Source organism: Cupressus sempervirens, chromosome 4 (assembly GCF_028749045.1).
Source record: "Cupressus sempervirens isolate cs-2001-9-10 chromosome 4, ASM2874904v1, whole genome shotgun sequence".
NCBI classification, from domain to species: Eukaryota; Viridiplantae; Streptophyta; class Pinopsida; order Cupressales; family Cupressaceae; genus Cupressus; species Cupressus sempervirens.
The window spans coordinates 250,207,364-250,351,542 of record NC_143121.1 but is presented as its reverse complement, the minus strand read 5'-3'; positions in this window follow the sequence as shown (position 1 = coordinate 250,351,542).

The window sequence follows — 144,179 nt, the reverse complement described above, 5'->3', positions numbered from 1 at the left end:
TTACTAGAGTGGGCTACAATACCAATTTCATCATAATTCACAAAGTTGGCCTAGTTGTTGTAACTAAGGTTCTAAAGAAAAACTCGGTGATGTTTTCATATATGAAAAATACTATCAATTCTCAAAAATCTTTGGCATTGGGTTGAACTTGAAGCTTGGTCCATACTAATCACTTCCAAGTAGCTAGAACTCTATTAGCACTGTGTGACTCAGTGACCACTAAGAAACTCGGTAGCTGCTGAATCACTCGGTTGACACTACATGACTTAGTCAACACTAGATTCACATTTTAAATACTGTAAGCTGAGTAGACAAAGTATAACCTAGCTAACATACCATAGCTTAGTTAACACTACAGTCTTCTTCACTTCCATGGAATAGCTTGGTAGCTTCTGCTACACTAGTTTATACTATAGATTGTTTATGAAGCTCTATAAACACTGTGTGGCTTGAAAAAAATAGCAAACTGACTCGAGTTCTTGATTAACACTATATTCTAACTACTTGGATTGAGAAGAATTGAATCATTTGGCTAACATGGAAAACTAATTGATAAGATTGGTAAAAACTATAGAGTTTGATAGCAATGGAACCATTTGATTAAGTGTTGAGTTATTGATAGAAAAATTGACCTTTATGTCAACAATCACCCCCTTTTTGATTAGAGACAAAAATAATAATCAAACCAAAAATATGAACTTCAAAACTATAAATCAAAAACTTCCTTTGCCATCATTCAGTGTCTTCAACTCTATTTTGATTTCCTGAAGTTATAGCTCAGTACCATACTTTGTTTTTTTTATTTTTCAAAATTGCTTTTGTAAAGATATTTTCTTCTTATCTATACAAGTATCTTCATAATACTATGCTAATCCATACATATATCTGTCCTATATACATAAAAATGGAGTATAGTATACTACTCCTCCTTTACATATTACTTCTCTCCTTTTTCATATTACTTTTCCCCCTCTTTTTCATAAATACCAAAGGTGTACAATATCTATATGTTAATATGAAAACATGATAAGAGCTCAAAATGTACCTTCAAAATAAGTATTATTTTCTTGTCCCAATTCTCCTATAGTATCTTACTTGCACGTAACACAATATGAACTTCTACTGATAATTCCATCATGTGATTGGTTATGGAGAAGTTGTTGTCATGGATGAGTGTCTTTGCATGTTTAATGTGTTTCTACAATGCATCCATGTTTGGAAGAATCATACCCTATATTTATACAAGTGTGGTCTAGATCCTTGCTTCTTCCTTCAATAATCCTACCTACAAATTTGTTAGATATCTAGTCTTTGTGTAATGTTTACAACTATGGCTTGGGTCAAGTAACAACTAGTGTACAATTTCCTTCATCTCTTCATCTATCTTGGAAATCTTGTCCTTTATTTCCTTTGTAAAGATAGATGTGTCACTTAACTTGACAAATAATAAAACAAAATTATTAACAGATGTCTCCAATGAACCAAGAATAGTAGCTAACTCTACCTTATCTATTGCAATTCTTTGTGCAACTTGTTCCAACACTTTATTCTCAAATTTTCTATTAGCTCTTTGTAAGAATTTATCCTATCCATTCAAGTCTTCATTGTATTTGTGAAAAATGTCTACTAATTAGTCCAGAATGGCTTATTTATCATCAACCTCAATACTAAGATCATCAATAAATATACTCTTTATTTCTTCAAGAACTTGATATTCTTTCTTCTTTTCTTCTCTAAGCTCATTTTTCTTAGCTCTCTTCTTTAGTAGTTCATCCATGGTATCCATTTCATTAGGAGTAAGGGTAGAGATATCCCAATTTGGAATAACTATATCCTCATCTAGATCAATTTCTTTAGCTACTTCGTTACCTTTTTCCTTCATAATGGTAGAGATAATTTTCTTTCCCTTATGCAAGACTTCAATACTTAGCTAAGATTGGTTCTCAAGTGTCATTGTACTAGCTATGGATGCACTTGGAATAGAAATAATAGTGTAAATGATAAACTAGCAACAAATATTGAAAAAACACTAACAACTAGAATACCTCATTGTTGATTGGTCAGGCCTGATGATGGAGGACCTTGCTACTCAATAGATGAAGTGCTAGGAACTTCATTAAATGAAACATCCAGCTAAAGAGATTTAAAGCTTGGTTTGGTGCTTGGTATAGTAGTGGTATCCACAACCAACTTGGTAGAATCTATATCTGAGCCAGATCACACTAAAGTTGTGCTCAGAGAGTGAGGAAGTGAGGTCATGACTACTACTACAATTTTCTTTACATCAGTTTCCTCAATTCTTTATATCTCTAGAAGACTTCCTCAAGTAGCTTCATGTTCTTCCTCATCATCCTCCAAATTAACATCATCTTTTATTTCTACATCTTCTTCCTCATCTTCATCATCCTTGTCATTAACATGTACAACAAAGTCATTGGGTTGATGCAATTGATAGATGTTTTTCCATGTAGTCATAGTTGCCTTCACTAGATATTCAATGTCCTCAAGAAATATCATACAAGTGTTTAGTTTGAGATTGGACTTCTCATTTTTATATGAGGATTCTCTTACCTCCTTCTTACTAAGATTTGGCATGAGTTGCTTCAAGGTGTGCTCATAGATGTCCTTGGCAATATTTTGTGCATTTTTCCATCTAGGTTTTATTTCTATGCATAAGTTCATTAGAAATTTTAGATCTACCTTGTTAAAGGATTTACAAACATACAATGATGCAGGAGCATCCAAAGGTATAAGGGCAATCCTATGTCATCCAAAAAAATGTACTTAGACTTAGTTTCTGTTTCATGTGTTTTCATTTATGGATACCCATTTGGGTCAAATAAAGGTTCCAGCTCTCACAGTTCCACTATTAGTGTTTTGTGTTAGATTTTTTAATCACCTTGGGATACATGTAAATGCCAAAAAAAAGGAGTATGTAATTGAGCCATCATTTTGGTGAACTAGAAGGTGTCAATTGGTCAGATGATTGTCATTGTAATTTAGAGCTTTCCAAAAAAGGAATTAGGTCAAAAGGCCCCATAGTTTGAAAGTTATCATAGTTTTTTGGTATCTGGAGACATCTTAAGAATGCTTCAAATTTAGGTTAGGGGCATTAAATGACCTCAAACAGGGTTGAAAAATGGGGGGACGAGTGAAGCTAGTCCATAAGGCTATAGAGCACTTTGAGAGCTTTCCAAAAATGTAGACAGTTCGTCAGTCGGAGCTACGGTTCAAAAGTTATGCCTCTCGAAAGTTCGGTTACCATTTCTTGATTCTTCTAGTTTTGTGCTGACTTCTAATGTGGCTTCTAGAGCCTTCTATTTGGTTGGTGGATGCCAACTAGTAGTTTCTAGAATGTATTCCTAATCCTAAACCCTCCGAGGTCTATTTAAGAATATTTTTGGCATTGTAGAATGTAGTTTGGAGTGGAGTTTGAGAGGAGGTACTGGGAGAAGAAATTATCTTCAGATTTATGCTATTGTAAGCCCTTAGAACATGTTTTGGAGTCTATTTCTCTACACTAAGTGTACTAGCATATTTTCATAGTTAATAAAATTTTCCCTTTCCTGTTGTGTCCATTCTGTACTTGGGTTGTGTCTCCATCATACAATCAAGTATGCACTCAATTAGGAGATTTAGAAAAAGACTATTAGGCCTACCCTATTAAAGGATTTGATTGATGTGCATGTTGGGATGTACTAATGGCTAATCTTTGATCTACAACTCTAATTTTTTAAATGAGATTCCTTGTATTACAATAATCACCTAGCTATGATAGATAAATCTCTACAATCCCTTATATTGCTTGTAGCCTTACTCAATTCACACTCCTACTCATTATACCTCTTCACATGCTTACTTGGATATGATAAAATACAATACATATATACCAATCCAAAGCATAACTTACTAGAGTCAGCTACAATACCAATTTCATCATAATTCACAAAGTTAGCCCAACTATTGTAACTCATTTTTTGAAGATAAACTTAGTTATGTTCTAATACACAACAAAAAATATCAATGCTCAACCACATACTTACAAGGTTGTGCAGAAGATGTTAGAAGTTATAGAATTTGTCAAACAACAAAAGGAACTAGTCAAAATGTGGGATAGTATTCACCACTATCTATACTTGATAAGATTTGGGAACATATCATTGGGAATTTTGTTCTCGGTTTGCCTAGAAGTTGGAGAGGTATTGATTCTATTTTTCTAGTACTTGTAAGATTTTTAAATATGGCTCATTTCATACCTTGTAGGAAGACATATGATGTAGTACATGTAGATGAATTATTCTATAAGTGATAAGATTGCATATTTTGCCTAAGATTATTATTTCAAATAAGGATACTAAATTTACTAGTTGTTTCTAGAGGACACTTTAGAAGAAGATGAATATAGAGTTAAAGTTTAGTTCTACAAGGTAAGTGCACCAAGTTGTGGTGCCAAAAGGGGGGTATAAGTGGACACCTTCTTTTTTAAAATGAGTAATTTTTAAACTTCAACAAGAATTTGAGGATAGTTATGCTCAAAATTTTAAGATATGACAAAAATAAAAGTAGTAGTCATTTGAATCTAGTTTCTAAACTACTAATTTTTTTCCAAAATAGTTTAGTTTTAGGTCCTCAAAAAGGGGGGTCATAGAAAGTGGTATTTTTTATTCCAAAAAAATATAACACAGTACAAAGTGTGGCCCCCTTAAAATTTTAACTTTTGTTTGAAATTCTTTTAATCACTCTAGTCAAAAGTTACCTAACACTATTTAGTTTATCCTAGATTTTTTTGGTAATTTTATAATGTGTATTTTTTTAAAAGAATTTTTTAATTAGGCACATCCCAAAAACATGAAATATCTATGTGCGTCCCCTAGAAACGATTGAAAACTAATCTAAAATCAAAACTTTTTTTTTTTTTCAAAGTGTGTAGAATGGAGTCTAATTTCTAAAAAACTAAGTTGTTGCAAAATTTGATGAATGGGCTAAAATCTACAGCCCAATTAGTATATGTTTGTTTTTGACAAAAAATGGACATACATTCAAAAGAAATTATAGATGAAAGGCTTAAAATAGTTCAAATAAAAAATAAATTATATGGTTATATAGCTAACACAAAGACCTACAATGTCATATAACTTGATTTTATGGATGCTCAACCATGAGGAAACTTGAAGGAGAGCACACAAGAAAAATCAATCATTTTTTTGTATATTTTTAGGGAAACACATCTCAGACCAATCTATAGACTCCTAACCTTTTGGTTAGATCCCTAAAGTGAAACCAGGCCTTAAGCTTGGTAGAATGCAAAGCTTTGAATAGCGCATGCACCCTATAGGACATGTGTGCTATAACATGCATGCATATTTTAAATATTTTTAAATTTGAGTCTTAATAGTGCATGTGCGCTTTAGTGTACATGCACTATTAAGACCTAAATAGTGCATAGAGAGGGAAGGAGAGAGGGAGAGAGAGAGAGAGAGAGAGAGAGAGAGAGAGAGAGAGAGAATAGGGGATGGGGGAGGGGAGATAGAGGAAGTGAGATAGAGAGTAGAGGTGGCAAAGAGAGTAAGGGATGGGAGAGAGAGGAAGTGTGGGAGAGAGAGAGTACGCATGGTAGAGAGAGTATGGGATGGGAGAGAGAGATTGAGAGTAGGGGATGGGAGAGAGAGGAAGTGTGTGTGTGAGAGAGAGAGAGAGAGTATGGGTGGTAGAGAGAGTACAAGATGGGAGAGAGAGATAGAGAGTAAGGGATGGTAGAGAGAGAGTAGGAAGTGGGAGTGGGAGCAAGAGAGGGAGAGAGAAAAAGAGTATGGGAGTGTGTGTGAGAGAGAGAGAGAGTAGGGCATGGGAGAGAGTGTGAGAGAGTAGGGGCAGAAAAGAGAAAAAATAGGGGATGGAAGAGGGGAGAGGGAGTAGGGGATGGTAGAGAGAGGAAGTGTGAGAGATAGTAGGAGTGGTAGAGAGAGTACAAGATAGGAGAGAGAGAGAGAGAGAGAGAGAGAGAGAGAGAGAGAGAGAGAGAGAGAGAGAGAGATTGATAGTAGGGGATGGGGGAGAGAGAGAGAGAGAGTAGGTGGTGGGAGATAGAGTGGGAGAGGGAGAGTGAGAGAGAGGAGGATGGGAGTGTGTGTGTGTGTGTGTGAGAGAGAGAGAGAGAGAGAGAGTAGGGAGGATGGGAGTGTGTGTGTGTACGTGTGTGAAAGATAAAGTAGGGGATGGGAGAGGGGAGAAAGAGAGAGTAGGTGGTGGGAGAGGGAGTGGCAGAGGAGGAGAGAGGGGGGGGGGATGGGAGTGTGTATAAGAGAGAGAGTAAGGCATGAGAGATATTGTGAGAGAGAATAAGGGTGGAAGAGAGAGAGAGTAGGGGATGGGGAAGAGACAGTAGAGAGGGAGAGAGAGAGTGAAAGAGAGAGAGTAGGTGGTGGGAGAGGGAGTGGGAGAGAGAGAGAGGGGGAGGGATGAGAGTGTTTGTGAGAGATCTAGAGAGTAGGGGATGGTAGAGAGAGGGGGGATGGGAGTGTGTGTCTGTTAAAGAGAGAGAGAGAGAGAGTAAGGGATGGGAGATGGGGGAGAGAGAGAGAGAGAGAGAGAGTAGGTGATGGGATAGAGAGTGTGAGAGAGTAGGTGATGGGAGAGGGAGTGGGAGAGGAAGAGAGAGAGGGGGATGGGAGTGTGTGTGTAAGAGAGAGAGTATGAGATGGGAGAGAGAGTAGGGGGTGGCAGAGAGGGAGTACGAGATGGGAGAGAGAATGAGTGAGAGTAGGGGATGGGAGAGAGTGTGAGAGTGAGAGAGAGCAGGGGTCGTAGAGAGAGAGTAGGGGATGGGAGAGAGAGTGAGAGTAGGGGATGGGATAGAGAGAGAGAGTAGGTGGTGGGAGAGGGAGTGGGAGAGTGAGAGAGAGAGAGAAAGAGGAGGAGGATGAGAGTGTATGAGTGAGAGAGAGAGTAGGGGATGGGAGAGGGTAGAGACAGTAGGGGATGGGAGAGGAGAGAGAGAGGGGGGATGGTAGTGTGTGTGTGAAAAAGAGAGAGAGAGAGAGTAGGGGATGGGAGAGAGGGAGTAGAAAGTGGGAGAGGGAGAGAGGGGGGATGGGAATGTGTGTAAGAGAGAGAGAGAGTAAGGGATGGGAAAGACTGAGAATGTGAGAGATAGTAGGGGGTGACAGAGAGAGAGTAGAGGGTGACAGAGAGAGAGTAGAGAGAGAGTGAGAATGAGAGAGAGAGTATGAGGTGGGAGACAGAGTGGGAGAGGGAGAGGGAGTGAGAGAGAGTAGTGGATGGGAGAGGAGAGAGAGAGGGGGGGGATGGGTGTGTGTGTGTGTGAAAGGGAGATTAGGGGATGGGAGAGAGAGTAGGTGGTGAGAGAGGGGGGATGGGAGTGTAAGAGAGAGTATGGGATGAGAGAGAGTGTGAGAGAGAGTAGGTGTGGTAGAGAGAGAAAGCGAGAGTACGAGATGGGAGAGACAGAGAGAGTAGAGGGAGAGAGAGTGAGAGAGAGACAATAGGCATTGGGAGAGAGAGTGGGAGAGGGAGAGAGGGGGGATGGGAGTGTGTGGGTGTGTGAAAGAGAGAGTAGCCCAAGAGAGAGAGAGAGAGTAGGTAGTGGCAGAGGGGGTGGGAGAGGGATATGGGAATGTGTGTGTGTGTGTGTGTGTGTGTGTGTGTGAGAGAGAGAGAGAGAGATAAAGTAGGGGATTAAAGAGAGAGTGTGAGAGTGTGAGATAGAGTAGGGAGTGGTAGAGAGAGAGTATAGGATGGGAGAGAGAGTGAGAATAAGGGATGGGAGAGAGAGAGAGTGAGAGTAGGGGATGGGAGAGAGAGAGTAGAGAGAGAGAGTGTGTGAGAGAGATAGTAGGAAGTGGGAGAGGGAGAGAGAGGGGTGGATGGTAGTGTGTGTGAAAGATCTAGAGAGTATAGGATGGAGAGGAGAGAGGAGGGGATGGGAGTATGTGTGTGTGTGAAAGAGAGAGTGTAGGGGATGAGAGAGGGGAGAGAGAGAGAGTAGTAGATGGGAGAGAGAGAGAGAGTAGGTGGTGAGAGAGGGAGTGTGAGAGGGAGAGAGAGAAGGAGGGATGGGAGTGTGTGTAAGAGAGAGTAGGGGATGGGAGAGTGTGAGAGTGTGAGAGAGAGTAGTGGGTGTGTGTGTGTGTGTGTGTGTGTGTGTGTGTGTGTGTGTGTGTGTGTGTGTGTGTGTGTGTGTGAGAGAGAGAGAGAGAGAGAGAGAGAGAGAATGAGATGGGATAGAGAGAGATTGAGAGTAGGGGATGGGAGAGAGAGTAGGCAGTGGGAGAGGAAGTGGGAGAGTGAGAGTGAGAGAGAGGAGGATGAGAGTGTGTGAGTGAGAGAGAGAGTAGGGGATGAGAGAGGGGGAGAGAGAGTATGGGATGGGAGAGAGAGAGTAGGTGGTGGGAGAGGGAGTAGGAGAGGGAGAGAGAGAGTAGGGGATGGGAGAGGAGAGAGAGAGTAAGGGATGGGAGAGGAGAGAGAGCAAAAGAGAGTAGGGATGGGAGAGGAGAGAGTAAGAGAGAGTAGGGGATGGGAGAAAGAGAGTGAGAGAGCAGGCAATGGGAGAGGGAGTAGGAGAGGGAGAGCAAGAGAGAGTAGGGGATGGGAGAGGAGAGAGAGTAGGGGATGGGAGAGAGAGTAGGAAGTGGGAGAGGGAGAGAGAGAGGGGGATGGGAGTGAGAGAGAGAGTAGGGGATGGGAGAGGAGAGAGGGTGAGAGAGAATAGGGGATAGGAGAGAGAGAAGGGGATGGGAGAGGAGAGAGAGTAGGGGATGGAAGAGGGGAGAGAGAGTAGGGGATGGGATAGAGAGAGAGAGTAGGTTGTGGGAGAGGGAGAGAGAGGGGGGATGGAGTGTGTGAGAGAGAGAGTAGGGAATGGGAGAGGAGAAACGTTGAGAGAGAGTAGGGGATGGGAGAGAGAGAGAGTAGGTGGTAGGAGAGGGAGAGAGAGAGATTAGGTGATGGGAGAGGAGAGAGAATGTGAGAGAGAGAGTAGTGGATGGGAGAGGAGAGAGAGAGGAAGGGAGAGTAGGAGATGGGAGAGGAGAGAGAGTGAGAGAGTAGGGGATGGGAGAGAGAGAGAGTAGGTGATGGGAGAGGGAGTAGGAGAGGGAGAGCGAGAGAGAGAGTAGAGGATGGGAGAGGAGAGAGAGTGAGAGAGAGTAGGGGATGGCAGATGGTGGGCTAGGTAGAGATTTATTTTCAAATAGTGTGTATGCACTATGTGAAATCACCAAAAAATGGTCAAAGAGCAAGTTTGGGTCCCTACTCATCCATATTCTTCTTTTTGTCTATTGTGCATTTTGTTGTTCCAATAGAAAACACGAGTTTCAAGCTATTGGAAGTTAGAAAACACTATTTGAAGAATTTTTGAAGCTAGCAAACACCAAATTCAATCATTAGATATGCTATTTGAAGGCTTTTTGTATATTCTTTCTATAGAAAAGGTTAATGCAATTCTTTTTAAATATTATTTGTTGATATGTAGAGACAAATTTGATTATAATTTGACATATTTTTTAATATATAGTGAATTCATTAAAATTTGTATCTTTGAATGAATTTTTATTTGGAAATGGTTAGAAATTTTTCAAGTTGTTTAACATATATTGTGTATTCATTGAAATAATTTTAATTTTTATATGTATTTGAATGATTTGTAATTTATAAATTGTAAATAATTTAGATGTTTGAATAATTTGACATATAGAAATCATCATCATGCGAAGGAAGAAACCAAAAACTCAAACAAAAGAAGAGAGGGAGATAGATTTGGCAATTAAAAGAGATAAAATAAAACTACGACATAAACAAAGAAAATTGTAAAGCAATAATCAAGAATTGACTTTCGAAAAGGAACAATAACCACTGATACAAAGAAATAAAGAGGAAGGGTTGGAAAGACAAAGAGAATGAATGAGACTATTACACTTAAGAAGAAAATTGAATTGTGAAACTACACCATCTTCCAATGTTGGAGTCATATCATTCTCTCATGTTGAAGAGATGCTAATTTATAGATCCAACAATGTACACACTCTATCATATCATGTTGAAGGCATAGCATCAACATACCAAGTAGGTGATATTCCATCTTTTGCATCTTTTTGCCAAGGCACATCATCTTCGATTCAAAATACACAAAAGACTCAACCTTATGTTGATGTTCAAAATTTTGAGGGAATGGAAGAGATTATAACACCTTCTAGAATTAATTTTAGAAGACAAAAGTATTTGATTGATATTAATACTATCATTTTGAAATCAATACCTGACAAGATTAGCAAGTGTACTTGTCAAAGAAAAGTTAATCATATGTGGAGATTATTCTTTGAATAATTAAATATTACAAGTCAATGCCAATTATTTGTTGAAATGATGAGAAATTTTAAATTTAGGCCTATTTTCAGCCTCCCAATTAGATCAATAACTTGGTTTACAAACACAACTCACGGATTAGACATCAAAAATGAGCAGTTATATTTCTAATAGAGAAGGTTCATTTAAATTGTCAACTCGAGGACATATACTTGAAACAAGTCTACAAAGTATATGCACCATGAAACTCTCTAAGTTATTCTATCATTGCAAAAAATAAACTATAACAGTGCTGAAAATAAATCTAAGTACACAGTAATCACTGCAAGAAACTACACAATAATGGTTGTAGGAACTATATACTAAAAACTACATCTTTTCATATATGTCATCATATATATCTCCAATGCTTGATTACAATTTTGAATATATAAGATTAATGACTCCTTAACAACACTCTAACAAGGTTTCCATCATTCCTTTAAACAAGGAAGAATCTTATTACAAAAGTAATGACAAAGTGTGTTGAATTTCAGTTTCACATTTTTAGTAGTCCACTCAAATGCATGGCTCTCCTTAATTATTGCAAATTATATCAAATAACTTTACCATATTATGCTAATACTTTTCACCTTTCTAGATCATTTTGAAAATCTAAATTTCATTAAGAAATGTGAAAGTTATGTTCATTTTTCTGAAAGTGCTTTTATGTTGCCTGGAACTGTGCCACTTTTTCCTCAAGCAACTTTTGATTAATGGTGCTCATTAACTATTTCAAACTAAATATTTTAATTATGGTGCTCATTAATAATTGAGTGAGATATGATTATTTTTCTAAAACTAACTTTTAACTTTATCTTCATTTCTTGCACTTGCTGAATATTGACAAGTGTCAACTTGCTTCTCCTTTCCAACTGCATGAATGACTCAAATAACTCACAAACAACATATTAACCACCTTAAGAATATTATTATTTAATCTTAACCATTTATCACAATAAATAATCATAATCTAGCATCAACTAGCTACACATGCAATTGTTAATCAATAAATCATTAATCATAGTTAATGCTTCATAAACCAAGTTAATGTATGGAAATGGCTTGGAAATATATTAAAACCATGGGGTAAAGTGTTATAAAAAATGGATATAGATATGAAATTTTATAGGCTCATCACTTCCCTCTAGCTGAAATCTTGCTTGTCCTCAAGCAAGGGATAGGCATTAGTTAGTCATGAAAACTCTCAGCATGGAATCTTGTGACAACTTTAATCAATCATCAAGAATTTCAAAGGCGGTATAAAAAGTATGCATGAAAGGTCATCTTGTTATGGTCTATGTCAATAAAACTAGGTATACATGTGCTTCCCCCCAGCTAAAAGGTTGTTTTTCCTCAAATGAGAATGTATGGATGAGGGTAACATCAAATTGCTTATGGAGCATATAATTACAATAATGATAGTTGAAAATCAAAATGCAATGCATAGATAATCAATTACTAAAAATGATAATTATTATGAATAAATGGAAATCACAGTACCATCTGTGTTGTTGTGAGAAACTTCAAACTTTGCAAATAGTTGAAAGTACAGGTCCCTTTATTGATGAATATTCAGGTCCCTCCAAGAGTGTTGCATATGTAATATGAGTATTGTCTTCATGCTTTCTAAAAGTTCTGTTTTGGATCACATAATAGTTGCTCCAGAAGTGTCTATTGAATCAAATAGAAATGGTTATAGGACTGATTGTTAAAACCAAATAGTAGATGATGCAGGATTGACTCTTACAACATGAAACCTACAGATAAGACCAACTAGACACCATCACTGAATAAAACATTCTTGACATCTTGAAGACTCAACTACTCAATGGAATGTTTGAAAATATATGCAAAGACTCTCTTCCACAAGTTGAAACTTGACTCACTCACACCCTTGGAAAAATGATTTGAAATATGAGCAACCAACTAACTATGAGCTCCAAAATAGTCATTAAGACAAGAAAAATCAGGAAACAAACTAAACTAGACAACTAGTAACTCTATGACACTGTGTAAGAACACTTATTGATTGAGAAAACTACCCTAACTGATCCTATCCTACACTAACCAAATTACATGACCCACTCAAACAAAACAATTCACTGGTTCTTCGAAGTATCTTCCTTTTCTCAAAATCTTCCAATGCTTTACATGATTATGCACAATGAGAAATAGTTGTAGCATTAGTAGAAACTTAACAAACAACAAGAATTTTGAAAAGACATTAACAAAATCACTTATAAATTCATGTTGAAAATATATATTATTGTATTGAAGTATATAAGTAAGCTAAAATGTGTCCCCTTTATGTGCAGCTACATGTGTCATTTTGTCTTCAACTGCAAGTTCTTCTTTTGATGTAACCATAGCTTTTGACAACATCTTTTCCTCCATATGAATGAGATGTCTAGTAGGACACCCTTGTGAAAGAAAAAAATTTGAACCCTTCTTGTTGGATTTATGTAGATGAGTTGTTTCTCCATCCTCTTCTTGATTTTTAAAAACCAATTTGTGTGGTTAATTTGATAAAAGCATAGAAGTTTCAACACCATCTTCATAAGGCTCAGAGTTTCTCTCTACAAAATATGGTGGTTTAACATCTAATGTTAAGAAAAACTCCTCTAAATCATCCCAAAACTAATCCTCTTCAATATCTTCTTTACTTTTATGCATGAGAGGACTGATTTTCACTTTATTGCAACTCTCTTCTTGAAGTAGGAGTTCTAATTTGATATCACATTCATCTTGAATAGCAACCTTGTGCATGGTGATTTCTTCATTTTGAAAAATAAGGTTGTATTCCTTTTCCTCCTCACAAATCAGCAATTTTTCATCAATATGTGAACAAAATTCCTCTACTATGCTAGAGAACACATTTTCATTGATTTCTAAATTTGTTGAAAATGATATTGGATATTCATTCTCTATGGATCTAAAATCCATATTGTGTTGCATGCAAACTTCTATGATCTTAAGTGCTTTGAAAAGAAACTAAGATTCTAGAAAAACTATAATGAGCAGTTAAAAACTCAGAGACTCTCATAGCTTGACTTGTCCCTAAAAATAGCACCAAAAATGTTAGCCTCCCAATTAGATCAATAACTTGGTTTAAAAACACAACTCATAGATTAGACATCCAAAATGAGAAGTTATATTTCTAATAGAGAAGGTTCATTTAAATTGTCAACCCAAGGACATATACTTGAAACAAGTCTGCAAATTATATACACCATGAAACTCTCTAAGTTATTCTATCATTGCAAAACATAAACTATAATAGTGCTGAAAATAAATCTAAGTACATAGTAATGGCTGTAAGAAAATACACAGTAATGGCTGCAAGAAACTACAAAGTAATGGCTGGAAGAAACTACACAGTAATGGCTGCAAGAAACTACACAGTAATGGCTACAGGAACTGTATACTAAAAACTACAAATTTTCATATATGTCTACACCTATATCTCCAATTCTTGATTAAAATTTTGAATATATAATATTACTAACTTCCTAACAACAATCTAACAAGTTTTCCATCATTCCTTTAAACAAGGAAGAATCTTATTACAAAAGTAATGACAAAGTGTGCTGAATTTCAGTTTCACATTTTTCAGCAGTCCACTCAAATGCATGGCTCTCCTTTATTATTTTGAATTAGATCAAACCACTTTATCATGTTATGCTCCTCCTTTTCACCTTTCTATATCATTTTGAAAATATCAATTTCATTAAAAAATGTGAAAGTTATAGTCATTTGTCTGAAAGTGGTTTTATGCTGCCTAAAAACGTGCCACTTTTTCCTCAACCAACTTTTGATCTATGGTGCTCATTAACTATTTTGAACCAACTCAAACACTCAAAAAAATTTATGATCCTTTTTTTCATCCTTTCAAAACCATAATCCATTCTTAATTTCATTAATAATTGAGTGAGATATGATTATTTTTCTAAAACTAACTTTTAACTTTATCTTCATTTCTTGCACTTGCTGAATATTAACAAGTGTCAAATTGCTTCTCCTTTTTTATAGTTGCATGAATGACTCAAATAACGCAAAAACAACATATTAACCACCTCAAAAATATTATTATTCAATGTTAATAATTTATCACAATAAATCATCATAATCTAGCATCAACTAGCTACACATGCAATTGTTAATCAATAAATCATTAATCATAGTTAATGCTTCATAAACCAACTTAATGTATGGAAATGGCTTGAAAATATATTAAAACCATGGGGTAAAGTGTTATAAAAAATGGATATAGATATGAAATTTTATAGGCTCATCACCTATCATGAAGATTCTTGAGCTAAGAAGGATGGACAATTCAAATGAAAAAGCATTGTAAAGAATCTAATGAGTGCTTATGAGAAAGTAGGTTCTATATCATGCACCAAAGATAGTAATATCACAAGATGAATACTTACATTGACAATAGTAAGTACCCAAATGAAGAAAGCTTGACTCATGAGAAAGACAAAAAAAACATTGAAATTTGGTAGAGGTACTCTAAGGAGAGCCATGCTAAAGCATGAGAGATTGGAAGATCCAACAAAAAATGAGTTATGGACATTTAGCGGTAGACTACCGCAAAAGGATAAAGAAATTAATGAAGCTTTAAAATTATTGATCGAAGATTTTTGGAAAAATAATACATGTGTTTCCCCTAATCAAAGAGATGTTGTAGAAAGGAGGATTGGTAGCCAAAATCATGACCCACATGCGAAACATTTTTTGGACTCAACTCAGATATAATTTATTACAAAATTTATTGGAATGTATCCTCAAATTTGAATAAGTCAAAGATATTTTGAGATGGGTAAACCTTTTTATGTGAAGATAAATCACACATGAAAAATTTGTTGTTGTAGGATACGTATTGAATTTTTTAACCATTTTGATGTTTTTAGGCATATATGTGTGTTTTTGCATTCTAAGTTTGTTTTGTAGGATTGTAACATGAATGAGCTACCAAGATCTTCAAGGCAAGTCATATCCAACTTTTTATGTGAAATAGGGGATGGCCAACAATTTTTTAAGACATCATGCTTGGATGGTACATGCTTATTTTGTGATTCTTTGCATCTTTTATCATCTTGTGAACATATGGATAGTACACATACAATTGAAAAGAAAATAGTAAATTATGGAAAATTTAAGATAGTGACATATGCTCTAAAAGATGGGAAATAGAGTAAAAGATGTGATTTAGTCATTGAAAAGATTCTAGCGTATGAGTTTATAGATTTTTTTTTGTGAAAAGATTATTTATGAGTATGCAATGCATACACATAGAGCTCAATGGCTAGATTTTCAATTCAAGTTGTGCAAGGATATGTTTCCATTGGATACCATTGTTTTGATTTTAGACTTCATAGAGAACTACACACTACAACTACAAAAAGGTGCAAGTAAAGTATTATACTTCTCAATAGGTTTCCATATTTGTTCACATAACATTCATTCATTCACCTACAAGTATAGAGGATGACAGAAAAATTTTGAGGGAGTACCATTTTTACAACAGCAATGATCTCTCACATTCTACAGAATTTGTACATGGTTGTTTTCAACTATTTTATGGAGATTTGGCTAATAGGGGCATACCATATCATCAACACATTATTTGGTTAGACAATTGCACATCTCAATTCAAGAAAGCATGGATGTTCTATTGGTTAAGTAGGATGCATAGGTTGTGTAGAATTAAATATATGTAGAATTTCATAAAGGTTGGTCATGGAAAGGGAGAGCATGATGGTGCAGGCACATGCATCAAAAGAGCCTTATCTCATGAAGAACTAAAGTACATAGATGGAGCAATATTGACAAATGCAAAATCCATCATCCAGTGGTGTAACGCTACAATGGGTCTAGGTAAGGAAGGTGAGTCTATGGTTTGTAGATTTTTTTGATCAATAGATAATACTAACATTGAACCATATGAGGATTGTTGCACACTAACAAGATCAAATGAGTTGTACTCTTTTAAAAGCTTCGATGCAGGTTCATGGAGTATCCACACACAAAAAATGGCATGCTATTGTCCATCATGTATAGAGGAAAATTGGGATGACTGTGAGTTGACTGAATGGGTGGACAAATGGGATATACAGGTTTTGGACCCAATTGACACCTATCTTCCCCCACAAGCACTAGAAATGTTAGAGATGGACTCATCTATTGACTTTGATCACTTGTCTAATCTAGTGCAACCAGGTAATATATATATTTATATATCTTGTAATTTCAATATTTAACTTTATAACTTTTACCTAAATATTTTTTGAATTAATGACCACATTTTGTACATTTATTACTGTAGGCCATGTTTTTACTGTTATTGCACTTGAAGACAATGAAGAAGGGATTGATTATTATTTGTGTCATTGTGTCCAAAGTAAACAAAAATTGGATCACTCAGTTATAGATGGTGAAGGTTTAGAGTACCATATTAGTGTATTGGTTGTAAATAACACATGGCTTAGATGATATTCTATGAAGAACCCTAACTTGTGGTTATTTGAGGATTGGATAATAGAGAGGAAGATTCTTCATTATTCGAACCTTGTTGCATTAAATGCCCACTTGATAAAATATGGTGGAAAACCACATAATAAGACTATTTGGAAAGTTCATGAGTCAAACCACGAGGCAATACTTGAACATTAAAATGTAGATTAGATCTAGTTGGTTCATTAGATTGAATAGCAAGAGAGGGAGAGAGAGAAAGAGTGGTCAATTAGATCCTTGGTGTCATTATAAGCTAGGATACCAAATTGAACCAAAGGTAAAATTTGATGAATTTGAGTTATTTTGTATGCAATAATGAGTTTGTAGGTCTTTAGATAGATTTAAATGCCTTGGGGTCTTTTGGTAAAGATTTAGGTGTCTAGGAGGTAATTAAAGCAAAAATGTCAATGTTGTCATGCAAAAAAAATGCAAAATGACAACTTTTCTTGCTAAATAATTGAAAAGGAAGGTGAATGTTGGAATAACCATTTGAATGATGGTTATCACCATTGGAGGCAAGGAATACATGTTTTAAAATTTTGTAAATGGAGAGGACAACATAGTTGTATGGACTGGTGAAGATTTACATGAATAAAACTCTAATTTTTTGCCTTTTTCTTTGTTTCCCTGCATTAGTATGCATAATTACATATGATACATGTTAATAATCCATCCCCAAGTCATAGTTAGAATAGAAAGGGGATGGTTACATCATTTTTTTGAAGGAAACTAGTGTAGGGAGCCAAGGAAAATGGATAGTGGTCCTAGTTTTAGATTGGAACATTAATAAGAATGTTGTAGTAAGATCAAAATGTAAGGTCAATTGGGCTCTAGGTGCCATTATAAGCCAAAGTGCCAAATTGTATCAATAGGTCAAAAATAAAAAATTGTGGTGGTTTTTAAATTCAAATAGGATTTTTTTGATTCTTAGATGGTTTTAATGGTCCTTAGGGTCATTTGGTCAAGTCCTAGGTGTATAGGAAGTTAGTTGTCAAAAATTGTCAACCAAAATTGCAAAAATGCTAACAACTTTACAATATGGTTGCAAAAATGGTTGTACATTGACATAATGATTTCAAATATGGTTATGATCATTGAAGATATAGAGGACATGTTTAAATATGTTGTACATGGAGAGGGAAACATGATGCTATGGACTAGTCAACATTTGTATGAATAAAACTCTAATTTTCTACCATTTTCACTATTTTTCTGTGTTGTACACAATTTCATGGATTGGGAGAAGGGATCAGTTGATATGGCTGGATATCCCAATGAACTAGGCTTCATTTTCTTTTGTTTTTAGGGATTTATCTTTCCTTTTGTTCAAGTTATTACATTTTTTTTTTCAAGTTGCTCATTTTGGGCTAAATTCGAGGGTTTCGGCAAACATGTGCCTCTAACTTACAATCCCATAGTTGGAATTTGATGCCACTTGGAGGGATGCAAGTTAGGGGAGTGTACTTTGATATGGTAGAGTTTTAGGCCTGGATGAGAAGGTTTCATATATACATTGGATATATATATATATATATATAGATATATATATATATATATATATATATATATATATATATATATATATATATATATAGATATATATAGATATATATATATATATATATATATATATATACTTCATTTGTGAATTCTGGAGGGCATTAATGTACCGATATGAAGAAGTTGCAAAGAAAGAAATTCAATTTTGGAGTCATTTTTACTGTTGTTTCCACATTGCACAAAATGTATGGATTTTTAGACTAGATGTGATGGATTTTTGAGATAGATCTTTGAATCATATTTCTTTTTCTTCTAGTCTCATCATTCTACATGTTTTCTAACTCAAGTTATTGCATTTTTAGTGAAACTAGGTTTTTAGGACAACATTTTGGTTCACACAACAAAAATCGGCCTCTAACTACAATTTACTTAGTTGAAATTTCATGGCCACTTGGGAAATGGTAGTTATTAGGGTCCTTTTTAAGATTCTATGGTTTCAAGACTAGAGGATTTGTTTTGTAATTTTTCTAATCAAGCCCTAGGTCAAGTACCATGAAGGATTTGACCTCTTGTAGCGTGTTGATTTGTGAATGGTAGGAGTTTGGGAATTGGTGAAGGATTGGGCATTTGGAAATAAGTTATTTTAGTGTTTCTAAACCTTTCTAATCATTGTGTTCATTTCTATGACCCTATTTCCTATTGGTTGCTCTATAATCCAGTCATCTACTTGACTGGGATATGTTTGGGAACTAACAATCTCCATTTAAACTAAAGTCTCCATTTAAAGATGGCAATGAGGTTTTTGTTGTTCTATTAAGATCATTATAATATTTCAATGAGAACTTTGAGGGATCATGCCCAACTTGAGTATCCTAGCTTCCCAAGTCCTGTAAATGCAAAGTTGCAATGTTGCTCAAAAAGTTGCTTGAGCAACTCTTGCAAATTTTGTAAAAAAATTGCAAATGGAAGTTTGTGAAGTTTTAACTATTCATGCTTGAGTATATGAGAATTGAAAACATTTTTTTGAAGGTTAGAAGGTTTCTAGTCAGATTTGCATTTTTAAGCAACTTTTGCAATTTTACACAAAAAGTGCAACTAATGCAAAGTTCACTAGATTTCACTTCTAGGACTTGGAAAAGGTTCCAAACTATTAAAAAATAACTAAAAACACCTAATCCTAGGCTATCTTGACCAAAAACTAAAATTTTTGCCTAATTAGCAACTTTTTCTCATATCTTGCACAAAGTGGCCTAGGCATACATTTCTTGCTCATATCTCTCTCACTGTTCATCATAGGGTCGAACTGTCTATTCTGTTAGCTCTAAGTAGCTAGGCAAACCCTAGTCCCAAGCTCATCCCATCCCTTTGAGTGCTCAAAAATTCTCGATCATGCAAAACTAAAATGTACCTAAGGGTCACTAAATGCCATAGGGTAGCAATCTTTGATAGGGTATATCTTGTAGCTCATGCAAGGTATGGATGGGATTCTAGGTCCTATAGGACCATGTTGTAGAGACCTACAATAAACTCTCTCAAATTTTGGAGATCTTAATCTATTTTGATTTTGTGATGCCATCTTTGGTGATGGTGAAACTCGTAATATTGGCCAGTACAAAGTTGCCAACTGCCAATTCTCCCTCACCATTCGTCATAGGATCAAACTATCTATTCTATTAGCTCCAAGTGGCTGGATAAACCCTAGCCGCAAGCTTGTCCCATCTTTTTGAGCACTTGAATGTTCTTGGGAACATCAAACTAAAACATCCCTAAGGGTCACTAAATTCCATAGGGCAACAATCTTTGATGGGGCATATCTTGAAACTCATGCAAGGTATGGATGCAATTTTAGGTCCTATAGGATCGTGTTGTGGAGACCTACAATAACCTCTCTTTCTTTTTGGAGATATTACTCTATTTTTATTTTGTGACACCATCTCGAGTGATGCTGAAATACATAGTGTTGGCTAGTACAAAGTTGCCAATTGCCAAATCTCCCTCACCATTCATCATGGGATCGAACTGTCTATCCTATTAGCTTTGGGTGGCCAAGTAAACCCTAACCCCAAGCTTATCTATTCCCATTGAGTGCTCAAACATTCTCGGGCATGCCAAATCAAAATATCCCTAAGGGTCACTAAATGCCATAGGGAAGCAATATTTGATAGGGCATATCTCGGATCTTGTGCAAGGTATGGATGCAATTCTAGGTCCTATCGGACTTTGTTGTGGAGATGTACAATAACCTCTCTCCATTTTTGGAAGATCTTACTCCATTTTGATTTTGTGATGCAATCTCGGGTGATGCTAAAACTTGTACTATTGGCCAGTACAAAGTTGTCAACTACCAAATCTCCCTCACCATTCATCATGGGATCAAATTGTCTATTTCATTAGTTTCAGGTGGCTAGGTAAACTCTAGCCCCAAGCTCATCCCATCCTGTTGAGTGCTCAAACATTCTCGGGCATGGTGAACTAAAACATCCTAAGGGTCACTAAATGTTATAGGGCAGCAATCTTTGATGGGAAATATTTTAGATCTTGTGCAAGGTGTTAATGTGATTCTAGATGTTATAGGACTGTGTTGTGGAGACCTACAATAACATCTCTCACTTTTTGGTGATCTTACTCCATTTTGATTTTGTGATGCCATTTCGGGTGATGCTAAAACTTGTAGTGTTGGCTAGTATAAAGTTTTCAACTACCAAATCTCTCTCACCTTTTATCATGGGATCAAATTGTCTGTTCGATTAGCTCTAGGTACTTAAAACGTAAACAATAAAAACAAGATATATATTATGATGTTGGTACCCAATATAGACTTTTTTGTTTTTTTTTTAAATTATGGTTTCAAACCACTTGGAACTAAGGTTCAAAGTAGTTTGAAATGGTTCAAAGAGGCATCCTTTAGGTTTAGTTCAAGAAAAGTTCAGAATCCATGTTTGATTTAACACTAGAATTTAGTGGTTGTTAAGATTGAAGTTCAGCCTCTAGTTTCAGTCTAAATTCAAAAGGCTCAAGAGTCAATGTTCAAAAGATCAAATACACATTTTTTCTCGATTACATGTGTGATATCATTGAGGGAGATTTGGTCCAAGTGTTAAGAAGAAGAAAGACATTGAATCTTTATATACAAAGTAATGGCAATTACAGTTGTCTATCATGAGATGATCACACATTGATAACTTATAGAGACTAAAAGTAGAAACTCAATATCTTTTCTTAAGATTCATGGCACTAGTTGTGAAGAGAAAATTCATGAGGTATGCTGGGAAATGGACTTAAAGAATATGTAGAACTATCACAGTTTGGAAGAAGAGAATAAAGTGCATTGGCTACCATTAACATCATGAGAGGAACCAAAAGCATTTATACATTCACTCAACAAGTAGTGCAGTTTTAAATACAAACTAGATGAATCTAAAAGTGCGAGGAATGATGATGTCAGGTTGCAAAAAGAGACACCCGTTATTCTAGGATGTATTGATTATTCCCCTTTTTTTATTCCCATGGCCAAATACAGTAATGTAGATATGCTCTTTCTTCATCATAACTTGTTTGTTTGAATATTGGTGGAGATTCAATAGAATGAATAAAGAGACTTAGGTACATTATCACATGGATGGAATCACTCTAGGGTGATTAGCATCCTGATCTCCACCAAGGCATTTACATGAAATATGTAGGTTAGTTGCCCTACCAAGTATGGGATGAGATAATAGAAAGCAAAGCCATTCTACGATGACTAATTGAGACCCCCGATCCCCTCTAAGAGGCACAAATTGGTTTGGTAGTTTTTAACCCCCAAATGAAAATCATAGTTTATAATTTAACATTAAAAGGTGAGGTTCAACACCATCATCTCCATGTTTGAAACACTCACAAGTAGAAACATGAGTGTGAAGAATTGTAAATTCATATTCACCATTCAGTTGGCACATCCTGAGTTGAGAACTTGGACACAACAAGAAGCCTCAGTAAGGAGGAGCCTAAGATTTCAATAAAAGAAAGAAGATTCATGCTCATCTTCTACCATGAAGAGGCAAACTTTGCCAAGAATAATTCAAAAATCTCACCACAGAATTGTCCCTCCTTGCTCTACACTAGTCTAGTCGTGGGTTTAAAAACAAAGCCAGTGACCCAAGTGCAGAAAAAGATCATTAGATCAAACTTATTATGATGACTCTTTTTTCAAATATCGGTAGCGTAAACTCTCCATGAATGGGATTGGATAAAGACTTGCATAGACAAATTAAAATTTAACCCGCATCCATCAAGTGATGGTTAAAACACCTATGCACTTGCATTGAACATGATCTGATCTTAGCAAAACCCATGAGTAAAGTAAAAAGAATTTGTGCTAGATTTCATGGAAGGCCCTCCAAGCCATAGAAGATAGCCACTGCATAAGTGACAAAGCACTTGTGATCTTAAGGGAGATACAAGTGTACAATACATTTTGAACTAGCATCAACTAATGTATTTTCCTTTGTCTCAAGTTGACCTGGCGATCAAAATGGTTTAGTCATTAATATAGATTTGGGAGGAGGAATTTTTGAGAATAGGCATAGACATGGCTATAGAGAAGGTTGATGATCAGAAGCCATCTTTAGAAAGAATATTAAAAACCTTCACATGGATAAGAATATCATAATTCATTGTCAAAATTTGTTAATATGAATAAGAAGAAAAAAAAAAATTGAAATACTCACTCCTATTGTCACATGAAAATGACACAAAATATTGAGATGAAGGATGTAGATAAGGAAGTAATTGAGCTACTAAGATGGTTAGCCTCATCCCAAGACAACACACGAAGACTCAAAGTCATGGCATTCAGATAGAAGGTGAGAGCTTTTGATGATAGCTCAAGTTATTAAAGATTCAAAGAAATCACAATTTATGGAGCACCTCACCAAAGTCGAGCCTTGAATTCCTCATCAAAAGATAACTATCACAAATCAGAATTTGTGGGAACTCAAAGAATGTGGTGAAAAGAAGATGTGGTGTTGATAAACAATGACATGTGGAGGTTAATATAAAAAGTATAGATATTCCTTTAAATAGGTGTCATTTCTTATTTCCTAACCAAATATAAATCTAAAGATGCTATCCATTCCATACAAAAGAAGCCAATGTAATGCTAAAAGTGAATCACAATAAATTGTTTAATTATGAATTAAGAATTACACACATATAGAAGTATAAGAGAATAGAGGGAGGTGGTTTTCTTTCAAGAATCGGTTATTATAACTAATAAGATCCATCAAAAAGATGAAAACTTATACAAAGGGAGAGAGCCAGAGGTAGAGGGTTCCACTTTTCTTTCCTGAAGGTAGACTAGGGTGCTATAGTAGGAAAGAGAGACAATAGATTTTGGGACTATAGGGGAGCTGATCTTTATTGGCTTTTCTGAGCTTTGTGTTAGTAAGAATAGGAAATTTTGATTTTAGGTGTAATGAAGAGAGATTCTATTTTATTTCAGATAGTGATTCTAATGCAATATGTGTTGAGGTCTATGTAATCTTATATATGTTAGGGAAGGGAGATTTGGGAGAAAATTGTATACCAAAACTTCAATTTTGAGCAGATTTCTTTCCACTAACTGTTATCTTGGTGTAACTCTCAATTATCTCTAAATGCATTTGGTATCACTATTTCTTGAATATATTTGATTTTAAGATACCTTTAAAGTTCTGATTCTTCACTTTCTCAAGATTTTCATTCATTTTGTAATGGAACATCTAGGAAAATAGACTTTGTGTTATTTGTTGTTCTTTTCTTTCAGTCACTTAATATTTGCATCTATTTCATGTTTATGAGTAGAAGTTTGTAAACCTTTTGTGCTTTCTAGTTAAAAGCATCCATATTTAATTCATTGTAAATCATGTGTGGGGAGTTGTACCTGATAAAATTCAAAGGAAGGTTATCAATTCAATGATAACCTATCCAAGTGTTAGTGTTGATTCAATCTTCCTATTTGAGCATTTAGAGTTAATTTGTATTTATTTCTTTGGAGGATAATCTATTCACTAACATATGATAACCAATAATGTCATACATGAACAAACATATAATATACAAGGTTGCATAAGGATGGGTGTACTTGGGGTACTTAGGGTATGGGTACAAGTACAGGTATTACTATTTTTTATAATAAGGGATGGGGGTACTTGGGTATGTCAAACTTTATTTTTAATTATACTTTTATATTTATAGGAAACCTGAATTTATGAGTCATGACAATGATTTTTCAAATCAAGAATAATGATAAAGATTACAAATGTAATGTATTTTTTTTAGTTTTAGATTTGTTATATGTTTGTAATAATAATTTATGATAAATGTTTAGATGCATAACATAGAATGCAGACTTTAAACATGAACAAGAAGATCATAAATCATATGACAATGACATATTGCAAATGATAAATTTTTGGCTTTAACACTAATAAATTTTATTGTTGATCAATATTCTATCAATGTTTCAAATTGATTACGTATTGAATTAAGCTTGATAAACAAATAATAGAGAAGGAAAGCTTTAAACATGAACAAGATCATAAATCATATGACGATGAAATATTGGAAATGATAAATTTATGCTTGAACAATGATAAATTTTATTGTTAATCAATATTCTATCAAAGTTTCAAACTGATTAGGTATTGAATTAAGCTTGATAAACAATGAGCTGATACACAAACAAAAAAACTGAAAAAAATAATCAGAAATCTCAATCAAGGTCCTTAGCTATGATGCTCTCCACTGAGTACCCAATACTTGGGATACGTGTACTCAGTACTTGGCTATGTGGGTATGAGTACCAGGGGTGTGGGTACAAGTACCCATGCAACTTCATAATATATTATGATAACTAATGATGTCATACTTGAACGAATATATAATATATTATGATAACCAATAATGTCATACATGAGCAAACATATAATATAAAATGATAACCAATAATGTCATACATTAACAAACACATAATATATTATGATGACTAAAAATGTCATATATGAATAAACATATCATATATTAATCAATAATGTCATAAGTCTAATAATGTCATGCATCAAATATATGTCATACATCAAATATAAAATGTCATATATACATCAAATGTATATCAAATATGTCCACTGACATAAAATCCAACATATATTTCCACTAATGCCTATACATGTGTGTCCATCAACTATATCTTCTCCTTCCCACCAGGGGAAGGAAACAAATCCCTATAGGTCTTCGATCATCATGTGGAGGGAGATGATGGGGATAATGGGGTCTTTTTCACACACTTGCTCGTCCTCTTTTTTAGGCTCTTCTCTAACTCAAGTTGATACAAACAAATATGATATGAATCAATAATTATTATACATTGAAATCAAATATATGAACACACAAAATTAATTTTTTTTTTACCACCATCAAATAGTCACTGTATACATCCACCTTAAAGGCTCGTAGACGATCGGGTGTAACAAGGCTCTATAACAATTCAATCAATATAATCACTTATAAATAACATTAGAAATTTCAATACTAACTATTATAATCAACAACTAAAACCAAGAAAATTATTTCATACCTCGATCAATGGCTCTAAACTTGCCATCACTGCAGCAACTCCATGATCGATGGACTACCAAAGATGAGGAGTTTTAGATGTCAAGAGCAGCATGTCATACAATACAAGTTACATGTAACATTAAACATAAAACAAATATAATCAAATGAATTAAATTAACATGAAACAAATGTACCTCTACTAAGCTCATATCACCTATAGGCTTGGAGTCCCTAGTGCATGTCGATGGTCCTATCGAGAATTAATGCACATGCATAAATGTTTTTGTCAATCCAACATATGATTACATAATAAATATATGCATTAATTTAAATGATTAAATTGATACATACCTCTAGACTCATGGACAGGATGAAAAATGTGGCTAGGGGATCTCTACTAGGACTACCAACACTCTTACTCTAAATTTTGACCAATCTCAATACATGCTAATTAATTAGTCATTCACTATACATATGAAATATGATCAAATTAGTTTGTTATAATTCTGATGTACCTATGTGTCAATGCCAAATGTCTAACTCATGAACTGATCAGTGACTAGCCCATTATTCATACTATCTCCAACATGACTACCAAATGTGCATAAGGATCCACATGATGTGCACATGTGACTTCAATGCACAGAAGGCTCCTCCTCAACTAATGGACTCATGCAATGAATGAGGGTCTGCATCAAAGCATTAATAGTCCCTAGAGTGTTGGTCTCTACATGTTCCTTCACAACTGAAGGAATAATTGCATGCTCACCCTGTGGCTTGACAATAGGTACCCTTACTACATTAGGGTCATGATGTGCCCTCGGGCTCTCAAATGATGACCCCCCACCTCTACCCTAAGATTCTAATATATTAAAATAATTGGGGATCTCCCCAAGGACAAATTCACAATATAATTTCTTTAAAAAATTCATTGGTACCTTGTGATTATTATAGGGAGTGGCATCAAAGACCATCCACCATCTATCCCAAAAATTATTTCTAATACCATCGTGTATGCACCAATAGATGCAGAATCATTTATTTGTCTCTCTAATAGTATTTTGTTCACCAGGCTTTCTAAACAATGCACAAATTCTAACTTTTGGTATTTCCTTTTTTTAACATCTTGATTTGATAATTTGTTTGCATAATATCTTTTTTGTTCATCCCTCTTAACATGCCAAATATCCAACTAACCACTAATAGAAGCTACATGGGTCATAATGGACTCGAGGGAGGATGCCAATTGTGCTCTCATTGGGTCGGTCACAATATTTCAACCTACCAATGAGTGCTTCTAATTCATTTTTCCCTCTATCTATTTCATTTATTATGTTGTATTGTGTGCCAAGAGGAGGTCTTCCAATCAGTGCAGGTTGTGGAATTTCTTGTTCTTGTTGTGGAGGGTTTTCGTTTGGATCTTGTGGAGGGTTTTTGGTTTTGATCTTGTTGGGGATTTGCCAATTCATTATTCACATTTCTTGATAAGAAACCAATTGCAATCTAAATAAAAAAACAAATTTTAAAAAAAATTGAAAAAAACCTACAAAACAATGCAAAAACATATAAAATAATGTTAAAAACAAGGGTAGAAAACATACGGCATGATCTTGATCTTGAACTTGGGCGATGAGGAGGCATTTTGAGGAGGTGGGTGGTAAAAATCTTCAATTCCTTCAACTCCTGTATGAACTGTGACGAGGAAATCTTGCAAAATGAAGTTAAAATGAAATGGGTTGTAGGTTTGCAACCCATTTATAATTTTTTTTTTTGTTTTACAAAGTGCGTACAAACTATAATGTGTGCATGTTATAGCATTTACACACTTTTGAAAAGTATTTTTTTTTAAAAAAGTGTCATCTTTTTAGCACCACAACTTGGTGCAATTACCTTACTATTCATCCACAAAAAGATGGACAAATTGAAGTTGTTGACATAAGTTTGGGTATATTGTTGAGATGTTTAGTCAGAGATAAGCCTACTAATTGGGATTTGATTTTGGCACAAGCAGTGTTTGCATATAATAATTTGTGAATAGGAGCACTAAGAAGATACCTTTTGAGATTGTTACTAGAATAATTCTTAAGTGAACTATTGAATTGAGAGATATGATCCTTGAGACAAAAATAAGCATTGAAGCTAAGGAATTTGTAGATTTCATGAAGACTTTAAATGAGGAAGAAAAAATGAACTTGGAGTATAATAACTTGGGATACAAATAAAGAGTTGATAAAAATAAGAGACATAAATCTTTTGAAGGTTGTGATGAGGTTATGATTCATTTGAAGTGAAAAAATTTCTAGTTAGTACCTACAACAAGATAGAGATAAAGAAAGTTGGTCCTTATAAGATTTTGAGGAAGTTTGAGAGTGGAAATTCTTTTGAAGTTGAATTACTAGAAGATATGGATATTTCACCTATATTCAACATTGTAGATATCTTCAAGTGTTTTAAATCAAATGAAAAGGTGAAAAATAACTTGGATTATCCTAACAAGAAGACATACAACATTGAGAGGATTTTGAAGAGAATAATAAGAAACAACACTAGAGGAAAAGACTACATGGAATACCTAGTTTAGTGGAAAGAAAAACTAGGTGAAGATAGTTCATGGATTACACAAGCTAATTTGGATCTTTATGATTCAGGTTAGAATATCAATAATATCTTATGTGGACATTTTTTTCTTTATTAACCCCAGGTGTCTGATGCAAGAGCCTCTTGGATCTTTGAGAAATCTTGCACCAACCAAAAAAGTATTTCTTATTTTTCTATACCAATATGTTGTTTGTGAAGTAGACATTATTTCTTTTGGTTTCATGTTGTGCACAATGTATATTGAAATTAAGTGCACTTAGGCTAGAGTAGTACTGGGATGAGTGACCTCCCAGGAAGTCTCAATGCTTCACCCTTGTGCACATCACCTAGATCCAATGACTACTAAGTCTTCCATTTATTCTCATGGGAGATGGATTCATGTTGAATCACTACTCATGAAACATGGGTCGGTGAGTTTGACTCAAAATCACATAGTTAAATCCTGATAGCAATATCACAATATATATTGTGTCAAGGACCCATTCTATATCCTTTTCCTAAATGTATAAATTATAATATTTCATCTATTTTAATTTTTGCATCATTATTTCTTTCCTTGTTTTCTTATTGTTTTCATCAAGAATAATGTCTTGTTCCATTTAGCACAAATTATTATGCTTATGTGGCATTTTGCATTGTTGGGAGATGACTCCTACCACACATGTGAACCTACCATTAAGTGTGCATGATTTTATGTTTTCATTTTCTCAGCTTTTGGTTTACTCTTCCAAGATTGGACCTAAATTTGTAATTAATTATTTGACTAGCCAACTTGTGGCTTAGCTATCTATAAAATAACCTTTAATAGATATACAAAGGGAGCATTCTTAGAGGATATAAATTGAAGATTCAAGCTTGGAATCTAGGATTTTTATTCTAAATTGTGTATAAGGCCGCAATCCAAAAGGCTTGATAGTCAAGCATGTTGTGATTTCTTTATATATGAAGTTCTATAATTACACCTATGAATATGTTCCATATGGCCTTGTATTCTCCATGGTTTCATGTATTTTATGTATAAGCTTCCATGTGTAACTCTGAGTATGGAGGTATTGGTCGGTTAAGCTAAGTTTATTCAACATGTTCATGATTACCCCTTGTTCCCCATATCATTTTGACATTAATAAAAAATACTTCCAAAGTCAACATTGACATCTAGTAAAAATTCAAGAAAACTTTAAATTTTGTCAATCACAAAAATATATAGATTCCCTTTCTCCAAGAAATAAGAACATAATCTTCTTTAAATCAATACATTTAATTTGAATGTAACCATTGCAAGCCAATGAGGAAGGGTGCTCCCCTTAATACCATAAACACATAATAGAAACAAACAAACAACAACAAATGCAAGAACAAAATATGGACTTCTTATTATCACCACAAATACAGAACTACAAAATTCACAAGTACAATATGCTAACCCACATGGGTGCCTTTATTATAGTAATCTACAAGACTATATTCCAAGCTACACCCAGAGTTGTCCTAGACAATGTTCAAGTCTTTCTTAAATAGGCAATTTTATGTCACCAAGGGAGGTTCTAGACATTGAAGCTTAATACCTGAAAAACTCTAGCAAGACATATAGAGTTGGCCAAATACATCTTTGATAATTATTTTAGAAATTTTGGGTAGTCCAAGTTTGGAAGGCCATAACTCTCAAATTGTTGCTCTAATTGGCTATTATAAGCACTTTTTAGAAATTCCAACTCTTAATCTATAGGCTTGAAATCATGCTAACACCATTTTATCAAGTTTGCAAACCTCATTTAAGCACTCTAAGGCCTCCAACGGTAAGCCTGGAGATTTTTATCCTAATTTTTCCACCAAAAATCAACAATAACTTCTCTAATACTAAGCTAAGATTTTTCTAGTAGGCTTACAACTCTAAAATTAACCTTCATGTAGAAAATGAGAATTTTTTGAGCTTGTGTGAAAAATTTACTAAAAATAGCAAGTTCCAAAAAATAGCAAACCCCTATCTACTAGTACTTATTAAAATAGAAAAGGCTGAAAATAAAAAATATTTTTGGGCAATGCAAGATTGCGCTTACACCTAGGATGTTCCTGCATCACACACTAGGGATAATTTGAGAAGTTACTCTTTCATGTTTTAGGTGTTCAAAGGAAAACCAAGATGGTTAAACTCCTCACTTTCTAGCCATGATGAATCCACTAATTGCCTCCCTTTCCATTTGACCAAATATTCCTCATAAGCTTTGTTCCTTATACTTTTTCTAACACGACTATCTAGTGTCTCCTCAATCTCCTTTGTAGATGAACTAGCTACTAAAATACTCCACTACAATTCTACAAATCCATCACCTCCTTCATTATACCCTATCAAATCTGAAACATTAAATACTGGTGAAATATTCAATTCAGCATGTAACTCCACTTCATAAGCATTTCCAAAATCATGCCTTTTAACTATCTTTCATAGTCCAAACTTGTTCATCTTTAGATCATTATATGTACTCACTAGAAAATGCTCTTTTCTCAAATAAACCATGACTTCATCTCCAATATGGAATTCCTTACACCTCCTTTTCACATTTTTCTTAGCCTTATACTCTATACTTATCTTTATAATGTGCTTCCTCACCTTCTCAAGGATGTTCTTCAAATGTTTAGCAAAATCTTCTACTTTAGCACCACTTATCTCTCCTTTATCTAACTAATACAATTCAAAAGCATTTTTGGGACTACTCTAATATACAATCTAGAATGGTGATTTACCAGTACTCCTATTGACAAAAATATCATATACAAATTCTACTTGTGGTAAAATTAGATTCCATCCTTTTGGTTTGTCTCCAACCAAACATCTCAGCAAATTTCCCAAACTCCTATTCACCAGTTTTGTTCATCCATGAGTTTGTGGATGATGCGATGAACTAAACTTCAAATTTGTCTTCAATTTCTTCCATAATGTATACCAAAAATACCCAAAAAAATTGGTATCTCTATCTAAAACTATACTCTTTGGTAGACCATGTAGTCTCACCATTTCTTTGGAGAACAACTATGCTACATGAACAACATCACTAGTCTTCTTGCAAGGCATAAAATGTGCCATCTTTGAAAACGCATCAACCATCATAAAATAGAATCATGCCCTCACTGTGTCCTTGGTAATCCAAGAACAAAATCCATGCTGACATCTTCCCATGGCTTCTTTGGTATAGGTAATGGATGATACAACCTTGTATTCTACTTCACTCCTTTCACCATCTAACATACTCTACAACTCTGTACAACCTCATTCACATTTTGCTAAAATTGTGGCTAGTAATAATTCTTAGCAACCAAAGATATGGTTTTATCTTTGCCCAAATGTCCAATCAATCCTCCACTATGCTTCTCCTTGATGAGATTCTCTCTCATTGAACATCTGGGAATGCACAACTAACTTACTTTGAAAAACATACTATCTTGGATCATGAAATCCAACCACTTTGTCCTATCAAGTGTGACAACTTCTATAGAAGCCTTCCATGTTTCACCAAAATTAGGATCATCTAGATACAAAGTACTAAGTTCCTTGAACCTAATCACCTCTATCTACATTTTGGTCAATAAAATTTGTCTTCTACTAAGAGAATCTTCAACTTTGTTAGACTTCCCACTCCTATGTTTCAAAGAAATTGTATAACTCTACACAAACTCAACCCACTTCAAATGCCTTTGGTTTAATTTTCCTTGACTATTCAAATATTGCAAATCTTGATGATCAGTATGCAAAAAAAACTCCTTAGGAAGAAGATGGTATCTCCACTTCTTTAATGCTTGAACTATGACATAAAATTCTTGATCATAAATAGAATATTTTCTTTTTGCATTATTCAATTTCTCACTAAAATAAGACATCTACCTTCTTGTCTCAAAATAGCTCTGATTGTAGTACCATGAGCATCACAATCTACTTGAAACACCTTGTTAAAATTATGAAATGCTAAAATAGGGTGCTCAACAACTTTCTATTTAAACAGACTAAAACTCTTATCTACTCCTTCAACCCACTTAAATTATTTCCTACCTTCTCTCATTGTTTCAGTCAAGGGTCTATAAATACTGCTAAAACCTCTTATGAACTTTGTATAAAAACTAGCTAGCTTATGAAAAAATCTTATCTCTATCAGACTTCTTGGAGTAGGCCATTCAAGGATAGCCTTCACTTTCTCTAGGTCCATTTTTAGACATTCTATTGAGACTACAAATCCTAGGTACACCAACTCCTTCTTTACAAAACTACACTTCTTCAAATTTATCAATAACTTTTCTTTCCTCAAATTATCAAACACCTTAAAAATATGAATAAAATGCTCCTCCAATGTCTTACTAAAGATCAAAATAACATCTAGGAAAATAATGACAAAATTACCTAGAAACTACTTCAATACCTCATTCATGGGCCTCATGAAAGTTCTCAATGCATTGGTTAGCCCAAAAAGCATGCCCAACCACTCATACAGTCCTTCTTTTGTCTTGAAGGTAGTCTTCCATTCATCAGCTTCTCGGGTATGAATCTAATGGTACCCACTCTTTAGATCTATGTTTTTGAAAGACTCAATCCCACTCAAATAGTCCATCATATCATCCATCCTTGACAATGAAAATATGTACTTGATTGTGATCTTGTTGATAGTGTGAGAATTTGTGCACATCCTCCACTCTCCATTATTCTTTGGTGCTAATACAACTGGTACAACACATGAACTTAGACTCTCTTGAATCAACCCCTTCTACAACAACTCATGAACTTGTGTGTTCAACTCTTCATTTTTTGCTAGTGTCATTCTGTGCATTGCCTTTTTTGGCTAACTAGCTGCTTGAACCAAATCCACCTAGTGACTAATATTCCTCATTGGGGGCAATCCATTTGGTACATTATCTAATACAATATTAGAAAAATCTCCCAACATAACTGCAACTTCTATAGGTACCTCCTTCTACTTCTTCTTTACTATCTTTTGGAATTATAGAAAAATAGATATGCTCATGCTTCGTGCCATTGAGAAACTCATTTCCATCAATAAAACATATTTTGGTAGCACTAAATACCTTTCCTCTTTCTCCTTCAATGACTTCAACTTATGCTTCACTCCATCCTTGGTCCAAGTGTAGGTATTTGCTCACCCATTTTTTACATCATGCCTATCAAACTGCCATGACCTACCTAGCAACATATTATATATGTACATAGGTATGATATCACAAAGTACCTCATCTTGGTAGGTTCCAATATTGAACTTCATTGAGCACTACTCATTGACCATGACCTTGTGGTCATCTTGCAATCATGCAATACTGTATGGATGTGGGTATTTTTGTCTCTTTAGCATTAACTTTGTGAGCATCATTTCTAATATCAGATTGCCATTAATTCCACCATCAATGATCACATCACAACACTTATATTCATTTCTAAACCTTGGGTTAAACAAGCTCTTTCTTTGATCAAGTTCATTCTCACCACTCAGTAAGACTCTTCTATTAACTAGGACTTCTCATCTTTCAACATCTTTAGAATTTGATGATGTAGAATCTTCATCAATATGTGCAACTCTAGTTTGGCCTTTTTTTCTTTGATTTTTCATTCCTTTCTCTTGGGAACATTCAAATTCTCTATGCCCTTCTTCTCCATAGTGGAAACATTTCCCATAGAAGCCTCCTCTTCCAAATCTTTTTCCTCTACCTCTTCCTCTCTAATCTTTATTATTTTGATTATGAAAATGATTGGAATTGTTTTCCCTCTGGTTCTTACTACTACTTTGAGCATCATCCTTATTCTTTTGACCATCATTATAGCCTCCATAAGATTGTTCACTAGATCTTCCACTATGATCTCTTCCACTATTCTTGTTGTCAAACTTCTTGCTTAGTGTCTCCTCAACTCTTAAGGAAAAATGGTATGCCTCCTTAATATTTTTCATTCAAACCAGACTTAGCTTATCCTAAATACTTGTCCTTAACCCATTAAGATAAAAAGCTACTTTCTCCTTATTAGCTTTTGCATGGCTGGTTCTAATGAGAACTTGATAGAACTCTTTAGTGTACTCTTGAACAAATTTTCTTGCTTGCTTCAACCCTTGCATTTTCTTTAATAGATCAAGCTCATAATCTACAAAAATGAATTATCACTTTAGTTTAGCTGTCATCTAATCCCATTTGGTGATTTTGTCCTTTCCCTTTCTATTTTTCTCCAACTAAACCTCTTGCCACTAGATCTTTGCATGTCCCTTCACTTTTTCCTTTGCAAACTTAACCCTATTAGGATCCTCAATATCTTCATACTCAAATTACTCCTCTAGTTCATTGATCCAATCAATCAACTCCTCTAGGTTAAGATATCCCAAAAATGTGGGAACCTCAAACTTAAGTCTTATTCCAATCTTGGAGATGGCCTTAAAAAGCCTCTCTTCCTTTGGGTTTAGAACTACCTTTGCTTTGGAATTTTCTTCTTCTTCACCCTCATACTCACTTTCATCTCTTATGAGAAGATTTATTCCTCTACGCATTTGTTCTTCCAATGCTTAGATTTTTCATTAGAGGGCTCTAAAACTCTCAAGTGTGACACCTACAACTCTTCCTCCATGCTCTCTTTGTGGAGGAATTTTCATGCTTTCATTGAAACCCTAGTGCAAACTACCTCACAATTAACAATCTATCAACATGCTCGACCCAAACAACAATCCTAGTGTGAACTCCCTCACATTTGGTGATGTGTCTACATACTCAAGAACTCTATCTCTGATATCACTTGATGAAGGGTGCTCCCCTTAATACCATAAATACATAACAGAAACAAATAAACAACAATAAATGTGAGAACAAAATATGGACTTCTTATTATCACTGCAAATGTTGAACTAAATTCACAAGGACAATATGCTAACCCACATGTGTGCCTTCATTATAGTAATCTGCAAGACAATGCTATGAACTACACTTAGAGTTGTCCTAGAAAATGTTTGGACCTTTCTAAATAAGCAATTTTATGCTACCCAGGAGGGTTCTAGACATTGAAACTTAATACCTAGGGTTGATAGACCCTAACAATACACATAGATTCGGCCAAATACATCTTTGACAATTATTTTAGAAATTTTAGGTAGTCCAACTTCGGAAGGCCATAACTCTTGAATCGTTGCTCTGATTGGCTATTATAACCAATTTTTGGAAATGCTTGCATATGATATACAAGCTTGAAATTAGGCAAGCACCCTTTCGTTGAGCTTTTGGACCTCATCCAGGCACTCTAAGGCCTCCAAGAGTGAGCCTGAAGATGTTTCTCCTAATTTCTCCACCAAAAATCTGCAATAACTTCTCTGATACTTAAGTTGGAGTAATGAGATTTTTTATGGTAGAATAATAACACTACCTTCATGTAGAAAATGAGAACATTATGAGCTTGAACAAAATTACTAAAAATAAAAAGTTCCCAAAAATGGAAACCCCCTTGTCTACTAGTGCTTATTAAAATAGAAAAGGCTGAAAATAAAAAATATTTTTGGGTGATGCAATATTGCTCTTACACCAAGGATTCTCCTACATTGACCAATCTCTCTTTATTTCTCATTACATTTCTATTTTCATATAGCTTATTTCTGAAAACCCTCTTTGTACTAATCACATTATTAATTTAAAATTCATGCACAAGTTCATAGGTTTAGTTTTTCTATATTTGATCAATTTTTCCTTCATTCTCTTACTCAATTCTAGTAATTAAATGATTCTTACATAGCTTTTGGTTCATTCTTTGAAATTAAGAATAGTAACACTTTCTCTTGACTACTCTATTTCTTGTAGGGATACCTTTATTATTATTTCTTATAATCTAATCCACTAAATGATTTCTTTATACACAACATATGGAAATATGATGTTACACAACTAGGTGGCATCGGCTATGTCCAAAACATAACAACTTCACCAAAACATTAACCTTAGCTCTATATCTAATAGTAATGTAAAAAAGCAAAAAATATATAACACATAAAGAGAAAACTTTGTTAGGGAAAAAACCATGGTGGGGATGAACTCACAAGATGACATATTGTATTAAATCATTATCCTATATCAAGAGTATTACAATGGGATTGCACATGCATTCATGAAGACTTCCTAGAGCTCACTACTCAAATACAAACACCCTTACTACATTGGAAAGGCTCTCTTCCTTACAAATATATATGAACTACAATCCACATGTTATGAAGTATACATTAGCATTTTCAACATGCCTAGATCGATTCTAGTTGAAGCACATAATACAACTATATCTTCCTTATTCACACATTTACACTCTTTTACCCAATCCTAGCCAATCCACAAATAAAAATAATTATTTTTTATTTCTATAACACATTAATTTTGGAAAAATTAAAAAGGTTAGATATATCCTCAACACCTAGTTACACAAATATAGCCATATATGGTATAATATTAATTTGGACCAATGAATCTTAGCTAAGACATAAAATAGTCTCAAATAACATTCCTCAAACATGATAAACATCCAAGAATTATGCCTTAAAAATATGCAACATCTTACACCATCAAGTTAGCTAATAACATGTGGAACACAAACTCACCAATTGGAAATCACCAATTGAAAGCACAAAAATACATGAAAACTAGAAACATAATTGGAGTTGAATCTAGAAATATAATGAGCATCATGAAATATCATAGGAAGTTCCACATCAACTCCAATATCTAAAATCATCAATGTCCTTAATTAAACCTCAATAATAACATCAACACCCTTTTCCAAATGAGGAAATTAGTGTGTGAAACTCCAAATCATGAACGAATAAAGTTGTGGGCATGCACTATTGTTTCAAACACAAGAAATAGATCCTTATACAAAATAATTGCAATTCATAGCACTATCAAGCCAAATATTGTCACACAATCACCATTGAATAAATCAAAAATATATGTTTCAATACAAACACACACTACTTACTTTAAAATCAGCATGCAAAACTATGTAAATTAAACTAAATCAACTATAGATATCACTCTAACCAAGTTACACTTATGCATATTCATATTTTCAATATATTGAAAATACCAATTCAAAGAGCTTAGTGAGTTTCTCATGAAGATTATCATTGATAGAGACATATGCTGACTTTAATGACAATGCACATATGCATATTATTCAAAAATCTCCCCTTCAATAACAATAGAAACATATTGTGTAAAAATAATGAATGTCAAATAGATCAACAAAATCTTCCCTATGAATCTTGCTCCTATGGGTTTTCCATATAAATATTTATGCCCCTTTGACACCAATGGAGAAGGAAAATATATGTAGCTAACCATAAAATTTGTAACACCTTGTGTGGGACCCCAAGAGAAATCAACCTAATATGTTACAATGTTTACTAAATGATTTTTTTTCTAAATTTTTAACTACATCAAAGTAACAATTGAAAAGAAATATACACATGCACATCAACTACAAATATGAAATACAAATATTGATTTCATTCCTCAAGGGTTCCTTTATGTTGAGTCATGTTTCAGAATTTTTTATAAATTAATATTAATCTTGAATACAATGTCCATAATCATAAATGAATAACAAATACATAATATCATAAGCAGATGCACAAGTACAATTAATATGATAAAGTACATCCAAAAAATGACATCCATTGTGCATATCATATGGTATGTAACAAAAAATACAAGTACATCAATATACTTGATTCAAAATCTCATAGGATCTCAAGATGAAAAATACATGATATATAGATACAATATTTGAATAGAAATCTTCAAGATAAGAATAATAAACTTAAAGGTACAACTACATTGACAAGTATCCAATATGTACCAATCTATGGGAAAACCTAAATGGTAAGAAGTCACTACCTAATAATCTCATGGTAACCTAGTTAGGCACCACTCTCAGTATGTAGGGAATATAATGTACAATCCACACACAAATAAATCAAATCATAAAATCAATCCTAGGCAAGGAATTCACATAGCTCAATCTAGCTCAAGTACACAAACTACTAATAAAGAAAAGATAACTAAAGTCAAAAAGATAATCAACCAATACCAACATCACATCCCAAATTCAACAATAGACACTGAGTACAAATCAAGGATCAAAACAAATAAATACAATGAAGAGACAATAACTTTTCAAATTAATAATTTAAATCAAGTTGCATTTAATTTAATAAAAAATAATTTTAATATTTTTTTTAAATTTAAATTTAAATTAAAAAATTAAAAAAAAACCTCAAAATATGGGGTGGGGTTCACAAGACACAGTCTATGAGGGCTCCCCATATCTTCCCTTTGGAGTGAAGTGATGTCGTAAGGTGAGCACATGATTACTTTGGTAGTCATACACTACCAAGGGCAACCTTTGTTTGCAAATTTGTCACCATGAGTGGGGGTAAAACCCTCCCCTCCTAATTTATTTTGTATTTTTATAGATTATTAATTTTTAAATAGTAAATGGTATACTTGTTTTTCAACTAGTTTATAATAGTAGTCTTGTAGAGAGAATTATTCCAGCCAATAAATTTTGTTTACAACAATTTGTTGGTTCATTCTACTGAGATTTGGATTATAGATATTTGTCTAAAATGGATGCATGGGAAGGTTTTTTTTATGATGTTTATCATTTGATTCTTGTTCAAATCCTAGCTAGATTAAATATTTTTCTCCATCTAAATTCTTGTGTTTACTATTGAAATTTATCGATCCAAATATAAATTTAATGAAAATAACAATCCAATTCACAAGCACCCAAGAAGACATGCAATATAGATCATTTCAATCAAAAACTCTAAAACACATTTTCAAACCCTACCTCCAAACAACAACTAAAATATGAGACAATCCTATCAATGTATGGAAATCCAATCCCTCCAAAAATTTCAACAATTATTTTTCTTCAATTCCAAATTTTCTCTCTCAAAACCCTTGTGTGTGAAATGAACTACAAATCCTCTAATAAAGAACCCTAACCCTACTATGATTTGTGTTATCTAATTTCAAAAAAGTAACTAACTTTATTAAATAATAATTAATTCAATTATTTAATCTTCACATTTACACTTAATTTTTTTTATTAAAATATTATTTTATTATCTTTTTTCACTTTATTAATTAGTGCAAACACTTTTAAAAGCATAACTTTTTATTTATAAAGATGATGATGATGATGTGATGATGATGATGATGATGATGATGATAACAATAATAATAAAATTCTATTATTTAAATGTAACTCTAACTTAATCATTATTAATTAAATAATTAAAATAAATCAATAGTAAATCTTTAATATTTTAATTCTTTTTATATTATTTTCTAAATTAAACTTTTTAATTAAAGAAGATATTAAGTTGATTTCTAGTTAATTAAATATCATCATATTTTAATATTTTTCTTTTTAAAATAAAAGAATATATAATAACTAGAATGCCATTAGATTAATCCAAACATCATAATTAAACTATTTGCCAAGAAAATCACATAGTCACATCCAATTAAAAATAACATAAGAAAAACCAACCAAAGTCAAATCAAACAACACACACAAAGAAAAACTGATGGGTTTCAAAAGCATAGTCAATCAAATACATGCCCTCCCTCTAAAGAAAAGCAATTAGGGTCTGATTAATATTAGACGTGAACATTATCCTCTCATTCTTACCATTGAGTTATTGAGATAGAGCTCACTTAACCTAACATTCCAAGGAATTCAATGTCAATTACCTACAACCTACAAAAGAGACAAGCATGTACATACTCTCTCTCTCTCTCTCTCTCTCTCTCTCTCTCTCTCTCTCTCTCTCTCTGTGTGTGTGTGTGTGTGTGTGTGTGTGTGTGTGTGTGTGTGTGTGTGTGTGTGTGTGTGTGTGTGTGTGTCTGTGTGTGTGTGTGTGTATTTGTATGTGTGTTTATATATATCCAAGGTCCAATGTACTAATTGAACAAACAAACACTTATCATTTTATTTCTCAGTCTCTATTTTAAATTATTTACAACATTAGCTTGTTTTCCATCACACTAAAAGAAAAAACTTGCAAAATATAGATCTTAATCAACAAAACATCACAATAACATCTACATGAGTTTGACACTAGGATTTAATGTGGAAACCTAATTTGGGAAAACCCACCAGCAAGATGTCACCAATTTTCAATCTTGTGAGGTGAACCCTATTAGGAGCCAACCCCAAACCTATTAAAGGTTACAATAGATATTATTAAAGGATTTAATCCCCTATTAGGAGTTCCCTTTTTAGAGGTCTTTAGAACATTCCATTAGAATATCACCCTATTAAAAGATTTACATAGACTGTTAAGTCCTTATGACTATTAGGTCAACTAAGATTAATGGATTTTAAATATTTTTCACAATGGTTAGAAAGTAACAATAGGTTTGATTTATTAAATACAACTCACTTTGCATGTTCAAATATTTGTTCAACTCCCAATATTGATTCACTATATGGCCTCTATTGTCATCTCAATCTCAGATTTGTTTGGAAACCCTTCAACAAATCATCCTTCACTTATTTTCAACTCAATTAAGCCTTCTAATTAGATTCGCGAGTCAATAGCATTAGTAATGACTCAAAATCTTTGGAACTTCTCATACACACAACTTCTCTATACTCTACACACTCTCTTGAAAGTTATCCTCTATACCTCTTTAAATAGGTAGCTCTGATCTTTTTTCACTTAATCAACACTATAGATATTAGGGATCATGATTCAATCCATTAGATACAATGTATCTATTCTATATCCATTCTATTTATCTCTTCTTTTCTAGAAACTTCTCCTTGAATTCATCTCTTAGGTTGATTACCTAGTCTAATTCTAGAACTAAATTATCCAACTCATTGATCCTTATCTTCAACACATTTTCCATATCCCAAGAAATTAACTTAGTCAGCTTGAAATTTCAATTCCTCAAAAATAATTAAAATGATGTTCCTTGGCCAATACTAAGTTCTAACTCTCGGTCATTACTTAGTTACTCCATCACTATAAAAAAGCTTGCTTAGCATCAACACTGCCACTCAATTGATACTAATGCTTGTTCAACACTAAATTTTTTTGCCAGTTAATATGGCTCGATTAGTACTAGCATCACTCAACATGTTCACCAAAATTCCTTACTCTTTTCCTCTATTACTTCTTCAAGCCTACATATGTGATCTATCTTGGCTCACACTTCCAAGACTTTAACATTACTTTCCTCTCCTCTTGCAACATGATTTAACCAATCTCTTTATGTTGTCAAAGTCTAACTAATAAAATGTCCATTTGTAGTTTCCTCTTCATAAATCAACCTTACCTCTAGATGCTTTTGTTATGAATAGCTTCTCAAATCCTCTACATTAATCAAATAGATATGACATTTAGATAAGATAGAAAGCTATCGCACCAATAGATTTGGCATCAATTACAGCACAACAATTTTTCCAATTTTAGTTTCCAACAATCTCCCTCTTTTACATTGATGGAAACACCTCACAAATATTGCAAGAATACTTTAGGTTACCATATAATCCAAAAAAATTATTAGCCTTGATTTTTTTGAATATATAGTCCACCAATATAATTGAGAGGGGGGAAGGTGAATCAGCTATCCAACTATTATCAGAATTATCATCCTTTTTAAATCTTAACCATATGAGAAATATAATTAGAAACCATAACAAAGGACTCATGCACAATAACACTAAATATGGTAACTAGGGAAATGCTTTATCTAAGGGAAAACCCCAGTGTGCATGGTACCCACAAGATGACATACTAATATAAATATTCCTTATTAGAGGATGGACCCTATTAGGAGTCTATAAAAAATATTTAGTACATATCAATCCCTGTTAAGAGACTTTGAATCCCTGTTAGGAATTGTACCAACCCTATTAGGAGGTGTGAAAGGTAGATGGACCCACTATCTAAATAGCTTCATGGGAAAGACCAATGAACCCACTATCCAAATTATCTTTGTATTATTTCTTATAGAATAATATAATTGAACTATATTTCTCCTTCCTCTTTCTCTATCCCATCAACTAGATTTCTTCTTCTTTTGATCTTGATTGAAGATCATAAGCTTTGTATCAAATAATCCCTTAGATCTCTTACTCACATTTACCAAAAACTCTTCTGTTATTCACAATTCCTTGAATGCTCCACATTCCACATATTACTTTGAAAACAAGGAAAATACTTTCATTTATATCAAGTCTTCAAAACAATTCCTTGAGTCGGTCTTGAGGCTTTCCCAAGTAATTAAAATAGGACCACAATAAGATAATTAATTATTTCACAATAACAATAACACTATTGGCTCACAATCTACACAACTTCTCACAAGTGTGACTTTAGGACTTGCACGCTCACTGACATCATCATCAAACTATCCTTTATTACTATATAACTTTATGTACCCTAATTATATCTATGTTGAGAGATAGAATACAATCATCAAAAACTTCTTTTTAGGTACTCTATTTTTACATTGCTCTCTATAAATCACATATATATTTCATATATATTTGAATTATTTTACATGCACTTAACCTCATCATCAAGACACAATGTGGAACATTTCCTTAAATTCCAATCACCTGATCATCAAAAGATGGTTTTTACGACCATGATCTTTGTCTACTACTCTACCAGTATTCATAGAATTACTGTTATGTTGACATCAATGACAAACAAAGTCATGAATGCAACATTTCAATGCTACCACATGCTCTCCAATGCTTAGGATACTCCACCAAAGGAATATTATAAACACTTATGCTAGTAATCTCCCCCTTTGGCATTGGTGGAAACATAGATGAAAAACTATTAGAATTCTTTAGAATAACTGAGAGCAGGTGGGGGGTGAATCAGTTATCCAAGATCCAAATGCCCTAATAATACTTTTTCACAACTTATGATGAGACCATAAACTTTTCATCCATCCAAAATAAAATCAATCATCACAACAAATTATAATAAATCAATATGTAGGAATAAAACATGTAAAATCAACACATGACACAGTGATTTACATGGAAACCCAATTTGGGAAAAACCACCAGTAACATGCTACTTGATTTTCACTCTTCTAAAGTGATGCCCTGTTAAAAGCCTTCCCTACTAAAGGCTTACAGCACACTATTAAATGTGACCTTATTAGAGGATTTCACCATACTATTAGGAATGGGCCTGATCAAAGGACTTTAGAACATTCACTCGGAATGTCGCCCTGTTAAAGGATTTACAACATGGCTATTAAACCAACCTAAGTCCATAGGATTTAAACTATCTATTACAATTGCAAGAGAGTAACAATAATGACTTTTTGATCTGATACAACTTACAACATATCTTGCAGATTTTAGATCACACTTCTGCTTAATCCTTTGCTTGGCTTTAATCACTTCATCTCTAACATCTTGTCATCTCAAGCTTCATCTCCTTGAGTCTTTTTACTCATCATACCAATGCAATCATATCTGTGGTCATCTGTTGAAATAGAGTAACTGTGCTTTCTTACTCCTTAGCACCTCCTTCAGCAATTATGCTTTCATGCTTGACCTCCTCTCTCTCTCTTGCTTCATGACCTTATGATTCCTTAAATAGAAATCTGGTTTTCCTTTTTCGCTAAATTCTCCCTCTGAAATTTTAGGGTTTCAAATGGATTAGGTAAGATACAATGTATCTACCCCATATCTTTCACTTATCTAGGAACTTCATCTAGAGTCTAGTTGTATTCTCTAAAAACATTCTACATTGTGTTCTGTGCTACCAGCTCATCATCTTATCATCTATTTAATTTACAGAATTCAAGATAACAACCTTGTCAGCTTAGATCTGGCGAACCTTCAATTTTTGAAATAATGCAGTAACTCAGCACTATTGGTTTACTAATGCTTGGCACCTCTGTGTTACTCGGCACTTGTATTTTCTCAGCACTTGATTCTGCTTGGCACTTGATTTTGCTCGGCACTTGATTTTACTCGGCACTTGATTTTACTTGGCACTTGTATCTGCTCGGCATCTAAAGTTCACTTGGCACGTAAGTTGAACTTGCTTAGCTTCAACTAGGAATTTGTTTGGCACTTAATAGCTTTCTCAACTTCCTCTCTACTTAGTTAGGCTTTACAAATGACTTAGCTAAAACCTTACATCTTTGATATGTTTCAGTGTGCCCATTCTTTGTGTCTTAGAGTATGTCATCAATACACTATTTCATCAATGGCTTAGCTGATCCTTGTACTTCATTACAACATCATAACTTCAACCTTTCTCTAGGTGTTCTAGTTACATCTTTATTGATTGCCTCCTCCTTGTCAATCAACCAATTGATAGTATTTGGATTACTAAAGCAATTGTCATTCCTGCAAGTAGCAAGTTTGACATCAATGACAAAACAATGATTGAGAACATTCTTTACCAATTCCATATTATCATTTCCAACAATCTCCCTCATGATCTTTTCAATCATTTCCAACAATAACATCTAGATTCCAAGAATACCAAACAATGTTCTATTGATCTCATCTTTTCAATTCCTCTTCATCAATCAAATCTGAAATCCTCTAAAATACTTGTATGCTCTACATCTTCTTAGGATTGGCATCAATTGTTCACATGATAAAAAACTCTCAGCTTCTCCTTCATCCATTGTAACTCTTCATGTTGTATATCTCCCCCATAGATATATTCCTTCTCCTTACTTGCATGAATCTTTCTAAATCTCCCTAGTAAGGAATAAGGATATGCTCATTTCTTCCTCATTCAACTATCTCTTCTCTATTCACCTAGAGAAAAAAATTATGTACATATCTCCCCCATTGGAATCAATGACAAAGGCCTCATTATGTTAATAAATTGCTCCAAGTTTTCAACTAGCTCAAGTGTCCAAAGACTCTGTTCAAGACCAATTACCAAGAGTCCTTAATGACTTTTCTCATCATAGATACTCCCCCATACAAGAAGTGTAACATTTAGTCCAGTCAAACAATAATGCTTTGTACTACTGGATTGATACAATCTTTGCATCATCTAGTCTAAAGTAGGAAGAGGCATAACCCCAAGCATACCTCTCAAGTACTTAAATGTATCTTTAAGAAAAGACTTTGTAAAGATATCTACAATTTGATCTTCAATACTAACATACTCCAATCTAATCTCTTTCTCAACTACCTTCTCTCTCAAAACATGATATGTAATAGATATATTCTTAGTCTTAGAATGCAATACATGATTCTTACACATACTTACTATACTTGTGTTATCACAATATATGATAACAAGTTCTGAAAAATTATATCCCAATATCGTCTAGCATATGATTCATCCACAAATCTTAATTACAATTTTTTTTTCTGCTACATCCTCTACCTCACCTGTGCTCTATGAAATACAATCTTGTTTCTTGCTTAGACAAGAAACCAATCTTCCTCCAAGAAAGCATGCTCCACCATTGATGCTTTTTCTTTCATACATACTACATATCCAATTTGTATCACTAAAAGCACATAGAGTGAAATCACTTAATATATAATACCATATCCCATAATTAGATGTTCCCTTCAAATATCTAAATATTCTCTTTACTACTACATTATGATACTGCTTAGAATTAGCTTGAAATCTAGCTACAATCCCAACTACATTCTCTATACCTACTCTAGTGTGAGTTAGATATTACAAACCTGCAATCATGGAACTGTACTTCTTCTACTCAATTGTAGGTGTCTCATATTTTCTAGATAACTTGTGACCAATTATCATTGGTGCACCAATAGGCTTACAACTTTCCAAGCTAAATCTTTTCAATAAATATGCCAAAAACTTATCTTTAAAATGAAAATTCCATGACTATTTTTCATAATCTACAAACCTAGAATAGCTTGATCTCTCCTATCATATTAATTTCAAACTCATTCTTCATTTCTTCATAAAATTTATCTCATGCTTTATCATAACCTCCAAAAATTATGTCGTCATCAAATATTACTATTATCAGTAAACCATTCTCAATTTCTTTCAAGTATAAGTTATTGATACAGAGGGCCTAGGGTTCTATACAATAATCACTCTTAACTAAGGTTTCAATCATGAATCACCCAATTATTCTTGTTACATGTATTTCCAAAAATCCAAACCTCCAAAAATTCTCCTCAAACTTGCCTTCTAGGTGTAGTTGGTCTAGTGTAGACTTAATCTCCCTTCTTAAGAACTAGTCCTACTAGTCCTTCTTCCCCTAGAACCCTAACCCTCACTTATGATCTTGTACTTTCACTATCTTCGAGTCTATTAATGATGTAGATACCCTCCATAACCTTCCTAACCTCATTCAACACTTCTAGTCACAACAAAACCCAAAGAAAACTCATTTTCTTCAAATAGGGCTAACTAGGCCTAATGGCCTTCCTAACTAGGCCTAAGTAGTCCTATTTTTCTCTCATTCTCCAAATTATTCCAAAAATCCCACAAACAACCCTAGTAATCTAGTAGCTATCTCCTAGCAATCCAAAATTCCAATTTTTTATAGATTTAAGACACCCATAACCCTATTCACTCTTAAGTCGTAGTTTCTAGCCTTTGTTTTAGTAAAATATCTCAAGCTCTAAAAAATTCAAATCAAACCTCAATTACACTTGCACATTCAAGATAATATCCTAGAGTTTCTAGGAACTCCATTTTTTAGACCCAACATGATTATGGGTGTGCTTTACGTCATCTTTTACAAAACTGACCAAGCTAACAAACTCCTAGTAGACTAACAAAAAGAAAGTGCTATATACACAATATAAACTATCAACCCATTGAGTTTCATACATTTTCCACCATGGGTGATTAGGTTAGAACCATTTTTACACAAATGACCTTGTAAAGATGATTCTCAAGCCAGTCAGCAAGAAAAATCTATAAGTTGAAAACCCTAAGAATCTAACACAAATGTAAATATGAAAAAGAACTCAAAAAAAAAATATCAAAAATGTAATCTTGATCTCCTATGCCAATCCATACATTGTCCTACTACATCATAAAACAACGGAAAACTCTGCAAAATATTTGTACAGTAGTCACACACATACACAAATTGATGATAATTCTTCCAACCCTTAAAAATATGATCATACATGCTCATATACCCAAGAATGGGTAGCTACAACCTCCAAAACTACTAATTTCAATTTCTTGCAAAAATTGCAAAAGTTACCCAAGCAACTTTTTGAGCAATTTTGCAACTTTTGAACAACTTTTTCTCTTTAGCCCTTTTGGTCAAATGGGTTCACCTAGAACCTTCCTAGGACCATAGATAAGATATCTATGACCTATTTAGACAATCAAATAGTTTCGTTTCCCACTCCCAATCATTTTTGACCTATTGAGCAACTTTTGGCTCAATGAAAAAATTTTAAGCAACCTAAGACCTAGTGAGCAACTTGGTTGTTAAATTTAGATTAGTTGTACTCCAAGGACACTTGGAACATATTAAAAACACACACACACACACACACACACACACACACACACACACACACACACACACACACACACACACACACACACACACACACACACACACACACCATAAATAACCTTTCATCACTCCAAAAATTAAAATTAGGGAGGTGCCAAACACCATACTCCCCTAGGAAAAAGAACTCAAGTCCCTTGAGTTAAGAGTTCTTCAATGGTGACCCCATGCTTTGGTATATCAACTTCAGTCATCTAGGTAGCTTCTATTCACATAAAGGTCAATTTGTCTATTAGTGACTCAACACTTAGTCAAATGGTTACATTTCTACCTAGCCCATCACTCAGATCGCAATGTTAACCAAGTGATTTAGTTGTTCCCAAGCCAAGTAGTTAGAGTATAGTGTCTACTAAGAACTTCAGTTAGTTTATAGTGTTTGTTGAACTACACAGTGTTTACTGAGCTTCATAAACAATGTACAATGCAAACTAAGCATAGAAAAGGGTGCTAAGCTATTTAGTGAAAGTGAAGAAGATCATAGTGTTAACCAAGCTATGGTATGTTAACCAAGTTATACTATGTCTATCGATCTTATAGTGTTAACAATATGAATCTAGTGTTAACTAAGTCATGTAGTGTCAACCTAGCAATTTAGTAGCTATTGAGTTTCTTAGTGTTCAATGAGTCACATAGTGTTGACTGAGTTTAAGCTACTTGGAAGTGATTAGTATGGACCAAGTGCCAAAGATTGTTCATTATTGACAATGTTTTTCATGTATCTAAACATCACCAAGTTTTTCTTCAGAACTTGAGTTACAACAGTTGGTCTAACTTTGTGAATTATGATGAAATTGGTATTGTAGCGAACTCCAATAAGTTATTGTTTGGATTGGTATATATGAGATGCATTGTATCATATCCAAATATGTATGTGAAGAGATGTATGATGAGCATGAGTGTGAATTAAATAAGGCTACAAATAGTATAAGGGACAATAGATATTTATATATCATAGTCAGGTGATCATTGCATTACAAGGAATATGAACCAGCAAATCAAAACTGTAGATCAGAGATTAGCCACTGGTTCATCCTAATAGGTGTATTAGTTAAATCCTTTAACAAGGTAGACTTAATAGTCTTTTTTAAATCTCTTAAATAATTGCATACTTCATTGCATGTTTTTAAATCCTTTAACAAGGTGGACCTCATAGTCCTTATTGCTCCTAATAGGGTAGGTCACAAGAAGTGGTCAATTGTAAGGCTTAATAAATTAACTTTAAATTGTAGCACTAAAACTTCTATAAATCATCCCTAGCCCAATTTTACTTTCTAATTGGAAGGTTTCTGGGTTACCATATCTTGTGTCAAATTGTTATGAATGTTTAAATGCTTTCATTCTTCCATGCATGCAAGTAGATCAAAATATTATATGAAGGATTAACTGGTGAAGTAAGATAAAGTTTTATTGGTTCTTGATTCACCCCTCCCCTCTTAGTAACCTTTTCTACATTATGTTTCCAACAATTGGTATTAGAGTGTTTGGTTCTCTCATTAGAAGTTTAATAGCCTGAGACAAAATCAGAGGCAATGCAGGTATACAAGCTAGATAAAGCAATTGGCAATGAAAAGTTGGATCTGGAATTGCATATTGGAAAACTCCAGAAACCAAAGAAAGAACACTTTCAGTCATTGAAAAGAAGGAAAGATCTTGCAACACAAATGAATGATAATCTCTATACATAAGAAAGAATTAAATACATATGTTCAGAAAGAAATTAGATGAAGTTGATGAAACAATCAAAGACCTATTGGAAAAGAATTCCAATCTTTAAGAAGAAGTCAAAAAGATGAAAAGAGAACAAGAAATCCAAATAGTCAAACTATGTGAAGTCATGGAAGAAAAATATAAAGCCAAAGAAGAGATAGAAGAAAAGAGAAATGAAATTTAGCAACTATCCCTTTAGCAAGAAGACTTCATTAATCAACTGACTAATGTAAATGAAGAGCTTATGAATCTAAGATCAACAAATGAAAGACTAAAAAATGATCTCAATATTGAAAAGAAAACCTATGAAAGAATGATGAAATCCTAGGAATGCATGAATTAATTAAATGAGTAAAGTTAGTATAGATACAAAGGAAAATCTAGAATATGATATACATAAGAAGGTGAATTATCTCAACAAGGAGATCAAAAGAATAAAAGCCCTACTTGCAATCACTATGGTTAGATAGGTCATACATCAAACAAATGTTGGAGTAATGTAAAAGAAAATTTTGATGGAAAGTGTTAATGTTGCAATAAGCATAGTCAAAGAGAAAGTGAATGCAAAGAGAAACCTAAGCTTGAAGGTAAATATCACAATTGCAAGAAACAGGGACACAAATGTTTAGAATGCAAAACCAAGAAATGGAATCCAATAGAACAAATTGTGAAAGAAATATTTGGATGGGATTACAACATATGGTGTAGATCTCACTATTGTGGTGAATTTGGGCACATTGGAGAAAACTATGTGAAACACCATATGAGGAAAAGAGATACTACAAAATGATGTTTTATTTGTACAGAACTTGGAAATATTTCCAAGAGCTATATGAACACATGTAGAATTAGAGATGAAAAAGAAGCCAATGCTGATAATATCAGAAAGAAAATGAGGTAGCAATGGATACCAAAATCTTTAGAGAATGCAAACAAGGATTATGAAGTAAATGAAATCCAAGTCAATGAGTTGAATGACTCAATCATTTCAACTTAATTCCTTATGGAGATCATTGGAACTATGATTCAAAACAAGTAATCTAATATCAATTCCAGCCAAAAAATAGAAAAATTTGATTAACATTCAAGATGCATAGGGATCATTGAGTATGATGGAAAATAGAAGACCTTACTAAGTAAGGTCAGGCTGGATATAGTTTTTGGTTATGAAAAAAAGTTGATAGTTCCTATCAAATTATAGATGTATCCTAAGAATTAAAGAATAAAAAAAGTGGAGGAAATCCTATCACCAAGAAAGTATGAAGTATGAAGCATTAATGGTGATTGGAGAGAGGACATTTGTTAAAAATAAAGAAATCAATTGCATTATTTCACCGCAAATTCCTAGAGCTATTTGTGAAGATAGAATTCAGAGCCCCCAAGAAATTTAAGAAATTATTGTTGAAGCATTCTCAAAATTTTCAAAGTCTCTACCAAGCATGGCATATTCTTACAACAAAGCAAAGAAAGGTTTTGAAATGTTAGTTCCAGGAGTCAACTGTAAGGCACCTAATTTCATGTTGAGTCCAATGATTGGAGAGGCACTTGACCTAGATGATGCATAGTCTCAAATTCCACCTAAGGTATTACTCATGCATCACATCAATTCATTTTATCACTATTATATTTAGGAACATGGAACCCTAGAGATGAATGAAGTGTTCAATGAACTATGTGTGGATGGTGCCTTGAAATCTAAACATCAACATTTGGAAACCAAGGGTTTGACACATATCTCACATATGCCAAGAGACTTTTAGGTCAAATGGATTAGATATATTCTAAGCCATGTACATAGTGGGAAGTTATGGTTTGACCAATACATTCATATTACAAAGAAAATGATTCATAAAATCAATGGTTTGCACATGCTAAACAAAATTAAGACTACCAAAACCCTAGGTCAAGAATAACTAACTAAGAAGACTCTTTCCAAATTGGACAAAAGAGGAGTGAAGTTGAGTAGAGTAACTAACATGGAACTAAACTTTAGTATACATGTAATTGCATAAAAGATATACAACTCTAGTTAGTTAAAAACCATATCAAGTGAAGTTGTCGATCTTGCATACAAGGTTGTGAAGAAAAACATATCCTTTGACCTTGTTGAGTTATTTTTGATAAAGTTGAGTAGGTTATCTTCAAGAGATCTATAATTACATTTCAAGAAAGATTAAATAAGATGGAAGAAGGAACTAGTATGGCATATTTCAAATTCCTCAAGTATGAGTCAAGGAATGAGGAAGAGAAAAGGCAGATAGAGGAAGTTGTTATGAATAAGCTAAGTAAATGGAAGTATTCAATAGATGAGCTTACATAGATAATTCCTAATAAGCTTATGTAGGCAATAAAACCTAGATGGGAAAGTACACATAAGACTATCAAGGACATCTATGAACAAACCTTGAAGCAACTCATACCAAATATCTATAAGAACACTCTCAAATTAAGTACATGTATGATACTACTTAAGGAGATTGAATATGTGGTAGAGACAACTATGACTACATGGAAAAACATTTATCAGTTGCATTAACCTAGTGACTTTGTGGTGGATGTTGATGACAAGGATGATGAAGATGAGGGAGAAAATTTAGAAATAAAAGATGATGAGTTAGATGATGTTAATATGGATGATAAGAAGGAAGAACATGGGGTTATTGGAAGAAATATTCTCTAGATACAAAGCATTAAGGAAACTAATGCAAAGAAAATTGCAGTAGTATTCATGGTCTCATTTTATCACTCTCTAAGAGGAGCCTTAGTGCAATTAGTTTCAGAGATAGCTTCTACCAAGTTGGTTGTAGATACTACTACTATACCATCACCCAACCAAGCTTTAAATCTATTCAATTGAGTGTTAGATTGATAGAAGTTCCCAACACTTCATTTTTCAAGTAGCTAGTCCCTCCATCATCAGGCTTGACCATGCAACAACAAGGTATTTTTGTTGTTACTATTGTTTCCACATTTGTTACTATTCTATCAATTTCTACAATTTTTTCTATTCCAAGTATATCCATAGATAGTACAATGATAGTTAAGAACTAATCTCAACCAAGTACTAAAGTCTTAGAGAAGGGTAAACAAATTATTTCTACCATTCTAAAGGAAAAGGGTAAAGAAAAGGAAGCAATTGATCTAGATGAGGATATAGTTATTCCAAATTAGGATATCTCTACCCTCACCCCTAATCAAATAAATACCATGGGTGAACTAGTGAAGAAGAGAGCTAAGAAAAAGCTTAGAGAAAAGAAGAAGAAAGAATATCAAGTGTTTGAAGACATTAATCTAAGCATATTTTTTGGTGCTCTGAGTATTGAGGTTGATAGTACTCAAACCATTTTGGACTAGTTAGCATAAATTGTCAACAAATTCAATGAAGGCTTGAATGAAAAGGAGAAGCTACTTCAAAGAGCTACAGGAAATTTTGAGAAGAGAGTGTTGGAACAAGTTGCACAAAGAGTTGCAATAAATCAAGTAGAGTTAGCTACTATTCTTGGTTCATTGGAAACCTCTATGAATAATGTTGTTTTATTATTTTTCAAGTTAAGTCACACATATATATTTATAAAGGAAATCAAGGAGAAATTTTCCAAGATAGATGAAGATATAAAGACAACTGCACACCGATTGTCACTTGATCCAAGTCATAGTTCTACACATTACACAAGGACCATATATCTAACAAATCTATAGGCAGAATTATTGAAGGAAGAATCCATGATCAGGGCCACACTTAAGGAAATCTAGGGCATGATACTTCCAAACATGGATGCATTAGAAAAACACATTAGTCATGCAAAGACTCTCATCCATGATAATAAATTTTCCATAGCTAATCATGTGATGGAATTATTAGAAGTTCAAATTGCATTGCATACATGAAAGGTGCTACAGGAGAATTGGGACAAGACAATGGTACTTATTATACACCTGTGAAATTTATGTCAAAAAGGGGGAGAAGTATTTATTATATTGTAAAGAGGGAGAAGATATTGTAAAGGAAGAGAGATATACTATACTATAGATATATGTATATAGGAGATATATGTATGGGGCAGTAGTATATTATTATGAAGATACTTGTATAGATAAGTTTACAAAAGCAATTTTGAAAATTCAAAAAAACAAAGTATGTTACTGAGCATTAGTAATAGATAGTCAAACTGAGTTTAAGACACAAAATAATGATAAAGGAAGATTTTTACTTAAAATTTTCAATTTCATATTTTTTTTGATTTTATAAGTGTTTTTGTCACTAATGCCAAAAGGGGAGATTGTTGACATAATGGTCAATTTTTCTATTAGTGACTCAACACTTAGTCAAATGGTTACATTGCTATCAAGCTCTACAATTACTACTAAGCCCATCACTCAGCTTGCAGTATTAACCAAGTGATTTTGTTGTTCCTAAGCCATGTATTCAAAATATAGTGTCTACCAAGAACTTGAGTTAGTTTGCAGTGTTTTCCAAGCTACATAATGCTTATTGAGCTTCATAAACAATGTACAATGAAAAGTGAGATTAGAAAAGGGTACCAAGCTATTCAATGAAAATGAAGAAGATTGCAGTGTTAACTAAGCTATGGTATGTTAACATAGTTATGTTGTGTCTATCAGGCACATAGTGTTAACAATATGAATCTAGTGTTGATCAAGTCATGTAGTGTCAACTTAGTGATTCATCATATACCAAGTTTCTTAGTGTTCATGAAGTCACACAATGTTAATCGAGTTTAACATAGTTGGAAGTGATTAGTATGGACTGAGCTTCAAGTTCAACTAAGTTCCAAAGATTGTAAAGTTTTGATGGTGTTTTCCATATATCAGAACATCACCAAGTTTATCTTCAAAACCCAAGCTACAATAGTTAGGCAAACTTTGTGAATTATGATAAAATTTGTATTCTAGCCGACTCCAATAAGTTATGATTTGCATTGGTATATATGTGATGCATTGTATCATATCAAAATATGTACGTGAAGAGATATATGATGAGCAAGAGTGAAAATTAAAGAATTATACAAGAAGTATAAGGGATAGTAGAGATTTATCTATCACAGTTAAGTGATCATTACATTACCAAGAATCTCAACTAGCAAATCAAAGTTGTAGATCATAGATCAGCCATTAGTTTATCCTAATAAGTGTATTAGTTAAATCCTTTAATAGGGTAGACTTAATAGTCTTTGCTAAATCTCTTAATCGAGTGTATGCTTCATTATATGTTTGTAATCCTTTAACAAGGTAGACCTCAGAGTTCTTATTGCTCCTAATAGGGCATATCACAAGAATTGGTCAATTGTAAGACTTAACAAGCTAACTTTATATTGCAAGCTAAAGCTTGTGGGTATCATCCCCACCCCTATTTTACTTTCTAAATGGAAGGTTTCTAGGTTACCATAACTTGTTTCAAATTGTTATGAATGTTTACATGATTTCATTATTTCGTCCATGCTATTAGATTGAAATATTATATGAAGGATTAATTGGTGAACTAAGATAAAGTTTTTTTAGTTCCTGATTCACCCCTCCCCTCTTAATAGCCTTTTCTACCTTATATTTCCAATGACTTTATTATCAGGTAGTCCCTTCATAGTCTTCTTGATCACCATTGATATCTAGTTGTAAAGGTCAGGGAGTTGGCAAGTCTTCAACACAATTTGCCCCTCCAAATCTATGAGAGTGTGTTGATTGACATCAGTATGAGTAACTTTATAGGGAAATGAGTCCCACACATTGAAAATAGGTGATATGCCTAAATCAGGAGGAAGTTTAACTTCATAGGCATTATTTCCATATTAGTGTAGGATTTTCAAAGCTCTTATCTTCTACATTAGCAACTTGGTTCCACATTTCTCTTTGGTAGCCTCTCTTTCCTAAGATAACAAAGTTCTAAATCTCCTACTTTAAGAAAAAATTCTCTACCTATTTTTTCTTCCCTTGTGTTATACTTTTCCACTTGGCTTTGCAATGTCTATTTCACTTGTTCATCCAACTCTTTCATCTATTCAAAAAATGACTCTACTTGTACACTTTTCTTTCCATGTAGGCTAAGATCCCTCAACTCCAAGATCCCTTAGGATGAACCCTATACACAACTTCAAATGGGCTCTTTCTAGTGTTCCTATTAATGGAGTCATTATAAGAAAAATTTTCCTATCCTATAATATGATCCCATGATTGACCATGTTTCTTGGTCTAAAAGCTTAATAGGTTGCCCAAATATTTGTTCACTACCTTTGTTTTCCCATCAGACTAGGGATGGTAAGCTAAAGAAAAGGAAAAATTGGTTCCCATCATCATCCACAAGGTCCTCCAAAAATGTCCTATGAACTTAGTGTCCCTATCACTCACAATGTTGAGTGGCAAACCATGAATCCTCACTATATCCCTAAAGAACAAACCCACTATATATGAGGCATCATTTTCTTTTTTGCATGGGATGAAATGTGCCATCTTGCTGAAATGGTCTACAACCACAAACACAATCTTATGACCTCTAGGTGTTTTAGGGAATCCTAAAAAAATTCCATACTCAAGAACTCCCATGGCTTTTGTGGTATGGTGAGTCTTTGGTATAATCTTGCATTACTACTATGTCATTTAGCCCTCTAACATACATGGAATTATTGCACAAACCTTCTTACATTAGTCTATAATCTAGCCCAATGATAGTACTGAAAAACCTACTCAAGTTTCTTTTCTACCCCAAAATGTCCTCTTAAACTTTCTTGATGTTTTTCCTTAATGACATTCTCCCTCATGGAGTATTGGGGAATGTACAATAGGTGCCCCTTAAATAGTAAACCTTCCTACATCATGTCATTAGTAAAATCTACTTTAAAACCTTGCTTGAACTTATCACATACCTCATGGGATTCTTTGAAAGGCTTGTCATCCTTTTAGAGGTCTCTTAGGTCCTGCATTCCCACACTCTACAACCAAGTCTCTTGGATGGCTAGGATTCTTCTGCTGAGAGCATTAGCAACCTTGTTTGTCACACCTTTCTTGTGCTTGATCACAAAGGTGAATTCTTATAAATAATCCACCCACTTTATGTGTCTTTATTTGAGTTTCTCCTGCATAGAAACTACAAATTATTTTGGGAGGAGGTAGTGCCTTCACTTTTTCAAGGCTTGGACCATTGCATATAACTCAAGGTCATAGGTAGAGTACCTTTGTTTTGCTTCATTTAATTTTTTAGAGAAGAATTCTACTAGATGTCCTTCCTAACTTAGCATTCCTCCAATAGCTAGCTTACTAGCATCACACTCTACAAAAAAGAGTTGCTTAAAGTCTAGAAATCTCAGGATATGTAGGGTTGTGATTCTCCTTTTCAAAAGCTCAAATAATTTATCTATTTCCTTTGTCCATTGAGATTTACATTTGATACCTCCTTTAATGGTGTCGAGGATTGGTGCACATACATGACTAAATCCTCTCATGAATTTCCTTTAGTAGGATGTGAAACCATGGAAATCCTTACATATCCAATGCATTTAGGTGTTGGCCACTCTAATATGGAGTTGACTTTATCAAGATCCATTTTAATACATCCATTGGAAACAAAAAACCCAAGATATACCAACTCATATATTAGGAACTCACACTTTTCTTGATTGATCATCAACTTCTCTTGATTTATCCAAAATCATACCCAAGGGCTTCACATGTTCCTCCTAAGACCTAATAAAGATAAGATGTCATCCAAATACACAATAAAAAAATTACCTATGAAATCTTCTAGCACCTCATTCATTAGTCTCATGAAGGTACTTGGGGAATTTGTCAAGCCAAAGGGCATTACTAGCCATTCATACATCCCTTCATTTGTCTTGAAGGTTGTCTTCCATTGATCACTATGCCTCACTCTAATTTGGTGATAACCTGATTTTAAATCCACCTTGGAGAAGTAGAAGGAGCCTCCCAAATTGTCTAGAAAATCCTCAATTCTTGGGATAGGGAATTTATATCTAATGTTGATCCTATTGATTTCCCTAGAGTAAGTACGCATCCTCCATTTTCTACTCTTCTTAGGTGCAAGGACATTATTTACAACACAAGGGCTCAAGCTCTTCCTTATTAGTCCCTTTTCCAACAGATCTTGTATTTTCTTTGCAACTTGACCATTCTAACTTAGTGTCATTTTGTAGGTTGCCTTGTTAGGTAGATTTTCCCTTGGTATTAGATCCATTTGATGACTTAGATCCCTAAAAGGTGGAAATGCATTAGGTATCCCATTGTCCACTACTTCATGATATCTTTCCAATAGTTGATGCACTTCTTGAGGCATTTTAACCTTATCTTTGGTCTCTTCTCTAGTTCTTACCATTTATGCACACCGTACTCCTTTCTCATTCTTCATAGCCTTTAGGAACTCCTTGCCACTTAAAAAAATCACACTTAACCCTACATGTTTCTCCTCTTTAGGCTCAATCAAATGATCCATCTAAAATTTCTTACCTTGTTTGGTTATCATATAGCTATTATGTTCTCCATTATGTATAGCCTTCACATCATACTTCCAATGACACCCTAACAAAAGATGACAAGAATCTATAGGAGATATGTCAATGGAGCTAGAGTCCACTAGCACCCTAAAAATCTTCCCATGTGACCTACAAGTGCTCTTAAATAAACTTTTCCACTGTGGTGGTCCAACCACATTAGGTACCTTCAACAAGGTCCTCCTTAGCATCAAATTTTCACCACCTACTATTGGTCCTACCTTAGAAATGGGTGATGTAACACTTTGAATTTCATCCTCTTGCACTAATGATGTTCATCTTTCTCCCATAGATAAAGAGGAAGCCTTTCTAGTATATCTACCCATAGTATGGCCCACTTGGTTATAGTTGTAACATCTACTAGTAAATACAATATTGCCTCTACCTTGTGACTACAACCTACCCCTAGGTGGTCCCCTTCCTCTATATCTACATCTTTGAAAAGTGTTCTTGGTCTAGTTACCTCCATAGTTGTCATTGGATTGGTTTTCTTCAGATTGGTTTTCTTCTGGTGTACTTGGTCCTGGTCCTCCACCAAACCTTCTCCTACCTCTGTTACCTCTACCCCTTTGTTGTGATTCATGCCTCCTCCTTGCCTTCACTTTTGTCCTTAAAGATATTTGAAACCACTTGTGCACACTATCATGACCCATCATGCTGATATCATCCTAAATCCCTTGTCTTAGCCCATTAAGATACCTTGCCACTCTTTCAACTTCTTCTTCTAGTCTTCTTTCCCTAAAGCTTATCTTGTTAAACTCTTCAGTATAAGAATTCACTATGACATCTCTCTACCTTAGGTTTTGCAACCTTTGATAGATTTGAATCTCATAGTTTGTGTGTAGGAATTGGGATCTCAACCCTATTGTCATCCTCTCCCAAGACACTATCTTCTTCTTCCCTACTACTACTTTGTCATCTTGCATCATTATCCACCATATTGGTATTGATATCTTGAGTCTAGCCTTGGCATAGCTGATCCTCTTTTCCTCTTGTACCTCCTTTTAATCAAACTTATTATCAATGGCTTCCAACCAATCTAGTAATTTCTCCCCATTCAAGATACCATTATAATAAGGGATGTATTCCATATTGTCTTTGTTGAGAGACTTAAAGGAATCTAAAAACACCTTTTTATCTTGATCCACATTAGGATCCTTACTTTTAGATGTCTCCCCTACGAGGCTTTCATCTTCTTCCTAACCCTCATCTCCCCATTCTATGAGTTTCTTCTTGCTCTTTGTGCCTACTTGATTGGCTTTGGCTAATAGATCTTTGACCAAATCCACTATGGCACCCTTGCTCATTGCCTTGGGTGGCATATTGTTTATCTCTTGACTATCTTCCATGTCTGACATAAACCATGGAAACCCTCACTTAGGATCTTGTAATTTAACTAAATTGGAGTATACTGATGATGTACATACCCTCTATGACCTTCTTCATCTCATTCAACACTTTTGGTTACAAAAAAACTGAAAGAAAACTCAATTTCTTCACATAAGGCTAATTAGACCTAATGGCTTCTAGGTCTAGTAGCCCTATTTTTCTCCCATAATCCAAATTCTTCCAAAAAAATCCCACAAAAAACCCTAATAATCTGGTAGCTATCTCATAGCACTCCAAGACCCCAAATTATTAGAGCTTTAAGATACCCATAACCCTATTTACTCTTAAGCCCTAGTTTGTAGCTTTTGTTTTAGGCCTTTAGTCTAGTCAGAAATTAAAATCTCTCAATCTCTTCAAAATTAAAATAAAGCCTCCATTCCACTTGCACATTCAAAATGATGTCCTAGGGCTTCTAGGAACTCCATTTTTTAGACCCAACATGATAATGGGTGTGCTCTACATCATGTTTTACAAAACTATCCAAGGTTACATACTCCTAGTAGTTAGCCGAAGGCTTCATTCCTATTGTGGTTTCACAATGCATTCCCCATATCTCTTTGAAATGGGGACCCCCTAGTAAATTTTTTATTTCCCAAATGTTAGAATAGAGATCTTTTGAAGAAAAGGGTGATTTTTAGTGCCAAAGGGTACACTAGCACACCTAACACACATGCACATGCATCCAAGGTGTGCAAGTGCACTATTTATGCAAGTGCATACTTTACTCCTTTGGAGATGTGCACCTATGTAGTTATGCACCCCCAAGCCCCCCTCTCACCTACATAATGCACATATGCACAATTATACTTGTGGACATGCACAACATGTGCACCTTATCAAGGTGCACATATGTGCTAGTGTGCAACTATGCACTTTGCCAGTTTTCCAAGGCAAATTAGTGCACTAACACACCTTCTAAGGTGCACTAGGTGCACTAGTGCACAAAAAACTATATTTTTGGGTGAAAATTAACTATTTTGACTAGTGTTGCCTCAATTTTGTCATTCTAAGTCCTAGAAAGTCCTCTTTTTGGTTTTTCACCACAAGATAATTATTTTTTTCTTCTTTGTGTAGATAAAAAGGCATCCTTAACTTGTCAACTTCATAACTTTTGACCTAGAGCTCAAAATTCAACATAGTTTACACCATTGGAAAGAAGAACCAAAAATTTTAATTTAATTCCTAAAATACGAGCCTTTAGTTACCTATTTTTAGGGATAAATTTTGAACAGAAGACCTCTAAAAAGGCTAGTTAAAAAGACCTACAAAATCTTGTTAAAAAATATAATGTGCACGTGCACAGTGTTAGCAATATGTCCAATCAATAAAATAAGGTAACTCACATGGTTGTCATTTTTGGAAACATACTTTTTTTGCAAATTAGTCATGTTTATTTGTGAAGGAAAATTGTCTAACTATCAGATAGCATCACAGCAACATGACATAATTGATGATAGTAGAATATTCTCTTGCACAGTTAACCAGGGATGCATGACATCATACTGATGATGTATAGTAGTGCACATGTTTTTATGATCAACCTATTGGAATATTCAAATGGGAAGATTACTTCTGAGAGGGGGGCTAAATCAGAAATACCACACCTTTTTAACCTTTTTTTAATCCTTTAAAAATATAACTGCAAAAAAACAAATTGCATGCATGTTAACATATAAAAGAACATAAAATCAATCACATGCAATAACACATAACACCATAATTGATAACTCAAAAACCCTTCATAAATAAGAAGGTAAAATTGGGGTGGGGACGATACCTACAAAAATCACTGCAGCAATCAGTGTTCAACCACTTCTGATGGTCTGCCCTATTAAAGGCTTTACACTATGTCAATAGTGACCTAGTTAGAGGATTTACAAACACTTACATGAAGTTCCACCCTATTAAAGGATTTACAATAGGTTATTAAACCCACCTAATTTAATAAGACTTTCATGACCTTCTCCACAGGTTCTCCTACCTAGTTGTTAAGCTAACCTATCAACCTAGGATTTTGATGTAATACAATTGTGAGAGAGTATTAGAACATTTGATTGAATGCAATCTCAAATTGCTGGATTCAAGTACTAGATCTACTCTTCTTGTTTTGATCTCTGCTTGATCTGATCTCTAAATGTATCCCCTACTTTATTATGATCAACTAGATGTATATTTGTAGTCCATTTCACTAAGTCCTTGACACCTTTGCAGATTGCTCTATTTTGCAATTTGATAACTCCATCAATAACCTTCTCAACTCTTGTCTTAGCAATCTCAACAACTTCTTCAACACCTTCAATATGGTTTCATGGTCTCCATATAAAGATATTGTGCACTTAGGGTTTTCTATGCATTCACAAACTCAAAATTCCCACTCAAATCCTTTGTTTTCACCTATTGGTTGCATGTTGTGTCCAATTTTCTAATTGGCTGCATGTTGATTTCATAGGTAATTGCAAGGATTTGATCTTATCTTGTTATCCCTTTGTGAGTCATGCAAAAATTGTTTTACATCATAGTTTGTGATGGCACAAACTCTTATGTTGATCCTGAGTTACTCGGCACATATTGTATTCCTGATGCTCAGCACATACTATTTCTAGATTGCTCGGCATCTACTACATTTCTAGTTTGCTTAGAACCTATTATATCCATTTTTCTTAGCACCTATTATATCTTGTATTTCTTAGCACATGAATGTTCTTGGATTACTTGAGATCTAAACAATTATGGATCATTCAACATACATTGTGTAAATGGTTAATTGTGTTGACACTCAATTGTTAAGACTATTCTTTTGACCAACAATCTCCCCCTTTGACATGAGTGTCAAAAAAACTTAACTAAGCAATTATGAACTTAACCTTATTGAGTACATTCTTTATTTTCTTAGCATGCATGCAAAATTTCAAAAATATTGTGAGTAACAATATACCTTATGACTCCCCCTGAGTTGATTATGCCTTGTCCAATCTTGAAACTAAAATTTTGTGCTTAAGTGCCTGATCCTCTCTGTCCTTTGTCATGTTTCTGCATTCTGAGCCTATATGCTATATCTGATCTATGTGAAGTTCAAAATTTTGCATCTCCCCCTTTCTCCTTATTACTTGACTTCCTCTTTTTGGCTATTTACAAACTTTCCACTCTATTCTCAAAATGAATGAAAGAATGTAATAAAAAATGAGCAAAATTTTCAAAAATTTGGTATTCTCCCATATTTCTATATACATATCTCCTTATTTCTTCCCCTATACATATTTCTCTCCCTTTTTGACACTGGTGTCAAAGGGTTCTATAGAGTAATACCATGTTTAGCCAAAAATGTGCTATTTACCTCTAGGAGTATCTTCAGAGTTGCATCCCAATTTGCTAGTGCAATGTCTAATGACTTATGCTAGATGGAAATCTCTACTACTAGATGTACAAGTCCATCTAGGATAGAAAGATTTGAATCTTTCTTGACGACTATTTTTGCATACATTTTCTCCTTATGGAGTACCTCCAAGTGAGGGGTTATAGAGGAGTAGATTTGCATAAACTTAGCTTTTGTAATAGCCTCCTCTGTTGTTAATACAACTAATTTTCTTTGAGTCTAAAGAATTTGAGCAAAATGCTTCTCACTTTGAGCTGGATTGGTGGGGAGTTGCATACTAGAAATCTTTAGATTTCTTTACAAGCTCATTATTCTCTGGCTAGTCTCTTGTGTGAAATTGGAAAAATCACACAACTTGTTGTATGGAGAGAATATATTCCCGAGTACAATCTTTACTCTTTCCAATTTGATGAGTCTAAAAAATGTCTTTATTTTTTTATGTTTAATATACTTTGTGATACTCCGTTTATCCTTGTTTTAACACTTATAAGTCTATGTTTGATAAACCTTTGATGATTTATGGGGTAGAAAAACTATGTCATCTTTTGCCTAAATTATATCTAATATGCAGTATTTCATATAAATATCCAAATGTGCATTCTTACACTTGAATTTAGTTTGATGGATATTTAGTTGCAAATATGTCTTATATCATAACTAACCTGATGATAAGGATTAAAGGATGAGCAGAGGAATCCATAAGTTGGTTGCCGATAGCATTCAAGGAGAAATGAGCATCAAGGAACAACCATGAAAAAGAAGTTATAACCACTCTAGGAAACATGGCAGAAAATAAGGACAAGCTTTTATGAGCCATTTCCTTCTCTACATTTACGTTGTAACAAGTGGATGCTGAGACTTCATTGCTCCCTCCTCAATTCTATTATCTTTCCTTTCCGCTTTCAGTTCTTCTCCTATATTCTCTCCTGTAGACTTAACTTAGGACAGTTACTTTTCTATTATGTAATAAAGAGTAGATTCTCTATATATGTCAGGATCAACTCTTGTGTGAGAATTTTTTCTTTTTGATAAGTTTTATTGAGTAAGAGAGAACACCGATTCATAGTTTGTTTTACAATTGTGAATCATGTAATGACTGATTAATGAAATGAATTAGTTCTCTTTAGCTTCTATCCTACATTGGTAGATTAGAGAAGCCAACCAAGGGGGGCCACTTGGAAGGTGGATTAGATTAGGATAGAATAGATTCAATTTACTAGCATTAGGAGTATTTTAAGTAAGACGTAGCTAGTTAATTCCTTCCTGTAGCATCACACTTCACGAACATTCCTGTAGCATTTGCAAGAACAGACTAGTGGATGAGTCAAGATGGAATCTCTGTTATCTTGTCATTATATTTTCAACATTCATAGATTTAGTATTTTCCTTTCCATAGCAGTAGTGTAGTTTCCTTCCTTTGCATTTTCACTTTCCTGCAGCACAAGCATAATGACTCATTAAGGTACCTAGTGCACATACTGTGCCGACCATTTCAAGTATACGTCCTTGGGTTGACAATCTAAATGCACCTCATGGTAGGGGAAAAGTAGTCCTTAGCTTGAATAGATTATTCCTAAGCCAGGCCTAGCGTATGACTATAGAACACTTATTGTGAGGTGGTTCATTTTTGGTGCCATTGCTGGGGATGGTGTCAAGCTAGGAGCATTTTTGAGTCATAGTTTTTAGATTAAGTTCTTTTTTACCAGTGTGAAAATTTTAGTTACATGCATCAAAGAGGAAGACGACGAGATGAATATGGCAGATTTCTTCCACAAAGAACTGTTAATTTGAATGAAGAAGTTGAAGAAGAATTTGAGTTGTCTTTTGAAGATGCAAGTCCTATTTTCCCCACAGTATCATCATCAAGAGCTGAATCCCTAGATATATCTGGTCTCTAACCTTTCACTAAAATATTGACCAGTCTTCTTGATAACACTACCTTGAATCCAACAGTTGTTAATCATCTAGTGCCTAACATTCCTTTTCAGTAGCAACCTCATAATCCAGTCCCACCAGTCATAGCACAACCCACTTTTCCATTTCCACTTCCAAGTCTCATGGCCAATGCCAATCTCAAGAATATACCTCCCACTGCTCTTCCAAAGTTCTATGGCCTTGCAACTAAAGACCCTGATACCTTCTTGTTTGAGTTTGACATCCTTTGTCATAGTTTTGACTACAATACTGATGCCCATAAGCTTAAATTATTTCCATCCACATTAAAAGAATCAGCTTTACGATGGTTCATGGGCTTAGGAGCCAATGCAGTTGTGAATTGGGATGAAATGCAAGCCTTGTTTTTTTGAAAAATATAAATAATATTGCAAAGCATCTAGCACAAGAGGAGATGATATCTTTAGGATATCACAGAAGGAGGAAGAGACATTAGAAGACTGTGTTTCTCTATTTTTATATACACTACAAAAGAATCCTCAGCACACATTGTCTGAAGATTTCCAAAAACTAGTCTTTCTAAGAGGAGTGAATGAAGACTGTTTGGAAGCATTGGACCTGATGCCTAGTGGAGATATATATCAAGCTCAATGGGATGACCTCAAAAAGAAATGTCAGAACTACTCAAGGTCAACCATGAAGAAAGGTCGAGGACCCCGTTCTATGGTTACAAAAGGAATTAGTCAAGGCATTTCAAAACTTGAAATATCTAATTTTTTGTCAAATTTCAAACAAGACATCATTAATGATGTCACTACACAGTTGGATACAATGACTGCAAAGAAGAAGCAAGCAGAGGCTGAGTTATAACTAGCTGAGTACTATCCTCATTGCCGAAAGCAAAAGAAGGGTTGCCACTATAAATTGGTTGCAAGCATGGAGAACCAGCATCTTCCAACTGAATATGTAAAGATAGATGGGGATGATGAGCAAGTATTCTTTTTTGCTCAATGCCGACCATGGGCTCAATGTCAAGGTATGCCTCAAGACCCCTTGCAAAATTCAAATTCATATGGTAATGAATGGAAAAATTGCAATACCTAAGGTCCTCCACAAAACCAACCCAATTGGAATAATGTTGGGCAAAATAACCCACAACAGTCTCAATGGTTTCAAAATTCCCAACAACCTTGGCCTAACTAGCAGAACAACCCATGGCCCTAGAACCAATAGAACCAATAGCAACCACCCCAAGGGAATTGGCAATCTCCAAACCAATGGAAGGGATCTCAACAATGGCCTAACCAAAATACTAGTGCTCCACAATTACCCTCTCCAGCTCAACAACCTGCTTTAATGCCACCACCTGCAAATAGTGGACCTCAAAAGTAAACACAGCTACTTACACAACCTCAGCCAAATCCAAATAGCCAACCACAGTAGCCCATGTATAGTGCTAATACCCAACAGTACCCTGCTTATGCCCTAGATGTCGCAGATATACATTTGAGATCTGGAATGACCTTACCAGCACCAAAGTCACCTCTTATAACTGAAGTATCAAACTCTCCTGCAGCATTAGAACCTTTGGTTGATGAACCTTTTGACCCAACTAATGTTACCATACCAATACCAGTTCAACTAGCAGTAGAGCCTCCTTTTCCAGACCAACTAATACAAAAGAAACTTGAACAAAGCAAGGAACAACCCTTTGACATTGTTAATCAGTTGAAGAATATGCATGTCCAAATACCTTTGTTTCAAGCTATTAAGGATGTTCTTGCTTATGGAAAAGCTATAAGGGAAGCTTGTCTAAAGAAACCTGGAAGGAAGAAGAAGGATCCTACCACAGTTCATGTTGTTGGACACTTAGCTGATATCATGTTAGGAAGAGTGATTTCACCAAAAGACCCAGGGAGTCCAGTAGTAAGTGTCAGAATAAATGGTCAATTTGTTAAAAATGCCTTAATAGATTTGGGAGCTGTTATAAATGTGATGACCAAAGAAACCATGAAGAAGTTACAAATAGAAGGATTAAGGCCCACACCAACTATTCTGCAGCTTGCGGATAGTTCCATTGTCATTCCTAATGGAATGATAGAAAATATTGTTGTGACCTTAGATTCTCTAGAATATCCTGCAGACTTCATGATTTTTTCCCCTAAAGTAAACCTATCTGGCTATCCTATCATTCTAGGTAGACCATGGTTGGTCACAGCTGATGCAAACATAAATTTCAGATCAGGGAATATGACCATATCAAATGGCCAAGCAACCAAGCAATTTGATCTATATCCTCCTGCACAACTATTACCAGATTTGAGTACATCTTTTTGGCCAGATTTAGGAGATGAAGAAGAAGAGATAAATTCCATAGTACAACTTATGATGTTACATAGGCAATCTTTTCTAAAGTTGCAAGAAGAAGATTCAGTAATCCAGAGCATCCTTACCAACACTTGTGTGGTAGGAAAAGATGTGTCTGAAAGCTCTATATTAGAATTGATTACATATGAGGAGTGTGATACAAGTTGTACTTTACTTAAGGAACCTAAAAATATTTGTTCACTACTTCCCTGTGAATTAGAAGGAAGCCCAATATTTGAAATTTCTATGGTAGAATCCACTATTCTTGTTGAACTGAGTAAAGGCCATAAATTGCATGTTAACTCCAAATTGACATCTGTATAGATGGAACAATTAAAAGAATTGCTTCAGAAGTATGAGAAGACTTTTTCTTGGGATTATGGTGATATGAAAGGATTAAGCCCTACACTGTGTACCCATAGGATATACATTAATTAAGGTTGTCTACCACTTCATCAACCTCAGAGGAGGATAAATCCAAGCCTCAGAGAAATAGTCAAAATAGAATTGCAGAAACTTCTTGATGATGGCTTTATCTATCCTATATCTAATAGTAAATGGGTATCACCACTGGTTATAGTACCTAAGAAAGGAGGAAAATGGAGAATTTGTGTAGATTATAGGGAGTTGAATAAGGCCACTAAAAAGGATCATTTTCCTTTACCCTTCATAGATCAAGTTTTGGATACACTAGCTGGAAAGAAGTACTTCTCCTTTTTAGATGGATATAGTGGCTATAATCAAATCAGTATTGCTCCTGAAGACCAAGACAAAACTACATTTACCTATCCATGGGGTGCTTTTGCATACTCTATTTTACCATTTGGTCTTTGTAACGCTCCTACAACATTTCAATGGGTTGTAATTAGTATTTTTGTTGATATATCACATGATTGTATAGAAATCTATATGGATGACTTTACAACATTTGGAGTTACTTTTGAAGAAGCAATGATAAATCTTGAAAAAAATTTGGTAAGATGTCAAGAACATAATTTGGCACTAAATAGTGAAAAGTGGTTCATGCTCATGCAAGAGGGTGTGGTACTTGGTCATTTCATATCTACTGCAGGTATATAAGTAGACCCAGTAAAAATTGAGGTAATTCAAACATTACCCATACCCACTAAATTAAAAGATATCAGATCTTTTCTGGGACATGCTGGTATTAAAGGCATTTTATAAAAGACTTCAGTAAAATAGCCAATCCCTTGTACAAATTGCTCACCAAAGAAGCTAAATTCAATTGGACACCTAAGTGTGATAAAGCTTTCCTGTAGCTTAAGCAACTTTTGACCACAACCCCAATTTTACAAGGCCCTGATTGGAACCTACCTTTTCACATATATACAGATGCTTCTAATTATGCCATAGGTGCAGTTTTAGCACAGAAACACTCAAATCTTGAAAATGCCATTTATTATATCAGTAAGAGTCTTCGTGGCCTAGAACTAAATTACACAGTGACTGAAAAAGTATTGTTAGCAGTAGTCTATGCTCTAAATAAATTTTGGCATTACATCACAGGTTATCCTATCTATGTTCATACTAATCATGCAGCAATCAAATATCTCATGAACAAACCTACTATAACTGGTAGGTTAGCAAGGTGGTTACTATTGCTACAAGAATTTGACATAACCATAGTGGATAAGCCTGGAAAAAAAAATGTTGTAGCTGATTATTTGTCAAGAATCAATCATCATGATACTGATACTACTCTGGTAGATGATGCATTTACAAATGAACATTTGTTTCATATTTCTGTTAAAGTTCCATGGTATGTAGATATTGCTAACTACATTGTAGCTAATAAGACACCAGCACATTTTTCTTATAAGGAGAGAAAGCTTTTCATACAGAAAAGCTTCTGTTTCTCATAGATAGACAATTTTCTATTCTATATAGGACCTGATCAAGTTATGTGCAGATGTGTAAAAGAAGATGAGACATATGACATTTTGCATGCATGTCATAATGAGCCCTACGGAAGACATTTTGCAGCCAAAAGAACAGCTTTCAAAATCTTAGCCACTGGTTACTATTGGCCTACCTTTCATAAAGATGCAATCAATTATACAAGGAAGTGTGACCAATGCCAAAGAATGGGTCGACCAACCAAAACAGATGAAATGCATCTGAATCTTCAAGTGGTGTTAACACTATTTGACAAATGGGGAATGTACTTCATCGGTCCTATTGATCCTCCATCCAATGGGAAGTCTTATATTTTGGTTTGTACTGACTACCTAACCAAATGGGTTGAGGTTAAGGCTATGAAGCATGCCCGTGATGAAAAAGTTGTCGAATTCTTATATGAAGAGATTTTTACACACTATGGAGTTCCTAAAGAATTGGTTACTGATCAAGGCACACAGTTTACTTCCAACCTGATTTCAGAGTTGATGAAACAGTATAACATCAAGGATCACAGATCTAGTCCTTATCATCCACAAGCCAATGGACAAGCAGAAGTTACCAACTGTGAGCTCAAAAATTTTCTAACTAAAACAGTTTATTTGCATTGTCGAGATTGGACCAGCTAGTTACAAGAAGTTGTTTGGGCTTATAGAACAACTTGAAAAACCACTACCGAATTCACACCATTTGAGCTTTTGTATGGGAAAGTGGCAATGCTTCCAATTGAATTTGAACACAAGACTTTAAGAACAGCCTTGACCTTAGATATTGATCTTACTGCAACACAAAGAGAAAACCTCTTGCGTCTTAATTCTTTGGATGAAATGCGCAAGACCACTTTAGAACACACTAAACTGGTGCAAAAATAGAGAAAACACTGGCATGATTCTCATATCCTCAACAAACAATTCAAAGTTGGTGACTGGGCATTATTGTATGATTCTCTCTTTAAGGATATGCCAGGGAAGCTGCAAACATGATGGTTAGAACCATATCAAATCATCCATGTCTTTGACAATGGAACAGTTCAAATAACCACAATTGATGATGTGCCTTTCAAAATGTTGATCAACGGTCATCAACTTAAGCTTTACAAATAGCCTCAAACAAAAGTTGAATTCATGCAATAGTTCAAACAACCAGATCCAACAACAACTCAAGTATCTCTTCCTATAGCAGAAGGTGAAAACCTTCCGCCTGCTCCTCTTCAACATTAATTCTAATTTGCATGTCCATAATAATAACTTTATGTTCGCATAAAGTCCATTTTCTTTTCATGATATTTCTTTCCATTCATATCTTAATCTTCCATCCACCCACCCCACTCCATTTCTTAATCTTTCATCCACTCACTTTCTACATAATTAAGTTTTGTATTTTCAATCAAATCTGCACATGCTAATGGATGTTGTCGTTTACATTGTTTTTGCCACCTTTTTTTTGGAGCATGTGACAATCCACTTGGCAAGTATAAATATTTTCAAACTATTATTCATTTATAAGTTTGCAAATTTTTTTAATTATATATAATACTACATAGTCTCTATAATTATGGCATATTCCAGTCCCTCACCCATACTAGTCTTACATGTGAGGACACTTGTCATAAGATTAGTAGGGGGTAGCGGAGTGTCATACTATCCAATGAAATGCCTAATTAACTGCGATGATTTTCTAAAATCTTGGCATTACCCCTTATTAATGAGAACTTTTTGACATAAGTATGCCATGTCAAGTGTTGTACTCTCACTTTCTGAATGAATTTTTTTTTTTCCCTTGTTCATTCCAAATTTTTTGTGCTAAGCCATGATGTGACCTATTTTTAAAATTTTGGCATTTGAACCATGTTTCTAGACAATTTCCATGCAAATTCATGATTTTCTTTTACCCAAAGTTTAATTATGACACATAACAATTGGTTATGGCAATTAATGTTCCCGAAAAGAAGTGGTGAAGCGTATGAGAAATAACGCAGAGTCTTGAAGTTGCATTTAGAAAGGGAGAGAGAAACGGAGTAGAAAAAGAAGTATCAAGAAATGGGAGGAGGTTTACAGAGAAGAGAGCCGATTGAGCACATTTTGTTGCTCTCTGACATAGAAGCAATAAGAAGATTCAATGCATGCGGGTGGCTAGGTTATTGTTTGAATTTAATAGCATATGATGAAGAAGCGGCTGTAGAATTCACCAAGACATTTGATGAAGGTGAAGCTTCTCTGTGGGGTTTGATAGTAATTGCAACAAAAGAATGAATTGCAGAAGTAACATGGTTACCTTTTGTTGGAGAGCATTATCCGAGCTTGCATGATGCTAGGTCAGCAAGGGCCCAGTTCACTACCCCACATGACCCTCAATTGGATGTTACAAAGTAGAGGTGCAAGAGATTGTCTTTACCGCCTCCATGCCCTGACCTAGCAATGCATGTCATCAGGTATTTTACTTGTGAAGGAAAATTTTTTCACTTACATGCACACCATTTTAAGTTACTTAGTCGTATAAGGCACAATATTGCCGTGAATCTTCCAAATCTTCTATATAATATGCTTTGTATTAGTGTGGAAGAGACTCAAAAAGGGAAAGATAATTCTATCACTCACCATGCCTTGATTAAGTTGTTAATAGAAAGGTCTCTTAGGGATGTATCCACTTTGACATGGGATGACTTTGTGAAATTTAAAACCCTACAACCCCAAGTTGACCTTAGTGAACGGCAGGGTGAGGAAAATGTAGTTCCCAGTAGTGAGCCTATAGAACAAAATATTGAGGGAGCTAAAATAGAAAATGCACAAGGGATTGAACCAAAATTTTCTTCCATTCAAGAGAATGTGCCTCCACCTAAACATGACATCCCTAAACCCACTACTAATAAAGCTAAAAGGAAACGAAAGTCACCAGAAGCAACCGCTGCTCAACAAAAACCTAGTCCTACAATTAAGCAACAGAAGAAAACAAAGAAGGTTCCTGTAGCAACTAATCCTGCAGTAGTGACACCAAAACAGAAAAGTAAGCAAAAGATAGTAGTACAAGAAGAGACTCCTTTGCGGAGAAGCCCTAGAATGAGAGGGAATATTTTTAAAGATCCTATATTGTCTAAAGCATCTCTTCCAGAGTCTCCTGTGCAGATAATTTTTGACCATTCTCCCCTTCACACTGAGATGACAGAAGCTTTTGGTAATCCTCCTGCAGCAAGTGAGCAAGGAAATAACAAAACCTTAATGGATTTACCAAGTGTTTCAAGCCATGAGAATGAAGTAGTTCCTGAATGTCATGATTCGAATACTGCCTTAGTCCCATATAAGTCAACATGGATCAATAGTTGGGCAAAACATCTATGGCGAGAATAGAAAAAGAAAAAGGATTATGAAGAGGATAATAGTGCCGTCACCTTGCAAAAGCTCCTTTTCCAATTATATGGACAAAATTTATTTGCTGAAGCACTATGAAAAGAGGAGAAGAAAAGAATGAGCAAGATCATAACATCACAAAATGAGAAGATTGAAGAATTGAAAGAACAGCTAGAAAAATAGAAATAGCGCATGGAACATGCACTTAAATTAGTTGATCAAGCTCTTGCTTGCAGACTACCTCCTTGAGTATATGCTTTTTGTTTGGAAGAACAATATCTTTTTCTTTAGTTGATGTTAACTCTCAGAAATGTAAATGCAGAATTCAAAACCGCACAAGAGTTTTATGGGTTGTATCAAACCTTACCACATGGTAGCAAAATCTATTGTGTGAGTTGTATATTGATAATTTTTTCATTCTTGCAGAAACTGAGTGGAATCCTTTGCTCTATATAGGAGATGTACATTTGAAAGCTTTAATGTCATGGATGTCTAATGAGGTGAATTATGACAGACAACTGGTTAATTACAGAGATGAGGAGAGAACAAAACCTTTACCCTTGAGGGTAGAAAGTAAACAACCAGAAGAAATGCTTCGAGACTGGTTTACATTAAGCTATGGGAAGACTAATCCAGAAGTTAGAAAGAAGGTATTTGCTGCTAGAGCCAAATTGTATGCCAAATATGAAAACTTTCCCTACTTTACATTCTAGAGAGCTATGACCAGAGCAAGAAGTAGATGGGCACAGTTACCTGATTCTCTCAAGAAATCAGAGCTGCATAGTCCTATTAATTTGGAAGCAACACTATATAGAGTTCCAAAATATTTAGAACTGGGAAAACAACTAAGGCCAGAGCTATGGTGTCCTTTGACCATGCAACCTCCAATGCTTTTATGGCCCCTGTATGATATTGATGCTGAAAAACTTGATAAGTTGCAGGAAGACCATAGGCGAGAAGTATGGGAAAGGACTAGAGGATTCTATTACACCTTCAAGAGTAGCAAAAAGGGAAAGACAGAAGTTGGGGAGCTCAGATCTTTGACAAAGAAGTGTAATGCTTGAGAACAAGCATTAGTTTAGCAGGGAGCAGATGATAACTCTAAAAAATGCCTTTATTTTGTTATGTTTAAGATACTTTGTGATACTCTATTTATCCTTGTTTTAACACTTATAAGCCTATGTTTGATAAACCTTTGATGATTTATGGGGTAGAAAAACTATGTCATCTTTTGCCTAAATTATATCTAATATGCAGTATTTCATATAAATATCCAAATGTGTATTCTTATGCTTGAATTTAGTTTGATGGATGTTTATTTGCAAATATGTCTTATATCATAACTAACCTGATGATAAGGATTAAAGGATGAGAGGAGGAATCTAGAAGTTGGTTGCCGACAGCATTCAAGGAGAAATTAGCATCAAGGAACAACCATAAAAAGGAAGTTATAACCACTCCAGGAAAACTGGCAGTGAATAAGGATGAGCTTTTATGAGCCATTTCCTTCTCTACATTTACATTGTAACAAGCAGATGTTGAGACTTCATTGCTCCCTCCTCAATTCTGTTATCCTTTTTTTCTACTTTCAGTTGTTCTCCTATATTCTCTCCTATAGACTTAACTTAGGATAGTTACTTTTCTATTATGTAATAAAGAGTAGATTCACTATATATGTCAGGATCAACTCTTGTGTGTGAAGTTTTGGTTTTTGATAAATTTTATCGAGTAAGAGAGAACACTGATTCATAGTTTATTTTATAATTCTGAATCAGGTAATGACTGATTAATGAAATGAATTAGTTCTCTTTATCTTCTATCCTACATTGGTAGATTAGAGAAGCCAACCAAGGGGGCCCACTTGGAAGGTGGATTAGATTAGGATAGAATAGATTCAATTTACTAGCATTAGCAGTATTTTAAGTAAGACGTAGCTAGTTAGTTCCTTCCTATAGCATCACACTTCATGAATGTTCTTGCAACATCTGCGAGAATAGACTAGTGGATGAGTCAAGATGGAATCTCTATTATCTTATCATTGTGTTTTCAACATTCATAGATTGAGTATTTTCCTTTCCATAGCAGTAGTGTAGTTTCCTTCCTTTGCATTTTTACTTTCCTACAGCACAAGCATAATGACTCATTAAGGTACCTAGTGCACATACTATGTCGACCATTTAAAGTATGTGTCCTTGGGTTGAGAATCTAAATGCACCTTATGGTAGGGAAAAAGTAGTCCTTAGCTTGAATACATTATTCCTAAGCACGGCCTAGTGCATGACTATAGAACACTTATTGTGAGGCGGTTCACAATTTCTTAGCCAGTTCAACTTGAGATAGTGTTATATCACTAGATATCTTCTCATTAACTTTACCTTGGAACTTCCTCTCTGAACATTCCATTAATTTGGCATTTGTTGTTGGAACTGATTGAAAATATCATATATAAAAAGTAATGAAATTGGTAAAGAAAGTTCTCAATCATTGTTTTTTCATTGATGTCAAACTTGCTACTTACAGGAATGACAATTACTTTAGTGATCCAAATGCTATCAATTGGTTGATTGAAAATGAGGAGGCAATCAATAAGATGTAACTAGAACACCTAGAGAAAGGTTGAAGTTATGATGTTGTAATGAAGAACAAGGATCAGCTAAGCCATTGATGAAAAAGTGTATTGATGACATACTCTAAGACATAGAAAAAGGGCACACTGAAACATATCAAACATGTAAGGTCTTAGCTGAGTCATTTTGTAAAGCCTAACTAAGTTCATTAGAGAAAGAGAGTCGAGCAAGCTAGTAAGTGTCAAACAGATTCCTAGTTGAAGCCGAGCAAGTTCAACTTCAATAAGTGTTGAGCAGATACAAGTGTTGAGCAGATACAAGTGCCGAGGAGAAACAAGTGCTGAGAAAACTCAAGTGTTGAGTAAGAATCAAGTGCTGAGAAAATACAAGTGTTGAGTAACACAAAGGTGCTGAGCATCAGTAAACCAATAGTGTCAAGTTGCTGCATTATTTCAAAAATTAAAGATTCGCTAGATCTAAGCTGACAAGGTTGTTATCTAGAATTTTGTGAATTAAATAGAAGATAAGAGTGATGAGTTGGTGGCATAGAACACCATGTAGAACATTTTTGGAGAATACAACTAGACTCTAGATGAAGTTTCTAGATAAGAGCAAGATATGGGGTAGATACATTGTCTCCTACCTAATCCATTTGAAACCCTAAAGTTGGAGAGGGAGAATCGAGTAGCAAATGCAATCCAGATTTCTATTTAAGGAGTCATAAGGAAATGAAGCAAAAAGAGGGAAGAGGTCAAGCATGAAAGCATAAAGTGCTGAAGGAGGTGCTAAGGAGCAAGAAAGCACAGTTACTCTACTTCAACAAATGACCATAGATATGATTTCATTGGTATGATGAGTAAGAAGACTCAAGGAGATGAAGCTTGAGATGAAAAGTTGTCAAAGCTGAAGTGATTAAAGCCAAGCAAAGGATTAAGCTGAAGTGTGATCTGAAATTTACAAGATATGTTGTAAGTTGTATGAAATCAACAAGTCATTATTATTACTTTCTAGCAATTGTAATAGATAGTTTAAATCCTATGGACTTAGGTTGGTTTAATAGCCATGTAATAAATCCTTTAACAGGGTGACATTCCAAGTGAATATTCTAAAGTCTTTTGATTAGGCCCATTCCTAATAGTATGGTGAAATCCTCTAACAAGGTCACATGTTGGATCCATAGGAGATTATGCCCAAAATTCAATTGTTACTGAACATGATGATCCAACTGGTACTCTTACTACAAAAGATTTGAAAAATAAACAGGAACAAAATCAGAGAATGCTGAAATTGCTTCTGCATTCAACTATGTTGAATTTGATGATATCAAAAGATGTGACACTGCATTCAAAATGTGGAAAGCCCTATTAGACATCTATGGAGGAGATCAGAATGTCCAAAGAGAAAAAAGAGAAAGCCTCAGAGGAAAGTTTGATGATATGAAAATGGAGGAAAATGAGAATGTTACTGAGTATGGTGAAAGACTAAAGGAAGTGGTAAGTGCAATAAGATGTTTGAGTGGTCAATTGGATGAAGATACTATTAATAGTAAGTTCTTAAGAACCTTTCTCTCTATATATGCTATTAGAGTATAAACAATATATGAACTAAGATGTGTACTAGAAAACAATCTAAGTTTTGAAGGTATAGTGGGTAGACTGACTGCAATTGAGTTATCTAACTTTGACAACTACAAACCTGAGAATGTTGAATCTACTTTCAAGGCCAAGCTATCACTAAAAGATGTTGAACAGGTGAAATCAAAGAAAGGAAGAAAAATGAAATATGTATCTCGTGATAGTAGCACTGATGAGGAAGATGTGGAACAATTGGAAGCATTGCTAGCTCGAAGATTTCATAGAGGTAAAAGAAAATTCAAAGGTAAGATGCCTATCATTTATTTCAATTGCAATGAAGTGGGACATATTGCTGCAAGGTGTACATAGAAAAAGGATTACAAGGAAGGCAAAAAATACAAATATAAAAGAGAAGATGATAAGAGAGATTACAAAGACAAAGGCAAGAAGTGTTATATTGCTGAAGAGAATTCTGATGATAATGATGATGAAGTTGTTTATGTAGCCATGAAGGACCAATCTGATGAAGAAGAACCTACAGCACTAGTAACATGTATGAACAAAAATTATAGATGGATCGACAGTGGATGCTCACATCACATGACAGGAGACAAAAGTAAGTTTGTTAACTTTACTCAGTATGATGGAAATAGTGTTAGATTTGGTAATGATGATCCATGTCAAATAAAAGGAAAAGCTCCATTAAGCTGATAGAACAAATTTCATGTGATAATGCATACTATGTTGAAGGATTAAACTACAATTTTTTGAGTGTCTCACAGTTAGGCAATCTAGGATGCAAAGTAGAATTTGGAAATAAAACTACAAAAATCTATGGTACTGATGGTAAATTAATAGGAAAAGGAGATCAAACAAGAAGTAATATGTTTTACCTTGATATGGATGATGTTTCTTGTTTTGTTGCAAAATTTGATGATGAATGGTTATGGCATAGAAGGCTATGTCATGTCAACTTTGACAATCTGGTCAATATCAGTAAAATGAAGAAAGTCAGAGGTTTACCAAAATTGAAGAAGCCTAATAATATCATGTGCAAACAATGTCAGCTAGGAAAGATGATAAAGTCAAGTTTCAATAGTAAGAACTATACATCTAAAGAAGTACTTGAGTTAGTCCATACTAACTTATGTGGTCCAATGGAAGTACAAAGCTATAAAGCAGATAAATACATAATATTATTTGTTGATGACTATTCTAGGATGATGACTATTATGTTCTTAAAACAAAATCTGATGTTTTTCAAATGTTTAAGTGGTATGTGGCTAGAGTTGAAAAGGAAATAGGGAAGATTTTGAAATGCTTGAGATTAGACAGAGGTGGTGAATTCACATCAAATGAATTCGAGATATTTTGTAATGACAAAGGAATCAAAAGACAAACATTAGCTCCTAGAACTCCCCCACAAAATGAAATTGCTGAGAGAAGAAATAGATCTGTGATTGACTGTGCCAGAACATTAATGATGGAAAAGAGTATTGCTCTAAAATACTAGAGAGAAGCTGTAAGTGTAGTTGTTCATACACTGAACTGAGTGCAAGTCAAGAAAGGTACAAATGCAACACCTTTAGAATTATGGTATGGTCACTCACCCAATGTAAAACATTTCAAAGTATTTGGTTGCAAATGCTTTAACTTTAAAGATGCTAGAAATAGAAAATTTTATGTGAAAAGTGATGAAGGCATATTCCTTGATTACTCCACTAGAAGTAAGGCATACAAGTATTTGAATACTAACACTAACAAAATTGTGAAAAGTGAAAATGTAAACTTTGATGAACATACAGAAGGTCAAGCTGAAGAACCAAAGAGAATGAATGAATATATAACTTTTGTGTATTCTTATGAAGGAATGCCTGTTGATGAGGATGTTGTCAATCAAATTGAATCTCAACAACAAATTTTAGTTTCAGCCAAGTCACAACTAGTGAATGTCGAGTTACATTCAAAAATTGAGTTACAGAATGAAGAAAATCTACAATCTGATCTTGAAGACAGTATACATGAAAGAGATGAAGAGAAACCTAACAACGAAGTGAATAGTGACCCTGAATCTAAAAGATCAAACATGGAAACAAGGACAAAACCAAGATTATCCAAATATGTAAAAAGACATCACCCTGTTGAACAAATAATTGGTGACAAAGATGCAAGACCAATAACAAGGAACAGACTAAGACATTAATCATGTCTGATTAGAAAATTTGAACCTAAGATAGTATATGGTGCATTACAAGATGATGACTAGTATAAAGCTATAGAAGAAGAGATTGATCAAATAAAGAAAACAAAACCTAGAGTTTGGTTCCTAGACCAGTTGACAAAAATGTGATTGGCACCAAGTGGGTATTTAGAAATAAGCTAGATGAGAATGGTGAGATTACTAGAAATAAAGCTAGACTAGTATGCAAGGGTTATGCTCAAGAAGAAGGATTAGACTATGGGGAAACATTTGCCCCTATTGCTAGAATGGAAGGAGTAAGAACTTTTCTTGCATATGCTGCATATAAAGGTTTTAAAGTCTATCAGATGGATGTAGAGTCTATTTTTTTAAATGGTATACTAGAAGAGGAAGTCTATATTGAACAACCAGAGAGATTTGTTGATAAGAATAATAGGGATATGGTTTTTAAATTACATAAAGCACTCTATGGTCTGAAACAAGCACCCAGAACATGGTATGAGAGACTTCACAAGTATCTAGTGCAACTAGAATTTTAAAGAACTGATGATAACAACATGTACATCAAATCAAAAGAAGGTAAGGATATTATTGTATCTAAGATCTTTATGGATGACATAGTTTTTGGAAGAAAAGAAGTACTTTGCAAAGGCTTTACTGACAAAATGAAACATGAATTTGAGATATCTATGTTTGGAGAGATCAATTTTTTTGTTAGATTGCAAGTACATCAACTAAAACATGGTATATTTGTGACACAATCAAAGTACATCAAAGAGATACTTAAAATGTTTGGATTGGAGGTGTACAAACCAGTCAGCACACCAATGGCAACAGGAAATAAGCTATCCAAAAATGATGAATTAGCTGAATTCAAACAAACAATGTACAGATCCATGATTAGAAAACTACAATATGTTGTACATAGCAGACCAGACATAGAATTAGCAATTAGAATAGTGGCTAGATTCTCTGCTAATCCCAAAGAAAATCATCTCATAGCAATAAAAATAATAATGAGGTATCTCAAAAGAACTGATAACTTTGGTCTATACTATAAAAAGAACGAGAAGTTTGAGCTCAATGCATATATAGATGCAGATTGGGGAGGCAACATTGATGATAGAAAAAGCACAAGTGGAGGTGCATTATTTTTAGGTAAAAATCTAGTTACTTAGACTAGCAAGAAACAAACTCGCACATCCTAGTCCACTACAAAATTAGAATATGTGGTAGCATCAGTTAATTGCACAAACATTGTGTGGCTCACACATTTATAGAAAGGGATGAAAGAAGAGGTAACCAAACCTGTGATATTGTATTGTGATAATAAAAATGCTATAAACATATCCAAAAATCTAGAAATGCATGCAAAAACCAAGCATATTGCAATCAAGTATCACTATGTCAGAGAACTGGTAGAAAACAAACAAGTGAAGTTGGAGTACATTCATACAAAAGAACAAACTGCAGATATCTTCACTAAACCATTGCCCAAGGATGCCTATAAATATCTTAGAGGCAAGTTGGGGGTAATACCCCTAACTCAAGCAATATAAAATAGCAAGGTAGCTGCCCTGCATCAATAGGAATAAATCATTGAAATATCTAAAAAATGATGCAGAGGATGATAGCAGGAGTAGAAACTCCAAATCAGTCACAAACATGGTGATAGAGGGAGAAGACATCAAGAAGCCAAAGCTTATATTTTGCATAATAAAGATGCTACATCTTTAGAATTTATGTCAAAGAAGGAGAGATATGCAGAAAATTGATCAATACAAAGCAAGAGGGAGATATATGAGATCAATAGTAAGGATGTAGTAGCCAAAAAAAGTAGTAGACAATGTATACAATCTTGGTGGTAACTAAGTTGATCAATTGATTAGTTTGGTTTGCCATCAATGCTAAAGAAGGAGATTGTTGGAAATGATTGAAAAGATCATATATAAAAAGTAATGAAACTGGTAAAGAATGTTCTCAATCATTGTTTTGTCATTGATGTCAAACTTGCTACCTGCAGGAATGAGAATTGCTTTAGTGATCGAAATACTATCAATTGGTTGATTGACAAGGAGGAGGAAATCAATAAGATGTAACCAAAACACCTAGAGAAAGGTTGAAGTTATAATGTTCTAATGAAGTACAAGGATCAGCTAATCTATTGATGAAAAAGTGTATTGATGACATACTCTAAGACATAGAAAATGGGCACACTGAAACATATCAAAGATGTAAGGTTTTAGCTAATTCATTTTTTAAAGCCTAATTAAGTTCATTAAAGAAAGAGTTGAGCAAGCTAGTAAGTGCCAAACAGATTCCTAGTTGAAGCTGAGCAAGTTCAACTTCAGTAAGTGCCAAGCAGATACAAGTGTCGAGCAGAAACAAGTGTCAAGCAGATATGAGTGCTGAGCAGAAACATGTGTCGAGCAAAAACAAGTGCTAAGCAAATTCAAGTGCCAAGTAAGAATCAAGTGTCGAGCAAATACAAGTGATGAGTAACACAGAGGTGTTGAGCATCAGTAAACGAATAGTGTTGAGTTGTTGCATTATTTCAAAAATCAAAGATTCGTTAGATCTAAGCCGACAAGGTTGTTATCTAGAATTTTGTGAATTAAATAGAAGATAAGAGTGATGAGCTGGTGGCATAGAACACCACGTAGAACATTTTTGGAGAATACAACTGGACTCTAGATGAAGTTTCTAGATAAGAACAAGATATGGGGTAGATACATTGTATCCTACCTAATCCATTTGAAATCCTAAAGTTGGAGAGGGAGAATCGAGCGGCAAAGGCAATTCAAATTTCTATTTAAGGAGTCATAAGGCTACAAAGAAAAAAGAGAGAAGAGGTCAAGCATGAAAGCATAAAGTGCTGAAGGAGGTGCTAAGGAGAAAGAAAGCATAGTTACTCTACTTCAACAGATGACCACAGATATGATTGCATTGGTATGATGAGTAAGAAGACTCAAGGAGATGAAGCTTAAGATGACAAGCTGTCAGAGCTGAAGTGATTAAAGCCAAGAAAAGGATTAAGCTAAAGTGTGATCTGAAATCTAAAAGATATGTTGTAAGTTGTATCAAATCAATAAGTCATTAGTGTTAATTTCTAGCAATTGTAATAGATAGTTTAAATCCTATGGACTTAGGTTAGTTTAATAGCCATGTAATAAATCCTTTAACAGGGTGACATTCCAAGTGAATGTTCTAAAGTCCTTTGGTCAGACCCATTCCTAACAGTATGGTGAAATCCTCTAACAAGTTCACATTTAATAGTGTTGTAAGCCTTTAACAGGGTAGGCTTTTAATAGGGCATCACTTTAGAAGAGTCAAAATCAAGTGGCATGTTACTGGTGGTTTTTCCCAAATTGGGTTTTCATGTAAATCATTGTGTCATGTGTTGATCTTGCATGTTTTATTCTTGCATATTGATTTACTGTAATTTTATAAGATGATTGATTTAAGTTTGGATGGATGAAAATTTTATGGGCTCATTATAAGTTTTGAAAAAGGATTATTAGGTCATTTGGACCTTGGATAACTGATTCACCCCCCTCCCCCTCTCAATTATTCTAAAGAATTCTAACATTTGTATCATGATCTCCATTTGTCACTTGATCAACTATGTTAGATAGTTGCTCTACTATTGGCCTTGACTCATCAGGTGTCTGCAAGCTGAAGGCATCAATAAAGATGCCCTTATCTCATTTAGTGCTTGCCTATATTTATATTCTTTTCTCAATACCTCTCATCTTATTCTTCTATTCAATGCACTCTATATCTCATTAATATTTTCGTTAGTGAGGGTGCTAGATTCATAGTAGGGTATTTTAATTTCTTCATCTAGCTCAGGAATTGCATAAAGAAGTGTCATGGCTACCCTTGTTGAGCTCGAGTCTAGTGTTCTAACTTGCAATGCTAGCATGTCAATGCTCGGCTTCTGAAGATTTTGAGTGGGAGTCCCTATTTTGGGTAGTTGAACCAAAGTTTGTATTATAGAATCCTCCTCATCTCTTGTCTCTTCCTTCTCTTATATTTTTCTCACTTTTTCACTATCAATGGTTGGGGGTGTACTTGCTAACTGTACTAATTTTTCTTTTTCTTTGCCTACTACTGCACTAAGCACTTGAAGTGCATCTATGACTGCTTCTAGTGGAGATGGTGGAGGAAGGAATAGGATTCCAATAGTTTGAGTGGTCGCAGGTGGTTCTTGTGTTTTCACCTTGACTTCCTTTGATTTTACTATTGACTTTTGCAACTCATCAACATTGACCAGTATAGGAGTTGTGCATAGTCTAGCTATTTGGGTTGATTAGTCAAGGATCTTTGTGAGATCCTTTGCAATCAATGGATTGATGTTTTGACAAGAATTGTCAATAACATCCTTTATTTTAATACTCTTTGTAGGTGTCATAATTGCATGAGGAGGGCTACGAGGTGATAGTTGTGTGTCTTGCACACTTTGTTCTTGCTACTCATCTGTAAACTTTTCTTCCTCTTTGTCCTCTTTATTCTCCTCTTCATCTTTCTTTTATTCTTCCACTTTCTTCTCTTCCTCAACCTTCTTCTCTTCTTCCTTCTTTTCTTCTCCCTTCTTTCCTATTGTTTTTATTTCCTTTATCTTGGCACTTGCTTCTACCTTGTATTCCTCATCAAAAACATCATCAATTTTCTTATAGATTATTTTCCACAACTATGTGGATTTTCTCACAACATTTTCAATTTTATTCTACAAAATACTAAATGTCCTATGCTTTGGAGTAAATCTACTATTGTGCCTCTTGACTGCATTAGTTATTTGACCCTTAGTCAAATCAGGCAATAATCTAGCTAAAGTAGACTCCCTTATTTCCTTTTCCATTTGCAAGAAAAAATGACATTTGTCTTCTACTATTTTATACAACTCTTTGGGCATTAAGACATCTAGCTCTAGAGGTGTGTGCTTGTACTCTACCATCATTATATACATAGATTCCTCTATTTTATTTTTCTCTTCTTTTGTGAGCTTATTGAAATCTAAATTCTTCAAATCTTTTAAGTCTCCATTCCTCATTTTTGCACATAATTTATCAATTGAAGACTTAGTTGGATGACTTACCACTTTGAACTGACTATTATCATTTGAATCTACCTTTTCTTCATCTTAGTTAAGTTGAGCTACATAGTTTCTTCTCTTCCTTGGCTCCTCATCCATCTTCTTGGTGACTTTCTTCTTCTTTTCTACCTCTTCTTTAGCCTTTTGATTAGTGGCTCTGGTGGTGGCTCTGGCAGTAGGCTTCTTTGCTATAGATTTTGTCACTGTCTTTACCTTGCGTTGAGGAGCAGGTTGAGCTTTAGCCTTTCTTTTAGTGACCTTGGTTCTAATAGGTGCTTCCTCAACTTCTTCTTCCTTTGCACCTTCTTCCTTGTCCTCACCTAGGCCTTGTGTCAGTTGTGGAGGCTCTTGTTTAGGCTCATCCTCTTCATTTTCACTATCATCCTCTTCTTCATCTACTTCCTCTTCCTCTGTTGTGCCTACTACTTCAACACCAAATCTCTTCTTTCTCTTCTTGATCAATTTGTCCTTCTTCTTCGCTACAGTGGTTGTTTTAAGGTTTGTGACCACTCTAGAATTAACAACATCATAAGTTCCAAAAAAATTGGCTCCCTTGTCAGTATCTTCTAAAAGTAGTGTTGTTATTTTTTTTGATTCCTAATCAACATCAAGTTCATAACCTAGTGGCCTAAGGCATCTCACTCTTAGGTATGACTGCTTGTATATAAGTGTAATCAATATCCACAAGAAAGAAAATGTTCTTTACATGTTGCTCAACCAATGAGACTGGTATCCTAATCCTCTATTTCATGGACTTCATGAGGTCCTCAATGTAACTTGTAATTTGAGCATTAAAATTGTCTCCCATTTGATCAATGAAGTCATTGATTTATCTGACAATTGTCTTGTTAGGATCCCATCTAACCTTTCCAATTGATGGAAATTCCTTCATAACATAGAAAAATATGCAGACCAATAGTGATCTAAATTTGGATTGGGCTCCTTTTGATTTCCTTATGGCTCCCAAATTTTCATTTATTTGTTGTAGCATGAGCTCTATTAGATTATGTGTGGTCCTTCTTTACAAGTTTGTATGCTACATCCACTGCTATGCATGGCACACTGTTCAATCAGCTTGATTGATAGAATTTGTGAGATATGACTCTAATAGAAAAATCAAGTAGTGGATCAGTAATGGTATCAATGGTCACTCCCTTTTTATTCTATTTTGCACCAGTGTTATTCTCTATGGCCTCCTTTTTATCACTTCTCAAGGTCTTAGGCTGATCTAGGGTTGGGAAACTAGCAACTCTATGAACAATTTTCTTTGTAATCTTCACTGGTCCTATTTCTAACCAAAATGACCCATCATGAATTTGACTCCACACTATACGAATCCATTCAGTCTTAAACACAATGGGGAAAAATAGGGCTTTAGTTAAACCCTTCTTTTCAACTATTTAAAACTTGTCCTTCAATATACCTTTGTCACACAGCTTATCAAAGGCATTGAAAATTTCTAAGTCACCTATGGCTCCAATCTTATAGTTATCACATTTTCTGACATCTTGGACCATTACAACTTTGTTTGAAATGACTAAGAAAGCACCAGTAGGGTCATTTTTATAGGCATCTTTAGGGATGGGCCTAAACTCTAGCTATTTGACTTCATTACTACCAAGTTGAATTTCATGACTTTCCTTCCCCTTAGTGGTTTTTGATCAAGATGTCATTATTTACTGAACTAGGGTTTAAAATTAAATAAAATTTCAAGTTCAGCATAGCTTGGCACTTGAGTGAAATACCTATTGATCAATGAACTAGAGTTGAATCATGCTTGGAATCTCTACAAATCATTGCTAAATCGCTATGTGATCGCCTATTCACTCTTCTCAACTTTGCTCTTTGTTTGAACGGCTTGAAAATGAATGCTTTTCATCTTTATTAGATTCAAAAACCTAGCATTTATTGCATTTGTTCTTACAGCTATACACTCGCCTCCCAAAGATTTTATCAACTTGGCTTCCACTGAAGTTCATCTACTTGGCAGCTACTATCTAATTTCACTCATCATCAACTGAACTTTTCTATTGCTCAGAAACCACTAACATCTCTTACTTGACATCTACTAGTCTATTCAACTCGGCATGTACTGAAATTTTACTCAACAACCAAAGGTAGCTTGGCATCATCTTCTAACTTTTAACTTTGCATCTTTTCTCATGCATATTTCTTCTTTGAAGTACTTCTATTTTTTCTTGGGCTGATGTATGATACATCTTTATATGTATCAACCCCATGTATCTATCTTGTGCTTAATTGGATGAGGTGTGATTACTTGACCTCTTGGGTGAAGTGATCTCTCCATTTGATGTGCTGCATTCACCTTTCTTCTTCCATGTCTTATTCATTTTTCCTCTTATTTGTTCAACATTAATCTTCTCTTTTCCTTTGTTGAGTTCAGTCTTTGGTGCTTTTGAATTTGTAGGATAGTTTCTGTTGATATGACCAGTCTTCAAACAACTAAAACATGTAGTTTGGTTTAGCCACCTACTGTAACTTCCCTTGACATGTTTCCTTATGCAATTTTTAGGAATGTGTCCATACTCTTGACAATAGTGATAGCTATACCTGTTATTGTAATCCCAATTGTATTAATGTGCATGATTGATTCCTCTTGTAGGCTGATTAGGTGTCCACATAGGCTTTGATCTACATTCAAATGTTCTATGTCCATACTTTTTGTAGTTGTAATAGTGACCTTCAAATCTTGGTTTCCTCATGGTCTTGGTTCTGTAGCCTTGTGTTGAATGTCTTTGCTTTTTGCACTTGTGAAAAAAGTTTGCATTTGTAGGCTTATCATGTTGATGACTATTCTTGCTTCTACACACATTAAAGGTATGTCCCTTTTTACCATAGAAATGACAAGTAGGTTTAGTGTTCCTACCTTTGTTGCTTATTTTTTCTACAATCTTGGATGATTCTCCTTGTTCATTGCTGATGTAGCCAAGTCCTAAAGTATCATTAGTAGCCCTTGGTGATTTCAGCAATTTCTCAAAGTACTTGATGACCTCATTGGGTTTGTTGTAACTTTTTGCTATTTCCTTTTCTCTCTTTAATTCATTGTGTAATTGTTCATTTTGCATCTTCAAGGTGGTGATCTCAATGTCCTTCATGTTTAGCTCATGATGAGCATTCATCATCTGGCTTAAGGTGTCTAGCTGCATGTTTGAGATCTTTTCAAATTCAATTGTCTTCTCTTCCAGCCTATTGGTGAGATTCCTCTTGTCATCTTCTATGATGGCCTTGTCTTCAATAGCTTTTTTCTTTTGTCCAATCACTTCACAAAGCATTATGGCTTCTGATTCTTGTTCAAGCTTGAGTAATCTGATTTCTTCAGCTTGTGCTCTATTTTTCTCCATTAATTCGATTATTGCTACATCAAATTCCTTGGAATCTCCATTGGAAAACACTTGTGTGGTGTCAATATCCTTGTAGTGTATTTCATTTTTAGCTATGGCTATCTCCTCCCTTCTTTTTAAGGATTTTCTGAGTTCCTCCTTGGCTTCCTCTACTTTGTGCAAAGCTAGTTGCACATCAATCACCTAATTATCAATGATCTTCCCAAGTTTGAAGACTTCCATCTTATAACCTTTTCTCCAAGCTGTTAGGCTTCTCCTTGTGAGAACTAGTGCTCTGATATCAATTGTTGGAATATTCAAATGAGAAGAGTACTTCTGAGAGGGGGGTTGAATTAGAAGTACCACACCTTTTTAACCTTTTTTTTATCCTTTAAACATATAACTGAAAAAAAAAAAAATGCATGTAAACATATAAAAGAACATAAAATCAATCACATGCAATAACACATAACACCGACATTGATAACCTAGAAACCCTCCATGAATAAGAAGGTAAAACTGGGGTGGGGATGATACCCACAAAAATCACTGCAGTAATCAATGTTCAACCACTTCTAATGGTATGCCCTATTAAAGGCTTTACACTATGTCAATAGTGACCTGGTTAGAGGATTTACAAACACTTACATGAAGTACCACCCCATTAAAGGATTTATAGTAAGTCATTAAACCCACCTAATTTAATAGGAATTTCATGACCTTCTCCAAAGGTTCTCCTACCTTGATGTTAAGCTAACCTATCAACATAGGATTTTAACCTCTAACACAATTATGAGAGAGTATTAGAACATTTGACTTGATTGAATACAATCTCAAATTACTAGATTTAGGTACTAGATCTTCTCTTCTCATTCTAATCTCTGCTTGATCTAATCTCTGAATTTATCCCCTGCTCTGTTCTGATTAACTAGATGTATATTTGTAGTCCATTTCACTAAGTCCTTGACACCTTTGTTGATTGCTTTGTTCTGCAATTTGATAACTCCATCAATAACCTTCTCAACTCTTGTCTTAGCAATATCAACAACTTAGGATTTTCTATGCATTCACAAACTTGAAATTCCCACTCAAATCCTTTGTTTTCACCTATTGGTTGCATGCTATCTCCAATTTTTTGATTGGCTACATGTTGATTTCATAGGTAATTGTAAGGATTTGATCTTAACTTCTTATCCTTTCATGAGTCATACAAAAAAAAATGTACATCTTATTTTGTGATGGCACAAATTCTTATGTTGATCTTGAGTTACTTAGCACATATTATATTCCTGATGCTCGGCACATACTATTTCTGGATTTCTTGGCATCTACTACATTTCTAGTTTGCTTGGCACCTATTATATCCTAATTTTCTCGGTACCTATTATATCTTGTATTACTTGGCACATGAATGTTCCTGGATCACTCAACATACATTGTGTAAATGGTTAAGTGTGTTGATACTCAATTGTCAAGACTATTCTTTTGACCAACACAACCAAGCCCAAGTTATGAAGGAATTAGTAATGCAGTAATGATACAACACACAAAATAGAGCATTTCAACAAAATGTGTTAAACAACTTGATTTATTGTTTTGAATTGCCATTTTTTAATGAGTTGAATCTAAGGATTTTATGTGAGCTGACTAAGGAATAATTTACCAATATGTTTGGTATAAGTACAGAACTTCATTTACAAAGTTAGATATAAGTGAAGCAATGTGAGAAAGATATAATCAGTGATTGCAAACTTGATATGATCTTGTGAAATGAGAGTAACAAGTGAATGTGATATTATATATGATGTGAAGCATTTTTACATGAGATATAATGCAGATTGATATGTGTGTAGTTGCTCTTCTTGAAGAATTTTTAGTTAGAATATTTGTGAAGTATAACATCTTAGTATTGTATGTATACTTATTTCTTGAAGATCTTATTGTATATTTGCATGTTAGGGTAGTGTGCTCTTCTTGAATACATTTTTATATGATCCACCAACTCCTAATAGGGTTGAGGCTTCTATAAAGGCCTAGTCTCCTAATAGGGGCTCAAGACACTATACATTCTTTACAGACTCCTAACAAGGTCAATATCCTTAACTGGATCATTTATATAGTGAATCATCTAGTGGGTTTCATCCTCACTGAGGTTTTCCCTTGGTCAAGGTTTCCCTAGTTAACAAAATATGATGTTATGATCTCTCTTTGTGTATGGTTGTTTATATTATTCAGCATTATTGGTTTCCTTTCTTATGCATGTGGTAAAGCAATTAATAATATCTAGTTGTGGGAAAAAAGATTGAAAATATTGATTCACCCTCCCCCCCTCTCAGTATTATCTATTTTTAACAATTAGTATCAAAGCTTGGTTATTTAGAAGGGGCTTAATAGCTTGAGTAAGACCCCTATGGATTGTTGGATACAATTGTTCAATTGTGTATTGTCTTCGATGTTACACAAATGTCATATAGTTATCAGACAGAGTCTACCGAGCTCAATTGGTCAACAAAGCAAATTCTAGAGTCTACCAAGCATTCCTGAAAGTTACTTTGTGGAAATAGTTTTTACCAAGCTCACTTAGGCATTGAAGGATTTTGTGGCAGAAGTTAGTGGTAATTGAGCTCACAAGGTTAGCAAAGGAAAGTCAATGTTTACCAAGTTCACTCAGTCTCCAAAGGATTTTACAAAGTTTGCATTGTTCACCGAGCTTTAGTTGGTTAACACTGGAAATTATTTTTAGAGTAGTGTTTACTAAGTAGGGTCGGCCAATCAAGGATTTCATTATTTTGGAAAATAAAGTTTAATTGCTTCATGTAATAATTATTGGTAATTGCAACTTGTAAATGAGTCAATTTGACAATTTGTAAGGTATAAATAAAATGTCAAGTTGTGAATTCTAAAGTGTAATGAGTGAGCATGCAAGTGTGTTAATTATGTGAAGAGGAAAGTGTGAGTGAATTTTGAAGAAGGATCAAATATCCTTAAGGAGCAAAAAAGTTGTATTTGATTAGAGAGGATCTAGTGAAGTAGAATAGAGATATGTATCAAAAGTTAAGTTGCATCTCATTCAAGTCAAGTCATTGTTACTTTCTCACCATTATAGCACCGATTTCTAAATCTCTTAACAGAGTTGGTTTAACAGTCATTTTGTAAATCCTCTAACAAGGTGACAGTTCTTTTGAATTGTTCTAAAGTCCTCTAGCAAGGCCACTCCTAGTAGGGTGATTAAATCCTTTAACAAGGTCACACCTAATAGTGTGTTTTGTAACTTTTAATAGGGTTGGCTCCCAATAAGGCTCACTTCAAAAGAGTGAAAATTAGTAGCCAGTTACTTGGTGGTTTTTCCCATATTGGGTTTCCACATTAAATCTGGTGTCTCATGTGTTCATGTTATTTTCTTCATGGTTGCATGTTAATCACTATGAATGTTAAAGTTTTGTTAATGATAACATACACTGCATCTACTAAGTTATAGCATTTTATTAACCACACCTTCCCCCCACCCCCCCCCTCTTAGTTACTCCATCTATATCTCCAACAATTGATATCATAGAATTTGGTGCTTGCAAGAAGGATTTCAAGGATCTAAGCTAAAGATCAGGATGTCTTACAAGAGGGAAATTCTAAGGCTTAACAGGGATAACTTTTTAGTATGGCAAGGTCTCATGAGACTCCATCTGGCTTCCATTGGAGATACAGGATTGAAATATCTTGTTGAATAATATGTAACTCCTTTTGGTACATTATTTGTTAATGACATTGCTAAGAAGGAGACTCATAACACCATGATGATAGGCATTGCATCAGCCCTAAGCTATGAATAATTTGATGATATCAAGGATTGCAAAACTGCCTTTGCTATGTGGAACAAGCTAAAAGATATCTATAGAGGTGATGAAAAATGTTTCAAGAGCCAAAGCAGAAAGTCTAAGAGGATAATTTGATCAAATAAAAATGAGAGAGGATGAAAACATTGCCAAATATGTTGAAAGAGTCAAAGCAAGTGTTAGTGCAATCAAAGCTTCTGGAGGAGATATCAAAGAGGAAATAGTTGTAAGTAAAGTTCTTAGAACATTGCTTTCCATTTATGCAATTAGAGTTTAAGCAATTCAAGAAAGAAGATGTGAAGCAAATCATAAGATAAATTTAGAGGCCATAATAAGAAGATTGACTACATTTGAGCTAGATAACTATGACGACTATGTCCCATCTTACAAGAACATTGAATCAGCAATTGAAGCCAAGCTTTCACTCAAATAAAAGGGAAAAAATATAAAGGATTCTCAGTTAGAAAGTGAAGACAAATTAGAACAGAGTTCTAAAAGTGATATTTAGGTGGTTGAAGCTCTACTAGTAAGGAAATATTCTAGAGGCAAAGGAAAATACAAATGTAAGGTTCCTCTAAAAAAATTTCCATGTGAATAAATTGGTCATATTGCTGCTAGGTGCCCAAAAAAGAAAAACAAGGATGAGAAGAAAGGTCACAAGTGTAATGGCAAGAAAGACTTCAAATCATTCAAGGAAAAAGGTAAGAAAACATGTTTGATGGTTAAGGATTCTAAGGATTCTAATAATAGTGAAGATGAAATTGTTTACAATGTTGTGAAAGATGAATCTGATAATGATGAGGAAGATAAGATGGCACTTATCTCTCATATGAAAAAAAATGATACATGGATCATAGACAGTGGTTGTTCTCAGCATATGACTGGTGACAAAGTAAAGCCTGAATAATTTGAAGACTATGATGATAGTAGTGTGAGGTTTGGTAATAATGAACCTTGTTGCATAAATGGAAGAGGAATAATCTCATTAACCAAAGAACTTGTATGTGATAATGCCTATTGGGTTGAAGGACTAAAACACAATCTATTGAGTGTGCCACAGCTAATCAATATTGGATTCAAAGTGGAATTCATGCATGGAAAAGCAAGATTGTTGGATGACAAAGGAAAGCTGATTGGATTAGGCATCCAAAAAAAAGGTAACTTATTTTATCTTAAACTTGGTGAATACTAATGTTTTATTGCTCAATTTGAAAAAATTTGGTTATGGCACAGAAGGTTATTTCATGTGAATTTTGATAACCTGGTGAAAATAAGCAAATTCAGGAAAGAAAGAGGCATTCCTAGTATAAAGAAACCTAATGTTGGTCTATGCAAGAATTGTCAGATTGGTAAGATGGGAAAGACTAGCTTTAAAATTTAAAACTATCAGTCTAAAGAAATTTTGGAAATTGTGCATACTGATTTGTGTGGACCTATTAGAATTGAGAGCTATACTACAAAAAAGTTCTCCATTCTTTTTGTTGATGACTACTCTAGAATGATAACTGTCATGTGTTTGAGAGAGAAATCAAAAGTATTTGAGAAGTTCAAATGGTATTTGGCCAGAGTAAAAAAGGAAATAGGGAAAAGATTGAAATTTTTGAGATCAGGTAGAGGTGGTGAATTCATCTCCCATGAATTCAACAACTTTTGCATTGAAAGAGGAATCAAAAGATAGGTATCAACTCTTGGAACTCCCAAGCAAAATGAAATAGCTCAAAGGAGGAATAGATCTATCATGGATTATGCAAGAACTCTAATGATTGAAAAGAACATTTTTATCAACTACTAGAAGGAAGCTATCAACAATGCAGTTCATACCTTGAACTAAGTATAGTTGAAGAAGGACTCATTCAAAATCCCCTATGAGTTATGGTATAGCTATAAACCGAATGTAAGTTACCTAAAAGTATTTGGAAGTAAATGTTACATTTTGAAAGAATTTAGAAAAGGAAAATATGATGTGAAGGGTGATGAAGGTATATTCTTGGGATATTCTTGCAAGAATAAGGCATATAGATGTTTGAATTTGTCTACTCACAAAGTCATAGAAGGTGCACATGTGAAAGTTGATGAGTTTGCAAAAAGGAATGAAGAAGAAAGAAAAAAGGAACCAAAAGATTACAAGAGATTTATTTTCATTGAACCTGATACAGTGCCAGATACATTTGTTAATCAGGAAACTTCTACTCCTGAGTCTTCAGTCACCAAGTTACAAGAAGTTCAAACCAAGTTGTAGGAACCCGAGTCACATTCAAATGCTACCAAGCCAATACCTGTAAATTATAAAGGACCTAAATAGAAAATAGATCAACCATAGCCAAAAATTGAAATTCAAAATGAAGACAATGGAACTCAGTCAATTGGCCAAGTATGTCAGGAGACATCATGCACCAAATCAAATTATTGGACACAAATCTGAAGGTACTGTGCTAAAAGGTACTTTTTTACTTGCTAATTTTGAACCTATAAGTGTAAAAGATGCATTAGAAAATAAAAGTTGGATTGAGGCTATGACTAAAGAGATAGAGAAAATAGAGAAGAACAAAATATAGGCTCTTGTACCTAGGCCTAAAGAAAAAAATTTGATTGGAACTAAGTACTCTCAAGAAGAAGGAATAGACTATGGAGAGACTTTTGCTCCTATTGAAATATTGGAAGGTGTTAGGACCTTATTTACGTATGTTGCATACAAAGGATTTAAGGTATATCAGATGGATGTCAAATCAGCATTTCTCAATGGTATTCTAGATGAAGAAGTCTACATTGAGCAACTTGAAGGTTTTGTCGATCCAGTCAAGAAGGACATGGTTTGTAAATTATAAAAAGCATTGTATGGTCTAAAACAAGCCCCTAGAACATGGTATGAAAGATTTCATAACTATCTTATTCAGATTGGTTTTCAGAGAACTAATGATAATAGTAGCTTGTATATCAAGGAAGGACTAAATAACAAGATTGTTTTGGTAGAAATATTTGTGGATGATACTTTGTTTATAGGGAATGATGAGCTATGCAAAGATTTTTTAGAGAAAATTAACAAGAAATTTGAAATGTCTATGTTTGATGAGATTAAATTCTTTGTTGGTCTTCAAATTTAGCAGAGCAAGAATGGTATCTACATCACTTAGTCCAAATACATCAAGGAGATACTCAAGAAGTTTGGTATGGAAGATTGTAAACTAGTTGGAACACCCATGTGTACTAGATTAAAGCTTACCAAGGATGATGAATCAAAAGAGGTAGATCAGACCTTATATAGATCAACGATTGAAAAATTGTAGTATGTAGTTCATACAAGGCCTGATATTGCTCTTGCAGTTGGTATAGTAGCAAGATTTTCAGCAAAACCCAGAGAAAATCACATGATGGAAATCAAAAGGATCTTGAGATATTTGAAAGGCACTGAAGATTATGGATTGTAGTATAAATTTGGAGGAAATCTAGCTTTCAAAGTGTTTACTTATGCTGATTGGGCAAGAAACATTGATGATAGAAAGAGTACAAGTGGAGGAGCATTATTTCTTGAAAAAAGGTTGATTTCTTGGACAAGTAAAAAGAAAAATTGTACATCCCAATCTATAGTAGAAGAAGAGTATGTTGCAGCAGCAATAAACTATTCAAATATTGTTTGGTTTAAATAGTTGTTGGAAGGCATGAAGGTTGAGATCAAAGAACTAGTTGTTATGTTTTGTGATAATACAAGTGCAATTAAAATATCAAAGAATCTAGTAATGCATTCCAAAAGAAAGCATATTACAATAAAGTATCACTTTGTTAAAAAATTGGTGTAGGATAAGGATATTAGATTGGAATATATCCATACAAAGGAACAGATTACTAACATATTCACCAAGCCATTACCTAAGGAAGCATTCTTGTATCTAAGAGGTAAGCTAGGGGTCATTCCCCTATCTGAAGCTCACTAAAATAAAGTTTAAGTGATGCATCAATAGGAACCAAGTTGAATATCTATTAGTTGATGTAGCATAGTCATGGAAACATTGCATATGAATCAGTACTCAAGGTACATTGTTACTCATTTGGCCTGTTTTGTCTTTGGCATGTGTTATCAAAGAGGGAGAGTGTAATATTGATCCTAGGGATATTTTTACCAAAAATTGAAGTATCTCCAAAACTCCAAAAATCAACATCATTTTAAAGTCTTCAAAATTCTACACCCAACGCAATTTGAACGGGCAAAAAAGGAGTTCATATGCAAAAGTTATAGCCAGTCAAAGTTTGGTCAAACCAAGTACAGAGGTCATCAAAAGGTGAAAAAATAATCTCAAAAGTGGTCAATAATGGGTTTCAAATTGAAGATCTTGTTGAGAGCTTTCCAACGGCATTCGTTTCGTCAAAAATGAAGTTCGTATGCGAAAGATATGTCCGATTAAAGTTCGAGATGATGAGGTGGAAAAAAATAATAATAAATTTAAATAAATAAATAAATAAATTGTTAATGGTTTCAGGATATGAACCCATGACCATCGGTCCCCAAAATCTAGCCAGTGGCCATTACACCACTGGCAGCCTTTGAAACATGTTAGACAAATGTTTATTATATGGTTTAAAACGGTGCTAAGTTTAGTTAAAGGCTAGAAGTCGATGTGGTGGTTGGAACCACTGACCTCCCTCTATTACATGCATTTTCAAAATCTCCTTTGCCACTGCACCACGTGAGTGGCTATGCATAGAATATGCATTATTTTTATTTAACTTTAAGCCAATACCGATTCCTCTTGCCAATTTAAGGGGATTTGTTGGAAACTAACCCTCCAAAAGAGGATAATGACAAATTCCTAAAATGACTAAGGCCTGATTTCGAAGGTGGATAGTTGTGAAGGCCTATTAATAGATTTGTTTGTTTTTTCCCTATTTTAGGCAAATATTTTGTATAAAAGGGGGGTTAGAGGCCTTTTCAAGGCATGAAAATGAAGGGAGAAATAATGCAAATGTTGAGAGAGAGTTTGCCTTTGTGGAGACTTAGTGATTTTTCTTGTACATAGAGGAATTTTGTTGTGTGTGCTTGAAGGGAATTGTCACAAATCACTTGTATTGATTTATTGGAGTTAATCGGATCGGTCTCCCTATTGGAGCTGGACCCGGAGACGTAGTCCTTCCTGGATGAACTCCGAAATCAAATGTGTTGTGTCTCTATCTCTCTTTCTATCATCTCATATTGTGTTTTCTTATTTGCAATTACGTTAATTTTTCTTTATTAAAGCTTTAAAATTAACTTTATGTAATTGGTTAGCATTCTTTGTAATAGTCCTAGATTCTAGAAATCAGATCAAATTTGGTATCAGAGCTTTGTTAGACTAGTATTGTAGATTTGAATGTTAACAAGATCCAGGTTGAATCAAGGAAAAGGTGATATTGAAGAATATAATCCTGAGATTGGAAAATGAAGAGCTAATCCACTGTTTATGATAGAAGATAAAGGTGGTGGACAAGGTTTAGAAGATCAAAATGTCCAGAAGACTCTCCAGAGTTTGCAAACAATGGTAGAAGTTTTGTTACAGGAAAGAGAAGAGAAGATGTGAAGGTGTGCAACTTGTGATGACAAAGGGAAAAAGAGAGGTGTTGATCATGATCCTGATTGTGAGCCTCTACCTCCTCCCTCATCTCCCTCTTCTCCTTCTCCCCCTTCTTCTCCTTCTTCTACACATTCTGAGTCTTCTAATATTTTTAAAGGCAGACATAAGCCTCGAATTAAGTTGGATGTAAAATTTGACTTGCCAAAATATTGTGGGGAGTTAAATGCTAAGAAATTAGATGACTGGATTCAACAAGTAGAAGTCCACTGTAGAGTCCAAAACCTTGTAGATGATGTTGATAGAATTTAGTTAGCCACTCTTTGGTTAGGCGGTGTAACTCTAACTTGGTGGGAGAGTAGGACCCAGCATGAAACTTCACAACATGGTAAGTTAAATATGTCTTGGTCAGAATTTGTTAGTGCTTTAAAAAAGAAATTCTACCCCCTAGGCCATATGTAGCAATTAATGATGAGCTGGAAATATTTTAGGCAAGGGAAAGGTCAAACTATCCAAGAGTACACCCATGAGTTTCGTAAAAGGGCTATTTCATTAAATGTCCCATTGTATACCCAGGAAACTTTACTCAAGTATATAGGTGGTCTTCATTCTTACGTAAGGCACTCTATTCTCCTCTTGAATCCTTGTAATTTGGATGAAGTATGTGTCCAAGCAACACATTTAGAGTCAAGAGGAAAGGGTACCTTCATTGATAAGTCTGACAAAAAGTCATCTAAGTTTGAGGAAAATTCCAAAGGCAAAGGGAAGGCTAAAAAGATAGCTACAGTAAAGAAAGAGGGCAAGAAACCCACATGCTCACATTGCAAGAAAGAAGGGCATGATGATTCTAAGTGATGGAAGCTGCATCCTGAAAAGAGGTCGAAGCAATTTGGTGGAAATAGAGGCAAAAAAAAGATTTTTGTTGTAGCTCAACAGGATCTTGGATCTAACTCCAGAGATGAAACAAAGATTGTTGTTACTAGGATCCAAGGTAAAGGAAAAGGTATTTCTCTTTCATCAGCTACTAGTTCTTCTAGCATAAGTGCAAGTACAAGTGAAGATTCTTCTCCTAAGAATGATAAGAAAAGGAATGAATTATTTCACATTCGAGTTGTCATCAAGCAAAATAAGGCTGATACATTATTTGATACGGGTTCTTAAGTTAATTTGATATCTGAGGAAATTGTTAAGAAGCTCAATCTGACTACAACACCTCATCCAAAGCCATATCATCTTGGATGGGTTTGCAATGATGCACAATTATAGGTAACCAAGCAATGTAAGTTAAGATTTGCTATCACTGCAAACTTTGTAGATGAGGTAGAAGCTGATGTAGTCCCTCTAGATATTTGTGGTCTTGTATTTGGGAGTCCTTATTTGTATGATCGACAAGCTATCTTCTATAGGGGGCAAAATAAGTATCATCTATTTAAAGATAAAATTGAATACATTGTACGGTCACATAAGGTTAAGACTAATTTGGCACTAGTTAATGCTGGTCAGATGAAAAGGTTAGTCAACTCTAGTAAGGATTTTTTGCTGATGATTGTAAAAGCCAAAGAAGATGAAACATCTGAGGCATTTAAGGGATGTGATCCAAAACATAAAGATGAAATGGTCAAATTTGTTTTCGCCTACGATGACCTATTTTAGGAACTGAAGGGATTGCCTCCAAAAAGAGAGATACAGCATGAAATTTAGTTGCAGCTAGAAGTGCCACTTCCTAATATTGGCATGTATCACTTATCAATCTTGTAGAATGAGGAAATCAGGAAGCAAGTTCAAGAGCTCATGGAGAAAGGATTTATTCATCCTAGTACTTCTCCTTGTGGTTCTCCTATTGTGTTGGTTCCAAAGAAAGATGGGACTTGGAGAATGTGCATTGACTACAGGGCTTTGAACAAGGTAACGGTAAAGAATAGGTATCCTCTTCCTAGAATTGATTATTTACTTGATCAGTTGAAACATGCAATTTATTTCACTAAGCTAGACTTACGTAGTAGATATCATCATATAAGAATAGCAAAAAATGATATTTGGAAAACTACTTTTAAGACAAAACAGGGACTCTATGAGTGGTTGGTTATGCCATTTGGGCTTTGTAATGCACTAGCTACATTCATGAGAGTCATGAATGATGTCTTTCGTCCTTTTATTGATGATTTTTTCATTGTATATCTAGATGATATTCTTGTATTTAGTAAGTATTGGGATGATCATGTAATTCATGTAAAGAAAGTTCTTGATGTAATGAGAAAATAAAAACTCTATGTAAAGATGTCAAAATGCGAATAAAGACATCCTTAGTGTACTTAGGCTATGTCGTAGGAAATGGTCAATTGAAAGTAGACCCTACGAAGGTCAAATGTATTATAAAATGGTCTAAGCCAAGTACAGTTACAGAAGTCAAGATCCTTTTAGGTGCAATTCAGTACTAGAGAAAGTTCATTGCAAACTTCTCTTATATTGCATCACAGTTGCATGCATTGACCAGTACCAAGGCTACTTTTCAGTGGGGAGGTCCACAATAGAAAGCTTTCAACACTTTGAAGGAAAAGTTGAGCACTGCACTAGTTCTGGCTTTACCAGATTTACATTAACTATTTGAGATTGAGATAGATGCAAGTGGGTTTTCCATGGGAGTTGTACTCATGCAAGGAGGTAAACCAATCTGCTACCACTCTAAAACTTTTTTGGGAGTAGTAAGTAGCTATCCTACTTATGATAAGGAACTTTATGCTTTAGTTCAAAGTGTTAAAAAATGGAAGCACTACTTAATGGGAAAGGAAACTATAATCCACACTAATCACCAGCCCCTACAATATTTGCACTCACAATCTAAGTTGCAATAGAGTATGCATTTTAGGTGGATGGGTTTTCTACAATAGTTTCATTTGGTAATTAAGTATAAAAATGGTTTCCATAACAAAGTAGCAGATATGCTCTCTAGGCCTCCTGTTAAGAATGCTTTGATAATCCTTCAGAATAGTTCTATGGTTCATGAAATTTTTTAGGAACAATATTATAATGATGAGGACTTTAAGGATATCTATAAAACTTTAATCCAAAGTAAACATGTGGAAGAGAAAGATTACCATGTGCAGGATAATTTGTTGTACCACTTGGGCAAACTATGCATTCCTAAAGATGAACAAGCACATGTAATTCATGAAGCACACACCTTTTTGATTACAGGACATTTTGGGGTAAGTAAGACATTAGCTCAATTGCAAAAATATTGTTACTGGCCTTGTATGTAGGAAACTATCACCAAGTATATAAAAGGATGTGTAATGTGTGCAACTAGTAAGCCAAGTAATAGGAAATTTGGTTTGTACACACCATTACCTATACCATCCCGTCCATGGGAAAGTGTGTCTATGGACTTTGTGGGGGGTTTACCTATGTCTAGGAAGGGTCATGATTATTTGTATGTAGTAGTTGATCAGTTCAGCAAAATGTGTATTTTAATGCCTTGTAAAAAGAAAGTCACTACTGAACTGACTACTCATTTGTACTTTCAAAATGTATGGGTTCATTTCGGGTTACCCACTTCCATTGTATCGAATTGAGATTATCGATTCTTAGGGGAATTTTGGTCATCTTTGTGGGGACTCATGGATACCAAGCTGAAGAAGAGTACAACCTTCCATCCATAGACTGACGGACAGATAGAGGTAGTCAATAGGACAATGGTTCATCTACTTAGAGTTTATTGCAGCAAGCATCCTAAGTTGTGGGATGAAAGTCTTCACTATGTACAACACACTTACAACCATGCAGCACACTCTTCTACAAAGAGGTCTCCTTTTGAGACTTGCTTTGGATATTTGCCAAAAAAACCAATGGATTTTGCTTTTGGAAAGGACAATATCATTAATGGACACCATGATGGAGAAAGGGCTTTGAATTTCATCCAAAAGGTCCAAGCAATCCACCAGGCAATAGAAGAACAGTTGGAGCAAAGCCAAGAAAAATACAAGGCTCGCCATGATAAGCATCACATTGATCATCAGTTCCAAGTCGGTGATAGAGTTTGGTTACATATCAGTAAGGAAAGAATGCAAGGTGAAGGAAGGAAGCTCAAGCCTATTATGTATGGTCCTTTTGAAATCTTAGAAAAGATTGGTACTAATGCCTTCCGCCTTAATCTTCCTCCATACATGCAAATTTACTCAATTGTCAATGTTGAGAATCTGAAGTTGTATGAGCCTCCAATGGTCTTGGATGAAGACATCAGTGTTCAAGTTCCATTAGTTGATGATCTTTCACTAGAGTATATGATAGAATTGCCAGAAGATGTCATCCTTGACAGGAATGTCAGAACTTCACAAAGAGGACCAGTTGAATACCTTCAAGTGGGATTTAAAGGGATGCATCCAAGCAAGGCAAGATGGATGGAGATTGGTAAAGTGAGGGAGAAATACCCTCACCTACTTTCCAAGTAATCCAAACTTTCAGTGGTCCAAAAGCTTCTCAGTGGGGAGGCTTGATCCAGGTGATATTTTTACCAAAAATTGAAGTATCTCCAAAACTCCAACAATCAACATCATTTTAAAGTCTTCAAAATTCTACACCCAACGCAATTCGAATGGGTAAAAAAGGAGTTCATATGCAAAAGTTATAGCCAGTCAAAGTTTGGTCAAACCAGGTATAGAGGTCATCAAAAGGTGAAAAAAATAATCATCTCAAAATTGGTCAACAATGGGTTTCAAATTGAAGATCTTGTCGAGAGCTTTCCAATGGTGTTCATTTCATCAAAAATGGAGTTCGTATGTGAAAGATATGTCCAATTGAAGTTTGAGATGATGAGGTGGAAAAAAAAAATAATAAATTTTTAAAAATAAATAAATAAATTGTTGACAATGCCAAGATTTGAACCTATGACCACCGGTCCCCAAAATCCGACCAGTGGCCATTACACCACTGGCAGCCTTTGAAACATGTTAGACAAATGTTTATTATATGGTTTGAAATGGTGCTAAGTTTAGTTAAAGGCTAGAAGTCGGTGTGGTGGTTGGAACCACTGACCTCCCTCTATTACATGCATTTTCAAAATCTCCTTTGCCACTACGCCACATGAGTGGCTATGCATAGAATATGCATTGTTTTTATTTAACTTTAAGCCAATGCCGATTCCTCTTGCCAATTGAAGGGGATTTGTTGGAAACTAACCCTCCAAAAGAGGATAATGACAAATTCCTAAAATGACTAAGGCCTGATTTCAAAGGAGGATAGTTTTGAAGGCCTATTATTATATTTGTTTGTTTTTGCCCTATTTTAGGCAAATATTTTGTATACAAAGGGGGGTTCGAGGCCTTTTCAAGGCATGAAAATGAAGGGAGAAATAATGCAAATGTTGAGAGAGAGTTTGTCTTTGTGGAGACTTAGTGATTTTTCCTACACATAGAGGAATTTTGTTGCGTGTACTTGAAGGGAATTGTCACAAATCAGTTGTATTGATTTATTGGAGTTAATCGGATCGGTCCCCCTATTGGAGCTGGACCCGGAGATGTAGGCCTTCCCGGATGAACTCCGAAATCAAATGTGTTGTGTCTCTATCTCTCTTTCTATCATCTCATATTGTGTTTTCTTATTTTCAATTATGTTAATTTTGGTTTATTAAAGCTTTAATATTAACTTTATGTAATTGGTTAGCATTCTCTGTAATAGTCCTAGATCCTAGAAATCAGATCAACTGTCGTATCTTTTTGAAATTTGAATTTTCTTGTGAAGACTTTGTTGTTTGAAAAGAAGCTATGTAATTCCTTCATAGAGGGAGAGTATTACATTTGAGAAGTTTTTGGTACAAAATCTAAGAGGGAGAAATGTTCTGTCAGAAAAAGACTTGTTTTCAAATTTCATCTGCTATGACATGTTGTGTTGCCATCAATGTCAAAGAGGGAGATTGTTGGATACAATTGTTCAATTGTGTGTTGTCTTTGATGTGACACAAATGTCATATTAGTTATCTAACAGAGTCTACCAAGCTTAGTTGGTCAGCAACTTTATTGAGCATTTCTGAAAATTACTCTGTGGAAATAGTTTTTATCAAGCTCACTTGAGCAATGAAGGATTTTGTGGAAGAAGTCAATGGTAATCGAGCTCACAAGGTTAGCAAAGGAAAGTCAATTTTTATTGAGTTCACTTAGTCTCCAAAGTATTTTGTAGAGTTTGTAGTGTTCACCGAGCTTTAGTTGGTTAATACTAGAAATTATTTCTAGAGCAGTGTTTACCAAGCAGGTTTGGCCAATGAAGGATTTCATTGTCTTGGGAAATAAAGTTTAATTGTTTCATGTAATGATTGTAGTTGACTGATGTAATGATTATTGGTAATTGCAACTTGTGAATGAGCTAACTTGACAATTTTTAAGGTATAAATAAAAGGTCAAGTTGTGAATTCTAAAGTGTAATGAGAAAGCATGCAAGTGTGTTGATTATGTGAAGAGGAAAGTGTGAGAAAATTTTGAGGAAGGATCAGATATCCTTGAGGAGAAAAAAAGTGATATTCGATTAGAGAGGATCTAGTGAAGTAGAATAGAGATTTGTATCATCAATTTAGTTGCATCTCATTCAAATCAAGTCATTGTTACTTTCACACCATTGTAGCAGTGATTTCTAGATATTTTAATAGAGTTGGTTTAACAACCATTTTGTAAATCCTCTAACAAGGTGACAGTTCTTTTGAATTGTTCTAAAGTCCTCTAGCAAGGCCACTCCTATTAGTGTGATTAAATCCTATAACAAGGTCATAGCTAACAGTATGTTTTGTAACCTCTAATAGGGTTGGCTCCTAATAGGGCTCACTTCAGAAGAGTGAAAATTAGTAGCTAGTTACTTGGTGGCTTTTTCTATATTGGGTTTCCATGTTAAATATGGTGTCTCATGTGTTCATGTTATTTTCTTCATGGTTGCATGTTAATTACTGTGAATGTTTAAGTTTGTTAATAATAACATACACTGCATCTACCAAGTTACATCATTTTTCTATATAGCTACAAATGACAGCAGTAACTAGTATTATAAGACATCTAAGAGATCTATGGATTTTTTTTTGTGTTAACTAATTCACCACCCCCCCCCCCCCCCCCCCCCTGCCCCTCAGTTACTCCATTTATATTTCCAACATGGATATGGAGCAATTGAAGAAGAATCTTGAAGAAGCAGTTGAATAGATTGATCTCCTTATCGATGAAAGAGATGGTCTTAAAGACATATACAAGGATGCAAAAGCCTACATTGGTTAATTAAAGGACAAAATAGATGACTTGAAGAAAAAAGAATCTAGTCAGTAAACCAGTGATGATGATATTAAGGATCTAAAGAAAGAAAATGAGATCCTAAAACATGAGTTAAAGATAGTTGAACTTAAGCTAAGTCTTAAGAAAAATGGAAGAAAGAATGATTCTAAAATTAAAGCTGAAAATGCAGATCTAAGATCCTAATTAAGCAAGGTAACATCTGAATTGGAATCTATTAAGATAGAGCATGCAGAATTAGAAAACTACAACACCATTGTGAAAGGTGAGTTGGTACAAACCAAACAGAAACTTAAGAAATTATATACTAGAAATGATAAGAATGAAGAACAAATATGTGCACAAAGTCCCAATTATGACAAGATAGACTTGGATTCTTTCTTGGACAATCTACCAAGAAATCTATTAAGACAAAAGAATCTAATATTCTTGAAGTCAATAAAAATCTAAGCAAGACTAATGATACATCTAAGGACAAAGAGAATGTTACCTATTCTAAGAAAGATAAATAATTTAATCGTGATATGGACAACAAAAGAAAGGAATTTTATGCCTGGTGTGGTGAACCTAAAGACACTAAAGTTGATTGCAAAGATAAGTCCTTAAAACCTATTTCAAATTTTTATTGTCATAATTGTCATGGATATGGTCATTATGCAGTAGATTGTAAGAAACCTAAATTTGATAGTAATAATGTAAATAGTAGGATATATAGGAACACTAACCATGCAGGAAATAGAAGAAGATCTCACAGTAATGAAAGTGGACAAAGAAGACAAATCATTTGCTATAGATACAACAATCTTGGACACATTGCAAGGAATTGTAGAGCACCTAACAACCAGTAGAATGAACAAAAAATAAGTGTACCTATATGTCAGTTGTGTAATAACTTTCAACACATGGTGAATTTTTCTAGAATGGACAGAAGAGACCTAAAAAAAATCAAAATTATAGAAGGAACAATAGAAGAAATGATATGAAGCAGCAAACAAATATATTAAAGGAATTATTTATAAAGGCAAAGGAACCAGAATGCTCTCATATAGTTATAGAAGATGTACCTAACAAGACAATGAAGTCACTTATTTTTTGTCACTCCTCTTACCAAAATTAAGCATTCTCAATGAAATAAAGTAGTAGTTATTGATAATTAATGTTAGAGTAAGTATCAAAGGTTGCACAGTTGAAAGTATGTAGTAGACATTGAGAGAAGTCTACAGTGAAGTGTGCATTGCCTGTTAAGATCAGGATAAGGATATAAAAGAAGAATAACCTCTCTGTTACATAGAGACAGTACACTAAACTAGTGGCAAACATGCATTTAATGTGAAGTATAGATTACAAAAGATTTAAAGGATGCAAATTGATTTGCATACACCATTTGTTTATGCAAAGTCTAAATGCAAGATAGAAGTAATATTTGAAGAATTAAAGAGGCTTGTAATTATGCAAAGTCATTAGAAACCCTAATACACAAAATTAATCTATTTTATGAATTGTTGAACATAATATTTTAGAAATGGAAAGACAAGAAGTCTTTAATATAAATAATAGACCTAGATACAATTTCAAGAAACACCCATTTATTTCTTTTCTTGATGACCCTATAGGAGCATTTTCACAAGTTCCAAAAACATGTTCTTCACATTGAGGATATAAGAGGATATATTCATTGCAAGATTTAAAGCATAGGTGATTCAAAGATTCATAAGGAATTGGAGAAAATGTGTAGTAATGACTTGTCATTGAAACTTGAACATAGAAACCTAGAATGACTGAACCTAGTTAAGCATATGTTCTACAAAGATTTTGATAATAATGAATGGACAAGGATAATTCTGAGAAAAGTACATGATTATTTTCTATGGTTGGGAGATTCTATCATATGTATTGACAATGACCTAATTCACAAGGTTATATGATTGAGCAATGAAGGATGAAATCTAGTGAACATTAAGAATGTGTGCAAGCTAGTTGAGAAAAATCTCAATACATATTTTGATGGAAAAAATATGAAAGTCAACACCATTCAAGATGATGGAGTGAGACTCATTTGTAATATTTTGGGATATAAATAAAATTATGGATCTAGGATAGATTCAATCCCTATAAGATTTCTTCATGCGGCTTACTTGGTAGTAAGAGGTGAATAGGTTAATATGTGTGACATTATCTAAACATAATTGTTGGATAACATATCTAGAAACAAGAAATCAAGGAGTGCAGTCTTTAGGTTTGAATCCCTATTCACACATATATATATATTTCTATGCTACTAAAAAATTCCCTGGAATCATGGATTGGGATGGAAGTGAGTGTGTAATATAGTTAATCACTCATGAATATAGATCAAGACTTGAAATAGTCAGAGACAATGACATTGACAGAATAATGAAGTCTTTCCAAGCTAAAATGAAGAAAAGGTATAGGATACCTCTTATGCTAGTAGAGAAGTATAAGGATGAACTGTGTTTCATGGTTGAAATAGTTTTCACTTACATGGAAGTTGTAGTTCCTTGGGTAAATTTCATTGAACCTATGGGATATGAGATGAGTGAGGAATTGATTGAAGGATATGCACAGACAATCCTTCACTCAAAAGTTGATTCTGAATGTCCTAGATGGGAGACATATTCTGAGAAAATGAGAGAAGTCAAAACCAGCCAAATAATAATGGACTCCAAGAAAAAGGTAAAAAAGGTGATTGATTCTATATTGAAAGAAAAGGTGATTGATTCTATATTCAAAGAAAAGGTGATTGATTCTATATTGAAAGAAAAGGTGATTGATTCTATATTGAAAGAATCTAGAATGACTAGAAAATAATTTGATGAGGTGAAAGGGATAGCCATGGAAATGAAGGCCAGTGGTCAATCTAAGTTATTGATCCCTACACCCATTGCAGTGGCAGGACCTACTAAAGAGGTCACAGTTGCCCAGACAAGTGTACAGACACCTATTATGCCTTATGCAATAGTTTCATGGTAGCAAACTCCACAGAATCCAATGAAGACTGAAGAATCATCAGCTACAAGGAAGTCTACAAGGCTTGAAAAGACTAGAACCCCTCCTAAGAAGAGAGTGAAGTAGACTACAAGTGGTACAAACAAGAAAAAGAAGAACCTTCTAGATTAGTTCTTCTAATTGTAAAGAAGAAACTAGTGACAGACCAGTTGGACCAATAGATCAGGAAGTAGAAAAGCTCAATTGGGAAAAAAGCATGGAAGCCAAAGCTAGAGAATCTTAACATGCATATCATTAATGACAATAATTTTGTATAGTTGATTAAGTACTATGATTTGTATAATAATATGGATAGGAGACAGCTAGAAAATGTAGTAGTTGGGAATATGATCATAAAAGATAAAAGGTTTGATAGTATAAGAGGTCAAACACCTGAAGATTTGTACAACTGACTACTAAATAGAAAGAGAAAAGTTATAGAGGAAGATAAGAAAATAATAATTAATATGGTGAAAAAGTTATGTTTTGTAAATAATGAGGAAGAAATAATAGTTACTCTAAAAGGTATAGCACCTTTGTTAAGGAATAAAAAGAGATCCATTCTCCTCATGGGAGGAAATAATGAAGAACTTAATGAGGAAACACAAAAGGCTATAATCACATTTATGTCTACTATGTGTAAGGAAAGTGTGCAGCCAAAGAAGGCAAGCCAAATACCTAAGGAAAGTGTGCAGCTAGAGAAGGCAAGCCAGATACCTAAGGAGTGTGCAAAGATAGAGGAAGCAAGTCCTACTGCAAATAATCCACCCCACAATTTTGAGAAACCAACTGGAACACCTATTTCTTGTGATTCACTACATATCACCATTGGCAATGAATCTATGCAAGTAGATAACACCAATGTGATAGTTGACAAAATTGGGGACCCACTCAAAGAATTTGGTGCCAGCATTGTTGGAAATATTGTGGATTATGGCAGCTCATATGTTGAAGTAGAAGATTAGGAGCCAAAGGAAGAAGATGCACCTTCTACAAAGAAAGTTCAATCTAGCAATGAAGCAACTACTTTGAGTGTACCCTTGACACCAGCAATAGTAACACCCTCTACACCACTTACCCAAGCAATAGTAGCAATAGTTCAATCAAATGGAGAAGATGAAGTGAAGAATCTCATATCTTCTTTAAGTAAACTTCTTGAGAAAAATAAATTATTCAAGTCCGTTGAGAAGAATTTGACTTCAATTTTGGACAAAATGGAGAAGGTAGTAACCCATGTTGACAGCACTATGGATATTCAACAATGCACAACAATTTTGTGCAAAGCTTTTGATAATGAATTCACAACACTTTCTAATGTAGCTTCAATTCAAGAAAAAATAGAGCATGATGGTAAACTCCTTAACACCATGTGCACTAATATGAGGAATGACATAGAAACCTTGAATATATGCATTAAGACACTAAGATAGTGTATAGAGGGAGGAAAATAGGCTTATGTTGCGTGCAACTTGGCATACATTCATCTCTAAGAATTTGATGATCAAATCAAAGAAAAGGTGACTAAGCTTCAGACGCTCACTAACAACTTTTTGAAGCAAAATTAGAAGATAGATACCATTGAGCACACAATGTAGACACTTCATGATAGCATAATGAATATGCAAGTAGAAAAAGAGAAAGCTCTGAATAGATTCACTCTGCTAAGAGAAAACTTGTTCCCACAAGTAACATTGTTGGAGAATCAATTGGAGGAATGCTTGTCAGCAAAATCTTCATATGAAAAGTTTGTGGCTACAGACTTGAATGCAGTAGAGTTAGTCGCATATGCTTTATGCTGACTAATCAATGTATCTGATGCACTAAAAGAAAGTTGGAAGAAACACTTTTTCCAGTTAAAAATAAACTTTAGTGATTGCTTTTCCAAGTTTTGATGCAGCTACCAAATTTTGACAGTCTTTTCCTTTTGTGATACATTTTTCATTGATGTCAAAGGGGGAGATATATGGAAAATTGTAACTAATTGTAAAGGGAAAAATAAGGATATATATATATATATAGTAGTAAGCTATTATTGTAATTTGTAAGGGAGAGCAATAAGTTGTAATTGGAGTTATAAGGAATGTAATCCTCTTAAAACATGAATACAATGTTTTTACTATATTGTGGTTATTTGTTTTGCTTGGTATGATAGAATGTTTGGGACATAGCCAATTTTCCCAAAATGTTACCATCAATGCCAAAGGGGGAGATTGTTGGAAATATGTCCAATCAATCAAAAAAGGTAAGCAACATAGTTTTCATTTATTGCAGCATATTTATTTTTGTAGATTAGTCATTTTCATTTGTGAAGGAAAATTGTCTAACTATCAGACAACATCATAGCAACATGACACATTTGACGATAGTGAAATATTCCCTTGGAAAATTCTCTTGCACAGTTAACTAGGGATGCATGACATCATACTAATGACATATACTAGTGCACATGTTTGTACGATCAACCAAGTCCAAGTTATGAAGGAATTAGTAATGCAGTGATGATACAGTACTAAACAAAGCATATCAGTAGAATGTGTTAAACAACTTGATTTATTGTTTTGAATTACCATTTCTTAATGAACCAACTCTAAGGATGTTATGTCAGTCAATTAAGGAAGAATTTACCAATATGCTTTGTATAAGTAAAGAACTTCATTTGCGAAGTTAGATATAAGTGAAGTAGTGTGAGAAAGATATAATCGGTGATTGCAAACTTATCTGATCTTGTGAAATGAGAGTAACAAGTGAATGCAATATTATATATGGTGTGAAGCATTGTTATGCAAGATATGAAGCAGATTGATATGTGCACAGTCACTCTTGTATGAGGAATTGTTAGTCAAAAGATTTGCAAAGCATAGCAAGTATCTCAGTATTGTATGTATACTTATTCTTGAAGATATTATTGTACAGTTGCATGTTAGGGTAGTGGGCTCTTCTTTCACACATTTGTATATGATCCCCCAACTCCTAATAGGGTTGAAGCAACTCTTAATAGGGTTGAGGCTTCTAACAAGGCCTAGTCTCCTAATAGGGACTCAAGACACTATACATTCTTCATAGACTCCTAACAAGGTCAATATCCTTAATTGGATCCTTTATATAGTGAATCATCTAGAGGGTTTCATTCCTACCGGAGTTTTCCCTTGGCTAGGGTCTCCCTAGTTAACAAAATATGGTGTTATGATCTCTCTTTATGTATGGTTGTTTATATTGTTTAGCATTATTGTTTTACTTTATTATGCATGTGGTAAAGTAATTAATAATATCCAGTTGTGGGCAAAAAGATTGAAAATACTGATTCACACCCCCCCGCCCCTCTTGGTATTATCTATTTCTAGCACACAGATTATCATAGCATCTTCATTTTTAGTAGTAATAGAGATCTCACCTAAGCTAGTAACCTTCACCTTCAAAGGACTCACACATAAGTTTTGATTCATGAATTTGCACTAAATATCATAGATATAGAGCTTGGACACATGAACTAAAACAAGTTCCTCATCTTATGCAACTATTAATGACAAGATTCAACATAGGTGCCTTGGGATTTCAGATAGAAGAAGTAGGAGGAGTTCAAATCTATGAAAATGTTGGGCGATAAAGAGGGTATCAATCATCAAAAAGAGAAAATTAAGTACACTAGAGTTCTCCTAGGCCTCATTTGAGAAAAACTCAAAAAATTGTTTTCAAAATTGAGAGCTTTGATTTTTTGGTGAATTGAGCACCTTGCACAAATGTGCACAAGATGCACAAGGTTCACTTCTACCAAGGTGTTCAAGGTGCACAAGGTTCACCTCTCTAAAGGTGCACCAAAATTTTTGAAGTCAAAGGTGCACCAACAGTTAACTACTAGTTCCAAATTTAGAGCTTTACATGCATCAGAGACACATTCATATGGTAGTTTAACTCCTAGAAACATTTTGAGAAGGACAAGCTTCCATTTTTAGAGCTTCTAGTAACACCTAGACCCTCTTGTAGCTTTTTTTCTTCTTATATATTATTTCTTTCTTTGTTTTAAGACATGCAAAGGCTCATGCAACCATTAATCAATATAAACAAGGGTAGAGTCCTACTTAGAACTATTTAGAGAGTTATTTTATATATAATTAGATTTTTTTTATAAATTTTTAATCACATATTTGCATGAATAGATCTCTCACTCTCAACAAAAATTGAGGAGATGATTTCTTATAAATTCAGGAATGTAACATGTATTCCAGGCTATTATTTTGATGCAATAATATATGCTATTGGTGCTCTCATTCGAAGTATAGTTATTCTTGCCTGAGTGTGTTATATTTTGTGAATGTATATTCATGGAGTGTAATGGAGCAAATAGTTTTGTTTTTTTATTTTGATTGAGTGATCTTTTAATTCTAGTGTTTGCCATGTGTTTACAAATTTTGTTGATATACTTAGTTGGAGAAGAGATCACCCTATTGTTCCTACATAGATTTTTTTCTTGCATGAGTGCACCTTATATGGCCTTGCAATCTAATGAAAAGTGAAACATCTTATGGTTATTAAATTCCCATCGACGATTGCATTAGTAGAATTAATAAAGCATTGCTCCTATTTTCAATGGTTACCTACCAATCTTTTCAAAGGCTTAACTCAAAGGTGTGTTTTTTATGTGTCTTATGTCCATCAGGGATTTACTTTTCAAGTCATTTTCTTAAACTTCTTGTTACTCTATCTTCATTATTTTCTTTTACAAAAACTTGGTTAATTTAGGAATGCACATAGTTGCATAGTTAAAAACTGCATTCATTATAAATAGAAAAATAGAAAAACATATTTCTTTTGTGTATTTGTTTTTCCTCTAAGATAGCAAGAAGATTCAAAATCTTATTTGAAATTGGTAGAACTAGAAAAGGCCTCATCATGAACACTCACATTTACCTTCTACCGAGTGGATTCTAGTAGGTCGCAAGATCACCTAGAACCTTGGAGTTGATCCTAGATTAATTTTTCAAGAGAGGAGTTTGAAAGGATTCCTTTTGTAAAGCATCATGCAAAACAAAAACTCAACAATTACATGGCTTGTAAATCTACCATAAAAGGGAAAAAAAAAAAAACTATATACACATTTTAACCTATCACCCCACCAAGTTTCATACATTTTCCATCATGGGTGATTAGGTAAGAAGCATTTTTGCACAAACAACCCTATAAAGATGATTCTGAGGCTAGTCACTAAGAAAAATCTATAAATTGCAAACCTGCAACACAAATGTGAATATGAAAAAGAACCAAGAAAGACTAATCTATCAAAAAAATAAACTTGATCTCCTATTCCAATCTATACACTTCCACACTACACCATAAAATAATGGAAAACTCTACAAAATGTTTGTATGGTAGTCCCACACATGAACAAACTGATGGTAGTTCTTCCAACCCTTGAAAATATTATCTTCCATTCTCATATACCTAAGCATGGGTAGTTACTATTAGAATATATAGTCCACTGATATAACTGAGAAGGGGGGTGTAAATCAGTTATCCAACTAATATCACAAGTAACAAGTTTAAACAATCTAAATCATATGAGTAATTTATAAACTAAAACCACAAAAAGATACTCATACATAGTAACACCAGATATGTTAACTAGGAAAACCCTTGATTAGAGAGAAAACCTTGGTGAGGATGATACCCACAAGATGATGTACTAATACAAATATTCCTTATTAGAGGATAGACCCTATTAAGAGTCTGTAAAAACATTTAGTACATATGAGTCCCTATTAGGAGTTGTGCCAACCCTATTAGGAGTCTTGGAAGACAGTTGGGCCCACTAGCCAGATAGCTTCAAGGGTAAGATCAATGAACCACTATCTAAATGATCTCTATATTATTCCTTATACAATAATACAACATAATTGGCCTTCCTTCCTCTACCTCTATCCGGTCAACTAGACTTTTGCTCCTTTAGATCTTGTAACCATATTATGAACTATGCATCCAATAATCCCTTGGATCTCCTATAGGCATTTAGTAAGCACTCTACTCCTTTTCAAACTTTTCACTTTTTACATAAATATATACACTATAAATACATTTTATAATCAAGGAAAACAACTTTCCTTTATACCAAATCTTTATAATAATTCCTTCGGTCGGCCTTGAGGCTTTTCCAATTAATTAAAATAAGATAATTAATTAATTACAATTTTACAATAGTAGTGTGGGCTCACAGTCTATACAAAACTTCACACATGTGATACTAAGGCATGTGCATTCACTGACATCATCACCTAACTATCCTTTGTCACTACTAGACTATGCATCTCTTCATTACATCTCAAATGAAAGATAGCCACAAATGTCAAGAACTATTTTCCAAATACTCTACCTTTGAATTACTCTCTGTAAATTAGGTACAACTTCCATACATCTTTGACTCTAGCTCAACACACTTGACCATATCATCAAGACATTATGTTGTACATATCCATAACTACATATGACCAGACAATAAAACCATTTTTTGTACCATCAAGATCTCTATCTGCTACTCTACTAGTCTTTATAGAAATAATTTTATGTTGACATCAATGACAAACATAGTCATGAATGCAACATATCAATACTCTCCAATTCTTAGGATACTCCCATAATTTAGTATCATTAGAATGCATCCTAATAGTTGCAACCTCCAAAATTACTAATTGTAATTTCTTGCAAAAATTTTAAAAGTAACTTTTGATCAATTTTTCCTCTTTAGCCCTTTTGGTCAAATGGGTTCACCTAGATCCTACCTAGGACCCTAGATAAGATATCTAGGACCTATCTAGACAAAAAAAAATTGCTTAATTTCCTACTCCTAATCATATTTGACCTATTGAGCAACCTTTGGCTCAATGGAAAACTTTTGAGTAGCCTAACACCTAGTGAGCAACTTGGATCTTACACTTGGATTAGTTGCACTCCAAGGACACTTGGAACCTATTAAACACACGTAGAAACACATCTAACTAACCTGTAATCACTCCAAATATCAAAATTATGGAGGCTCTCTACAATAGTTACTATCTACTGTACCTATAGGAATTCCAAGCTTTGCCAAATACTTGTCCAACCTTCCATACAAGGTTCTATGTACTAGCTTTAAACCATACAATGATTTCTTCAATTTTCATACCATATATTTATCATCTATTAGAGGAATACCTTCAGGCTTCTCAATTTATACTTCATCTTCAAGTTCTCTATTTGAGAAGGCTAATTTTACATCCATCTAATACACTTTGAACTTCATATTCGTTACATAAGCCTAGAAAATTCTCACTGCTTCAACTCTAGCTATAGGGGGATATGTTTCCTCATAGTCTATTGCTTCTTGTTGTGGATAACTTTTCTAGCCATATTTCTTACAACTTTTCCTTATTTATCCATCTTTTTTATGAATACCCATTTTGTTCTTATACCACTCTTGTCTTTAGGTTTAGGAACTAATTTTTCCATGTGCCATTCTTCATAATCTGATCTAATTCTTCCTTCATTGATTGTATCAAATGGTAATCTTTACATGCCTCATCTGCACTCTTAGGTTCAACTTGATAAATCAAACATAATTCCTCATTTACTCTTTTTCTTGTCATTACTCCTTTGTCTGTGCTTCCAATTATCTATTCTAGGGGGTTATTCTTTGTTAGGTTCATGTTAGAGGTAGGAGTTGTTAACTTAACTCTTACTTCTTCTCTTGGTTCAGATCTCTATTCTCCTCTTTGGTCAACCATTTGCACATTATTATGTAGGTCATTGTTAGTTTCAAAGAAAACCTCTATATTCTCTCTAACAATTCTAGGGTTTTCTTCCTCTTCAACATCACTAATAGTTACCAAAGTTGTCTCTTCTATTAATTCATCTTTAACCAATTCAATCTCATTAACATGATCATCATTATCATTCAAGAATCTTTCCATACTTGATTTAAATTCATCTTCATCAGAAAGAAAAAAAATTCAACTTTTTCTTACTCTCTTAGGACATCTAGATGAAAAATGACCAAATCCTTTACATGTCCAAACAAAAAAAATTCCATACCTTCTGGCTCTCTTTTCATAAGAAGATAAATTCCTTCTTTTATTTTCATATCTTCTTCTAATCTAGATCTATATTTATTTGTGGTTTTGTTCCTTTGAATGCAATAGAAAATTATAGATCAAGAAACTCAATGCTCTATTCTTTATATAAGTCTGATAACTCACCAAGAAACTCTATCTTCTAGGTGTTGAAATTTTTTCTACCTGACTTGGGACTTTCTTTACTGAAGTGACTCACCATTGATCTCCCAAAGTTGTTAAACTTTCCATTTAAGGACCTGAAGCTCTGATAGAAATTGTTAGAATATATTGTCCACTAGTATAACTAGGGAGGGGGGGTGGTTAATAAGTTATCCAACTATTATCACAATTATCAACCTTATTAAACCTTAACCATATGAGCAATATAACTAGAAATCACACAAGATATTCATGCACAATAACACTAGATATGTTAACTAGGCGAACCCTTGATTAGAGGGAAAACCATGGTGGGGATGGTACCCACAAGATGATGTACTAATATAAATATTCCTTATTATAGGATGGACCCTATTAGGAGTCTACGAAAATGCTTGAGTAGATATCAGTCCATGTTAGGATAGACTTTGAATCCATGTTAGGAGATTCCAACCCTATTATAAGTTGTAGAAGGAAGATGGACCCAATGTTGAAATAGCTTCAAATACAAGACCAATGAACCCTATCCAAATGATCTTTTTATTATTCCTTGCAAAATAATAGAATTGAAATATACTTCTCCTTCCTCTTTCTCTATCATCTCAACCTAACTTCTTCTCCTTTTGATCTTGATACTAGATCAAAAACTTTGCACCCAATAATCCCTCGGATCACTCACTCACATTTACCAAACACTCTACTCTTGTTCGCATTTCACTGAACACTTCACATTCCACATATTACTTTACAAAAAAGGAAAATAATTTACTTTATACCAAGTCCTCAAAATAATTCCTTGAGTAGGCCTTGAGGCTTTCTTAATTAATTGTAATAGGACCTTAATAAGATAATAAATTATTTTTCGATCACAATAGCATTGTTGGCTCATAGTCTACATAAATCCTCACACGTGCAACTTTAAGACTTGCACACTTGATGATGTCATTATTTAACTATCCTCTATCATTTTATGACTTAATGTACCTTGATTATATCTCTGTTAAGAGATAGAATACACTCATTAGAAACTTCTTTTCAAGTACAATGTTTCTACACTGCTCTTTGTAAATCATGTATCTCTTTTGTATATCTTCAAATTATGTTATGTGCATTGAACCTCATCATCAAGAAAAAATGTGGAACATGTCCTTAACTTTGTGTTACATGATCATCAAAATATTGTTCATATGAGCATGATCTTTATTTTCTATTCTACTAGTGTTCACATAATTACTTCTATGTTGACATGAATGACAAATATAATCATGGATGGAACATGTCAATACTGCCACATGCTCTCTAATGTTTAAGATACTTCCCCAAAGGAATATCTCAAATCTAGAAACACCTCTTAAAATTTTATGAACTCCCTCTATGTAATCACTCCCTCTTACTTTGTATACCTCTACCAACAAGCATTCACTTTCTCCCTCTGAGATATTCTCTCCCCCTAGATTCATATTTCTATTAGATTTCATGAATAATATCACCCTCTTTGATGTATCTCTCCCTCTTTGATGTTCCATTCAATCTCTCTCTCTTTGATAAAAATGCCAAAGACATTATCTCTTTCTCATACATCTTTATTATGTAGATAATTGCATGTCAAGTCTAAATTTTTATCGATCATCTTCATATAAATGATCTCTTATACTATTCTTCTTCTTCACTACTACTTTAGGAAACTCCTAAAGTATAATTGTCCAGATCAATGTGTAATATAGTCTGATCAAGACAATTGATGAAATTCTTCTCTATATCCTTAGTAGCTTTTTCTAAGGGAATCACCCCCAATTTACCTGTAAGATATCCATGAGAATCCTTAGGTAAAGCTTTAGTGAATATGTTATAAATTTATTCTTTTATGTTGACATGTTCTAATTTCAAATCTTTGTCTTGAACTAGCTCTCTAAAGTAATGATACTTGATAACATTATGCTTTGTCTTTGTGTGCATAATAGGGTTCTTTGATATGTTAATAACACTTGTGTTATCACAATAGATAACTACTAGATCAATAATTTCTTCCTCCATACCTTTCAAAAATTGTTTGATCCATATGTGATTTGAACAATTTACTATTGATGCCACATTTTTGGCTTCAACTATTGATTGGGAAATGCAATTCTGCTTCTTACTTGTCCCTAAAATTAGTCTCTTTCCTAGAAAGAATGTACTAACACTTGTGCTTTTCCTATCATCAACATTTCCTTCCCAATTAGATTCAGTGAATACCTTTAGTTCAAATTTATCATTTTTCTTGTAATACAATCCATAGTCTTTTGTTCCTTTTAGATATCTCATTATTCTTTTTACTGCCACCATATGATTGTCATTAGGACTTTCTGAAAACCTAGAAACTATCCCAAAAACTAATGCAATATCTTGTCTACTATGAACAACATATTGTAGCTTACCAATCATTGATTTGTATTTTGTTTGGTTCACATCAATAGAATCAACATTCTTAGATATTTTATTTCTAGTAACCATAGGGCTACATACTGGTTTAGAATCTTCCATCCCAAAAAAAATTAGTATCTCCTTGGTAAATTTGGACTGAGTAATGAAGATACCTTGCTTCATTTGATATAATTCTAATTCAACAAAGAATTTGATCTCACCAAACATTGGCATTTCAAATTCCTTATTCATTTTATTAGCAAATGATTCTCATAATGCTTCCTTTCCTCAAAATATGGAATTATCAATAAAAATTTCAAATAATGATACCTCATTGTTCTTTCTAGTCTTCAAATATAGATTTGTTATCATTTACTTTCAAAACCAAACTTCAGCAAATAATTATGCAATCTTTCATATGTTAGGATTAACCTCAGACAGAAATAACAATTACATGCAAATATAAACAATATCAAAAATTAATAGATCACTATAGAAGAAAACACAAGATACTAATATTTATGTTGTTTACCCAAACCCTAGGCTATGTCCACCAAATAGCAAGTCCAATATTATTATGATCTAGTCATTACAACCTGATTACAATCTATAATCCCTTATAGCTCAATATCATTGCAAGAAAGAATTTTACATCATGCATTATAAAACATAACTAACCCTAATCACTTTTATACAAGTATTTTTGTTGCTTTAGATTTATAATTAATCATTGCATGTTAGCCCAAAATCTTGAAAAAATAGGGCCCAAATATTATAAAGTATGTATAGTACTTTCCTAATCAGCCACCACAAAGTAACAATCTCCCAATTGGGGATTGATCAAACTCTACACTAGACAAAAATCTCTCACTTGGAGACTAGTCATGTAGCTATGTTGCTACTCCATGGGGCTCCCACTAGATCAAACCACCTTGGACTTTGTTGTTCAATTATTCTATTCAATCTAGAAAACTAACTAAAGTTGAAGAGTATTTCAACTTCTCCCTTGTCACTACCTCTCTAAAAATATATGTTTGATTGCCATCTATATGTATCTTTTCTAGCTTTAATCGTCCAACATCCAAAACTAATCAAATAAAATGGTACTGTAACTATATGTGTTTTGTCTTTGAATGTAGATCATAATTCTTCGTAAGATGAATGACACTATGACTATTTGTAAACAAATAATTATCCTTCTCAGGGTGTCTCAATTATTCCAAGAAGAAGTAAAGGCATATTATCTCCTTGGCTACCTTGGTAGAAGCAAAGTACTCTACCTTTGTAGTTGATAAATCATTAACATTTTGCAATCAAGAAACCCATCTCACTGTTGCCCCACTAATATTAAATACATTACCTATAGTACTCCACCTAGCATCAATTTCCCCTACCAAATTTGAGTCAACATATCCCTATAAATTAGTAGTAGAGCCCCCAAAATGTGGACACTTACTAGATGTTTCTCTCAAATATTTGAGAATCCATTTGACTATATTCTAATGCTCGATTCTTGGATGACTCATATACCTACTAACAACTCCCACTACATGTGCAATATCTAGCCTTGTACATACCATAGCATACATCAAGATTCCTACAACTGAACCATGGGGTATCTTGGACATCTTATCCTCCTCTTCTTGTGTCTTTGGACACATCTCCTTAGTGAACTTCAAATTACCAGGTAAAGGTTTGCTGACAACTTTAGCATTCTCCATAGAGAAATGTTGCAACACCTTCGCAATATAATCAGCCTAAGATAATGTCAATTTTCTATTATTCTTATCTCTATAAATATTCACACCAAAATTTGTTTTTCTACCCCCAAATCCTTCATAGAAAATGCATGTGCTAATAGGTATTTTAGCCTTTTAAATTGATCCATGTTAGACCTAACTACAAGCATATCATCAACATATAAACATAAAATAATGTATTTTTCATCATCCAACCTTTTAAAATAAATGGAATGATCTAAATGACACCCGCTATATCCATGCTCATGCATAAAACTATCAAATTTTGTATATCATTACCGAGGTGCTTGCTTCAAGCCATATAAACTTTTCTTCAAATTACACACTAAGTTCTCCTTACCTTTGACCTCAAAAACCTATGGTTGTTCCATATATATCTCTTCATCGAAATCACCATAAAGGAAGGTTTCTTTAGCATAAAGATTCTCCAAATGACAATCTTTAGTAGCCACAATACTTAAAACAATATGAATAGAAGTCATTTTTACAACAGGAGAGAATATCTCATCAAAATCAATTCCTTTTTTCTATGAAAATCCTTTTACAACTAATCGAGCTTTAAATATTTTCTTACCTCCGTTATCTTCTTTCAACCTATAAACCCATTTATTCTATAGAGCTGATTTACCTGTAGGAAACTTGCATAAATCCTAAGTCTTATTTTTCCACAAGTAGTCCATTTCATCTTCCATTGTAGACTCCCACTAAATCTTAGTATCCACTTGCACAGCTTCATCATAAGATTTAGGTTCATGAGCATCAATAAGTAAAATAGAATACATAGAGGAGAGAAAATCTTTCCAGAGGTCTAATTAGCCTTGTTGACCATCTAACATTCATTGGTGTCTATGGTATGTGTTGTAGCATTTGTTGTAGATCATGAGGAATTAATGGAACATCTACTTTTGGAGAATCATTGAGCACTACATAGTCATCTTCTTTCTTCTCATGTTGTTGCAATGGATCTTTGTACAACACTTTCTCATTGAACATGACATCCTTGCTTCTTACAATTTTAAAATTTTGAAAATCCCAAAGCCTATAACCAAATTCATCAATTCCATATCCAATAAATACACATTTCTTTGACTTAGCTTCCAACTTGGTTCTATTTTTAGAATCTATATATGAGCAAATATTTCACAACTGAATGTTTTTAGAAAAGAATAACTCACCTTCTTATGAGTCCATGCTTTCTCTAGAATACCATAGCCCAAAGGAGTAGAGGGAACTCCATTAATCAAATATACAATAGTATTGACAACCTTTTCCAACACATTCAAGTGAAACCCTCCATGCAACTTCATGATCCTTGTGTGCTCCATTATAGTCTTGTTCATGCATTCAACCACTCCATTTTTTTGTGGAGTCCTTAAAATAATTTTTTTTCTATGAATACCATTAGTGGAGAAATAATATTAAAATTCATGAATGCAATATACACCACCATTATCAGATCTAAGACATTTTAATTTCTTATCATTCTCATTTTTAACCAAGCATTTCTATTTCTTAAAAGTTTGAAATACATCAGATTTCTATCTAAGGAGACAAAATTGTATTTTTCTAGTTGCATCATCAATAAATGTAACATAATAATGAGAGCGACCAAGGGAAGATGCCTGAGATATCTCTATATGTACAAGCTCTAATTTATCACTTTTCTTTTCCCTCCCACTTTTCACAAAACTCACTCTCTTTTGTTTTCCATACACATAAATTTTACAAAAATCCATATTAACACATTTTAGACCCGATAAAACTTGCTTTGAATGAACTACTTTAATACCTTCTCAGTCATGAGCCCAAGTTTGTTGTGCCATAGCATTGTATCAGAATCTATAGCAACTATTTATTCTCCCTGCTCAACTACAACAATTATTCCTAAACATTCATTTTTCTCTGAAATAATCAAAATAGAAGGAACAATATGATCTATACAAAGATATAAGGTGCCTACTTTCACACCTTTTTCTAATACAAGAGAAGCTTTTGAAACCTTCCAATTTTTATCACTAAAAGTAACTACACAACCCTCATCACCAAGTCACTCTACTGAAATTAAATTCCTACTCAGCATTTGAACATGTCTTACCTCATGTAGTAGCCAGTGATTCCCATTCTACAAATTAATCTTAACTTTTCCCTTTCCAACAATCTAACAGGGTCCATTATCCCCCAAATAAACAAGCCCAAAATCTCCTTAGACATAATCAATAAAATAAGCTCTATGAGATGTAGCATGAAATGGAGCACTAGAATCTAAAACCCATGAATCATCAACACTTTCTAAAAAAAGAAGCAAAAAATTCTCTTTGGATTTCTTACTTACCACATTTTCCTCCTTGTTCCCTTTTGGTTTTCCTCCTTCATTACTCTTTTGACTCCAAAAATCTTTCTTCTTATTCCCTAGTTTACTACAGTACCAACAATCTCTTGGTCCTCTAGATTGGGATCTCTTTACCTTTGACTTTTCTCTTGATTTCCCATGATTTCTAGAATTGTTTTTTTCTCTCGGTCATTCTACCTATGCTTTGTGCATTCAAAGAACTTCCTGATGTAGATCAACCTAAGGTTTTCCTATAAGTTTCCTCACTCAAAATAACACCAATTGCATCATCAAATTTTAGGATATTAGATCTAGAAATAGAATTACTCATAGTCATTACCAAGCCATTCCAAATTTCAAGCAAAGAACACAAAATCAAGAGAGTCCTAATTTCTTCATCAAAATTAATACCCATAGAAGCTAACTAACTAGTAATAGTGTTAAAATTATTTAAATGATCCGCAATAGATCCACCTTCTACCATCTTCATATTAAATAAACACTTCATGAGAAATACTTTATTTGAAGTAAAGGGATTTTCATACAATTTTGTTAGGGTTTGCATCAACTATTCCATCATCTATTCTTTTCTGATATTAAATGTCATTGATGGTGCCAAGCATAGTCAAATCCTTCCAAGTTCCTTTATGTCTAAAATCTCCCAGTCTTCATCTATCACAGTTCCTTATTTCTTGGATTTTCCTTCTAACAACTTCCATAAATCCTTCTAATAAAGATAGTCCTCTATTTTCATTTTCCATAACTAAAAGAATAGTCCTCCATTTGCATTTCATAATTCTTATTTATGTCTAAGGTTAATCTGAACATCATACAATGCTCTAGGGGCTTGTTTCAAACTATATAAATATTTGTACAACTTGCATACCATATTCTTCTTGTCATGATCCATATATCCCTCAGGATGATCTATGTATGCTTCTTCCTCAAGTATCCCATTCAAAAATGGATATTTTACATCCATTTGATATACCTTGAATCTTTTATATGAAGAATATGCAAGCAATGTTCTAACTCCTTCTAATATTTCTACAAGGGAAAATATTTCCCCATAGGCAACACCTTCCTCTTGTGCATAATCTTTACATACCAATCTAGTTTTATTCCTTTTGACTTCACCTTTCTCATTCACTTTATTCCAATAACATTTTTATCTTTAGGTCTAGGTACAAGAGACCATATTTTATTCTTTTCAATCTATTCAATTTCTTCATTCATAGCTTGTATCCAATCTTCCTTCTCCAAAGAATATTTCACATATTTGGCCTAAAACTCACAAAGTAAGAATGTATCACTTCTAAGTTTTTCCTTCTCATAACACCAAACTCTTTATCTCAAATAATTATTTCAAGTGCATGATGTCTTCTCACATATTTTTCAAAAATAGGCATAGGATCTTTTCTTCATTGTTCTTTAACAAGTTCATCTTGAAAAATAATTTCAAGCTCATTAACTCTCAATTGTTCAAGTTTTGATTCATGTTCTACATGTGTAATATTGCCTTCCTATTGTTCAACTTCCTCTATCTATGACTTGATGTCATTTATCTAATACTTGATACCCATCTAGTCTGTTGCTCAACAACTAGGTAGTGTAATTTGACAATCCTAGTCTATTAAGGATCAGTAGCTTTGATTTCTTGTATAGGTAAATTTCCTAAAGCACTATCATTTGCATATATGGGTAAACTATAATCATCAAGTTCATTCTTTCTTACATTGAACTTCATTTTTCTCTATATTTTCATCAACTTTCACGTTTGCACTTTCCACAACATTTTTAGTGTTAGAGTTCAAATACTTATAAGATTTTCTCTTAGTGGAATATCTTAGGAATATACCTTCATCACTTTTAGCATCAAGTTTTTCATTCCTCTTATCTTAAATTAGTAAGTAACATTTTCTTCTAGAAACTTTAAATTATTTCACATTAGGTGCATATCCATACAACAATTAAAAAGGTGTAGCATTTGTACCTTTTGTTACTTATACTATTTATTGTACTTATAACTTGTCTCTAGTATTTCCATGACACATTCTTCTCCATCATCAGTGTTCTAGAACAATCCATAACTAATCTATTCCTTCTTTTAGCCATTACATTCTAAGGAGGGGTCCTAGGTGCAAACATCTATCTTTTGATTCCTTTGTCATTGCAAAATATGTTGAGCTCATTGGAAATGAATTCACCACTTTTATCAAATCTCAAACACTTTAGACTCTTTCCTGTCTCCTTTTCAACCTCTATCAAATACCACTTAAATAGCAAAAATGTGTCATATTTTTCTTTAAGAAACATCATAGTCATCATTCTAGAGTAGTCATCAAAAAATATAATGAAATATTTTTCTCTACAAATGATTTTAACTCCAAAAAATCCACATAAGCCAATATGAACCAATTCCAAAATGTCATCAGATGAATATGTTTTCCTTTTGGAACTAGACTTTATCATTTTTCATAATTGACATTGTTTATAGATAGAATTATTCAGCTTCTTTAGTTTTGGCAAACCTCTTACTCTTTTTATTTTACTAATGCTAACCAAATTGTCAAAATTTTCATGACATAAACTCTTGTGCCATAACCAAATATCTTCATATTGTGTAGACAAACATGTCTTATCAGATAAATCTAGATAGAACAAGTTACCTCTTGTTTGATCACCAGTTCCAATTAGTTTACCTTAAACATCACATATTTTGGCCAATCTGTGATGGAATTCAACTCTGTAACCTGATTTTTTTAACTTTAAAACACTCAACATATTATAGTTAAGTCCTTCAACCTAGTAAACATTGTCACATTTGATTTTATCAGTTAGTTGAATTGACCCTTTACCTTTCACAAGACATATAACATCATTACCAAATTTAATGAATCCCCCCTTGTATGGTCCAATGTCCTCAAATTTACTTCTATCACTAGTCATGTAATTAGAGAAACCACTATCTATTACCCATCTATCACTTTTGTTCATATAAGAGATTAAAGTAGTTTTCTCATCTTCATCATAATCTTATTTCATAGAAACATATACTACCTCTTCATCATTACTTTCAACTTTAGTATCAATTACATCTTCAATAATATAACAAGATTTTGTACCTTTTTCCTTATAGTCCTTATTCTTCTTGAAGTCTTGGTCATCTCTTCTTCCTTTTTTACTTTCTCTCCTTTCTTTCATCCTTATCCTCTTTGTTAAGACACCTTGCAGTAATATGAACAACTTTGTTGCATGAAAAAATATTATGGGAGTTTTACCTTTTTAGTTTCCTTTGCCTCTTCCAAATTTCCTAGCTATTAGTGCCTCAAGTTCATCAAGTTCATCATAAAAAGTATAATTGTCATTTTTAACATATTTTCATTTTTCTTTCTTGATAAGAACTAGTTGCGATTTAAAAGAAGATTCAATAGTAGCACAATTGTAGTTATAAATATTGGACATCTCGAAAGCAGTAAACCTACCAATTACAACTTCCAAGGTTAGGTCATTACTTAGTGTACATCTTAGTTGTTGATTTTTAGAAACCTTGATAGCATAAATAGAAAGTAGGGTTCTCAATACCTTAATAATTATTTTTTCATCTTTAATCTTTCCATTGGCTCCTTTAATAACATTGACAACTTCTTTGATTCTTATGCAATACTACACTATTTTTTCATCTTCTACCATTCTCATTTCATCAAACTTACCTCTCAAACATTTTGATTTGTATCTCAAGACATTATCATCTCCTCCATAGATGGTTTTGAGTTTATCCCACATTTTCTTTGAATTATTGCACTCCTTTAGGTCATCAAACTTAACATAGCTTAGGGTTGAAGAAATCTCCAACATTGACTGATTATGTTCTTGTTTTTTTTTTTATTGTTGAGTCAGAGGGTCTTTTATTATGTCCACACATACACTATCCATAAAATCCAATGCAATATCACCAATACTAGCTATATTTAGGCTCGTCAACTTTTTCCATGTAGGAAAGTTGTCTTTATTGAACTTTGGTACCTCTCTTTTGTATGCCATGATCTTTAGCTTTGAGTACCTTCAAACTTCTCTCTATAAGCACTAATCTCTTATACCAATTGTTAGAATATCTAGAATAAATGAGAGGGGGCTGAATCAATTATCTAAGGTTCAAATGTACCAATTAAACAAACAAACACTTATCATTCTATTACTTAGTATCTATTGTAAACTATTTGTAACATTAGCTAGATGTCCATTGTTCTAAAATAAAAAACCTACACAATGTAAACCTTAATCAATAAAACATCATAATAGCATACACACAATCTTGACACTAGAATTTAACATGGAAACCCAATTTGTGAAAAACCACAAGCAACATGTCACCAATTTTCACTCTTCTATAGTGATCCCTATTAGGAGCCAATATTGTTAAAGGTTAAAATACACACTACTAAATGTGACCTTGATAAAGAATTTAATTACCCTATTAGGTGTGGATTTGTTAGAGGACTTTAGAATATTTCATTAGAATGTCACCCTATTAAATGAGTTACATAAACTATTAGGTCCTTATGAATGTCAACCTTGATTAAAGGATTTCAAATATTATTCATGGTGGTTAGAAAGTAACAATAGTTTTGATATGTTAAGTACAACTCACTTTGCATGTACAAATCTGCATTTAGCTCCTAATATTTATTCACTATCTAGCCTCCATTGTCATCTCACTCTCAGATTTTATTGGCAACCATTCAATAAATCACCCTTCACTTCTTCTCAACTTAATTAATCTTTTTTCTTAGATTTTCCAGTCAACAACATTAGTAACAACTCCAACTCTCTAGAGCTTCTTCTCATGTGCATAGCTTCTTTGCAGTCTACACACTAAGTTGAAAGTTATCCTGTGTACCTCTTTAAATAGGTACCTTTGATCTCTTGCCACTTAATCAACACCATAGATCTTAGGGTTTGTGATTTTATCCATCAAATATAATGTATCTAATTATCATTCTATTTATATCTTCTTTTCTAGAAACTTCTCATTGAATTCATCTCCTAGGTTGATTACCTAGTCCTCTTCTAAAATTAAATAGTCCAACTCAATGATCCTTATCTTCAACATGTTTTCCATATCCCAAGAAATCAACTTAGTTAGCTAGAAATTACAATTCCTTACAAAAATTTAAGATTTTGTTCCTCCACTAACACTAAGTTCTTACACCTAGTCATCACTGAGTTATTCAATCACTATAAAAGTTCTTACTCGGCATCAACACTATCACTTAGTCAATATTGATGCTCACTCAACACTAAATTTTCTTAGCACTTATTATGGATCAAATTGTACTAGCATCACTCGACATGTTCACCAAACTTCCTCAGTCTTTTACTCTATTACTCGGTTAAGCATACACATGTGATCTATCTTGGCTCACACTTCAAAGCCTTGAACATTACTATCTTCTCCTCTTGCAACATGATTTAAAAAATTACTTTATCTTGGAAAAGTCTAACTAATAAAATATCCATTTGAATTTTCCTCTTCATAACTCAACATTTCCTATCAATGCTTATGTTATGAACAACTTCTATCATCTTCATCAATCAAATAGATATGACATTTAGATTAGATAGAAAACTCACCAATAGATTTGGCATATACACACACACATATACAAACACACACACACACACACACACACACACACACACACACACACACACACACACACACACACACATATAAATATAATATATATACATATAGGAAATGGTTGGGAGTATTGCATCATGTATATCCTAACTCATTAGTGACTATGACTCTCTCCCTCAACCATATCAAGCACCTCAAACAAAAATTCAAAATAGACATGCACACTATACACATGCAATTATGGATTAAGTACAATAAATAAATCAAAGTATAAATACCAATAGATTCAAATATAAATAACTCATGTTCATGAACACACATTAATCATCATTTAAAGACACATAATATGCCATCATCATTAAAGGAGTTATATTTACTAACTAAGAGCAATTAAAGCATCATCATTAGGAAAGAAATCATGATAATCAAGTAACACATGACATTATCCACTATGGAATCAACCCTTATATAATTATCTAATCATGAAGAAATGTTATGTAAATATAAATTGAATATCTCTAAAACCCAATAAGCACATGATAAAAGGCCTAAAATAGTTCAGCAATCAAAAAAAAAAAAAAAATTATGGGTGGGAACAATAAAAGACATAAATCCCATTGAAGAATCTACCTCATTAAAGGATGACAACTCTCCTTAAGTAGTAGCCACCAAAGACCAATCTAGATGAAATATGTCTATATGAAATTGAAAAGGATGAAAATAAGTGATGGTGAGATGTATATTTTGGTTTATTTACCCTAATTAAAATTAGGGGATCAAGGAGAGGAGATAAATCCCACAAAATGGATATGGCTAAAGTTGCTAAAGTAAAAAGGCTCTAGCATGGGACCTCAACTTTGCAAGTTTGGAAACCCCTTGGCTTTGATCTCCAAGTTATGAAAGTGTGTGCATGAGATGTGTGCATATGATATAAATAATAAAATATAACATGTGGAAATAATAGAATGAGAAAAGGGGAAATGATCAAATTATGACTAATCAAAAATCTATATTCACTAGATTTCTATATTGAGACCCAAAAACCTTCTAAATTTGAACTAAGTGTTAGCTAACTGAGAATGTGGATGAATTAGTTATAACTAGTTATCCTACAAGCATCAAAAACACTTTTTACCAATTCAAACATTTTAATATTTTAGATCATCAACTCGGTTACCATTTCTAATATAAAAATATAAACTAATATAAAGTTTGTAATAAACTATCAATTTAATATACTAAGTATTAGAGTTATTTTTTGGCTTATACAGAGTTGTGGAAATAAACAATAAGCATGAAAAAACTTGCAAAATCATGAGCATCCTCACAAATTGACAAAAGAATTTAACATGGAAACTATATAAAGGGATAAACCACCTGGGAACTAACAACCCAAAAAAAATTGCTCTTTTGAAGTGAGCTTTGTTAGGAGCTAACCTTGTTAAAGGTTACATACACATTGTTAATGTGACCTTGTAAGAGGAGTTTCACCAATTATCATCTAAACCTAGTTCATTCTTTGAAACTTATAAAGAATTTCCTTCTCTAAAGGACTTACAAAACACTCAACATAATGCTACCATATAGTATTTCAAAATATTTTTAGGTCCACTTGTTTAAGAGATTTTTTTCCTACAATGATTAGAGAGAAATTTAGTGAAAGGATTAGAGATCTCTATGTTTCTCAATCTCTATCTTTTGTTCTCTTATTGGTTGATTCACACACTATACACATCAACGTAGCACTTCCTTCGTTTGATTTTCACAATATTGTTCTGCTTAATTCTCCTTATTTCCTTCATCAACTCAATTAGAAAAAATCATCTCAATCACCAACAATAAACATTATGTTCATCCTTTAAATATAAAACATTTTTTCCCTCCTCAAGAATCTTCCAAGTTTTTCTGTTTAATCGCAATTGCTAGATCTTCATTGGATTCATGTTCACTGAAACTAGACACTGTGTAAATATACTTCCACCTTAAACTTTAGGCTCCATGTTATATTATTAAATATCCTTCATCAAATCTTATTTGAATTTCTCTAGCCATTAGTCTTATAACAAACATCATCCTTATCATTGAAATTTCTCAAACAATCTTTATTTTCACCAAATGTCGACTAGAGATTGAATATTTTCTTAAATTGCTATTCCTTTTCATGCTTGGTTAATACTACATCTTTCTTGTTGATCACCTCAACTTAGAAAGAATGAGTTCCCTATGATTTCAACACTAGATTCAATTAACACAAAAATTGTTTGGTTGATACAACACTTTCTTCATCTCTTCTTCGGGTGCTTGGTGACAATTGTAGTAGCTCAATTTGTAATGTGATCGTTCATTCACCAACCAAACTATCTTTCTTATTCATATTCGAAAACATAATAAAAACCATGTAAAATAATAAAACCAAGATTATACTATTAGAAATTAACTCATTCAAGTGCCCATTTAATTCTACACACTTATCACCACTTACATCATCATATTTTCTTAAAATCTTCTTCATCAATAAAATTATATGGAAGTATACCTATTTAACATAATGTCTAATCAACTAATGTTTGATATCAATGACAACATAATGATTCTTTTAGATACATTAACATCATTGTCATTTGGGGCTAACAATAACCCCCTTTAGAATGGATGGTAATATATAAATACATAACATATTACATTACATTATGTAACATCAAATTCCAAAAAAACATCTCTCTGACATCATTCTGGTTTTCTACACTAGGATTAGCATTAGGTTCTTTAGTTCCACATCGTTTGCTCCTTTGGGTGTACTCCTTTATTTAGCATCATCTTTAATCAGTTGCACAATTACTCCCTCTTAGGATATCATCTCAATGCATATTCTCTTTCTTTCTATTTGTTCTCCTTTCTCATCTCTCCTTTTTTTCTTACTCATTTTCCTCTTTAAAAACAATGCCGAAGTTAACTATAAGTTTCAATGAGAAACCTATAAAATCTTGCAATAATACCTTGTAGCTTGCATGTACTTTTTTTATCTTCTTTACCATAATAACCTTCACAAATTAAGGAAACAATCCATAAAAATAAAATTTTGCATCAAATCCAAAAATATATTCTAATAATCCATGAATTGATTCAATGTGCATATTCTCCTAGTTAATATTGTATAAGGGAAGGACCCCTAACTTACCTCTATACTCAAAAGAACCCTTAGGCAATGGATTTGTGAATATATCTATAATTTTCTCCTTCAACTTCACATACTCCAATCTTGCTTCTCTTAAATTTTCTCCCTCAAATAATGATACTTGATAGATATGTTCTTGGTTTTTGCATGCATCATTGGACTCTTTAATATGTTTATAGCACTTGTGCTATCATGTTGTCACAATAGATAGTAATAGGTTGGGTGACTTCTTGCATGCCTTCCAACATTTTCTCAATCAATCTAATATTTGAATAATTAATAGAAATAACAACATACTCATGTTAAATAGTAGGCTAATAAATACAACTTGGTTTCTTGTTGAACCATGTAACTAGTAATATTTTTGCCATCAACATTTCCTACCCAGTCAACATCATTATAAACTCTAAGCTCAAAATATCCTTCTCATGTTTACCATAGTCCATACTCCTCTATTCCATTAAGTTATATGAATATCCTCTTAAGTGCACTCATGTGTGTCTCCTTAGGATTAGATGAAAATATTACAACTATATCAACTCCATGTGCTATAGTAGGTCTCTTGTGTACAACATATTGCAAATTCCCAATCATATATGTGTATTTTACATCATCCACTTTAGTATTGTTATCTTCCTTAGATAATTTGCATCCATTGACCATGGGTGTTCCAACTGGCCTTGACTCATCCATACCAAATCTATTCAATATCTTGTAAGACGATAAAAAAATTGATTTGACCAAACATAGACATTTCAAATTCTTTTCTCATTTGATCAACAAATAATTTGCACAAAAAATCATTACCAACAAATATTATATCATCAACAAATATTTCAGCTATTACAAACTTATTTTCAACTTGTCTTCTCAAATATGAGTTAGTATTGTCACTTTTCCTAACAAATCCAATCTTGATCAGATATATACACATCCATGCATAAAATGTGCTTGATGTCAACTTCAAACCATATAGTACTTTTTTTAGTTTACATAGCAAGTGTTTCTCATTTGGCTCCACAAATATTTTAGGTTTTTCAATGTATACCTTTTCTTCTAGTATTCCATTTAGATATTCAAGCTTCACATCCATTTGATATACTTTGAATCTCTTCTAAGTTTCATAAGCCAACAATTTTATTACTCCTTCTAATATAGCTATAGGTGCAAAGGTTTTACCATAATAAATTCCTTCTTCTTGGGAATTATGTTTACAAAAAAGTCTAAATTTGTTCCTCGCAACTTCTCCTTTCTCATTCAATTTATTCTATAATATCCCCTTGGTTCTAATCACATTCTTGTCTTTGAATCTTGGTATCATTGTCCATGTATTGTTCATCTCAATTCTGTTGATCTCAGATTGACTTTGATAACTGAATCTCTATACACTTAAGTCATTTACTTAGTTCATGTTGAATAAGTGACATATGTCGAGCACAACAAGTATAAGTTAGAGCATTCCAAATCAATAGTGAGTGTCGAGTCACTCAGGAGTTGAGCAAATAGTGCATGCCAAGTCATTTAGATGTAGAGTGATAATATTGAAATCAGTATGTGTTAAGCATCAGGGACTTCAGATGCCGAGTAACATAGTTTTGTCATAGTTGTTTGTATTGGAACAAACTACTATGTAAACCATTTTTAAACCAACTTATAGCTTGAATTATGATACTTTGGTGATAATGATGAATCTTAAGTTGGAATTACTATACATTACATGCACCCAATTAGGTAAAAGGAAGGTTTAAGTGGCAATATGGATGAATCAAAACCATTGATTCATACTTAACCCAAAGTCACCTAGGTCTTATTAAGGAAGACAAACCCTAAATTTTAGAGCGTATGAAAAGGGAATGAATGAATGATCAAGGAGAGTTTTGCATGCATAAACCAAGACATTCATTGTGACCAAGGTATCATGATCTAAATTGCATTGTAGAATTAGTTAAAGAAGAATAGAGGAAGGAAATGGTGAACAACAAAGAGACATCTTATCAAGAAGGATCAAGTACATTGTAGGATAAAGGTGATTTATCATCAAGGATAAGAGTGCTAACTATAGGATCAATGTTGAGACATTCTAACAGGTGAATCTTTTAAATCTCTTAACAGAGTAGACCTAATAGGTTGTATTGAAAACTTCAAACAAGGAACTTACTTAATTGTGAGTTAAAGTCCTTTAACAAGGCACACTTTTAACAAGGTGTTGAAATCCTTTAGTAGGGTAAGACCTAACAATATTTGTGAGCCTTTAACAGTGCAGACCTTTCACAGGGTAGATCATGGTTCATGATCAAACATTGTAACCTTCATTAGATACACTTTATTGCAATAGTAGTGACAATTTGTGGGTGTCATCCCTACCCTAGTTTTATCTTCTCATTGGAGGGTTTTTGGGTAATCATATCTTGTGTCATATGTGTGAATGCTTACTTGTTTACATGCTTTAGATGTATATGCTTTATATGGTATTTTAGTTTACTTATTGAATATGTGAGATGTATGTGTGGTGAATATTTTATGGATCAAAGTTTGAAGAAATGATTCACCTCCCCCCCCCCCCCCAATAAAAAAAAAGTTTACCTTTCCTATTGTAACTCTAAAAATTGGTATCAGAGGACAATTCTCTAAAAGAGAAGCTTTGCAACTTTGAGGAAAGATCTTGGAAATAGAAGTCTAAAAGTTGGGAAAGATCATTGAGAATAAAACAATTAAAATACAACTCATTCTACATTAGTTGAATAAAGCAAGAGATGATCTAAAGAAACCACTGAAGGGAAGGAAGGAAATCACCATTGAGGAGAATGACACACAATACAGAGAGATGGACACTACTAAGATATTTGTAAATGGAGACTCCAATGAATTTGATACAGCAATTATACATCTAATAGAAAAGAATAGAACCCAAGCTAAAGAAATCAAAAATCTCAAGATAGAGAAAGAATTACAAGCCATATTACTATAGGAGGTGACCAAACAAAAAAAGAAAGCAATGGAAGACAAAGTCATGATTAAGATGACAAAAGAGTTTTGACCAATAGATTAGAAGAGAGATCATCAAAGGTAACCAAGATTGCTAGCATGCATTTAGAGACTTTAGGTCAACTAATGAATGCCAACCATGAATTGAATGCCAAGGACATTGAGATAAGAACACTAAAGTTTCAGAATGAATGGTTGAGCAATGACCTAAAAAAGGAAAAGGAGTTTTCTAAAAGTTTCAATAAACCTAGAGAAGCTATCAAGTACATTGAACAATTGATGAGATTCTCTAGATCTAACAATGATACATCTGAACTCAGATACACAAGTACTAAAGAAGGAGAATCATCCAAAAGTATTGAAAAAAGAAGTAACAAAGGTAAGAATTCCAAACTTGCTTGTCATAATTGTGGTAAGAAAGGACATACTGCCAATGTGTGCAAGAGCAAGACTGTAAATCAAAATGATAAGGAGAAAATCATGGGTCACTATCATAAGTGCAATAAAAAAGTTCATTAGGCACATCAATATAGAACCATGACCATGCACATTCAAAGATTTGAAGGATATTGTTACAACTATTAGAAGTATGGACATAGAGCTTTTGAGTGCAGATCCAACCCAATATGGTCATCAAACAAGCAAACAAAGGTAAAGAACAATGGAAACTTTTATAATTGGGACTATAATACAAGGTGTGGTTGTCACTATTTTCAAGAGTATGGACATATTCCTAAGAAGTACATCAGAACACACTTCAGGAGTGACTACAAAATATGGTTGAGTCAAACCACATGTTTTAGTTGTTTGAAGACTGGTCACATCAATCAATATTATCCAACAAGGTCAAAGGCACCAAGTTATGAGTTCAATAAAGGAAAAGGGAAGGAAGATGTTGAAAATGTTAGAAATTAAATGAACAAGACATCAAAGAGAAAGGAGGATTGCAACACATCAAGTGGAGAAGGGATCACTTTACCCAATGGGTCAGGTGATCACACCTCATCAAACTAAGCAATCAAGAGGTATGTGGGACTAATAATGAAAATTTATACCATACATCAGTTCCAAAGGATTTAATTTTGAAAATATTACATAACCATGAATAAAGATGCAAAGTGTTATTAGGAATCAAAGAAAAATCTTTAAGTTTTGTCAGTTTTTCATGTTATTGCCAAGCATGAAAAGTTTCCTATGGTTTCTGAGTGAAATGCAAGTGGATGTCAAGCTAATAGAATTGGCTAGTTGATGCCAAGCTCATAATGGTTTTTGAGTGAATGAAAAGACAAGTCGATGCCAAGTTAGCGAGAAATTAGTTGATGCTGAGCTTATAGTTGTGTAAGCACTTAGAATTAATTGTAGTGTTTTAAAGGGGTATCTGATCAATTTATACTCATTTAACATCATTAAAATTTGAGAGAGAGCAACAAGAGATAAAAGAAATCTAAAAATTTCATCTAAAGCATTTGTAGGAGATTTGAGCAGTTTTTCAACATCATTTTATCAAGACTCATAAAGTAGTTATCGTGTGCTGAGCTATGCTATTTCAAATTTTGTAAACCCTAGATTTATATAATGGCATCTAGTTCTTCAAAAGAAAAAGGTGTAGAAGGAAAAGAGGTTTTCAATATTTAGTTGGTTAGAAATGAGATAAAACAAGCTATTTTCAAGACCATTCCAGACAAAGCATACAAACAAGATCCCTCTAGTGCATTATCTATGATACCACTACAAGTTTTAATGATTCAAGATGTTAGAAAGTGTTATAATTGTAAGATTGGTAGTATTGGTGACATGGAAATTAGAGAAGCATATGGAAAACTATGTGAAAATGGTGTGTTGAGGGAAGAATTCAAGATTATAGAAAAGAAAGGGTTAACGCGTGCCCTAGATTTCCCTAATGTTTTCAAAATTGAGTGGATCAAGATTGCTTTGAGTAGAATTCATGATAGCTTAGTGTGGTTAGATAATGGACCAATCAAAATCACAAAGAGGATAATTCATAGGGTAATAGGGTATCCAACCTAAGATTGGCCAAAGACTATGAGAAGTGAGTCCAAAGAAGTTATTAAAAAGAACATGCGAGCTATGTGGAACAAGAGAGGAATGACCATAGACACAATCATAGATCCTCTAATGGCTTTTGCAATAAGAGTAATTGCACATAAGTTTTATCAATCAAGTAGATTGAATAGTATACCCTACATTGTAGTGGATATGAGCTACAATATTATAAAGAAGGATTATACATATGATCTTGCCGAGCTATAGCTACAAAAATTAATTGAAACCTAGGAGCAATAAGGAAAACAAAGAGTGCTCAATGCAAATTCGGATCTATTTTGATATGTATCTTCTTTTATGTACAGAACACATTTCCTACATTTGGTATTGTTGCATGGAAGATAAATAGGTCTATTGTAGTTCAAATAGGTGAGTTCATTGAACAATTAGGTGAAAATTTTGAGTCAGTAATGACTAGTTATTTTGAGGATTTCAAATAGTCCATGAAGAAGAGATTAAGGATTCCAACATCATTAGTGGAAAAACATTATGATGATGTTTTTTTCCTAGCTAATACTGATTACACATTTGTTCAAGCAACAATACCTAGAGTGAGATGACTAAGGCCATTAGCTTATGAGATTAATGTTGATGAGGCCTCTACAACAATCACAACATTGCTTGCAGAAGAAGTGGACAAAAATTCCAGAGCTTTTGGTAACTATGAGTTGGCCAAATCAAAGATTACTATGGATTTGAAGACTACCTTTGTCATCAAAAAGAAGGATAAACTAGTAAAGAAACTAAAAGAAAAAATTGGTGAAGGTGTCAAGGAGGAAGAAGAAGAGGAAGAAGACACTTAGATTCAAGCACCACTTTCATTGACATAAGGAAAGGGTGAGGATCAACAAGAGGAAGAGACAGAGACTACCGAAGGTGTCAAGGAAGAAGAATCCAAGGAAACACCTATTCCTAATCATTAGAAGAAGAGAAAGGCCAAGGCACATGTAGAGACAAGACCTCAAAAGGTTGCTAAACAAAGCTAGCCCAAACCTATAGGACCTATTACAAGGGCTAGTACATGTGTCATTGCACAAAGGGCTAAAGAAAAAGCCAAGCCTATAGAGCAGGAAGGTGGAGCATAGAAAAAATCCAGAAGAAAATATGTTATCTTAGGTTGAATCTAATGAGGAAAGGACTAAATCTAATGACATCAGCCAATTCAAAGTGGTGAGTCATAATCCAATCTTCAAATATGGATAACTTATGTGAGAATGTTAGAAATAATGTTGATTTATCAGGCTTCTCTCACATTGATTTTGAAAATCTTGGAAAAGTTGAGAAGAATCAAGTGGAGGAGGCAATATATGCCATGATGGCTACTTTTAAGAAGGCTCCTCTAGAAATTACCAACTCCATACCTAAAAGCTTATATGAAAGAGTTGAGAAAAATTGGCATTATTGTTTGAACTTAGAAAGGAAAATTAGGGAGAATATCTTGCCCAAGTTATGCCAAAACTCAGCAAGGCACAAATATCCAAAGCCATAAAGAAACATGTTGTTAGATTTGTTCCTAAATAAATCAAATTTAGCATACTATAGAACAACATTGAGGATATTGTTCACAAGTCTTAAAAAATGTGAAAGATCACATATGGACTAGCCATAGTGAAAGAAGGTGAACAAGAACCTATTAAGTTCAAAGATGATAAAGACAATGACAATAAAGAAGGCACGGTTGAGGGAGGCATTGATAAGAACATAGATGATCAAGAAACAACTGAGGAAGAGCAGCAAAAGGAACAGAGTGTACAAGACACACAAATGTTGAGTGTCAACCCTCCATAAGTAATAATAGTAAATACTGAAACTATTACAGTAAAGGATGTTTCTGATTCTACTGCTTAGAACATCAATCCCCTAATAGAGGAAGACTTGAAAAAGATACTTGACCAATCTACACTATAGGCCAAATTATGTGTTGATCCTATATTGGTGAGTGTAGATGAAATTCAAAAATTAGTGACTATAACTACAAGGGAGGAGGTGAAAATAAAAGAAATTCCTACAATCACTCCTCAAGTCACTAGTGTACAACCTTCACAACCCTTGGTTGAATATTAGAGGAAGGAGATAGAAGAATGCATTGTTAGGACACACACAATTAGCACTCCAGTCTCAAAAATTTTACCAGAAGTTGCAACAGAAAAGGTTGAGACAATTGGAGAGGATAAAGTAGAAACTCAAGTCACTAATGAGACATAGAGTCAAATAGGTCAAGAAAATTCACTTGCACCTCCAACACAACAACAAGGTGCAACTCAAATCAATAAGGCAGAAAAAAACAAGCTTGAAGAGACTATTTTGACACCCAAGCCAAAGGAGCTAGCAAAAATTCAAGTACTGGTAACTTTACCAAAATTTGGCACTCCTTCCAATCAAACTCTTTAGAGGCTAGGCATAGAGTCTAATTTCATCCAAGGAAGAAGAGGTAATAACCTATGGAGATGTAAGCCTAGATGAAGAAATTATATTGGCCAAGTTTGATCTCGCAACAATAGCAATTGAGCAGATGGGTATACTTCAAGATGCCCTAGCAAGAAAGAAACATCAAGAACTACTCAAAAGGGAGCATAGGAAGAAACAAGCTTTTCTTGATATCAAAGACATCTTCTTGGATGCATTCAGTCTACCTACTCCAAATGAAACAAAGCCACTTATTGAAAAATTGATTAACATAGTGAAAAAAGTAAGTGATATAGACCTTGACACTAATGCAAAATTATTAGAATGGTCTTAGAAGAAGTTTCAAAGTAAAGTGAATAAGAAGATATCCAATGATATAGAACTTACATAAGCTAAATTGGAAACTAAGATGGATAGTGTGAAGAAGGTACTAGAGAAAATTTTCTCTTTATACACCAAATTGTGTAATCTTACACTCTTTACACAAGAAATAAGGAATCACATCTTGAGCTTGCAAATTCAAATGTAGTCATCTAAAGCTAAATTTCCCATGACTCTAGCTCAAAGTGAGAAACACTTTACAACCCTATTGCAACCCCTGAGTTAGTTACCAGCACTATCTATAGATGAAGCCAACATAAGGGCTAAACTAATAAGTATCTAGACTACATTAACTCCTCACATGGAGATTCTACACAAGGTGTTAGGCTATGTAGAAACTCGTATGAAGAAAAACACCAATCTTTCTACATTAGATGGCCCAGTACACCTTGATCACATGTTGGCCATCCAAATCAAGTCTTTGGATGTAGCTTGTGACAATTAGGATGTTTCTCTTAAGATTATTCTTAAGGTCCATAAATCTTTTTTGGACAAACACACTATTACCCTATAACCCATTAACATCAGCTTCAAAAAGGGGGAGTAAGAGTGATGGGGGATTAAGTATGCAAGTATGGGAGAGTAAGAAGGAGAGAAAGAGTATCATCAATTGAGGAAAATCTACTCAACATAAGAGATTTTTTTACATAATAAAAGAAACCAAACAACTTAGGACGAGTTATAAGATTTTTTTGAGGTATAAGTTGTTGAAAAATTTTGATATTTTGAAATTTTGTATAGAAGCCAACTTGTTATGTTATACTTGTAAGAATAAAAGTATTAATACATGACAAGTGTTTTTGAAACTCATGTCAAAGGGGGAGATTATTAATCTCATATTGGTTTTGAAAAGTGAGAGTCTATGCACTTAATTCATTTACTCAATTCATGTTGAATAAGTAACATATGTTGAGCACAACATGTATAAGTTAGAGCATGACAAGTCAATAGTGAGTGTCGAGTCACTCATGTGCCAAGTCATTCAAGTGCTGAGCAAATAGTATATGCCAAGTGATTAAAGAGCTAATAAAATAGTGCATGATGAGTCATTTAGATGCCAAATGATAGTATTGAAATCAGTATGCGCCAAGCATCAGGGACTTCAAATGCCGAGTAACATAGTTTTGTCATAGTTGTTTATATTGGCACAAACTACTATGTAAACCATTTTTGAGCTAACTAATAGATTGAATTTTGATATTTTGGTAATAAGGATGAATATTAAGTTGGATTTCCTATGAATTACATGCACCTAATCAGGTAAAAGGAATGTTTAAGCAGCAATATAGATGAATCACAGTCTTTGATTCATACCTAACCCTAAGTCACCTAGGTCTTCTTAAGGAAGACAAACCCTAAATTCTAGAGAGTATGAAAAGGGAATGAATGAATTATCAAGGAGAGTTTTACATGTGTAAACCAAGACATTCATGGTGACCAAGATATTATGATCTAAATTTCATTATAGAATCAGTTAAAGGAGAACAGAGGAAGGAAATAGTGGACAATAGAGAGATATCTGATCAAGAAGGATCAAGTAAACAACAAGATAGAGGTGATTTTTCATCAAGCATAAGTGTTATAATTGTAGGATCAATTTTGAGACATTTTAATAGGTGAATCAATTAAATCTCTTAATAGAGTAGTCCTAACAAACTATATTGTAACCCTCTAAAAAGGTGCTTACTTAATTGTGAGTTGAAGTCCTTTAACAATGCACACTTTTAATAGGGTGTTGAAATCCTTTAACATGGTAAGACCTAATAGTATTTTTAAGCCTTTAATAGGGGATACCTTTCATAGGGTAGATCATGGTTCATGATCAAACATTGTAGCCTTCATTGGATATACTTTATCACTACAATAGTGAAGATTCATGGGTGTCATCCCCACCCCATTTTTACCTTCTCATTGGAGGGTTTCTGGGTAATCATAGCTTGTGTCATATATGTGAATGCTTACTTGTTTACATGGTTTACATGGTATTTTAGTTTACTTATTGAATATGTGAGATGGATGTGTGGTGAATATTTTATGGGTCAAAGTTTGAAGCACTGATTCACGCCCCAACCCCTCCCCCCCCCCCCCCCCCCCTCTCTCAGAAGTTTACCTTTCCTATTGTAATTCCAACAAATTTATCTATTTCCTCATTCATATCATTGATCTAGTCATCATTATCAAGTTTAGCTTCAATATTTATAGGTTCAAGTTCAAAAATCAATCATGTATTGTCCTTCACCTTACTCCTTTTCATGATTCTAACACTCTTGTCTCCAATTATTTGATTGTTTGAGTGATTCCTTCTCACATAGTTTTATAAGAAAGGCTCATATCTATGATCTCTAGTATTATCTTAACTCGATTGGGGCTCAATATTTTTCTCAGGTTGTTATATTTGTGACATAGGTAATGCATGTTATTTCTTGATAGCTTTTTTCAATTGCTCATTGTACCATTATAATGACTTAGTTTAGTGCTCAGATATAGTAGCATATGTATCATCATAGACATAAAAAAACTTGGTATAATCCTTAGGTTCTTTTTTTCTCTCCTAATCATTCTTATCAAAGAACTCATCAATTCTAACATTTGAACTTTGAATCATTGTGTTAGTCACTTTGTTCAAATGTTTTTAAGCCTTGTTCCTAGTAAAGTAACATATCAATATACTTTCATCGCCTTTTGAATTGAACTTCTTATTCCTTTAATATATATGAATATAACACATACTTCCAAGTATTTTGGAATAACTTACATTCATTACATGACCATACCAGAGTTTATATAGTGTCTTGTTTGTTCATTTTTTCAACTAAACTCAGTTGAGGGTGTAAATGCAATTCTTATAGCCTCTCTCCTAAACATTTTTGCAAATCTTTTTTTTAGTCAGTTTTGTTCCACAATAAACATTGATTTATTTCTTCTCTCTATAATCCCATTTTGTTGTGATGTCCTCTGTGTAGATAGTTGTCTCTTAGTTCCATGCTTAACACAAAATTTAGTTAATTCATCAAACATAAACTCACCACCTCTATCATATCTCAAACATTTGAATTTTTTACCATTTTATTTTTCAACTCTTTCCTTATAACACTTTAACATTTGAAAAGCATCAAATTCCAACTTAAAAAATATAACTATCTTCATTCTAGAATAATCATCAATAAACAATATGAAATATCTATCTCCGTAGTAACCCTCAACTTTTATTGGTCCACAAAAATTAGTATGTGCCAACTCTAGAATTTCATTAGATGAATGTTCATTTCTTGAAAAATTAGGCATAGTCATCTTACTAAGTTGACAGTTCTTAGAGATGGCATTTTCAAGATTTATGCATGTTTGAGAAGCCTCCCACTTTCTTCTTTTCACTCACTTTTACAATATTCTCAAAATTTACTTGAAATAGTCTCTTATGCCACAACTATACATCTTCAATTTTATCAAATAGGCATGTACTAATATACTTAGGTTATAGGTAAAATAGATTACCTCTAGTTTTCTCTCTAGTACCAATCTATTATCGATTATCATCATAGATCTTTACCTTCCTATTCTGAATTTCCAACTAGCGACCTATACTATTGAGTTGTACAACACTTAAAAAATTATATTTTAGTCCTTATCCCAATATTAATCATCACATCTGACTTTATCATTTAGCATCAATGATCATATACTTTTTATAAGACATGGAACATCATTTCTAAGTTTAGTAGTTCCACCTTCATATTCTTCTAGCTTATCAAACTTACTACTACCACCAATTATGTGATTTGAACACCCACTTCCAATAATCCACTCATCACTTTCACTGACATGATAAATAAGATCTTTTTCATTTTTATACATTTCCTTTTCCATTTTTTATTTAACAACAACATATACCACTTTTTCACCTTAATTCTCATCATCACAATCTGACTTGGCATGCTCCTCCTCATTAATATATTATGAATCCTTGTAATCCTTATTCTTTCTATATTTTTTCTCCTTTTATTTCTTATCATTCATGTTCTTTTTAGGACATCTGGTAACAATGTAACCAACTTTATTGCATTTTAAACATATTGGATGAAGTTTACCTTTGAATCTTCCTTTGCCTCTTGGTAGCCTCCTTGCCTATAGTGCTTCCATCTCATCAATCTTGTTATCATCTGAATTAGTATCACTCTCATATTTTTTATTATTTCCCTTCTTTGAAATTCCAATTATTATTGATTTCTTAATATAATTTTCAATCTTAGGTCCACTATTTTCAAAGTTATTTAAGTAAAATGTAGCCAATCTACCAACCAAACCATCAAGAGAAAGATCATTAATAGGTATAGCTTCAGATTCCTAAATAGAAGATGCTCTTGTAGTATAAACATGGAATAATGTTCTCAAAATATTTATTAAAACTTCTTCATTATTGATGACTCCTATAGTATCTTTGATGGAACTAACAACTTCCTTGATTTGGTTGACATATTGAACATTTTTTTCTCCTTCCTTCATCTACATCTCATTACATTTTCTTTAGAGACTTTCTTCTTTGATTCTCAATACATTTTGATCTCCACTATGTATAAGTATTATCTTGTCCTACATCTCTTTAGTAGTGACATAATTTTTGACATAATAAAAATCAACATCATCAGGTGAAAAAGTAAGCTTAGTCATTAGACTATTGTGTTATTTCTTTTGGTTTAGCTCATCAACTATAATAGGAGAGTTAGGAGGAATGTACTAGTTGTTCATATAATCTAGTGTATTGTATCCAATCACATATAGATAAAGCCTCATCCTAATTTTCCATAAGGAAAATTTCTCCTTATTAAACTTTGATACCTCTCTCTTATGCATCTTCGCATCTTTAGCTTAAGTCCCTTCAAAATTTTCCTTCAAGTACTAGGCTTTCATACCAAATGTTAGATTAATGAGAAGGCGAGTGAATAAATTACAACCAGTTATTGTACAAGCCTTAACAACACTTTTCACAAATTCAAACACTTTAATCTTATAAACCATTAACTCGATAACCAATTTTAACATCAAAATAGAAAATGATGTAAACTCTGTAATAAATTTTCAACCACTTATTGTATAGGCCTTAACAAAAATTTTCACAAATTCAAACACTTCAATCTTATAAAACATTAACTTGATAACCAATTTTAACATCAAAATATAAAATGATGTAAACTCTGTAATAAATTTTGAACTTAATATACTGAGTATTAGAGTCATCTTCCAACTTATATAGAGTTGTAATAATAAATAGTAAACATGAGATAAAATTTCACCATCATAAGCATCAACACTAGTTGAAAAAAGTATTTAACATGGAAACCCTATAAAGGGGAAAAATCATCAAGGAACCAGCAATCCAAAAAATTTACTCTTTTGAAGTGAGATCTATTAGGAGAAAACTTAAAAATTTAATCTTGAATTTTCAACAACATCTTGCATCTTCATTCATGCTAATGTAGGCCTTTCAGTACTAACTTCTTTTGGAACTAATGTATGATATAATACTTTAAATATCAGTCCCACATACCTCTTGATTGTTCAATTTGATGAGGTGTGATCACTTGACCCATTGGGTGAAGTGATCCCTTCTCCATTTGATGTACTAAAACCATCTTTCTTCTTCCAAATCTTATTCATCTCATTCCTAATGTGTTCAAAATCTACCTTGCCTTTGCCTTTATCAACTCACAACTTGGTGCATTTGACCTAGTTGGGCAATGCTTACTAATATGACCAATCTTCAAA